This window comes from Camelus bactrianus, chromosome 20 (genome assembly GCF_048773025.1).
Source record: "Camelus bactrianus isolate YW-2024 breed Bactrian camel chromosome 20, ASM4877302v1, whole genome shotgun sequence".
Classification (NCBI taxonomy): Eukaryota; Metazoa; Chordata; class Mammalia; order Artiodactyla; family Camelidae; genus Camelus; species Camelus bactrianus.
Window position 1 is genome coordinate 21,777,702 of NC_133558.1, and position 142,793 is coordinate 21,920,494.

The 142,793-nt window shown below is 53.8% G+C and overlaps 1 protein-coding gene across 1 annotated transcript; it reads right to left on the reverse strand.

Moving 5' to 3' along the window:
- Positions 1 to 22,161: 22,161 nt before the first annotated feature.
- On the reverse strand, positions 22,162 to 115,474 carry GRM4 (glutamate metabotropic receptor 4). The gene is made up of 10 exons (XM_010949063.3): positions 114,588 to 115,474; positions 75,849 to 76,065; positions 54,192 to 54,327; positions 51,044 to 51,198; positions 48,894 to 49,034; positions 38,922 to 39,122; positions 38,581 to 38,717; positions 34,697 to 35,632; positions 29,250 to 29,496; positions 22,162 to 23,125 (listed from the first exon to the last, which is right to left on the reverse strand). The coding sequence occupies exons 1-10, from the start codon at positions 115,104 to 115,106 to the stop codon at positions 23,076 to 23,078; spliced, it is 2,739 nt and encodes a 912-aa protein (XP_010947365.2). The 5' UTR covers positions 115,107 to 115,474; the 3' UTR covers positions 22,162 to 23,075.
- Between the last annotated feature and the right edge of the window lie 27,319 nt (positions 115,475 to 142,793).

Below are 142,793 nucleotides of genomic sequence, written 5' to 3' on the forward strand. Positions count from 1 at the left end.
AATCGCCTCTGGGAGGCGCCGAGCCCCTGACAGAATCAGTTAACACACAGACACCTCTCCTCTGTTTGCTGAGCCCCTGGAGGCCCTGGCTCATTTTCTCCCCCTCCCAGAAATCACAGAAAAGTAAACAACCACCCGGAGACGCTCCACTGGGTAAACAACCTAGAGTTTGCTCTCCAAATTGCCACTCGCCCCCACCCCGGAAGGTTGCACCGAGAGCTGACAAGTTTATCTGTAATTCACAGCCCTGGATTCCCTGTCACCCACTGCTCCCCTCCTTCCACCACATGTGCTGCCAGAGCTGGAGGGGCTGGGGGGCCTTGGGCAGTCACAGGGGGGCTGCCCTGAGCGGGTGGGTGGACAGCCAGGACAAGGGGACCCCCTGCTAAAAAGAGGCTCACATTGGAGCCAAACCCAATATCGTGGACCCTTGCATCTTGGCCTGTTCTGCAGTGTGCCACCCAGGGTCACCTTCCCAAGGCTGCTCTGGGTCCCTCTGCCCTGCTCCAAAATTCTCCCCCTCTCTCTGCCCCAATTTCTTGTCATCTCAGCTTCTATACCTCTCTCTGTCCCGTTCTACCCTCCTTGTTCTCACCTGCCAGTCCTCCTCCCCATCTAACCCTGAGGAGCCCCTGTGACCCACCTCTCCCCACCCTTGGGTCCCTCCCCACAACATGTAACACCAATGGAGGTCCTGGGGGTCCAGGACCTGACAGGGCCCTGCCCTGAAGAGCCAGCAGACAGACAAGAAGCTCACACCATGACAGACGAAGGGCTCGGTCATGTTGCTGTCACCCAGACTGCCTCCCTCCTTCTTGACAGGTGAGGAAACCAAGGCTGGCAAGGCGAGGAAGGGCCTGCCCAGGGTGACACAGCTGGCAAGTGGCTGAGCTGGCCTGGACTCCAGGTTTCTTTCCTGACTTTGGGAACAGCTGTTAGAGCTGCAGAATACTTTGGACCTGGATTCCAACCCTTGGGGGTGTCTGTTAACACCTCTGTGCCTCAGTTTCTTCATCTGTAAAGTGGAAGCAAACAATCCCTGCCCCAGAAAGGTATCTGTCATCTAGCAGGTATTTAGAAACCAGTAGCTGTAATTATTATTATTATTACTAAAATCATTATTGTTGCCAGTACATGACAGTCCCAGATCCAAGAGTGATTTTTAAGGGACAGTTTTGCCAAGCAGCCCCTCTGACAGCTGAGGCTTGGACTCCTATGACCTGGTTGGGGAAGTGGAACCTTGACAGCTGAGATCAGAAGCATAAGACTGAGAAGGTAGCAGGCGCAGAATCCAAAAGCGGCAAAATGAGGATGGCTTAAGAGGATTAAGATCTGGCATGTGAACATCACCAACTGTCAGCAAAAGGCAGGAAAGCCAGTTGATAACCTGCGGTGGGACTGGATAAGGAAAACCCACCTCCAAATCCCCATTGCCCCAGGAGGAGGGCCCTGGAGGCCTGAGAGGGTTGTCTAGGGACAAAGATGGCAGCTTGGAACCAGCCCACAGCACAGGCTGGAATGCTGGTCCAGCCCTGAGTTGTCCAGTGCTGGGAGCCGCCCACATTTGGAAAGTTCTGCCTTGGACAAGAGAGGCCCAGAGTCTGGGCAGGTGTCAGAGGTGTGAACCAGAGGGGGACCTACATCTCCTGGAAGTTGCCAATGCCCTGTGCCACCTCAGATGTGAGGCGCAAAGTCCAGGCTTTGTGTTCAGAAACTGACCACTGCATGACATAGAATGTTGGGCGAATGGGAGCTGTGTCACAGATCTGCGTTGGCTTGCTCAGGTTTTCACAGGCAGAGAAATCCATTTCTATCTTGTTTAAGCCACTATTAATTTGGGCCTCTGCTGCATGACACCAATTCTCAGTAATAACTAACAGAACCAGCCGCGGCTTCATTGCTCCTCTGCTGGGGTGGGAGGTACGGGTAGCAGTCTCTGCGGGAGTCTCTTTTTATTGTTTTCTGTTTAATCTTGTATTATAATTTACTTTTTTAAATAGGTAATAAATGCACATAGTGCAACATTTAAAAGGCACAAAACTGCCATCAAGACTAGGTTTGACTGTAATAGAGACTGCCATTTGACATTGGCTGAAACAGGGTAAAGGATTATTTCTCTCTCATCTGATAGTGTAGAGTAAGCAAACAACCCAGGATGGTTCTACTCCATGCAGAGTTCAGGGACCCAGGCTGCTTCCAGATCCCTGCCCCGCCACCCCTGGGTGTGTCCCCTTCTCCCTGGTCCAGTATGGTGGCCATGTAACTGTGTCCCAAGCAATAGGAAGGAGGCAGAGAAGATAAAGGGGCCAGAGACACACCAGCTGTCTTTTCAGGAAGGTTTTTACAAACTGCCTCATGATGCTTCTATTTGCATTCCACAGACCAGAACTTAATCACGTAACCAGCCCAAGCTACAAGAAAGATTGGGAAATGTAGCCTTCCTCCCGGCAGCCATGTGCTCAAGGGGAGAACGGAGATTGGTGAACATCAGTGATACAAAAAATGTAGAGTGAAGAATCTCTGGTGGAGGGGTAGATAGAGGCTGGATTGCACAGGTGTATACATTTTTCAGAGCTCAGGGAATGATCTACTTAAGATTTGTGCATTTCACTTTATGTAAATATTATCTCTAAACATGTCTAACAAACACAAAAAGGAACTATAAACAAATATTGAGCTCTAGTTACCGATGCGCAAGCAGAAGTGTATGGGGTAAAATATACTGATGTCTGCAACTTACTTTGAAATGCATCAAAAGTAAGATGGCTGGGTGAATGGAGAAAGTTGAAATAAAGTAAATCTAGTGAGATGTTAATCACAGAATTTAGGTGGTGGATAGATGGGTTTTCTCTGTCCAACTCTTTTGACCTTTCTGTATGCTTGAAAATTTTTATAATAAATTGTTTGTAAAAAAAAAAAAAGAAAGAAAGAAAGAAAAGTCTCCTTTGCTTCCATCCCATCCTCTCATCACCCAGATCCTCCCAGCAGCTTCTGTGTATCCCACTGACTGCAGTCTAGGCAAGTACAAACATGCCACATACACAACAGTCTGTCTTCTCCCAGCGCCAGCCTGCTCCTTGTGCTTTTTGCTCCTTGATTGAGAGAAACCCCTTGATCAGACTCCCCCTCCCGGGAGCCACTGCCCCCTGAGCTGCCCAGGCAATCAAAGAAGGTCCCCTCTAGGGACCACCTCTCATCACCTCAACATCCTCACAGCTTCCCAGTGCCCAGCAGCCCCAGACCCACATCCTACCTGCTCAGTGAGTCCCATCAGATCTCATCCCTTCCCTCCCCAGACCCCCACCATCTATTAACTTCCACCATCTTCTTAGAAACTTCCTGCCACCTCATGGTCTTACGGAATCCAGCTGATTCCTTCCCAGTAACTCCTGGACCCTCCCCACCCCCATATTTCAGGATAGATGGGGCCAGGGGGCATCCTCCTGGGCTCTCCTTGGTCTCTTGGTCCTCTTGGTTCGGATCTTTCTTTTAGGCTCTTGGCCCATGGGTTTCCTTGCCACTCTTTCTAGTTGGCCCCCTCATGACTCCAACATCCACCTGGTGACCCATTTCAGAGAAGAGGCTCTGCTGGGCTCCAGGGACATAGCATCTTGGTGAGATCTTGAAAGGGGAACGGGGTTCAGGCAGGCAGAGAATGGGAACACACTCTCAGGGCACAGGTAAAGGCTGGAGGTGGGAGGCAGCAGTCTCAGTCAGAACACAGTGATGTGGCTGGGGTGGCTGCAGTCTGGGGAGGAAGAAGCAGAGGGACAGGAAGCCACAGAGGGAAGGAGGCCCGGGGCCGGGACACCACACAAAGGAACAGCTCCTTGCTCAGGCAGGTAGGGGAGGGCAGTTTAAGGGGGAGGGCATCCACCCCATCAGAGGTTAAAGAGGGCAGAGCCACCCCAGGCCTCCAGGGAGGTGTGGGGTGTGAGGCTGAGAGGGAAAGACATTTTTAATTTTGAAAGGCGTTGCTTGACTCCCCTCCATGGGGGTTTTGGCAGCCTCCCGCTCTCTCCAATGAGGTCTGAGAAGCCTGCTTTGTTTATGCAGTTTCTGAACATGGTACTCGGCCTCGGTGCCTGGGGACCCGGCCAGGTATTGATTTTCCCCCAGCGGGTTTGCAGAGAAGATTTGCTCAATCTTCAGGTCGCCAGGGGAACACTGCTCCAAAGCCCCATTCCCTCTGCCTCTCCCTCCCTTCCCTACTCCTCCTGCAGCTTCCTGCCCCTCACCAGGCTCACAGCTCCATCCTCTGGGCTTCAGCCCAGGCACCGCCTCCTCCTGGAAGCCCTACCTGAACTCCCACCCAGGGGTGAGGAGCCCCTTCTCTGTGTGCCCATACTGCATGGGCTTTGCTTCACCCCAACCTATCTCTATGTGTTACAATTCTTGGTTTAAGTGCTTATGAAGAGAAAGCAAAGCCAGAGGAGAGAGGCCTGGAGAGTGTCTGCTATTTTAAATGGGGTGGTCAGAGGGCCCCTCTCTGAGAGACATTTAAGTAGAGACTAGACAGAAGTGAAAGGGTGAACCAGGTAGGTATCTGGGGAAAGAGTGGTCCAGGCAGAAGTAACAGCAAGTGCAAAGGCCCTGAGGTAGGGGTGTACTTAGCACCTGGTGTGCATCCTGAATCCTGAGTGTATCCTTGGTCTCTGTCGCTCTCACTCTTGCTCTCTCTCCCTCTCCAGCAGCAAGAAGGAAAATGTTGGACCAGATTCAAAGGGAGAGAATCAGGCCAGCTGCCCTAGTACTGCCTCCCTTTGGGTCCCCCCAACCTGCAGCCCTGGACCCCTCTGCCAGCCCTGCCTGCCCTCCCTACTTAACAGGTAGCCACATAAGCTGCTTCCTGCCAGGAATCCAGAGGATTGCCTTATTTGCCTGCAAAGTCCCCTAATTTTTTACTCAAAGCCAAATACCATAATGCCTAACTGCCTGTAATGGGTCTCCCCAACCTGGGTTCTGTGGGCCAGGAACCAGACTGGGGCAAGTCCTCTTCCTGCAAAGGGCCTGGAGCTTATGGCTAAAAGCCCAGTAGAGGGTTACTGGAAGAGAAGCCCCAGGTGCTCCACTCTGAGGCCAGCTGTCCAAGGACGGTGTTTCCCAAGGAGGTCACCGGGGATAGGGGGGAACCACGAGTCTGTGGAGACAGGCTGCCCGGGCTTGCATCCGGCTCTGTCTCCCACCAACTGCCCACCGTGGGCAGGCTGATTTCCCCGTGGCACCTCTCACCTATAAAGTGGGGGTGATGATAGGGTTAGTGCGAGGTCTAAAGGAGACGTATCTTAGCCCGTGGTTCTTAGTCCTTGTCAAGTGTTATCAAAGTGTTTTTTAAGTAAAAAGGAGAGTGCTTAGTAAAATGTATTTGAAAACCACTCTCTTACATGTAATTGTATTTAAAACGTTCAGTAGGAAAAAGTTTTGCCCCCTTTAAGAGTAATCTGGGAAGAAACTGCTCTGTCAGCACAAAGTCAGTGATTAGGAAACAAAGCAGGAGTTGCCAATGGTTTAATTAGCTCCTTTTATTACTTTAAGGCCAAGTGCAGAGGCCTGCACAGGTGGGAGTGGTGATCTGCCTGGGAAAGGCCAGCACACCTTGGTTTAGCGGCACCAGGTGGCGGGGACCCCCACCTCAGCCTTGGCAAACAGGCTGAGCTGAATTGGCAGAGCCTGGGTTCTGTGGATCAGGGGCTCAGTCTGTAGGCATCTGACCCTCAACAGCTAAGGAGGCCCAAGGCAAGGGGGACTGTGTGGGTGCCAGGGCCTGGCTGGCTGGCTGGCTGGCTGACTGGCTGAATGGATGGTTGGATGCATGGAACATGATATAAGTGTACTGAGAGAATGAAAAGTCCAATGGTAACAAGAGGAGTAGAAAGTCAGCAAGCTACGTGGGCCAGGCTTCCACTGCCTATTCAAACTTTCTGCCCAGACATCATCTTTCTTTTTCCATCTCTTTGATTACTAAGGCACACTCTCAGTTTGTCCTTAAAAGGAAAAAAAGCATGACCAGAGGGAGGTGGGCATGAGTCTTCGCCTTTGCAGTTCTTTGTCCACGTTCTTTGTCAGTCTTCCCTTGAGGGCAGAAACAAACGTCAATATGATTTATTGAGCACCTAACAAGTGCCCTGCAGTGTATATCCTTCACTTCTCCCAACTGCTGTCCCACACTGAGACCACACTCCCATTTCACAGATAGGAAAACTGAGGTTAAGTGACTGCTCTGTGAAATTGCTAAGCATGGAGATGTCCCACAGAGCAAGAGGGATGTTCAGCAGTCAGGACTGAGGCTGGGGTCCTGGGTGCCCCCTCCCCTTCTCAGATCTCTCCACCTGCCCTTCTCCCTCTCCCAGAGCCTGGTCCCTGGGTGTGCCCCTGAAGAGCTGCAATCAGGTAACAGACTCCAGTCACAGGGATGGAAGTTAATTTCCACCAAGTGCCAAAATGCAGTGGGGTTTAAAAGAGAAGGCAGGATATCGGGAAAAATTAAAGAAGACATTCATAAAGGGAGAGGTATACCACATTCCTGCACTAGATGACTCAGTATTGGTAGCGTATCAGTTCTCCCTGAAATGATCTGTAGATTCAGCACAATCCCAATCAAAGTCCCAGGAAGCCTTTGTGGAAATTGACAAGCCAATTCTAAAATATATATGAAAATGCAAAAGACCTAAAATAGCCAAGGCAATCATGAAGAAGAATAAAGATGAATGACTTAAACTACTTGATTTTAAAACTTTCTATAAAGCTACAGCAATTAAGACACGGTGATAATTTAAGGTTTAAGGGTAAACAAAAATATTAGCATAAGAGAATAGAGAGAATCCAAAAATAGATCCACACATATAGGGTCAGTTGATTGATGACAAAGACACCATTGCAATTCAGTGGAAAAAGGATTTTCTTTTCAATAAGAGATGCTGGATCAATTGGATCATATATGAAAAAAATGAAGTTTGATTCCTACCTCAAATAATAAAATTAATTCTAAATGGATCATAGATCTAAATCTGAACAACAAAACAATAAAGCTTCTAGACAAAATATGAGGATATTTTCATGACTGAGATACGCAAAGATTTCTTAAACATAACACAAAAATCACTAAATATAAAGAAAATAATGGATTTTTATTGAAATTTAAACATCCATTCATCAAAAAACAACCATAGTGAAAAGGCAAGCTACAGACTGGGAAAAACTATCTACCTATACATATATTGGATGAAGAACTCCTATCCAGAATATATAAAGAGTTCCTACACATCAAAAAAAAAAAAAATTAAAAATGGCCAAAAGACTTTACCAGGCACTTCACAAAGAAATCCAAATATTCCTTAAGCTATGAAAAAGTTCTCAACATCATTAATCACTAGGAAAATGCAAATTAAAACCAAAATGAGGTACTACAATATACCCACTAGAATGGCAAAAAAAGAAAAAAAAACCTGACAACACCAAGCATTGGTTACCACAAAACAACTGGAACTCTCATACATACACTGCTGGTAGGAATGTAAACTGTACAACCACTTTGGAAAACTATTTGACCCCATCTTATAAACCTAAGAACATATCAAACAGAAGACCCAACAGTTTCACTCCTAGGCATTGACTCAAGAAAAATCCAAACATATTTTTATAAAAAGACATATGTAAGTATGTTCGTAGCAGTTTTATTTAGAACAGCCCCAAACTGGAAAGAACTTAAATATGCATCAAAGAGAGGAAGAATAAATAAGGTATAATATAATCATTCAATGGAATATTACTCGGCAATGAAAAGGAACCAACTATTGATACATACAATATGCATGAATGTCACAAATATTATGCTGACTGAAATAATCCAGACACAAAAACTACATACAGTTAATTCTATTTATTTGGAGTTCAAAAACAGGCAAATAAATTTATGGTGATAGGATAGTGGAGGTTAGTTATTGACTAGGAGGGGCCATGAGGGAACGCTCAAATCTGGAAATTTTCTGTATCTTTAAAAACATTTTTTTTATTAACTTTTTTGTTGTTTGTGGGATTTTGGTTGGGGGAACTAGGTTTATTTGTTTAGTGGAGGTACTGGGGATTGAACCTAGGACCTTAAGCATGGTAAGCACACACTCTACTGCTGAGCTGTAACTTCCCCCCTTATATCTTGGTTTGAATAATGGTTACATGGCTGTGTGTATGTGTAAAAATTCACTAGACTCTAGACTTGATATTTTTGCGCTTTACTGTGTTTGTATTCTCGCAATTTTTTAAATCATAAAAAGAAACAGAAGCTATGGAGGCTAAGGTGACCAGGGGCTCAGGCTCTCTCCCCTTCAAGGGCCCCAAAGCCCAGGAGATATGAAAGGGAATGAAGTGTGTGCCTTTGATGTGTCCTTCGCCCTGCCCTTAGCCCTTCCTCGGTCCACGTCTTATTCCCCACCTGTAAAAATGGTGTCAGAATTTGACACAGGAGGAAGACTCCTAAGTGTTGTGTCTGTCACACGGCCCTGGGTGCTCTGATTCCAGAGGGGCCTCTGCCTTTCATTGCCTTTGACAGTTTTGACAACTTTGGAATTTGAACGGAACTGTTGGTAAAGCAAATGATTCTTTTCCATCGAAATGCAAATGAATTTTGTCTGGTAGGAGTGCAAACGATTATTGACCTGTAGCTACTGATCAGCTCTCATTTATTAGTAAATTCACTTCCTGGTGGCCTGTCTATGGATCTGCCCTTTGGATTCTTCTTTGAACCTGTTGTAACATCTTACTGATTCTGGCTTTAAATAACAAGTTAAAGCCTTAGACACGTATTTATCTTCTATTTATATGGGAGTCAGGATTTGCTGTCACGTCCTCTCGTCCCAGCTCCCTCTCTAGCACCCCGTCTTCCGGGTGAGATGTCAGGCTTCTGTCCATCTCCCACCCGAGTTCAGGAAGGCCTGGGCTCCCTGGAGCCGTTGGTTTTTCAAGTCCACCCACATTATTGAGGATCTGGTGTTTGCTGGGCTCTGGGAGGGAGATCCAGGTCTGACCCCCAGGCTGGGAGGAAAGACCGAGCCAGTTTACAAGGTTTTTCAGGACCTCACTTAATCTTTGCAATGACCCTTCAAGGCAGCAGTCTTTGCTATCAACATTGCTATTCATACCTCTACTTAGTATAGGAAAACCCAAGCACAGAGAAGTGAATCAAGTTGCCCAGGGGTAGACCCAGGACTCAAACCCAGGTCTCCAAATCCATTAGAACCACTCACTGGGTGCTCAAATGTCTGCTTCACATGGATCAGCACCTCTCAGCCCCACTACCCCTACCCCTGGGGGACACTGAGAGCCTGAGTTCCCACTGCCCAGCTCAATACTTTTGTCCCACCAAGCATCCTGGTCCCATGGTGGGTACCAGAAGGAGGGAGGGGGCTGAGAGAGGAGGCCACAGGGGCAGGGGACCCACCCAAATTTTGGTGAGAGGGGCTGGTCCTGTGTGCATGCGTGTGTGTGTGTCTGTGTAAGGGGCTGACCTTCCCACTGAGGCAGAGCCTGGAGGGGCCACTCGCTGAGTGGAAAGCCTGGGGGAGCTCTGGCCAGCATGCGGAGACCCTAAGAACTAAACAGCTTCCTGAGCCTTCAAAGGCAGTTTTTTTCCAAGAGGGACACTGGGCTGTTGCCACACGAGGCTGAGCCACACAAAATCAATGGTGCTTGCTAATGAGAAGCCGCTGGGAGCAGGGGTGCTGACCCAGGCACCCCAGTTCCCTCCAGCTCCAGAATCTGCTTCATCTCAAACCCAGACCAGGCCAGTCGTTCCCACTCCCAGTCCCACCTGTACACCAAGGGTCTCTCTGGAGATCAGAGCAAAGGCCAGAGGCCTCGGAGGCAGCCAGGGGGCTTGAGGGCAAAACTGAGGGACTGCAGGGGCGAGAGGATGACAGTCAGGCCAGAGAGTGGCCGTGGAATAGTAACAAGAGGTGACCTCCTGGCCCACACATACATCCTATTTTACAAAGACTAGAACACAGAAGGAAACCACTAGAGATTTTCACCCTCCTGTGCTTCTGGCCAAGGATCCAGACAGAGAAACTGCAGGAGGCCAGGAGCTCCTGGGCTGGGGCAGAGGGAAAAGGAGAAACAAGCCTGCAGGGAGGGCCTCCCCCTCCATAAAACCCCACACAGGTTTGAGGAATAAGAGTTGACACTTCTTGAAGACTCCCATGCCAGCCTTGTTCTAAGGTCTATACACCTTGAATCATTTCATCCTCACCACAGCGCTGAGGTCAGTACAAGTACTAATTCCATTTTACAGGTGAGATCATTGAGGCGCAGAGATGTTAACAAGCCCAAGACCACGCAGAAGTGGTGGAGACAGGAATCAGACCCAAGGAGCCAAACTGGCCTATTCTCCCATTTCTGCCATGCTGGAATGTGGGGTCCCTCCTTCATCATTGAATATTCATCAAGTATTTACAGGGGACCCACCACGTGCCAGTGTCAGTGTGTTGGCCAGGCACTGGGACACTGCACAGCAGACAAGGCTCCTGTTCTTACTTGGATCACAGTCTAGGGGGCTCCCCAGTGCTGGGGTTGGGGCGCAGCGGCTTCTATGGTCTCCAAGGCGACGCAAGGAGGTGGGAGTGGGAAGGAAAGAGGCCTCCGAGCATTGATCTCGCTCTAGTCAGATTCAATCCTGAGTGAAAATGGATTTTTTAATGCGTCTATTAGCTGCTTTGAAAACGCAAATTGAGTTCAGAGAATACGGAGGCTGCCATCAGAAAACAATTGGCATCTGAGGCCCTGGGAGTCAGGGGATACCCCAGAATCAGAATCCCCCAAGCCTGAGCTTAGCCTTGGTGAGGGGGAAGGGAGGAGGCACCCTGGGGACTTTACTCCTCAGCCCAAGGGTACGGGGATCTTGTGGAAGACGTGAGCTAGCTCTTGTATGGAAAAGAGCAAATTGCAGCCCCAGAGGGATGCCAGTTCTCATCAAGGGCACAATCCCAGAAGACTTCCTGGATGAGGCAGGAGCATTTGAAGACTCACATTGGGCAAGTTCCAGGCTCAGGCGAAAAATAATGCCCAATAAGCTTTGGCCAAGTGCTTTACAATTTATAAGAGGCTCCCTCCCTAGCTCTTAGTTTACTCCTCTTCAGGGCTACAGAGAACAGGTGCGTGAGCCCATTTTACAGTTCAGGAAGTCGATGCTGGGGAGGCATGTTGCCAAGATCACTCAGGCAGGGCCAAGGCTAGAATTCTCAATCCCTGTTTTGTGAGACCCACTCCCTGGTGGGGAAAGGAGCTGCAGGAGCTGGCCTGGGCCAGAGGATCTGGGGAGCTGGGGGTTGGATTGGCGTGGTTGCAGGTGGGGAGCAGGGCTAACGTCTCAGTTAGCTTTCAAGGAGGCTAAGGAGGAGGCTGGGGGAGGCAGTAAGTGGAAGGGCGAGATGGAGGGATGCGGGTCAGATACACAATTTCTTCTCTCCATTGTCATTTGCTGTTCTGTGGGGCCTTCTTTGCATATGCAAATGAATGCATCCTCCTGCAATTACACAGTAATCAGGAGCAAATTACCTTCTTGCTGTTTACTTTCAGCGTCTTTAATTAATCTGGTTATTAGACGATTAATGAAGCTTGTTTGGTGAGAAATTCATAGCAAGAATGGAGAAGGGGATGTATGTGTGTGTGTGTGTGTGTGTGTGTGTATGTGTGTATGAAGAGGGTGGGAGATGCTGTACTTATCCAGAAAGAAAGGCAATTCTTGGGCTTCCTCTCAGCTTTTTCAGCCTCTTTCCCACGCTCCACAGTTTCCCCACACACTCCCAGACCCACCTCTCCTTTCCCCTTTCCCACCAGTCCCAGTTTCCTCTTGCAGCCCATCACCTCCTCCAGGAAGCCTTTGTGGATTGGGAAGGTGGCCTTTAAGAGTCCCTTGAAGGCAGTGGCCCCTAACAAGACTGGAGATCAGGAGTCAGTTCGCAGGCCTTCTCTATAGCCCCCAGGGCCCACTCCAGGCACCTGAATTCCCATACTGCCTCCTGTTCAGTGCCATCCCTAACCCCAGACTGTGTCTAGGCAGTGTTCCAAAGGTAGCCCTCTCCCCACTCCAGGCAGAAGTAACCTCCACAGCCCGTGGACCAGGCCTCTGCCCAGAGGTTACTGAGTACGGCCATCACCCACACCCACTCCCACACCCACACGTACTGGGCTGTGAAACCACCAGGCCCAGTTTGAGAGAACATTAAGATCATATTTCTTTTAATAATTTAACAGTAACAGTCTGAGTCCCCACATGCGCATGCTGGCAGCAGTTAGGATTTCTCTGAGGTACCCTTCCCTAAGTAGTTTCAGGGCATCCCAGGGATATGTGTTCATGTGCTACTGTTTTATCCTGGGGTGATCTGTAATCTGATTTATTTTCTATCCAGCTGCTTTTAAGATCTCTTTGGATTTCTGCAGTGTTTCTACAGGCTACAGTGTTTCTAGGTCTGGGTTTCTCTTTATTCACTCTGCTCGAATTCTTCATGCTTTCTTCCCAGGATTTGAGTTTTTAAATCATTTCTGGAAAATTTCTAATCAACATCATTAAGTTGCCTCCCCCAGTTCTCTCAGTTATCTCCTCTGGAATTCCTAGATAACATTTGTTAAACTCCTTATTCTATATCCTATATCTTTTTTCCTCTTGTTCATGTTTTTCTGTCTGTGCTGCATGATGGTTAATGATTTCTTCTAATCTATTTTCCAGTTCACTAACTACCTCTTCAGCTGTATCTAATCTGCTGTTTAACTTATCTATTGGGTTTTACATTTCAACATTATTGGTTTCATTTCTGAGACTATTTGTTCATTTTCATATTTGCCTGATTTTCCTGGTAGCATCTTTATTTCTCTAAACATTTTAAACCAGCTTTTTTTTTTTTTTTAATTTTCTGGATCTGGTCATTCCAATATCTTCAGTCTTGAAGGTCTAATTTGGCCATTTGTTGTTTTCACTGACTTATTCATAATCGATTGTTTCCTCATGTGCTTTGTAATTTTATATTGCAAACTCAAGCTTAGCTGGGTCCTCCCCTTGGGAATCCTGCACAGCAGGGGTGGGAGTGCGTCCCTTCCAAGAGAATTTACTTCTGCTTCAGCCACATGCCCCAGGGGCTACCAACACACTTGGAGTTAATTTCACTACTTGGAGTTTCCTGGAACACATAGGTAATGCAGATGTTTACCCTAAACCCCTGTGTAGGCAGACCTGTGGTTACAAATTTAAAGGCTTTTCTTTCTACCTAGAGCATAAGCTGAAACAGACAACTATTCTTATCATTTCTCTTTACCACTGGAGGATTTTTTTCTCTATCTTTTCACAAAAGGTATAGCCTTTGAGAGCCTTGGTTTTTAGAGGTCTCAGTTACAACTCCCCATGAGTGCCCACAGCCTGTCTCTTTCTTCCTTAAACCTCAAGCCTTTAGACCTTTGTTTCTGGAGCTGGACAACTTTGTTCCCCAGGAGACATTTCTGGTTGTCACAACTGAAGGAGGGTGTGGTTTTGGCATCTAGTGGGCAGAGGCCAAGGTTGCTGCCAAACATCCTACAAGGCACAGGACAGCCACCCTCAACCAAAAATAATCCAGCCCCAAATGTCAATAGTGCTGCTATTGAGAAACTCTGATCTAGATCATGGAGATGTGTGTGCAAAGGATCTGAGGTCTCCCAAGGCTTCAGCACTCCTTAACACTCAGGCTTTTAGCACGCTCTTTATGTTTGACATCCTTTTCCTTGCATGCATTCGTTCATTCTACAAACAAAGACATACATTAAAAAAATAGTTGTCTATTGTATGGAGCACTTCCCAGTGTTCTGTGGTGGGAGATATCTCAGGATATTCACTTGCCACTCCTGCCTGCAGCCACCTCCCTAATATTGGCTGTTCTGGCTCACCTCTTACTGTCTGGTGACCACCTTCTCTGTTTCACCCTTTCTCCCTGCACCAGCGCACATCTGGAAGCCCCAAGAATGTTACTGAAGGTTTGAGAGACAATCGGAAGAGTCGCGAGAGGGTGTGACATGTCCACCAGCAGCAGTAACTTTTCCACAATCTCCCTTCTCTTCAAATCTCCAGATCTGTTCACCTGCCTCAGTCACAATTTCAGAGAGTGTCCTTTCCTCTTCACCTCCCAAAGTCCAAGACCCAAGCAATTCCTGAAGCAGAAATATGCATCCTGTCCCTTGGAGTCTGCGTCAGGCTTGTCTACTCTGGAATCCAGGGCCCACAGGAGATGCTCAGTATTGACTTGTTGAATGAACGAGTGAATGAATGAATGAGGCCCAGCTTCTGAGCCAGGCAAGGCAATCACAATAAGTGAACATACATTTCCCGCAAAGTGATACCATGTTGGGACAGCCCCAGTTTCGGTCTAAACGCACATTTAGGGAACACATCTCTAATGCTTCAAGGGCACAGCTGGGCTAGAGAAGCTCTCAATTTCCATAACTAAACAGCACACTTAACCTCGCAAACCGCAGTATCTGCGCTCCAATTTGTTGTGACTTTACAGTTTCCTGCGAGAACAAACAGGGTGGACTCTTGCTTGTTTGTAACTACAGGGCTCAGTCTGGGCTAAGGGAAAAGCAAAGAGAGCCTGTTCCAAAGGCTTAGTTCTCTACCTCCGGAAACTCAAATAGCTGCAACCCCCAACTGGCCTCTCCCTGGCAAGGGCGGGACAAGGTCTCTGTGGTCTTAGTGGTCCCTGGAATTCCAGGGTCATTCACGCCACTCATTCATCCACTCCACTCATTCATCCACTCATTCATTCATTTAATAAATGTTTGTAGAACATCTTCCATGTGTTGGGCACTATTTCAGGCATTTGAAGTTGAGTAGAAAATAAAGTCCCTGTCCACTCAGCACTTTTGTTCTCCTGGGAGAGACATGATCAATATATTACAGGATGTAGGGGGGTGATAAGATCGATGAAGAAAAATGAAGTGTATCAGTGGCCAGAGTGATGGGGGGATGAGGGGCGGTTGGGAAATGTCTGCAAAGACAACTTGGTTCAGTGAAAGTAAGTACCAGAGTTGGCGGGGGGTGGGGGGGCGCAGCAGGTAGGGGAGAAGGGTCCATGGTGAAGAGGAAGAAAGGGAAGAGACCGGGGAAGAAAGGGAGGAAAGGAGGCTGAAGAAACACCAAGAGCCCACCCCACCGCGTCTCACTGGCCTCGACCAGAGATCTGAAGTTGATTTTCACTGTGATGGGAAACCCGGAGGGTTTAAAGCAGGGGCGTGAAAGAATCCTATTTACTTTTTCCCAAGGTCCCACTGGCTGACGCATCAGGACCTGAGTGAAGGGGCAGGAGCTGAAGGCAAAGGGCCACTGAGGAGGGCATCAAATAACCCAGGCTAAGGACAATGGTGGTTTTCACCAGCTGGGGAAAAGCAGCTGGATTTGGAGAATTCTAGAGGCGAGCCATGGGGACTCTCTGACACCTTGGACAAGGGGTGGGGGTAGGGGTCAAGGTTGATCCCATGGATTCTGACCACAAGGATAGTGGGGCCTTTTATTGAGAGGGGAAAGGAGGGAGGAGCAGGCCTAAGAGGTGGTGGAAAGTCTGGATCTGCACACCAAGGTGGAGGTGCCTGGTGATGGGGTCCAGGACACGCCACACCAAAACACGGCACCTTCGCATATTGAATATTTTACACCAAGTGTGTTTAAAAAGTGTGTTACCTTGACCTTTCACCTGTCCTTTTCTCTTGAAACGGTCATAAAACCTTCATGTGAGAGGTGCCCTCCCTAGCCCCGGAGGAAAGGAGCCTCCTCATTTCCAAAGAAAAAGTGATGACAAGAATCCTAACAAACAGGACTTGCTGAGCTCCCCCAGTGCTGCACGCCCCTCTTACTCTCTGTCCTATTTCCAGGCCACTGGCCACTCTTCATCAAACCTTGCATAGAAACACTCAGGTCTGTTCATTTGGTTCTTCTTTCCTTACAAAGGCTCCCATGTCATGTAAAACTTGCATTAAATACATTCGTATGCTTGTCTCCTGTGAATCTGTCTCTGTCAGTTGAAATTTCAGACCCATCTAAGGACCCTCAGAGGGTCAAGGAAAACTTTGCCTTCTCCAATGCTGGTAGAACTGGGGAGTGGAGGAAGGGCCACACAAGTCAAGTTCAGGTGCAAGAACAGAGAGCTGGAGATGCACGTTTGGGAGTCAAAGCCACAGGACAAGCCCCTAGGGAGCAGGCACAGCGGGAGAAGTCAGTGGCCTGAGCCCTGGACACACAAACATCCTAAGGTCATTAAAGGTGCATGTCATACCTCACCCCACTTAAAGCTTCCAGTGGCCCTCTGGCTACATGCTGCCAGGTCCTGGGTGATCTCCCCTTGGGGCCTGTGACTCAGTGCTGCTCTGGTCCCATCTAACAAATCTTAAAAGCAAGACCTGAAAGGATTTGACCATTTCCAAGTAGCTTAATCACATTCTGGACAGACCTCAAGAATATTTATATGTATACAAAAATAATGAGAACCCTATGAGGTAAAAATTCCCAATATCTGGAATCCAATAAGAAATTACCAGGTATACAAAGGAGGAGGAAAATGCAGCCCATAATGAGAAAAGAAATCAATCAATTGAAACCAACCCATAAATGACATGATGACAGAATTAGTAGACAAAGATATTCAAAATAGTTATCCTAACTATATTCCCTTTGTTCTAGAAGTAGAGGAAAATTTGAACATTTAACTAGAGACATGAAAGATATTAAAAAAAAGAAAAAAGACCCAATCAAGCTTCTGGAGATGAAAGATGCAATGCTGGGATTAAAAATGCACTGGACACAATTAACAGCAGACTGGATGCCGCAGAAGAAAAAGTTAGTGAACTTGAAAACATAGCAGTAGAAACTATAAAATGAGAGAGTGTGGTCAAGACGGCAGAGTAGGATGAGCCCGAGCTCACCTCCTCACACAGGCACACCAAAATTACAGCTATTTACAGAGCAGCTATCCATGAGAACAACCTGAAGTCTAGCAGGAAGAATTTCCCACAACGAACAACACAAAGAGAGCCACAGCAAGACGGGTGGGAGGGTCAAAAATGTGATATAGCCAAGACCTCCACACTCAGGTAAACAGGAGGGTAATTAAAATCTTAGGGGTTCTCCCCAAGGAGTGAAGGGTCTGAGCCCACACTGGGGTCCCCAGCCTGGGGGGTCCTGCATCAGGAAGATGAGTCCCTAGAATGTCTGGCTTTGAAGGCCAACAGAGCTTGCATATGGGAAAGTTTGAAGGCTGCAGAAAATAGAGACTTGACTCTTAAAAGGCACACACAAAATCCCATGTGCTCTGAGTCCCAGCACAGAGGCAGTACTTTGAAAGTAGTGATCTTGGAGAGCCTCCTGGAGGCAGGAGGCATGGCATGTAGGACTTTCCCCAGGACTTAGAGACTGATGAGAGCCATTTTGGGGGGCCCACCCTACCACAAGAACACTGATGCCAGCCAGTACAATTTTAGAGTCCTCCCTCTAGACTATTGGTGCCAGGAGCTTACCCACCGACCAGCAGGCCGGCACCAGCCCCAAGACTCTCTGGACATGTAGCGGGGGACAGGAAATATCGGGAAAGTACTGAGTTGGAAAAAGAAAAGGGAGAATGGACACAGGCCTGGAGCCCCAGAGGCAGCCCTTGCGTTTGAGGAGTGGGTGGAAGAAAAGAAGCCCAAAACCCCAGAGGAGGGGAGGCGGGGAGGGCAGAGGAGAAGAGGGAATATTGTCCTGAAAGGTAAGGCAGCCCCCGCCATTTCTCCATCCTCTTCCGTTGCCCCACAACATTAACAAAGCCCCTTCCTCTCATCACAGAGAACTGGCGCTGAGGAAGCAGAAGGAAGGGCCTGATTTGCATACTCCAGCCCCTCCCCCACCCCTTAGTGTGTGCAGTTGCCATAGCAACTGGCCCCCAAAGACTCTTCTTTGCAGTCACCTCCCCTTTCTGTACTGCTGCTGCTGGCTGCTCATCCAGGCTCTGAGGGCTCAGAGTTCATAGCTCATCTCATGGATGAAGAAACTGAGGCCCAGAGAGGGCAGGCAACTTGCCCGATGACACACATCAAGTTAGCAGCAGACACTTACCTAGAATCCAGATCTCCCGATACCAACTTCAGCCTGCCTGTCATCCTGGCGTGGGGGTGAGGGGGCAGGTGGGGGTCAGTTCTCTATCCAGTGACCAGAATGCAACACCTGTGCTCCCCTTGGGCCTCTAGAAAAACTTTGGGAAGCTACAATGAAGAAATGACCCATCGGACTTTGGGCAGAGGCTCAGCAATGGAGCTGAGCTCTGGGGGGTGGGAGTGGTGTTGTGGAGGTAGGGATACAGCTAACTAGGTCCCCCAAGGTCTCCAGTCAACCCCTTTCCCCTAATTCATTCATTCAACAAATAATTATTGTATGCCTCCAGTGTGCCAGATACTGTCCTACATTCAGCTGTGATCAAACTGACAAAAACCCCTGCCCTGGTGGGGCTGACATACTGGTGGGTGGTTGAAGGTAAACCATATGAACAGAATATGGGGTGAGGTGGTCTCCTGAAAGTTGAGGGGAGACTGTGTGCTACTTGTGTTAAGGTAATCTGGAAGTTCTTTCAAAACCAGTTCTTTTAAAACTTACCTCTTCCCCGTTCCAAAACCTTCAGGGCAGCTGGTGTCTTGAAACTTGACTCCAGTACAGTTCAGTTGCCAACCATTGACATGTTTTGGGAGAATATGCCTTGACGCAGAAGCCTGGGGCTTCAGCGATAGAATTTTCGGAGGCATAGGTGGCAGGTAGGAAGATGTTTGGGGGCAGTGGCCTCCCTGAAACGGTGTGGGCAGCTGTCCTGCCTGTTCCCAGCATGCCCTGCAGGCTTAAAGAGTCTGATTTCAGATGCCCAGAAAGGCTCTCCCACCACCACTCACCAGCACCAAAATAATGACTGAAATGCAATTCCGGGTGCATAAAGAACTCAGTCAGAAAGAACAGCAAGTCACAAGCACTCCTGAGAGCAGATACCAGGTGCCAGGCTCAGTTAGCAGGCCCTTCCTGCTAGAGGGAGTTTTACTGATTGATTATGGAAAATGTCAAACACCTGTAGCAAGAACTCCCAGGTGCCTGTGCGCAGCTCGAGGATCACCTTATGGCCTCTCAGGTTTCAGCCCCACCCTCTTCCTGCCCACTGGAATCCTCTGGTTTTCTGGAATACTGGGGCTGGTTTTATAAGGAAAGGGGGAAAGAACTGGAAGCCACCCCCCCCCCAAACCAAACCTGGAAGAGGAGGACTCCAGAAGGGCGGGCAAGGAAAGCCAGCAAGGATGGAGTCTTGGGCAGGAAGCGCACTGGGCAGACCTGAGCTGAGGGGGCCCCCGGGGCCATGCGCCCAGAGCGGGGCTCCTGGTTGTGCCAATGGGGCGGAGGATCCTGGCCGGGGGAGCCAAGCCCCATTTTCTGCCCCAGCTCCATCTCTCTTTGTTTTCTTTCCCTCCTCTTTTCCCCCACTCACTCACAATAAAAATATAATTACGGGCTTTATAAGAGAAAAAAAAAGGCAAATTATGGTGACATGCTTTAATTATCTGCCGAGCAATGGCGGGCTGAATTACACAGGCAGGGCCTTGGAGGTTACCTAAAAATAAAGCAAGAAGCCTCATTACACGCTAATTGCTGCTTTTGCCAACTGAAGTGAGATTTTGGCACCCTGTACCATTTGGTGCCGGGATGTCTGCAGGGAAGTCCAAGCCCTGGGAAGCTCAGAGTGCCAGGGCCAAGGCCTGCAGGGCAGAGCAGGGCAGGCCCAGGGGCAGAGGGGAGCTCTTGTGCCAGGGAGAGCCCCTCAGCCTCCCTGGATTTTCAGTGGGTGCATGGAAACCCCAGGCTCAGGGGAGGGAGCAGCAGTCCTCAGCGGGAACATTCAAAAAAAAAAAAAGGGTCCATACTCTGACCTCTGGCTGGGGAGGGGTCCCACAGCCTCCTGGAGGCTCAGCGTCCTCACATGGGCCCCCGAGGAACCCTCGTTGGGCCTGGAGGCTGAAGTAATGCGGGGCACCTGGCGTGAGCTAACAGGCCACTCTCTGGCCCCCTTGCCTCTGCCTCCAGGGTCTGAGAAGACAGGATGTGAGAAACCGACTGTGGGACATGGGAACGCAGAACCAGCCCATCTGAGCTGGAAGAGCTCCATGTTTGTGTACTGCTTCTGATGCTGAGTCCCCAGGGTCCTGGGGGTTCCACAAAGGTGTCCTGTGTGCCCAGCCAGCCTGGCAGCTGAGTGGGCTTCTGCTCAGGGCTGGTAGCAACCCAGTCTGGGTTTTGATCCCCAAAAAGCTCCTGAGTGGCACTGTTCCCTCCTGGCTACAAAAACCCCAAGGTCTTTTACCACACCTGGCTGGTTCATCACTGCACACCCAGGACCTGGCCTGTAGTTAGGTACTTAATATCTTTTGAATAAGGAAAGGGGCCTTATCAGATTTGTTTAGTTTTTCCGGGACTTTCCTGGTTTTACCACTGAAAGTCCTGCGTCCCAGGAACTCCCCCAGTCCCTGGTAACCCTAGGCCTGAACTCTACCCTTCCCCTGTTCCCCCAAACATATTTCAACCCCACGTATTGGCCTTTCAACACACAGTTAGTTTTAAGCACTGGTTCTCAAACTTGGCCTTACACTGAAGTGCCCTGCAGGACCTGTAAAAGGGACTTTGGGACCCCACCCCCAGAGCTTCCAGTCCAGCAGGCCTGACGGGCCCATAACTTGATTTTCTAACAAGTCCCCAGGGATGCTGATGCTGATCTGAAGGTTCTGCCACTGGAACACTGACTCATCTGGCCCACTGGGCTGCACAGCAGATGCCTGTGGAAAATGCTCTTGGTCTGACACCCTAGATTTGCCTGATTACACTGGGGCACTGGGGAGGATCTATTCCAGGTGGCAGTCTAAGGGACCATCCTGCAAGAGCAAGATGATCCCCTCTCCTTCCCTTACACAAATATTTACTGAGCCTGTAGTAGGTGCTGCACACGCAGGCACACACGAGCCTTGGGGAGAGCAGACTCCTGAGCACGGGTGTGTGCGAGGCCAGCCCTCCCCCCAGGAGTAGATGGGCTTAACTCCACTTAGCAGAGGAGCACTAACACGTGGCGTGATTTACTGCCCCAGCCTCACCTCTACACACACTTCCACACCTACTCCCTGCCTGCCCCCCACCCAGGTCCTCCCAGGCCCTTGGCCTCCGCACCCCACACCCTAGTCAGGCAGCAGAGGAGGTGGAAGGGGGTGCGGGTCCTGGGGGTGGGCAGGAAGGGGCAGGAGGGGCAGCACGGGCAGCCTGGGCTCCAGCTGCTGCCTGTGGCCTCATTGTGTCGCCGGCTCTATAATTTACCCCTGGCAGGGCCCAGCCCCTAAGCTGTCACGCTCCCTGCCTCTCAACCTGCCACAGAAGCACACAGCTGCCGTGAACACACTCACACACTTGCCACCAGCCCAGGACGGGCATCATGACATGCGTGCCATGTGGACTCACACCCACTTGTGCATAAATGGACAAACTCTCACATAAGACAAACAAGTATGTATACAGAGGTGCAGGAGCACACACACACACACAGCCCAGTCCACGCACAGGGCTGGGGACACACACACCCATGCTGTGCACCTGGCCCACCTGGGCACACACCACACACTGATCTCCAGGAGTCACTCGTCATCTCAGCACCTGTGACCTGGAGACAGGAAAGGCAGGGGTGAGGCCTGTGGGTGCTGGGAGCCCTGGAAGGCAATTTCTCAAGAGGCAAGTGTCCTGGCTGGAAGGAGAGGAGGGGCCCAGGTTATGGGATGGCAGGGTGGGGTCCCAGATGTGACAGATGTGAGCCAGAGGAGAGGCAGGGCAGAAGTGGTATCTTCCTTAGGGGCTGCAGGACAGAGGACAGGGACAGAGCATCCCCCTTACTTAGGGGACCCCCAGGGGTTGATTTCTGGAATCTCCCACAGTGCCCTGGCCCCTCCCTGCCCAAGGCCTGTCTAAGACCCCACTCGATGCTGGCCCAGGGAGCAGCCCTCACCGCCCCCCAGCCCTAGATCTCTATCACCCAGTTCCTCATTCCCTCTAACACCAGGCCCTCTAGCTGTAGGTTGAGCCCATGGTCCACTGCAGGACCCTCAGTGGATATGGAGCCAGGGTGCAAAACCATGTGTTTATTTTAATTAGAAATGTTCTTGGTATAAAAACAATCATGCGCTACACATTGTCATCAATAATCATCACCAAACACCCAGGCACTGAACTCCGTGTCATCGGCAGGAGGGGCAGGCGGGCAGGCGGGCAGGACACACGGCAGACGGGAGGGGGCAGGCGGGCAAGCTGCGGGCCGCGGGGACACACAGAGGCCACCAGGAGGACGCAGCACTTGGCAACACACTCGAGATCTGTTTTTGTTTTGGCTTTTAGGGGGTTTGATTTTTTTTTTCCTTTTTTCTCTTTTGTGGCATGGAAGATTTGGTGAATCAGGAAAAGACAGCAGGGAGAGAGAGCAACGGTGGACCTAAATGAAAGCGAGCAGAGGGCTGAGGATGGGAAATAAAAGTGCACAAGAGGAGAGACCGGGTGGAGGACCAGTGGAAAGACAACGGAGCGCTGGAGATGGAGACCGCGTGAGGAAGAAAAGGCAGAGGCAGAAAGAAGATAGAGACACAGAGAGAGAAAAGGTGCTTCGAGGAGAGAAGAGAAAATTAAGACAGGGATCGAGACAGACAGAGGTCACCAATAGGACAGGCAGGGACACGGGACAGCACTGGGGCCCCCACAACCTGAGCCCCTGTGGTTTGGGGCTGAGAGGGGCCTTGGTCCAAGACACAGGCTCTTGGGGTGGCCTGAAGTGGCCTCGGCCCCTCATCCACCTCCTGTCACCCACCCGGCTTGCCCAGGCTGCCCAGCAGTGACCGCCGGGGGCTCTGCTGTCCTCAGCACCAAGCCACATCCATGGGCGCCCACGGGCAGGGAGGACATCAGTGGGGCCCCTGGGCATGGCCCTAGCCCGATGCACCATCCACGAGGGTCTCCGTCCTCCTCCTCCTGTGCGGCTCCAGTGGCCTAGCTAGATTGCATGGTTGGTGTAGGTGACGTAGGTCTGTTTAGTGGCAAGAGCTGGAACGAGAGAGACCAGGGGTACCAAGGAGTCAGGCCCTGGCTTCTTCCAACCCTCTTCCGCACAGGGATGGCCCTGCCCACAGCATCAAGTCCAGACTCCTGAACTGAGCATCCCCTAGACCGTGCGCCAGCCCAACCCAGTCTCCCAGCATACCCCGCCCGCTCCCACCCGTGCGTGCCTGGAGGGCCCTTCCCTCTTCACTTTGTCCTCCAGGTAGACCCCTCTGTGAGCACCTCCCCCCACCAGAGTCCCTGCTGCCTCCTGACTCCACCCCACTTTAAGAGAATCATTTTTATTTGGGATATAATTACATAGCCTGAAAGTATCAAGGGAGAGTTTTTCAGAAGTTCAACACACACACACTCTGGAAGAGAAGACTCGAAGAACAGACAAGACGAGCAGCCTAGGGGAGGTGCATGGGGAATGGAGACAGAGGAGATGAATAGTGGAACCAGAGAGGGGACCGGAGAGGCTAGGAACTGCTGTGTCTGACTGCCTCCACCTTCTCCCCAGGCCCAAGGGAAACAGAAGTCATCCAGGCCCCCCCAGCCCTCTGTGCAGCCACCCTTCCCATTTCTGGGTGTCCTGTCTTGCCTCAGCCTTGAGCCTCCCTTACCTGCGCCTGTCCCTCTGGCCCATGCTCACCAGTGGCTGCATGTCTGGGTGTCTCCTGTTTCCTGACCCCAGCCTCCTTCCCCCACCCGCAGCCAGGTAACAACATGAGCTTTCCTGAGCAGCAGGGGTGCCCCCCACCTCCAACCCACTGGGGTCTGCACCGCACAGCAGCCTAGGGAGGGGCCAAAGAAGCATCACCCCTGTTTGAAAAATGAGGAACTGAGGCCAGAGGGGTGAGGCACCAGCCAGGTCCTGGTTTTGTCCTGTCCTGACGAGGCAGAGGGTCTCCCTTGGTGGCCTGGAGCACCGCCCCATGAGAGTAATCAAGGGTGGAACTACTCCCTGGGGTGGGGCTGCTCTGCTGGTGTCAAGAGAGAAGACCAGATGGGAGAAAATCACAGCATCTTTTGTCCTAAAACTGTCTTGACTCCGTCGGGATCCTGACAGCTCAGAAAAGGAGGTGCACCTGCCAGGCACCGCCAGGGGCATGTGACTGGAGAAGGACATTGAGGGGAGCAGCGCAGTGGGCTGCATGCTGACCACCCCTAACCCTCCTTCCCCGGTTTCCCCTGGGCTCGTGATCACCAAGGTTAAGGACCACATTTCCCTGACTCCCTTGCAGCCCCGCGTGGCCCTGCATGACAACGTTCCTGCTGATGACGTGTGTCAAGGGCTGTGTGCGGCTCCCATGTTATTTGTTTACAAGATATTGTTTCCCCTGTACTTTCTCTTCTCCCCTCTGTGGGCAGAAAAGACACTAAAGTCAACCAGCCTCAGCCACGAGGACAGGACAACCCTCCAGGAGATGATGGAATGATAAAATGGAAGGAACTAGGGTCCCCGCTCCCACCCACCCACCGTGTACTACAATATCAGAGAGGAACAAACATTTGTCTGATGCGAGCCGCTCTGTCCTGGGGCTTCTTTGTCACAGCAGCAGAACCAGAAGCCCACGAATACAGGCAGGACTACTGTGTCCCACTCTCGGGAAGTGGGGGGGACGTGGGGTCCCTTGAGTGTGGGAAGAAGCAAAGTTGCTGGGATGTAGGGTGAGCAAAGGGGACACCATGGGACCATGGGGGAGGCAGGAGGATCAGAGTGCAGCTGAGCTCAAGGAAGAACCTTCTCCAGGCCTGAGCTGAGGGCGGAGTGGGTGGCCTTATGCAGTAGGTGAGCTGAAATAGTCCCCATCAGCAGAAATGTTCAAGCAGAGGATGAACAATCACTGGGCTGGGCAGTGGCAGGGAAGTTTCAAGGTTCAGGTGCCACTCAGATGGATGCTACTGGAAGGAAATTGTGCCCATGACATCCAGGACAATATTAAGAAGAGCACACACCTTATGTAAAGAACTCCCACTTCATTTCTAAAATGGCCCATGTCCCTCCAGGATGCTGGTTGACCAAGAGGGGAGAAGGCCCATCCATGGGGTGGTTTTGATGGGACAGCATCCAGTAGGGGCCTGGGCTCGGGCGCACTTGGGAAGGAAGCTGAGCAACTGGAGGCTGGGCCCGGGGATGGCAGAAGGTGCTGAAAGGGAGGTGGATGGTGTGAGGGAGGACAGCTCTGCTGACAGGGGCCTCTACCTGCACCCCACCCCACCCCACCCCCGCCCATGACCTCAGGCAGCTCCTTCCCTGCCCTGCCTGTGACACGACAGGAGTGGTCCTTTTTGCTTAGACTTCTTTCCCTGAGGGGCTTCCGCCACCCCTACATCTCTACCCCACACTCTCCCCCACCATCAGCAAAAGAGCCAGCAGCTGGCTCTGTGAATCACACACCTGCAGGCCAGGCTGGTGAGAATCAGTTCCCCAGGGCTCCATCACCCCTTGGTGATAAAATTGAGTTTCCAAAGCTGTAAACCCGTCAGCAGCTCCTGGCTCAGAGGTGAAGGAAAACCTCTACAGGGGCAGCAGCAGCAAAATCTCCACTGACTGCAGGAAATGGGCGCCTGAGGGCAGCAGTGGGGGCACTGAGAGCGGGTGGGGGATGAGAGAGTGGCAGGGAGGTGAGGGACAGCTGGGTCCCTATTCTCCCTCTAAGACCAGAGCTGCCTCCTCTAGAAAATCCAGTCTGTGGGTTTCAGAACCTGGAATCACATTCGGCCCTCAGCTGTAAGCCAGGGGCCCCAGAGTCCTTTAGTGGCGCCTCAGTCTGACCATCTGGAAAATGGGAGCAGTGAGGCTGACCCCAGGAGTTAACTGTGAGTTCTGGCCAAGACTCTGGACACTTGCAGTCCGGTCCTGCCCTCACCAGTTTAGGGGATCTCAGCACCTGCCAGGTGGCCTTTCTAACAAATTGAACCTCTCAGAGCTTCAACTCTCTCATCTGTAAAATGGGGTGATAATAAACCCTTGGCTGCTCTCGGCCATGGGGTAGATAGAAATACTCTTTAAACCCTGCAAAATGGTGGGCAAGGGAGCAAGTCTGAGGACAAAACGATGAGGACAGGATGGGGATAGCGACACTCCAGGGGTATCCACAGCATGGCGGGAAAGGGTGTGGGCAGAGGGCCCCCATCCATCCACTGCTGATGACAGGCCCTTGCTGCTGGCTTTCAGTCTCCGCTGCCTCAGATAACAATTAGCTGGGCAGCAGCAGGCACGAGCTGTCAGCCCCCATTTGTCGGCCCCGTGTTTCTGCCTAATCTGCCTGCAATCGGGCCCTTGAATTATTTATTCTGTTGTTTGTTTAAAGATACGTGGCCTGCCAGTGACAGAGAAAAATGTCCCTGCTCCACAGGAGTGACACCTCCCCACTCCCCCTGCTCACACCCCCTCGATCTGGCTGTTCCCAGAATTAATCACCCCACTCCCTCCCGGCGCCTCCATGGCCCCTGTTGTCACTGCGCTGACAGTCAGGGTGAGAGGCACTGGCCTCCGGTCCTTCCTGAGGGTGTGGAGGAAGCTCTCACCATTCCCTTGCAGGATGCAGGGGCCACAACCCTCCTCATCTGGCAGGGGTGAGTAATTGTCCCCTGCCCCCAGGTGATGAGCCTGAGCAGAGGTGGAGGCAACAATGTCAATGAGGTGCCATCAGCACTCTCTGTGACAGCCCCACCTTGTGGTCCCCTCTGGCCAGTCACAGCACCATGATCGCCCCCCCTCTGGGGTCAGGGTGCTATCTCCAATAAGACCCTCGTGGTCTCCAGAGCTGACTCTCATGAGCCCTGGAGCAGGGCTCTGCACCAGCAGAGTAGGGCCTTATGGGATGGGACCCAGGAAGGGTGGGTCTCCGTGAGAAGGAGGAAAATGGAAGTCAGGAGTGTGGGGCAGGGAGCAGCAAGGGGTCCCTGCTCAGGATGGAAGGGCCTGCTGAGGAGCTGCATTTGGGGTTTCTGCACATCTGGGTGGACATGAAAGGTCAGAGGTAGGGAGGCCCATGAGGACACTGGCCCTTCTCATCACAGAGAGGAGGGCTCACGGGGCAACTGAAGGCTGTAGGAAAAGGAAAGCCAGCACTGTGGGAGGAGGAGCAGGACTGGAGAGAACCAGACGTCAATCGGTGGAGGATTTAGCCAACAGAGACTCATCAGTGGTATCAATCAAAGGAAGGGCATGTCAGAAGCCAGGTCAGCTGCTCAGCACAGAGAATGGGGCCCCCAGAGATAGGGAGGCCATATGAAGTCAGGGTCAGGGGAAAGACTTTGGGAGGGACCAGCCAGTCACCACCTTGCTATGTGACCTCAGGAGAGTCACTCACCCTCTCTGGGTTTCAGCTGGGGAGACAGCCCAATCCAGGCCTCACAGGACTGCTGTGAAGATCACTCAAAGGGGAGAGAGCTCTGGGAAGTGGAAAATCCTGTTTGGATCTGGGAAGGGACTTTCCTCCTTTCCATGGTTGATATTCTCTACAGGTGGGAATGATGCTGAGAAGGGAAGATCCCCCAGAGTCCCTGGGTGGGGAGCCCATAAGAGATGCCACCCCAGCCCAAACACCTGTGAGGCGAGGTCTCCTGTTTCTCCTGACCTCTTGGTAGGTGACAAAGGGGCTCTCTCTGGAGCCTGTGCTAGCCTATGTCCCTCTGGTGCCATCAACAAAGCCCACTTCCAGCCCTTCCCCCAGTGCTAGAGGGAGGAAGCAGAGTGCTACCCGCAGGTACCACTAGGATCTGAACCTCTCCTGGAGAGAGGGGCTCTTCTCCTCCTCCCCCACCGATGGGAGCCCCCTAAGACTCTCAGAGAGTGGGGAGGCAGGAGGAACTGCCATTTATACCACTGGGGCACTTACAGGGTGTCCAGGGAAGAAGCCAAGGTCTGCTGTGGGGCAGGGGTGACCACAGCAACCCCTCGATGCCTGCCTACCCAGGAGCGATGGGGTGTGAGGCCCACGGAGGCCCACCCCACAGGCTGGAGGCTGTGGCTTGTCCCAGACCAGAGGCCTCAGTCTGTCCAAGGAGACAGGGGATGGTGGTCAGGTCCAGCCTTGCTGCTGTGTGGCCTGGTTAAATCCCTCACTTTTCTGAGCCTCCCTTTTTCTCATCTGTATCCTACAAATGATTAAAAATACCTGCCTTTCCAGGTTGCTGTGAAGATGAAAACTGGTATGTGGTAGGTGTGGCCAATAGTCAGGGTTCAAGAAACAGTCACCGCTATTACTGGTCCCCTGACACCTAACATGCCCCTCACATGCCCTGCCCCTCTCTCCTCTCCGTCCCTTCTTATCACGCCTAGGGCTGGCTCCAGGGAGGATAGGGAGGTTGGCAAAGGTGCTGGCCTTGCTCCGTCCTGTGTACATCTCTTAACCTCTGAAGGACCAGTCCGGTCCAGGCCTAGACCCTGGGCCTGCCCCTCGGATGTTGAGGGTCCTGCATCTTCCCCTCCCTCATCCCTCTCAAAGCACAACCCTCTACAGCTGAGGTCTCCTTGGACACACCCCAGAGAACCACCACTCTGCAGGCTGCCCTCCCCACCATACCCCTCACGTACGCATACCAGGGCCCGTTTTCTGAGTCCCCACCTCTCAGGGCCCTGCCAGAGGGGGCCGGACAAAGCCAAGCCGAGGGGCTTCAGCTGTTCTAGTACCAGGGCCACCACCCCGGGCTACCGAAGGATCAGAGAGCAGGGGCCCTCTGGACAACCTCTTCCCCAGGGGACTGAAAGGGCACAGGCCCAGGTGTGGACGCCAAGGCAGAGAAATCCCAGGGTCTCACGTCACCCTGCCTGAAGGAGGCTCCCCATGGCCTCCCCCTAGGTGGGCAGAGATCCTAGGAAGAAGCAGGCTACGGTGGGGGAGGGGGTGTGTGGGGCGGGACCCTGAGAGCCGGGCTACCAGGATGGGATGGGGCAAAGGGGGCTAAACTGGTGCCTCAAGTTTCTCTGGAGCTCCTCTGGGTGGGAAGTCGCTCACCTGCAGCCTCAGGGCTCTCCCAATGCCCCCATAGGACCAGGCTTAGGGTGGGGTCGGGTAGGGGGTTGGCCTTCTCCAGGAAGGGGTGGGGCCCACCCAGGGAGGGAGAGGGGCTGGGGCCCACCCAGGGAGGGAGAGGGGTGGGGCCAAGCACTCACCTGGGGTTTCCAGGTTCTCGCAGAGCTCGGACTTGGCCTCCCCGTTGGGCCGGAAGCTGCCCTTCTGCGTGAACTTGTTGGACATGGTGGCGGCGGTGACGACAGCTTTGAGGCTGCGCTTGCGCTTGGGCACGTTCTGCTCCGGGTGGAAGAGGATGATGTAGACCTTGGGCATGTAGAGCATCCCCAGGGACACCGAGGCGCTCAGACTCACCGAGACCGTCAGCGTCGTCGTCTGGATGTACAGCTGGGGGCGGGCCGGGGACTGCGTCAGGGCGGGCACTGCCCTGGCCTCATGGGGGCCCTGTCTGAGGCCCACCCCAGAAACAGACAGAGCCGGGGACCCCGCCCTGTGTTCCGCTGGCTTGGGCAGAAGGGAGTGGTGCGTGATATAGAGCTGGGACTTTGGACCAGAATCTCTGGATTCAGTCTGGCTCCATCGCTCTGTGTGATCCTGGACAGGTCACATCCTTGTGCCTCAGTTTCCTAAGGTGCAGTATGGGCATATACTTACTGCATAGGGCTGTAATGAGTTTGAAATGATTTAATAAATGGTAAACGCTTGTAAAATAATATCTGGCACATGGTGAGTGCACAGAAGTGTTTGCCACTAGTATGTGCTGTTTGGTGGAGGCCCCCAGAAGAGGGACCCTCAGGGGACAGCTGACCCTCCTCGGGTGCAGCCCCTGCCCAGGGCTGGGAGGGAAAGGAATATCTGTGTGTGCCTTGTAGTAGCTCCTACTGGCCATGGCATGGCCCCTCGCCCAGGCCCTCCGCGCCACCCTGTGAGAGCAGGCAGTTGGCACAGGAGCCACAGCGCCTGTCATGAGCCAGTGATGGCAGTGCAGTCAAAGCTCATTTCACGCTCACTCACCAGCACTAACGGTGACAGATGTTTAGCAAAATGAAAGTCCATTAATCTGGGTGTCGGGTAATCCATTCTTCAATCATGGGTCCTTCCAGGCAGGGCCCGACAATTCCTACTGCCCCAGCCTGGGATCCCCTCCCTGCCTCCTCCCTCCCTCCTGGTCCTCCAGGACTCAGCTGCCCCCTCTGCCCACCTCAGCCGGGGTGGGGGCCCCCAGGTTTGGGCATGGGGAAAACAGGAAATGCTCTGCTCCCTCAATCTGCCATTTCCAGGCCTGGGCGGCCTCCCCCAGGGCCTAGCTGATGTACCACCTCCTCCAGGAAGCTCTCCCTAACCCCCAGTTCTAGCCAGTCCCCCACAACACCATTCATTCCTTGCACTCAGCCCAGCAGTGGGGGACCTGGGTCTGGACTTGCCTCTGGGGGTCACAGGGGCCCTAGCCTCATCTGGTAGCCTTCTGAAGGTAGGAGCCACGTCTTCCCGTCCTCATATTCCCCTCCATCCCCTGCTCCTCTCCATAAATACCTCACGACCTGGATCTGAGGGCCTCCATCCCAGCCACCCTTCCCCGGCTTTCCTACCTTTGGGAGAGGGGCTGGAGAAGCCCTAGGGTCCGAGGGGAAAGAGGTATGTGACCCTGAGAAAGTCTCATCCCATCTCTGGCCCTCAGTTTTCTCATCAGTGTGGTGAGATGATAGCACCTACCTCACCCAAACCACAAGGCTACCCAAGCGCAGGCTGCGAAGCCACGTGAAACTTACACAGCACCGGGGAGAAGGAGGCTGGGAGCGTGCAGAGGCCGCTTCATTTGCCACCATTCAGAAAACGTCCCAGGCCCAGGAAAATGAGAACCAGTTCCCTAGTGAGTAGCACACACCCCTCTGAAAACACAGACAGTCATTCCCAGTCCTCACACGCAACCCACACTCTCTCCCACGGGCACAGCGCTGCCTCCCAGTGTGCGGACTGGGAAAGGTCATGACAAACCCGTGGGAGGGTGCTGGCCACCACTCCTACCTTCTGAGATGGCGCCAGTGGCCAGGGCAGAAGGGGTGGAAGGGGACAGCCTCCAGAGTATCACCACAGACCCTTGGGGAAAACAAGGGAGATCTGGGAGATCTGGGCTAAGCAATAGGCTTGTTATCTGGGTCTTCACCATTGGACTGGGAGTCCCGTGGGGACAGTGTCTCCTCCATTAGATTGGGGTTACCCTGAGGGCAGGAGTGTCTCTCCTTTCACATTGGGGATTCTTGGGTATAAGGGTATATTTCCAGGACAGATATCCATCTTAGGCCCTTTACCCCCAACTTGTTGCTAGGGGTAGGTACAGCTGGGCCAATACGGTGTTGGTGGGATCGGGTAGAGGCCCCCTCTCTGAGCAGAGTGAGCCCTGCTGGGGACACAACCCTGTGTGAGGGCCAGCGGCATGGGTTCCAGATTCCACTCTGCCCCGACCCACTGAGGGATGCTGGGCCCCTTCCACTAACACAGAGTTCCTTCCATGGGCATGCACGCTGGGTTTAATGCCTTGCCACCGCCATCTTGAATCCTAAATAATTTTTGAACAAAGGGCCTTCATTTTCATTTTGCACCGGCCCTGAAAGCCAGCCCTGAGCACAGTATTCTGTTCTGTTCTGTTTTTCAGTCTAGGGGCCTTTCACTGTGGCCACTTACAGCTGAGATCACACAACACAGACACAACCCCAGGGTTGCCCGAGCTTCTAAGAAGCCTGGTGGGCTGAACCAGAGGGACTTCAGAACTCACCTCCTCCAACCTTGCTTCATTCAGAAGCTCCGAGAAGGTGGGGGGCATACCCCATGTCGACGCCATCAAGGGCAGAGCTGGGTCTCATGAACACACGCTGGCGTAGGCCAGCCTGCTGTGTAACTCTGGGCAATTCCCTGCCCCTCTCTGGGCCTCAGAGGAGATCATCTCAGAGGCTCCTTTTCATAATCAGCACTGAGGGGAGCCCTTAAAGGGGGAGAAATCAGAGGCAGGCAGAGTTGCCTGGAGAGATGGGGGAAGGGTGCTCTGAGGAGGGCTGTGCCCCCCAGCACGTGGAGGTGGGAGGATCTGACACCCAGGATGACAGGGACCATGCTGGGAAGCGATGTGCTGGCAGGCAGCCAGGGAAATTGTGGGGAGGCGGAGCAACGGGCTGAACTACCACTCTGTCGGCCTCCCAGCTGCGTACCTTTACTCCCTGAGGCGGCGAGGGAAGGGGCCTCCTGGGATTGTTGAGGGTAATTTCTCAAGCTGCCAGCTCCCTGGGGTGTTGGGTGGCCTCCCCTACTGGATCCATGGGCCCCAGGGCACTGCGAGGCGTGGGGGCCTCTGCCTGTACCTGCCCTCAGCAGGGAGGGCCTCCTGCAGGCCTGCGCGGGTGGAGACCTGGCGCACAGTGCGAGCTGCACAGGCCGGTGGCTTTGGCTCAGGTGTGCGGGGCGGCCTGGAACCTCACTGCCAGCCTCAAGGTCTGCTTATAGAAAACCCCCAGCTTTCAGGGCCACCATTGGAAGACAGGCCACACGCCTCTGTGCGCCAGGCCCGAGGGATTCAGGGCAGAAGGCACAGCTCCTGCCCTGGAGGAGCTTTTGGAGAAGAGGTGGGCACCTCCCAAGGAGGCCCCAGAGTTGGGGAGATGCCCCAGAGCTGTAGGGGGTGGGGTGGGCTCGGGTGTGGCTCTCAAGTTAGAAAGAGCAGGGTCAAGTCCAGCTGCACCTCCTACTGGCTGTGTGACCTTAGACAAGTCATTTCACCTCTCTGTGCCTCCATGTCTCCATCTGTAAACCGAAATGGTGATATCTACCCTAGCCCATTGTTGTGGTACCTGATGACCACCAGGCGAAGTGCACCCATCCAGGATAGCTTTGACCGCAGCCTCACTGATGCCAGCCATCCATAGGAGCTCACCCCCAGGCTCAGGTTTTAAATGCTGCCCATAGGATGGCGACTCCCCCAACTACATCTATAGCCCGGACCTCACCCCTGAACCTCAGACTCGTATAATCAACCATTGACTCAACAGCTGCACTTGGACGTCTCATAGGCATCCCAAACTCAGCACGTCCAAAGGAATTCCTGATCTCCGCCTCCCGTAGGCTCCTCTGTCATCTCCCCCGCTGAATGCACAGACCCTCCTTCCTTCCCGTCACTCACACCAACAACCGTGGAGTCATCCTTGACTCTCCTCTGCACCTCTTACCCTACAAGCACTCCATCAGAAATCCAGCCAGCCCCACCTCCAGACACAGCCGAATCCCCTGCTGCTCACCACTGCTGCTGCTGGTGACCTCCTGTCAGGATCACTTAGAGTAACCTCCGCCCTGGCCATCCCACTCCAAGATCTCCCCCTCCTCAGGGCTCTACTCGGCAGCCAGAGGGATCCTTTAAACCCACATCACAACACATCCCTCACTGCTCAGAACCCCACCAGGGCTCCCTTCTCACTCGCAGTAAAAGCCAACATCCTTCCCACAGCCTCTGGATCCTGTGCCATCTGCTCTGCTCTGGGTCTCTTCTGGCCTCGTCCCTACCACTTACCCCGAGACTCCTCAGCTCCCACCTCCTTACAGTGGGTAAACTGCTTTTATACCCCTCACACTGTGTGATTGTTGCAACACGTGTAAGAACCGTAGGGGAAGGATCATGGCCCCAAACTACTGATGAAGAAACTGAGGCAGAGAGGCCAGCTAGCCTGTCCAGGATCCTACAGTTAGACACAGAGATGGGGTCCTTGGAGCCCCGATTCTCCCTGTCTCTGGCCTCTGACTTCAGTGACTCGCAATCCTTCAAGATAACCTCTGCCCTACTGCCCAGAACCCAGGCAGTGCTGGGGCTGTAATGTGGGTAGAGGCCCTTGGGGTGAGCCTAGACCCTTAGGTCAGGCCGACAGGATGGCCCAAGAGAGCCAGCAGGAGGCGGCCCCTTGGCAGCTCCAGCCAGTGGAGGGAGGGCCCTCAGTTGACATCACCAGGCCCCTGGCTCATGGGCTTCAGGGCAGCTTGGGGCTGGGGAGAGAGGAAGTGAGTACCCGATATACCACCCACCTCAGGGACCCATGGGGATCCTGTGTGAGGGCAGAGAGGAGGGCAGACAGAGGAGGAAGAAGAGAGGAGTAGACAGAAAGGAAGAGGGACTGAGTAGGGAGAGAGGTCAGGGAGAGTCTAGAAGAGAATGAAGGACGAAAGAAGGGGCAGCGCCCCAGGCTGACAGGGAGGAGCGAGGAAGTTGGGAAGGAGAAAGCAAGGAGAAAAAGATGGGGTGAGGAAGGCAGGGATGGAGAGACAGGAAAGAGAGAGGAGAGGGAGAGAGAGAGAGAGGCAGGAAGGGAGCCGAAAGGAGAGAGACGGGGGCAGAGAGAGAAAAGGTTGACAGGGCAGCAGAAGAGAAAGGGAGGGAGAGAGGAGAGAAACCCAGAACCTGGAAAAACACAGAGACAGGGAGGGAAGGCAGAATGAGGCATGAAAGAAGGCATTTCTGGAGCCACGTGAGAGCCAGCCAGCCCCAGGAGGCTGTCTCTTGCCCACTGCCCTCACCCCACCCCGCCCCGCCCCGCCCCCGGCCCCGGCCACTCACCTTGTCAGCTGACTGCGAGGTGCCAAAGAAGATGGGGATGAAAGCGAGCCAGACAATACAGGTGGTGTACATGGTGAAGCCAATGGGCTTGGCCTCGTTGAAGGTCTCGGGCACGCCGCGCGTCTTGATGGCATACACGGTGCACGTGACCATAAGCAGCATGCTGTAGCCCAGCAGGCAGATGAGCGACAGGTCCGAGATGTCGCACTTGAGCACGCCCCTGGCGAAGCGGGGGTCGAGAGTCCGCTGGTCCTGGAAGTCCACCACTGAGTGGGAGGGGTCCACCACAAACCACACACAGATTCCCAGCAGCTGCAGGGAGATGAGGCTGAAGGTGATGGCTAGCTGCGAGGCGGGGCTGATGAAGCGAGGGGCGCTGACCGACCGCTTGCCCTGCTCGAAGATGCGGTAGATGCGGTTGGTCTTGGTGAGCAGGGCTGCATAGCTGATGCTCATGCCAAGCCCCAGGAAGATCCGGCGCAGGGAGCAGGTACCCAGGTCAGGCTCAGCGATCATGAGGAAAGTGGTGGCGTAGCACAGGAAGATGCCTGCCAGCAGCACATAGCTCAGCTCGCGGCCCGAGGCCTTGACAATGGGCGTGTCGTTGTAGCGCACAAAGGTGATCACCACGAAGAGCGTGGCGGCGATGCCCACCACGGCCAGGAAGAGGGGCAGCACGGCCCAAGGCGAGTCCCACTCAAGCTTGATGATGGGGATGGGCTGGCAGCCTGTGCGGTTCTCTGTGGGCCGCATGTCGTAGGGACACGTCTTGCAGGTGTAGCGGTCCACCTGGTACTGGTACCCCGTGCAGGGCTCGCAGTGCCAGCAGCAGGGCATGCCCTTCACTGTCTTCTTCCGCTCGCCTGGCTGGCAGGGCAGGCTGCAGATGGAGCGGGGCAGCTGCTGCCCGCTCCCCGGCCAGCGCATCCGCTCTATCTGGCAACGACAGTGCAGAGGAGCAGGCCTCAGGTCAGGCTGCTTAGTGCCCTGGACCGCCCTACTGGCTGGCACCCTGGAGTCTCACACCTGGATCACCCAGTTGGACGGCTAAGACCCAGTTCCCCGGGCCCCACCTGGATCAGCTGAATCCAACAGCTGCATTTCAATAAGGCTCCCTGGCATGATTCAGACCCAGCTGACCAATCGGGAATCCTGCTCAAGGGTCAGATGGAGAAACTGAGCCCAGAGACCAGCAGTGACAACCTAGAGTCACATGGCAGAGCAGGGAGAACCCGGGAGTCCTGACTCCCAGCCCGTAAGGCCTTGCTACTCACAGTGGTCCCCAGACCGGCAGCATCAGCATCACACAGGAGTTTCTTGGAAATGTACATTTTTGGCCCACCCCAGACCCACTGACTCAGAATCTGGGTTTGCACAAGACCCTGTGGGTGATTCACGTGCATGCTCGAGTGGGAGACGTGCCACCCACCGGGCCTCCTCTGGGTGGCAAAGGGAGTTGGATTCAGCAGGGAACAATGAACAATGGTTTAGAGGACACTTAACATGTGACCAGGGGTTAGCGTTTCTTTACATATTGCTCTAAATGAGTGCTAGTCACTGCTGTATGTCTCTGAAGACACAATCACTGCGAGCAAAGGAGCCCCGGAAGCTGGCACACCCTACTGAACGTGGGTCACAAAGTTCTGGAAAGTGAGTGAGAGCCCCAAAGAGTTCCAGGCATTGGGAAAAGGGAATCTGACTACACTCTAGAGCCGCGCTGTTCTAAATAAAGTGGCTCTTGTAATAAGAGATTATGCTTAGACTGGTAAGCCCTTTGTGCCAGGAGCTCACTCCTGGAGAAGGAATAACCAGTTGGTTCGGGGCCGAGGGGAGGGTTTTGGAGCTGAGGAAAAGGCTGAGTGAGGTGGGATGAGGTGGACAGGGTGGGGAACCCAAAGACGGCCTCACAGTAGGTGGAGAGAAAACCTTAAGGAGCAGGTGTGTCCTGTGGCTCTGGGCACGTCAGGGTTGTGTGGTCCCCTAGAGGCCAAGGAGCACTGCAGTGACCAGGGCCACCCACCGTCCTGCAGGAACAACAGGGCGGGACAATCCCTGGCACCAGAGCTGTGACACTGCAAGAGGAGAAAGGGAGACAGAGGGTGACAGTCGGTGTTCTGGAAAAATCTGTGGCTCCAGTAGAAAAAGCAGTAAATGAAGTCCAATCCTGGGATCACAGCTCTGTTGCTAGCTGGCTGTGTGCCCTTGAGCAGACACCACAACCTCTCTGGGCCTTTGTTTTCCCACCTGATCCAAAGACAGCAGATAAGAGGCCACTGTGCCCTCTGTGACTTATTGTGGCTTCCACTTGGAAGCCCTCTATATTTCACTGAAACAGCCCCAGGAGGGCAGGGGCTTTGAATCACTTCCCTGCTGCATCTTCAGCCTCCAGCTCAGGGCTGGCCCACAGTGAGGCTGGTGAACCTCTGTAGAATGTAGTAAGAAGCTATGAGGTCCAGGCACCAGCATGAGGCCGCCTCAATTTCACACCCTGGAGGAAGACAGTGCAGGCAGGGGAGGGCCCCCAGCACAGCATAAACTGAGAGCTCAGGATAGAGTGGGGAAGGTGTGGTGGTCCAGGACCAGCCCCACCTCACCTCCTCCTGCCCCTCAGCTCCATGGTAGGGGAGGGATCTTGTATTACTGGGGAGGGGACTACTGCCACCCCCACACCCCCTGAGTCTTGCCTTCACTTATCACACCTGTAGAATGGGTTAATAACAGTGTCTGCCCCAGAGGGCTGTCATCCTCACAGTAAGGTCACACGCTTAGAACAGTAGCTCTCCACAGCAGGTGCTCAGTAAGGATTAGCTGCTGCTGCTGGTAAATCGAGTCACTGCCCGCCCTGTCCCACCTTCCACCCGCTGCACCAGAATGAGATGTGCCTCTTTTTGGGTTCTGTCCCACACAGCTCCCGCCTGCCCTGTTCTGTCTGTCTGTCTCCGCTCAGCAACCCGACGAGCATCACTATGGGAACGGGCTCTGTCCCTGCCGTGTTGTGTGGCCTTTGGAACGTCCCTCGGGCTGGGTTTTCTGAGATATTTTCTCTGACTTAGAATATTGTCAGGGATAAATGAGATCATAGGCAGAAAGTGCTTTGAAGAGCTCCAGGGGCTTGCTGCTGGAAGAGATCATTACAAGAGGGGACAGCAGGGACGTGACACAACTCCCCCAGAATCTGGGCCTCCTGAGCCTGTTTGGTCCACCTAGATCACACTGTGCCCACCCCAAGCATGGCTCACCCTTCTCCTGGTGAGGTAGAGACCAGTCCACAGGCCCCTCCTCAGGGGATGAACTACAGGTCCTTTCTCTCCAAAAACATGGCTTTATTCACAGCTGGTGGCAATGAGGACCTGGAGTGGGGGGAGCCACCAAGTCCCTGAGACAGCCGTGAGCTGGGAAAGTGTGGCCAGGTGGACCCAGGGGAAGTCCCCTCATGACACCCAAAAAATGATGGCCTTCCAGTGTGGTTTGATGGCACTGGGGATGTAACTCTCAAACAGCCCCCTACCTACCACCAGAAATCTCACGATTTGACTGTGCTCTTTGCCTTAAGAGATCATCCTTCTTTGTCCAGACGCACCCCTGCGCCTCCTCACTTTTCTTCCCTACACCCTCCAAGACCTCGAGCCCCTACACTCCGGTGTGAACTCATCTGTCCACAGTTCTTGTCCCACAAAAGGGCAGCAGGCAGGGAGGCCACAGGCCAAGGGTAAGGGCAGGGGCAGGAAGGGCAGCAGAAACCCAGCTGCCCTGTTCCTCCATTTTAGGGTTGGGGGGGCTTGAGGGCCCTCTGAGGTCTGGGGTAGGGCATGGAAGGAAGGGGAGGACCTCTCTCCACCCCCATCCCTCCAGGGCCCCTCCCTGCCCTGCTGCCAGGCGCTTACTCTGAGGTGCAGGTGGTCAGTCCAGGAGCCAATGACCTTGTACTCGGCAGAGCCATTGCGCAGCTGGTACTGGTAGATGTCATAGCGCCCTGGTGCGTCTCCATTCTCATTGAAGGTCACTGGGTTCCCCGCGATGCCTGTGGGGCCAGTGGGGGTGACACACTCAGTTTCTTTGTTGAGCCTTCGCACAGAGGCAGGGAGGACCAGGAGCCCGGGGCAGAGACACCTCCGCATGGAATATCTTAGGAAGTTTCACCCCTCGGAAGCATCTGAAGAGACACCCCCAACTCCCACCCTATGGAGTCCCCAGGGTTGGGTGGTGCCCTGCACTGTGCCCCCACCTGAGAAGTTGACGCTGCGGATGTACTTGAGCAGCTGGGTGCCGTCCACGGGGTCCATGCGTGGGCAGAGCCCCACACGGCCTGGACACAGGTCCCGGTGCATGGCGTGCAGGGCATGGCCCATGGCGTACACCGCGTCAATCACAAACTGCACCTTCCCCTCCTGCTCGTATGCAGAGTCCTGCCCAATGCGCTCTCGGTCTGCAACCAAAGACTCAGAGTGGGGGCACTCGTGAGGTCTGCCATCCTCACAGACAAGTGATAGGAACCCCAGCATCCCCCTGAGGCCCAGCAAGCCCATCTGTGCACACCACAGATCTCTGGACTCCATCACCCCAGGGTATGGTCTTGGGGAGGCACCAGAGGGGGATGGTTCTGAAAGGTCCACTGCCCTTACCACTGCACCACTAGACCCTGCACCCAAGGCTCCAGAACAACCAGGGCAGGCCCCCTTGTCACTGTCACCCTTGGAAGGCAGTGAGTCAGGGGTCTCCTTTTGGCTGTGGTGCCCCCCCCCACCCCCAAGCCTGGCCTGGACTAATACGGGAGCAGCTGGCCCTCACACAGGCTGGGATATCGCCAGGGCAGGAACTGTGTTTGTCGATAAGGCAGCGGGGCCCTACAGCAGCTCATGCATGGGGAGCCACTCCAACCAGGGGACGCTGCCCCACCACAGGGTACAGGTGGAGAAACCGAGGCCCAGAGAGGGTGAGAGATTGGCTGCAGTTCTCTTGGGATTCAGGTCCTAGGCCACCTGATGACCTCAGTGGCTTCCAGATGCCCCAGACACCAGAACTCACCGTCATCCTCAACCACTCTTCCCCATGTCAGTGATCCCCCACTAGCCAGGGATGGTGAGCTTTGCAAAATGGGGAACCCACCCCACACACTCCACCGCCTTCTCACTGTAAACAGCAGTGGCTCCCCAGGGCACCATGGCCTTGGAGCTCTGGCCTCCCATCCTCACCCCTTGGGCTCTGGGCCCTGTGCAAACTCATTGGCTGCCTGAAGCCTCGATGTCCTCTGGGGAAAAAGGAGGTCATAACCCTGCCTCAAAAGAAGTGCCATGAGGCTTAAGTGAAATGAGGTGCAGGAAACACTTGGCACAGAGTGGGTGACTAAGCCACATTACTACTGTGCTTAAGTGGTCAGACCAGACAGATGGTTTCAAAGGTGGGCTAAAGAGGTCCCTGGGCCGGAGCAGGTCAGGAAGTCTTTCTGGAGGAGGAGCTCCTGGCCTGGGCCCTGGGTAATCATGATAATGAAGAAGGATTGCTAACGTATGTAGAACATCTACTCTGTGCCAAGCACTGTTCTAAGCTCTTTAAGGGTATTAACTCATTGAATTCTCACAACAATGCTGTGAGGTGAGTAATTATCCCCATTACAGAGATGAAAAAGGATGAGGCACAGAAAAGCTCACTGGCATTCTAGGACCATGCAGAGCTGGATTGGACCAGATGCTTCAGCTCCCAGTCTGTGCACTACACCACGCCTGAGAGATTGTAAGAGCCGGATTGCAGGGGGAGGGCAGAAAAGTGGGAGGAGAGGTCAGGAAGGGGCAGGGGCTCTGAGGTGAGGACATGGGGGCAGGAGGATGGCAGAGGTGAGGAAGGGAGAGGATGGGCAGAGTGCTAGGGAAGTCCAGCTTCCCCTCCCAAGGGCACACAGCATGCAGCCTCCTCCCTCAAGGCCAGGGCAATGAAATACACACACACACACACACACACACACACACACACACTGGTGCCTCCCTGCTAGAAGGCCAGTTCTACACCTTACAGAGGTAATTCCCCAGCAGCCAGCAGGGTGAGTGGCTGCACCCACGTCCAGCCCCATAGGCCACTGGCCTGGGCCTCCGGTGTCTCATGTGGGGCCAGGTTGAGGCTCCAGGGATCCACAGATCACTCCTAGGTTCCTGCATTTTTAGCAGTGAATGGTCACTGTCCCCGCTGCCCAGGGCTCTCACAAAGCTGGTGGCACATCTCATATCCCTTGGCCACCAAGACTCCATGACTAAGGTCAGAACCTGGCTCCAGTATCCCAACCTCAGGGTCAGAGATCAAAGGTCCCAGTACTCAGACTGGATGGTTTAGGGGCAGATGTCCAGGTGGCTCTGGGGGCACTGTTGAGTCCAGAAAGAACCCACAGCTTCTATGGTGCAGTCTCAGGGCTGGAGACAGGGTGGTCTTCAAGGCTGCCCACCCAGCTCTCTCGGCAGTCAGCTCAGCCCCTGGCTACCCACTACTATCATTGCGTTGCATTCGCACAAGACAGTCTGAGCTGGAACCCCAGCTCCACCACGTACTCTAGCTGTGACCTTGGACCTGCCACCTCAGCTCTCAGGCTTCAGCTTCCTCATCTACAAAATGAGGGTGATAATGGTACTTACCTCACAGGGTCAGGATACTGTCCCTAGAAGGATTAATGGGTTAATATTCACAATGGGTCATAAAGAAAGGGCTGGTGCTGGCCAGGTGCTACAGAAGTTTGTTAAACACAAGGGCACAAAGGTGGGAGCTCTGGGAGGGCAGAGCTCTGTTCATGGGCAAAGCTATCTCTAGACTACGGCACAGAGATAGGCCAACAGGAGATGCAAGTTCTCCAGCTGTAGCAGCCCGCCCTCTTGTCCAAGGCTTCTGATCACAGGTTGTGAGAGCTAGGAGAGAAGCACAAGGGATAATCTTGCAAGGTGACAGTGTTGGCTGGGGCAGCATCGTCTGGAAAGCCCCAGCCCTGGACCCCACCCCCACCCCCAGCCCCTGGGTCCTGCCCTCTGCATCCCGAAGACCATAAAACACTGCTCCACTCCCCTGCAGCTCCCATCACACCCTCATTTCATATGGATGAGAGGCTGAATTATTAACCAGGATGAAGGGGGAGGCTGCAGTCACTGCAGAGAGGAGGCAGTTCTCTCTCAAGGCCAAGGACACACTGGGCCAAGGGACCTTGGCCACACCACCCCAGCTGAGCTGCCCTTGGCCCCTCCTTTCCCTGTCTTCTCAGGGGTCCCTCCTCAGTGGGTCAGGCTGAAGCATCCATTCCTGGACTACTCAGGTCCAGGACCAAGTCCACCTCCACCTCTGCCTGGGGAGGCTCCCATGGGAAGGGCTCTGGGGTCCTGTGGATTGTCAGTGGCCCTTCAGTGCTGCCCCTCCAGGACCTCCCACCTAGAGTTGTTAAGGTGCCAGCCATGGACTTCCAGAGGCTTCCCAACGCATTTTCACGGCCTTGACTTTTGTCTCAAATCTGGCCCCAATTACAAATGAGAAAATGGGAGCAGTGAGGTGATGGGCAAAGGGCCTTTGTTTGCGAGTGAGTGGCAGGCCTGAGCATGCCCCCTACACACACACACACCCCTCAAACTCCAAGGGCCCTTCCCCTGAGCCCCACAGGAAGCAACAAAGGACAGAGCCTAAGTGTACTCACTTTAGGGGAGAGGGGCAGGAATCACAAACACAAACTGAAGAAGGTCCTGAAGGTCAGAAGATGTGCCCATAACCATTTGCTGAATGATATGCACCATTTGCTGCATATCCTTCAGCAAATAACCCTGCGGCATGGCTGGCATTTCCTCCTCTCCAAGCATCGGAGAGGTAGGCTGGACTGGCCCCCTCACAGAGGAGGTAACTGAGAGCTGCCCGTGGTCGAGTGATGTATGCAGTCTTGCAGGAGTCCTGGCGCCTGGCAGGCACTCACACACACCTGGGGAATGGCCTGCCTGGTAAGCACCAAAGCTAGGATTTGAACCTGGATCTCTCTGGTTCCAAAAGAGTTTCTACCACCCTGAACTGTCCCTCCCCTTCTTCTCCCTCCATCCAGCCCCTGACCTGCCTCCTTCCCCCTTCTCTGGGGCTCAGGTCCTGCCCCAGTTGTCTGGCCAGGCCTAACCAGGAGCTAAGGATGCCTGTCTGCAGGGCTACAGGAGAGAGGTGGCCATGGAGGAAAGCGGGGGTCAGAAAAATCCCCTCTATGAGTGGGCGGGACCCCCAGGCCCAGGCAGGGGAACTGCAGTTCTGGGAGGATAGGAGACACACTTCTGAGAGCTCCTGGAGGAGATAAATTCCAGACTTATGGCAGCGATGACAGCAGCAACAGTTTGAGGATGTCCTAATTGTGTCCCGGGGCACACCGAGCCCGAGATGCGCTTGGCTCTGCCACGGGTGACAGCCAGCCGAGCGAGGAACCACCCGGGAGAGGATTTTCTCCATCAAAACCCCGTAGCTGTGGTTACTACGGTGACTGCAGCCTTTGTCTGCAGGTTGTAAATTGTAATTGAAATGAGTTTTCAAGGTTGAAATAATCAGAGTTCCTCCTCCTCTCCCCCCTCACCTCTCCACAGCCCACCCGGCCCCACCACCATCCTCTGGAGTTCTGTGCTCACGTACACAGGCACACATACACTCCCCGACATCAAGGTGCACAAAGTCAACCACTTAGACACATGTATTTTCACATCTACCATAAAGAGTAGCAACCCACAAGCCTGCGTGCATGTATAAACAGCTCTCTACCTGTATGCATGTTCCAACATATCTGAACACAGGTGCATACATAAACACACACTATGTACACAGCTACACAGTCATCATGACACTCATACAAGCATGTGGTCACTCAGATTTACTGTCAGGCCGAGAAGCCCCACGAGCACGTCCTGACAAGGATTTGGGTGCAAGTGTTTGACCTGGGAAGTGATGGCTGGAAACACTAGGAGGGGGTAAGGAGGTGAGATGGGGAAGGGAGAGCAGTAACGCCAGGTGTGGGGCCCAAGCTCGTGGGGGACTCCAGAAAACTGTATAGCGTACGACTCAGGGTCATCCCATCCGAGGGGACAAATACCCCAGCTCCTGCCAGTCTTAGGCTGAAGGCTGCCCCCCGGCGGGAATTAACTCCACTGGCTGAGACAGGGCTGGTGAGGCCCTCGCGGGGTCTGCACTCGCAGGTTCAGGTCCACACAAGGAATCTGGCACAGGTGTCTGTGCACAACACACATCTACACACATCTAAACTTGCATTTACATACAAATATGCAAACATACACACTGATTTTCATCCCTTGGGCAAACTCCCAGGGAGTAGTATAAGAGGGTCCCTGGATCCCCGCAGGGAGAGCCATCTGGTACACAGCTCTGCCACAGACCAGCTATAGGACCCAGGTGAAGTAAAATCTATATCCCTCAGATGGAAACCCAGGGAAATAGTATCCACTGAGAGGCCACTGAGACGATTCGAGGAGGCACAGACGTAGAACACACGGCATCATACCTTGTACATAGCGCTCTATAAGCCTCAGCTTTCCTCTCCTCCCTAACACTCCTCCGTGGCATAATGCCCCACCCCCAGAGACCTCCAATCCAGCCTTAGGCCACTGCTCCATCCTGTCTGCAGCCTGGCACGTGCTGGTTAGCCTTGCCCCCCACAAGATGAGTGGGGTGCCCACCCCACAGAAAGGGGCCTGATATACAGATGGGGGGAGGAGCTGCCACCTGCGCCTGCTGGCCATGCCCCCTCTTTCCTGACTCTGCCTGTGGTTGAGAACTTCTCCCCGTCACCTCCCTGGAACACACAGGTCCTGCTCCTGAGGTCAGGCTCTGCTGCCCCAGGACCTGCTGGCATCCCTCAGAGTCACATGGCAGGCTCCCCTTCCTCATCTAGAATCGCACCCTCCTTCTTCAGCCCCCCACCATCGTTTCTGCCGGCCCTTCCCCTTGAATTTTCAACCCATCAAGTCATCTGCTTTTCAATTGGGGAACCTCTAAACAACTCAGCCTGGTCTCTGCCATCTCTAAGTCTGTTTCCCCAAACTTGGTCTCAGCTCTCTGCCAACTCCCGTCTCTGGGAACGCTGCCAGCCCTGGGGTCTTGGTGGGTTACTGGCTGGGGCTGATAAGGGATCACTACCTCAGGGGCAGGAAGGTGAATTGACTCACCCAGCAGGGTGGGCTCCTGTCTTTCTGGCTCCAGGAGCTCTGCAGTGGTACAGCCCAGGGTTCCCCAACCCTGAGCCAGCCTCAGGCCCCTTTTGAAGGAAAACAACTCTGTCCCAGGATGACCCCAGGATGAATATGACCCCAGGATGAAAATACAATCATCAGAAGCTGAAGTCCTGATGGTGACAGTGACTTCCAACTGCAAATGATCACAGTAGCAGAGAAGTTGTCTTTGCAATTAGTAAAGACCACTTGCTGATGAAAATGCAAAGTTCAAGAATTGTCATGGAACTCCTGGATCTCTAAGAGACTGACCACAAGAATGTGTCTCCAGATGTCCACAGACCCCAGTTTGAGAAACACGACATGGGTGTCAGGGTCAGATGGGAGCAGCTTGAAAGCCCCCGCTCAGCCTCTCACTGGCCTGCTGAGTTACTTAGCATCTCTGAGCTCCCATCCCCTCGTCTGTGAAATGAGGTGGGCTCCTGGGACCACTAGAGAAGGTTGATCGCTGTAGCAGAGGCCATGCTTGGCACCTGCACAGGACAGCTTGCCCCGCACTGGTTCTGAGGCCTACACCCCTCAGCCCTGGAGCCTGGGCATAGCCCTCCCAGACCGGGTCAGACTGCGGCCAGGGGTGAAGGGGAGGCAGCTCTGGGGGCTGAAGTCACAGCTGGCCCGCCACGTGGATGTCTCCTCTCCCCCATCACCCAACCAGGCTCCCTCCCCTTCCAGCAGCATCTGGTTTTCCCTCTGCTGAATCTTTGCTGTCAACAGAGAAATATGCTCCAATTTCTCCCATTTAAACAAATAAAAACCTTCTATTGACCCCACTTCTCCTCTAGCTAGCATCCCTCTTTCTCCGTTTCTGAGCAAACCTCAGAAGAGTTGTCCCTACTCACCATCATCAATTTCTCTCCAACATCTTCCTCCTGCCCAACTCCAGCCTGGGTTTTGCACCCACCTCTCCCAGGATTCTCCATATGGCTAGGCCTGACCCTCCCACCCTCCTATCTCAGTGCACAGCCAAGAACCTTGGATTCATTCTTGATTTTCTGCCATCTTTGTTTCACCTCAAATCCATCAGCAAATTCTGCAGAAGGTATACATTTCTCACCATCTCCATGGCCACCACCTGCTCCGGGGTCTCATCACTTCCCACCTGGACTACAGCACTGCCTCCTAACTGGTCTTCTGCTCTGTCCTTGCCCCCATCTCCGCTTCAGGAAGCAGCCAGAGTGAGTCCATTACAACATAAATCTGATCACATTAATCTTTTCTAAACCCTGCAATAGCTTTGTCTCATTCTGCATTAAAAGACTAAATCCTTACAAACTGCCTGCAAGGCCCACACGATCTGTGCCACTCCACCCCAACTCACTGACCTTAGCTTCTACCTGTTGCTCTATCTGCTTCAACTGCATGGGCCTCCTCACTGCTCTCCAAACCTGCCAGGCCTGAGCCGACCTCAGGGCCTTTGCACATGCTGTGCCCTCTGCCTGGCACACTCTTTCCCAGTCACCTTCCCAGTAAGGACTTCTGACCTCCTGAATTAAAAGTGCACCATCCATAGTCTCCCAGCACTCTCAGTTTCTCTCCAAGAGGCCTCCTGGATCTGTCTCACAATCAGGTGCTCTCTGGAGGCCCACGGCTCTGACTGCTGAGACCACGCCATCATATACCGCCTCGTCTGTGAGGCCATATTGTCTCCCACCTGCAGGAGAAGCTTCCCAGGGCAGGTCTATCCCCCTCACAGAGCATAGCACAGGGCTGGGCACACAGACAGCTTCTTAGTAAATGCAGTTGAATAAGTAAGAACCAGCATTGAGGGGAAAGGCTCAGGATCCCTCTGGCCACCATATGGCTTGTGGTTTAAGCAAATGTGAGATCCTCTAATGAGTGGCATGGCCTGGCACATAGGTAATCTCAAATGTTGGTCTTCCTTCCTTTCCCTAGGGGAACTCCTTATATTCCTTTAGGAATGTGGAGGTGGGAAGAGCCTTCTAAGCCAAGCAGGAATAGCAGGAGGGCCCCAGGATTAAGACATCCCTGGAGCCAGATGGCCAGAGTTCAAATCCCAACTCTGCTATGTACTACCTGTATGACCTTAGGCAAGTCTTTAACCTCTCTGTGCCTCAGTTTCCTCATCTATAAAATGAGTTGCTATGAAGATTAAATGCAAAGCACTAGAACAGAGCTTGACAAGTAATAAATGCTATATAAATATCAGCTGTTATTATTATTGTTGTTATTACTGTTAGCACAGGCTGGGTGATCGGCATCTCCCCACACATCCCCAGCTGCCATGCTGCTATCCTCACTCTCAGAGCTCCCAGCCCCGGGAGCAGCAGGCAGTAAATTTCTCCTACCTCCTCGTAAACCAGGCCTTCCTCCGCTCAGCCGTCACCTGGCTGGCAGTGCTGTCAGAAAGACGGATGCCACATCTGCCTTGTTTACAGCTTTAATTCCCAAGCCCTGCTCCGTGGGCTCCCAGGGAGGGGGCCAGGAGAGGAGGAGGGAGGAGGGCATTCCCTCCCACAGGCCTTGACAGCTGCAGAGACATCCAGCTCAGTGACTCCTGTCTCGCTCAGGTGTGGGGCAATGCATGGGCCATCTACGAGTGCTTCCTGCAGAACACCTCCACGCCTCCTCTGGGAAACCGTGAGAGAGGCAGCTCTGCTGGGGATGGGGCCCTGGGGGAATGGGAGTGGGCAGTATGATTCCTATTTTACAGATGAGGAAACTGAGGCCTCCAGAGGTGAAATGATCTGCCCGAGGTCACACAGTTAGGAAGTAACCATTTGGGTACCCACCCACTTCTTGCCACCTCAAGACACACCAGCCCAATCTCCCACTGCCAGTATCTGCCGCTCTCCTGAGACATGCAGTTGGGTAATTTAGCAGCCCAAGTCTGGAAGAATGGGAGGCCAGCATCTTCCCTGCAACACGTCCCTGCAGCCAGTTCAGTGACCCCTTGCTCATCAAGGCCTCTGCCCGAGCTGCACCAACCAGTCCAGGAGGATATAAGAGGGAATGCACCATCCTTGCATGGGCACCGCTCAGGCTGAGGGGTACCCAGGGCCCTCTCAATGTCCCTGAGGCCAGGTCCTGCTGCAGAGCCACCACACCACAAGCACACAAGGACTCACACCCACATGTATCAAAGGTGAACACACCAAGATGGCTACTATGGGGGGCTGAGGGCCTAGAGCTCAGAGCTGGGTCCAAATCCTGCTCTACCACCTTCCATCTGTGGGAACTCAGGTCCTTTTTCTTACCTTCCCTGAGCCTCCGTTTTCCAGCCTGTAAAACAGACCCATTGTCCCATCTTCCCGTGGCTCATTCCCTGTTCTTTTCAGGACTCTGCTCAAATGTCACCTTTCCTAGAGGCCATCCTCTCTTATAGATTTTGTTTGTTTTGACTGCACATTTTCCTTCTGATATAATCCATAGTTTACTTATTTATCTTGTTTATTGTCTGTCCCCCCTATTAGGATAAAAACTCCAAGAGATTTTTGATTCTTTCATTCATTGCTATATCCACGGTGCTTAGAACAAGGGCCAGGCACTGAGAATCAAACTGGTGTCTGTTGAGTGACTGAGGGAATCCCAAGTGGTTAGAAATGGTGTCTGTAAAGTGCTCAGACTGGTGAACATCATAAACCACAGAGCGGCTGGGGTCACTTCCCTGAGGGACATCCAGATGAAGCCCAAGGCGGCCACAGGCAGAAGGAAGCCTCTGCCAGACCCAGGAGCCCCTTCCCCCACTCAGCAGCATCACCCTAAGCCCACCCACAGGCAAGGCCCTGGTGTCAGACCACGATTCAGCCCTGGCCCTGCCCCTTTGGGCCCCCAATTCCACACCCAGGTGCCACCGCCTAGGCCCCTGGACAGTCCGGCTCCTGCAATAATGTCCCATAGACCCCCTCTACCCAGGGTTCTCAGACTCCCCCCACACACACAGTCCCACCCCTTCAGGGCCCATCCTGGCCCCGCCCCCTGAGGCTCAGCCCCAGGCCCCGCCCCGTGCTCATGCTCACTGGTGCACTTTTTGACGTGGCTGCCCTTCTTGAGTGCGTGGCGGCTCAGCTTGCAATGAAAGTTGTCTTCCCAGAACTCAGCAAACCAGATGTTGCGCCGGTTGTTATCCAGCGTGCGGCTGGAGAAGTAGCGGTCGAAGCCTGATAGGGAACCAGGATGTCAGGACCTCGGCCTCCCTTCCCCGCCCACTCCCAGCCCTTCCCTCTGCTTCCCGCAGCCTTACAGGGCCCAGGCAGAGGCAGGGCTGAGGGAAGAAGGCATTCTCTGATCCCGGGACCAGCTGGACAAAATTAAACGTGGAGCATTTCATTTCCTTCATAGAGAAAAGACCTGTATTAAGTTCCAGGGGGAGCATGTGTAATCTCACAACTGCTGCCTTTATGGAAGTGAAGCACAGGAAAAGGATATTTCTCCTGCTTTTTAACCACCAAAATGATAATATGGGGCGTCTTTGAGGAGCCACCTGGGCGTCCTGAGAGTAGAGCAGAGAGGCTAGTCAGGGGCAGGGGCGCCCAAGCCTGGGAGCACCTGAGCTCTCTGGTTCTGAAGAGATCGGACCAGAGAGTGCAGGGAGTGATCCAGGTCACACAACAAGATGGGGACCCGGATCTTCTCCGTTCAAGTCCAGAACCTCCCCATCACTGACAGAGGCAGCCTCCTCCTTCAAATGCTCCAAGGAACTAAGCAACTCTGCTCTAAGCCCAGAAACACCTGCCCTAGGTGGGCAGGCTGGTGGTGAATCACGCCTTCTGTCTCCTCTCAGGGCCCCTCTGCATCATGACTGTTCTGTGAAAGGTGCACAGTTGACTGAGCTGCTGGGGATGGGCCTGACGGCCTGAAAGTTCAATGGGGCCACACCAATCAGTGAGCTTCCTGTCTACGGCAGGGTCCAGTGGAGGCTCAGTGACCACCTGTCGGAGCTGTAAGGGAGGTGCTGGCACTGGTGGGGGACTGGCCTAAAGTCGAGTGTCAACCTTGACACTGCTGACACTGGGCCTGATCATTCTTTGCTGGGGCAAGGGGCATCCTGTGCATCACAGGATGTTCAGCAGCACCCCTGGCCTCTACCCACGAGATACCAGAAGCATCATTCCCCAACTGTGACAACCAAAATGTCTCCAGACATTGCCACTTGATCCTTGAGGGTCAAAAGCACCCACAGATGAGAACTATGGCTCTAAAGGCTGCTCTAATGTCCCAGAGAGAAAAGAGACTTGCCAGGCAAGTCTCGGCGCCCGGCCACGTAATAGCCACTTTGTGTCACTTTCTGCCACTACATGCCACATCATCTCTCTGAGCCTTAGTGTGTTCATCTGCTGCATGTGGATGGAAGCTTCTTGTGGGGTTGCGGGGAAGACTAAATGAGATGTCTGCAAGGGGCCTGGCATTTCTGGGTACCAATAGCCATAGTTATTGTTACTTTATGTTTATTATGGCTTAAGGCTGAGTGGGTAGTGTGGAAACTTCTGCTGCCTGTGTTCCCTCTGCCTCGGGTAAACAGAGGACACTGCTGTGTGACCTTACGCATGTCCCTCTCCTGCCCAGAACTCGGTATCCTGGAAAGTTTGGTGGAGGCAGACGCCTGCAGGCCTTTCCAGCTCCACCAATGCTGGACTGTACTGAAGCAAGAGTGGAGGAGAAGGCCCTGGGAACCTGCCTCCCCCATGGTGAGGACAGTGAGGTCCCTGCCAAATCGGGCCGTTAATGGGAACTTCATGCCTCACTCACAGAGAGGTTCCAGCCAGAGCAATCTGTTCCTGCCCAGGGTGACTGTGGGTTCAGCCCCAGGAGGAAAGGATGCCAGGCAGGGCAGGGCCGACTCCTCAACATCTAGGACTCGCCAGACCCAGGCAGGCTCTGCAGGGAGGCCCCTGTCCCCCAGCACAGGGCAGAAATATCTGGAAAGGGAGGAAGAAAGGTCCTAAATCTCGATTGGAATCCTGCTGGGTAGAATGTGGCCAGAAAGGCCTCCCAGCCCAGAACCTGAGCACAAAGAAGCTATGAGCCAAGGAAGAGGAAAGACAGGATGCAGGAAGATGAGGAGCAGGAGAGGCAGGGAGTCGGGGGACAGTCGGGGGTGACACTGACAGCAGTGGTGGATGGTGTCAGGTAAGAGCAGCGGGCGCACCACCAAAGCTGCTGGGCCTACCTCGCACGGACATCCTCTTGGGGAGGATGGTCACAGCCCCCTCAGCCACCTCCTCCAGGTGCAGCACAGGTGCGATCTTGGAGCCCCAGCTGTCCGAGCCCATCCAGAAGAAGTGGCCTGTCTGGTTGGCCTTCCGTGCAGCCTCCAGCACACGCCTGTGGGAACACACACCAGCCCAGCCCAGCCGTGTCCGCCCACAAAACTGCCCCCACCACCGGTCACACCTGTCTCCCTTACAGCCCACACCTGGACCCCTCACTCCTCATCCATGTGAGTCCCGGGCTCAGAGTTGCCCCAGCACCCATGCCAGTACCCCAGGCCCATGGTCCCCTGGTGCCCTGGCCCATAGGCCCACAGCTACCCCTCTCACCCCTCCCTGCACCCCTCTCACCCCTCCCTGCACCCCTATCCCCTGCCTGTCCCCTGGGCCCACCCCTGCCTACAGGCGCAGTGTGCTCCCCAGACCCACTCCTGTCCCCTAGGACCAAATCTGTCCCTGCAAACACCACACCTGTTTCCCTAGGTTTGGATCTGCCCTGTGTCTGACTCAGACCCCTGGAACTACATCTGCCCAGGTCCTGTCCTCTAAGGTTCATGCCACCTTGGTCCCTAGTTTTTATTTTTATATCCATATTTATATCCACTGTCTCACATACACAACACACACACACACACACACACACACACACACCTCTACACCCTCCACCTCTTCATCCCACCTCCTTCTGTGCCAAAAGTCCAGGTCCTTCAAAGACCTGCTCCCCACATCATCCTGGATGGATGAAAAGGAGCGGGCAGCCAGGTGCTCCCCCTTTCCCAGGCCTATAGTGACAGTGGTCCTAATCAAGTCAGGGGTCCTGGAGCCCAGCACAGGGCTGAGCCCACATGCAGCGCTCAGTCAGTGCTTACAGGATGCATGAGCTAAGTGGCCCCTCAAACACATCTTCTAGGAGGAGAAAGACAGGAAGGACTGGGCAGACTTCTCCCAGCGCAGCTCCCTCCACGGGGAGAGACTGGAGCCGAGAGGAAGCAAACAACTTGCTCAAGATCCCACAGCACCTAAGAGGCCAGGAGACTAGAAACTGGCCAGGCCCCTCCCGTGGACAAGGCCAGGACACAGACTCCAGGGGTTGGGTGGAGGATGCTGGGCCTGTGCAGGAGGTGGCCAGCTAGGGCAGGACAGCCTGCGGCTGCCAGGGAAAAACAGGTTTCCAGGCCCAAGAGCCCACACCTCCCCTCCTCCATCATCTCCTGATTCACGACATTGCCAGGCCCCCAAACCTGCTGCAGCCCCCGCAGGGCACATTAATTGGAGGTGAGGATGCTCTCAGAACCCACACCACAGCCCTATTAATACCCGCCTGCATCCGGCCAGCCAGAGATGACCAGAGATCCCAAGCCTCCATCTCTGCAAAGTCACCTGGGTTTATTTTTACTTCTGTTTGCTTCTGAAAATGCATGTGGATTTCCAGAAATGCGCCCCACCCCCTCCACCAACACACATACCCGAAAGCTGCTCAGAGAGCCAGTCTAAGGCCTTTCCCCCTTCCCCCCCAAGATGCCTCTTCTCTGGGATTTGTGGCCCAGAGCCTTCCGCCTTCCCTCCCAGTATGTGGGTCCACCTGAGCTGCGCAGGGGGCTGGAGTGGGTGGGGTGGGACCTGAGGAGGGCTGGCCTTTGGGGTGGGAGTGGGGGCAGGAGTACAGGGACTGGTGATTGGAGGGAAAAAAAAAACTCAGAGGAGTCCCTCCACCCCCAAGTGGCTGGCTGACCTGTGGCCACAGGACCATCCAGAGCCAGAATTTAGAGGACCTGAAAGCTTTGAGGGGGTTGGGAGCAGCCTCTGTTTTCAGCTTGGAGGTATCAGATGGACCCTGAGGACTCCCACTGCCTGGTCTTTTGCTGCCTGAGAAATACTTATTAGAGCTGGTCCTTTTAGCTTTTGAGGCCTTAGTGATCTTCCGGAACCTTGCCCTCCATCCCTGTAGGGACCTGACAATGTCTCCTGGGGGGACATCTGTTTTGCTGCAACTCAGGAGTCTAGGATGGGGTCTTTACAAGTGGGAAATAGTGTTGGAAAGAAAGGGACCCAGAGTGGATGCTGGTTAGCAGTGGGGTGGGAGCCGAGTAGGGGCAGGGCAGACTGGCCAGGCTGGGATGGGCAGGTAGGCAGGGGAGGCCGGAGGGCACAGCGGGCTCTGACAGCCCAGGCCAGCTATGGGAGGGAGGAGGCTGGGGAGGACCATATCTACTATCTCACCCTCCTCTGCAAATGCAGGGTGTGCCTCCCCTACCAGACTCTAAGCAGGGCCTGTGTCTCCTCTCAGATTGGGGAATGAGAGGCAGGTCCATTTTCAGTCCCAGAGAGGTGGTAGCAGAGAAAAGGCAGAAAGAAGGCAAGTGGGTTAGGAGGGGTGTTCAGAGGCCACCTTTTAAGGGTATGTGAGTGTCTGACCTGCAACTCATGACCCAGGGGCAGATGTGCTGAGAGGTGGGCTGGTCCAGGGTTTCTGCTCTGCATGGTTCTGGCACCCAGAGGCCACCTGCCCCAATTCTGCAGATGCGAAGACTGAGGCCCAGGGAGGAGCGATACTGCCAACAGTGAGTGTGGCCCCAAGCCAGACTAGAACTATAACCACAGCCCAGGCCTCTTCCCACTACTCTGAGCTCACCAAAGAAAGGAAGGAGTGGCTGAGGGATAGCCAGACCACCCCATGTCAGCCTCTGCTCTAAGCCCTTTATGCACACTCCTGCATTCAGGACTCAAACAACACTATGTAGCAGGCATCCTTAACTCGTTTTTTTTAAAAACAGACAAAAGGCCCAGAGAGGTTGAGAAACTTGCCTGAGGTCACACAGCTAACAGGAGGAGTAGAACCTAGATGCCCCAAGCCCACAGCCTTAGTCCCCCCATTAAAGTACCTGTTTACCACCCCCAGTTGGTAGAATGGATGCAGGAAACAGGGAGGGGGAAAGAAAGGGGGCCCCATTAACAGTAGCCTGTGTCCCAGCCTGAGGGGTCTCCAGCCCACACACTCACTGGCCCACCCCATCTCTCTGGACTCCAAGGTGGGTCAGGCTTGTCTAGGAAGGTCTCCCGCAGGGATCCCTAGCTCCCAGCCCCCACCCCACTGCCTTCTGCCCTCACCTGATGTCGTCCTCATTGGCAAAGATGATGATCGCCCTGGCATTCGAGGTCTCCAGGAGGCGCCGGATGATCTTGTCAAACTCCCCAGGCTTCGGTTCCCGTGGTATCTTGACTGACTGGGCGATGCACACACCCCCTGCAGAAGGGTACCAGTCAGCCTGGGGCAGACAGGGTCTCTCCCCCAACCACACTCCGGGGGGGTCCCACGTTCCCCTAGCCTGATGCTTAGCTCCCAGGTGCTGATCTCTGAACATGAACTGTGAAGTCAGAACAGCCACAGTGCAAATTTTAGCTTTGCTAGTCATGAGCTATATGACCCTGGACATGCCACTTAAGTTCTCTGTGCCTCAGTCTCCCCATATGTACAAACAGGTTGCTAGCAAGAGGCAACAGAGCATCATAGCTAGGAGCTAGACTGTCTGGGTTCAAATTTCAGCCATGCTACTTAATGCTATGTGATCTCAGGCTGATTACTGAACCTCTCTCTGCCTCAGGTACAACATCTATAAAGTGAAGATAACAATACTACCTATTTCATAGGGTTGTTATAAAGCTAAGTGACTTCATGCATATAAATACAATAATATCTGGCACATAGCAAGTGCTTAGTAAACACTGTTTATTTTCAATGTAACCACTTCATATGGTTTTTGGAGGAGTAAATCTGAGAATGACAGCAAATTGTCCACCCTGGGTCATTAGTGCCTCCAACCCCCACATCCACACACACCTCTGAGGGCTCTAGTCCCCAGGCCCTGTGCTCATTAACAGGTTCTTGGTAACAGCAGCACGCACGGCAAGTTTCTCGCACTAGAAAGAGGGCTGCTCCATGCCAGGCGCCTGCCAGGCGTGGGGCCACATGACACACACAATCTCACACCACCAGGAAGTAGAACCCCTGGTTCTCTGTAACATCCACAGGCCTCTGACCCACCCTGACCAGCACCTCCCTTACTTTCTGCTACTTTCAGGTAAGCCAAGCCCCTCAAGTCCTCCTAAGACACCCAAAGACGTCCCAAGCCCCAGAGGAGAGCATGGCTACCAGGAGCTCCTGGAGAAGGGAGAGAAGGAGAAAATAAGAGAGAGTATGGGGGCAGGACTGGGCACCTCCAGTCCCGGATCACATAGAGAGCCAGAGGGAGCCAGTCTGCTGCCCACAGCGCTGGCCCGGCCCTAACAGTGGCCGGGCAGACGCTCAGCTCCCAGCTAAACCCTCCATATGGTTTCTTTCCAGTTAGAAAGTGGGCCAATTGTGACGTTTCTCTCGCAATCTGGGGAAACAGATGGACAAAAGGAGAAGGCTGGACAGGATAAGGATGAGCCACCTGGCTCCAGAAGGGAGGAGGGGACCAGGGGGCCAGAGAAGAGGGAGGCAGGGGATGGGAGTTAATTGCTCTGAATAGGGAGAAACGCTTAGGTTAAGTCATATTTCTGGCTGATGCTCCCTGAAGAAGTTGCACGGTATGGTCCTACCTGACACCCCAGGGTACATCTTAAATGCTTCGTTTTGCTGGTGAAAGGAGAGTTAGGTGACCACAGCTCTGTCAGCTAGAATGTGAGTGAGTCACAAGATCCTCAGAAATGAGCGCTGGTCTAAGCAGGGTGGGATATTCTTACAACCACAAGGGTCAGGGGACTGGAGGGGAGTTTGGGGGCTTTTGCCAAGCTCAATTACTAGTGAACGTTCATAGAGTGTCTAATGCAGATTGCATATTATTCTGAACATTTTACATGGATTCACTCATCTGAGGTTAGTATTATCAGCACAGTGTCACCCCAGGAGAGCCAGCCCCTTAGTCCCTGGGCTGAGGCCCCCTGAGCAGCCAAGCTGACAATTCCATTGATGGAGATGCTGTGGTGGAAGTAGCGGCAGGGTATAGCTCAGTGGCAAAGCACATACTTAACATGCATGAGGTCCTGGGTTCAGTCCCTAGTACCTCCATATAAATACATACATACATACATACATACATACATACATACATACATACCTAATTATCTCCCCTACAAAAAATAAAATTAAATTTAAAAAAAGGATGCTGAGGCACAAAGAAGTTAAGTGGCTTCCCCAAGGTCACACAGATAGTCGGGGACAGAGCAGGGGTTCGAATGCAGGCCATCCGGCTCCTTGTGGCTACCTACCAGCCAGCCCAATGTGTCATGACAGGCCACGTGGGGAATGGGAACAGGTTGGGAAGTGGAGTCAGGGAACACATGGGGCCCATGAGCTTGTCTGGGCACAGGATCTGCCCCGGAGTAAGTACCCACCGGTGTCACGGGCCCCACAGAGAGAAACCAAGTGCCCATGGGGCCCCCTGGCATCACTGCCCAATTGTCAGCTTGGCTGCTCAGGGGGCTTCAGCCCAGGGACTAAGGGGCTGGCTCTCCTGGGGTGACACCAGCTTCCAGTAGTAAGTGGCACAGTATCTGCCTCAACAGCCCTCCTCGCCCCTTGGCGCAGCTAGAGAGGACTGGGGAGGACTGGAGAGGGACCAGCATTCACTGAGCACCCATTGCATGCCGGGCACTCAATAAATCCTCACATGCCCTGGGGCAGGCATTTCACAGATGAGGAAACAGGCTCAGAGGTGCTAAGTAGCCTGACAGAGGTCACACAGGCAGTAAGTGGGGCTGTAACCAAGTCTGTGTCCACAGCCTCTCTCAGGCAGAGAAAGGGGAGACCCCAGTCACTGGGTCTCCGTTAACCCCCATCTCCTGCAGCTCCCCGCCACCTCTGGGAAGACCCCAAGTCTAACCCCTGCAGTGAGTGCTGGAACATCCCTGTACCCCCCTGGGCCCCACCAGCCCACCCACCTCTCCCAGCTCCCTAATTCCCACCCCCACCCTCACTGGGACCCTGCAGTGAGTGCCCAGCCCCACATGGGGCTGCCCACCCCCTCCCCAATCTGGCTCCTGAAATCTTACCTTCGCCTGAGGACAGGCTCTTTCCTGGCCAGGCCTCCCCTGACCGCTGGAACTCTGCACCGCCCCCAGGCTCCAGGCAGCTGCCCTGACTTGAACGTGATAAGGAGACTCCACTAGCGAAACTTGATATGGGTTTCCTGTTGTATTTTGTGGTCTTTGCGCCCTTTCCCTGTGTGGTCTTGTGACCTTTCCCATTGTTCTCCAGGTCCAGCCGATGTGTTAGTGCCCGTGTCTGCCTCCAGCTGCACTCCCCAAGGGCAGGGCCAGCTCTGAGTGTTCATTCATTCATTCACTCATTCGAGAAGTGCCCTGCTCAGTTTCTGGCATATTCAGTCCTTAAGAAACAATAGCAAATAAAACCCCTTCCTTGGGAGCTCAGTCTAGTTGGGAAGCAAGATCGGAAGAGAGAGCGACCAGCCCAGGAGGGGCACAAGGAGACAGCACTGCTGGCCACACGGGTGGCAGGGAAGGCCTGCTGGGTGCCAGGCCCACTGCATGCTTCCCCAGACACCACGCGTCCCATGACACTCCCTGCCCAACATGCTACCAACTGCCTTTCCTTCACTGAGTCAACAAATGTTTGCTGAGCACCTACTATGTGCCTGGCACCGTTTAGATGCTGGGATGCAGCTGTGAGGAGGGCAGAGCCTCTGACCATACAGCTTACACTGCAGGGTGGAGGTCTGAAAACACCTGGGAGGCAGGGCAGAGGAGGAAGCGAGCAGAGCGATGCGATGGAGGGAGGCTGGGGACTGCAGCCCCGCACTCCACCCAGCTTCATCCTAGGGGACAGGGAGGCTGCAGCCTGGCCATACAGCTGAAGCACAGAGGCAGATTTGAACTCTGTTCTGACTTTGCTCTGGGGGCTGCTGCCTTGCCTGAAAGCCAGGAATTGAAAATACTTTGGACTTATAAATCCCACCCTCAAATGACAGATCACTGCCAAAATGACCTCGTTTTTCTGTCCTCCACTGCCTGGGATTGTCCACTTCCACCTCCCTCCATCAGCACAGACAATCCAGGGAGCTTGTTTGAGGCTGGGCCACGGAGACCTACAGGCACTAAGGGACAGGCCAGGGAGTCGGTCAGCCCAGTTTTCCGCCTGAGGTGTCTCCCTGATGCCCCGGGGGACTTGGGTTTACACACAGTGCAATCACTACACCTGTGCTCAGCTTCTTCTTCCCCCTGGCACCTCCTTAAACCCCACGGGATGGCTCTCTCCATTCCATCGATCTAAATAAATCCTCTCCCCTCGCTCCAAGCAGCCCCCGGATCCCCTGTCTTCATGACACCCCAACTCATGGGCTGTGCCTACCCTGGTGGTTCAGGGAAGGCTGAAAGAAAAGCCCCACCCCCACCCCAGGGCAGCCTGCTTTCACCCAGGCAGACCCCAGGTGGGGACAGTCGGGGGACCCAGGCTCTCCTGTTCCTCCCCAAAGCCCTCAGCCATATCCTCCAGGCTCAGGAATCCTCTTACCCCCTGTTCCTTCATTCTCTCCCTCACCAGGACATCCACTCTCGCCAGCCCCTGGGGCAAGGCTTAGGCCCCTCCCAGGAAGCAGCTAAGCAGCCAGCCCCCAGGCAGTGGGGCAGAGAGGTGACCAGATAGGGCACCACATCCACAGCTCCTGGGGACTCAGCGCCAACCCCCTCTTGCTCCAGTACCCAGGGCCCTGGGATCGCATTCTGCAACCCAGGCTGCTACCTCTGCCCAAGAAGCACCCCGGGCTCTGGGCTCCAGACTTGGAAGGAGAAAACTCCTCCTCCAGAGCGTGGAGCAATTTCCCTGCAGCTGCACAGTGCAGGGGGCGCAGCGAGGCCTGCCCTCCCCCAGCCCAGCAGCAGCTGCAGGGGGTCCAGCAAGACCTGGCTCCTCTTCCCCTCTTCTTTCTTTCTTTTTCTTTTTTTTTTTTTTTTTTTTTTTTGGTCCTTTTAACTCTAAAAAGAGAGAAAGACAATGAAAGACAAATCCAGGAAATCAAGTGGAAAAATCTACATTATCGCAAAATATGAAGGCAGCAAACTGCAAAACAGAAGAGAAAGTGGGGGTTGTTACACAACCTGAGAGCATCCCCCAGGCTCCCGGCAGAGAGAGGGGTGGGGGAAGGCATGAGTTGGCCCCCTGTGGTCACACGAAGACAAACACACACACACAGACACACACATACACACACACACACAGTTCTTTCTCTCCCTGTCCCTCCTTCTTTCCTTCCCACTCTGAAAACCAGGCTCTCAGGAAAGGGAGCTACTCAGAGGGGTAAGGGATGAACACGGTGCTACCTTTGTTTTCAGCCAGGAACGAGGTCCTTGTCTAAATAAACGGAGCTGTGTGGTGGATTCCAGGCAGCCAAGCTGTGGCTGGAAGGGTGTCTGAGGTCGGGAAGACGTCCAGGCCCTGAGTGAACATCCCCTAACCTGCGGCTGTTCAGGGTGAGCGGGGATGAGGGGACAGTGAGGGGGGCCCCACTCCAGCCAGCTCTGGATTCAGCTGGGTCTGGGACTCCACGGAGGGCTCAGGGCTCTCCAGGGGTCGGCTCAGGCCTGGTTCACGGCCACCATCCCCCTTCCTGCTCCCACTACTGGTTCTTCTCCCCACCATCCAGTGTCCACTGCAGCCTATTTCTAAAGCACAGATCATCTGACATATGACTCCCTGCCTGCCACCCTTGGTGGCTCCCCACCTCTGTGTGTGTGTGTATGTGTGTGTGAAACACCCAAGGCCCACATCTCTCCCTCAGGTCTGCAACGTCCAGCCTCACTCTGGTCCCTACAAAAACCCACCATCTGACCACATCTGCTGCCCCAGCAGGCCTTCTCAGAGGCTGCTCCCTCCGCCAAGAGTGACCCTCTGGCCCCCCATCGCAGTCCTTCCCTCACGGAGGCCCGCTTATCTCCTCGGTGTCTGTCTCTCCACTCTGGGCCTCAAGGGGCCCAGCACACAGGCTCACCAGCTCAGAACAGGCCATGACCCACACTTGCTGGATGAATGAGCCACTGAGTGCCCGACTGACAGGGTTGGGAGGACCAGCAAGGCAGGAGCTGCTGGCATGAGCACGGGGTCAGAGGCTCTGTAGGAATCCAAGGTGACCAAATACTCAAAGCTTCCCATCTCCTCTGGGGACCTACCAGACCCCCTCAGCCCACTGTGACTTCCCTTCTGAGCCACCACCTGGTCACACTGAGTGTCCAGAAGTCTGTATACACAGACAGTGGGCAACCACTTTGTGCCAGGCTGTGGGCTGCAAAATCTATGCACAGTGCCTGCCCTGTAGGACTGGCTTGCAGGGTCTGAGCACACATTGGGCTGGACACCTGCACTTCAGGACCTCTCTGTCAGCCCTGCCTTCTGTTGGGAGCTTACTTCTCCACCTAGATGCAAATTCCCTGCTGTAAGTGCTCAGGAAACATGCATGCAGAAGAACCAGTGGAAAAGTATAAGATAGCTGTGCAAATCGGCGGGGCCCCAAGGGCCTGGCCAAAGACAGCTGGGCCAGCAGAGAAGGGCATGAGAGCAGGGTGACTCCAGCCCTCAGGAGGCAGTGGGCCCACTACAAGAGATTTGACTGGAGCCAGAAAGACCCAGGTACTAAGGGACAATGAGGGGAAGACAGTCACCCCGTTTCCCACCTATAAATATCTCCCATCAAAGGTTTGTGCAAAGCATGCACCTGCTTTCAGCTTCCTCCTCCCCTCCAGTTTGAGACAAGAGGGGAGGATGCTCACTCCACTGCTTCCTGGCTGAGTGACTTTGGACAAGTTACTTAGCCTCTCTGAGCATCAGGTTTCCCATTTGAAAAATGGGGATGGACTTAAAGAAACTACCTGGTGAGGTTGGAATGAGGGTCACATGCGATGGTGTCTGTGAAGGCCTGAGTCTGCCTCCCAGAGCAAGGTCTCTGGGCAGTAAGCAAGTCCTAGTTGGGGTGGGGGCTGCTGAAGTAGAGGGGGTGGGGCAGGAGCTTGGAGGACAGAGACCTTATCACCCAGCTCAGGTCAGGACCCAGGGCTGGTGAGACATGCTCAAGGGACCAGGGACAACAGGAGAAACCAGGAACTGTCCCCAGGGACAGGGTCCTGGGCAGAACCTGGGGCCTTAGCCTAGAGGCCCAGGGACTGTCCAAGGCAGGACACACATACTTTCTTTCCTGAACATTCTCAGCACACCCCGCCCTAGCATCACTCCCAGTGCCCCCAACACACACACCCTCACAAAATCACATACCACACATCACTACAACCTCACATAATCTCATAGTCCCAAGCCCTCAGAGACACACAGCCCTACCCCATCGTGGGGACGGAATCTGGCGACAACCTCATACTCAGACTCACAGCCACAAGGACATGCACATGGCCACACAGTCACACCTCCCACAATCCCACAGCCGCACAAGCTCATGCAGTAACAACACAGCTTCACACAGTCACACTCACCACATACCACCTCCCACAGTCACCCTACACATAGCCACAGAGCCAGGCACCCAAGTTAGGTGTCCCTACCTCCTTGGAGCCGCCAGCCAGCCCGGGCCACACCTTAGCACCATCAACACCTCACCTTTGGCCTTTGCTACCTGTGTGGGGTGGGGGGCCCTGGCTAGGGAGTGCTAACAGGGGTGGGGTAGTGACTGGACAGAGGGGGACCACACCTCTGTCATCCAACAACTATTTACCAAACTGCCTCAGTGGTCCCACTGGGCAAAGCCCTCATCTTCCCTCAGAAAACAGGCCATCCACTCACCCACCCTGCACCTGTGGAGAACCAGACTGGACCTGCAGGTACTAGGGACACAGGCATCAGAGGCTGGCCTGCTGTGACACAGGAGGCTGAGTCTGGGCACAGATGGGGCCCACATCCCATCTAATCACCTACATGATAAAAGCCAAGTCACCCAACCTCTCTGAACCCCCATCTCACATCTGTAAAGTGAGACAGCATTGTCCCCCCATCCCAGACAGGGCAGGGGTGTCGTGAGGAGGAAAGTGGTCACCTATGGACAGGCCCGGCCCCAGCGGGGATATTTTGGGGAGGGAGAGGCGGCAGGTTGTGGGGGACCAGCCAGGGCAGCCATGGGGCTCAGAGCACCTGAGCTGAGGGCTGCTGTCCCCTCCCCGGGAGGCTGCTGGGCAGCGCAGGATGTTCTGAGCTGCATTATTCATGGCGCTCAGCTCTGAGCAGAGGGAAATTTGCTGAGTGATCGACCTAATATCTTAACACAAACCCATTTAGGCAAAACACCTTTGAAGCGAGAAAGGCGGAAAAAAAAGAGAGCGAGAGAAGGAAGCAAAGGTGTTTGGAGGCAGGTGGCGGGGAGGGCACAAGGAGACCGGTGGTTCCTGGCCAGCCCCCGCCCCAGGCCCCCCGGAGTCCCCTCCCCCAGCCCAGCCCCCCCAGGCCCCCTCACCCCACTCTCAGTGGCCATGCTGGACATGTCTCAACTAAGGGAATGCCACACAGATTTGGTTCAGAGAGGGAAGAGAGTCTGCCCAAGGCTCACACAGCAAGTCAAGCCAGCTGGCAGCCAGACCCAGGACTGCTAAGTGTTCAGAGTTCTCTGCTGAAAAGCCCCTTTCAAAACAAGACCCTAGCTCCAGTGACACGCCTTGGGGGCAAGGTCACACAGCAGATTTTCAGCCCCCTCCTCAGCCTCATCATTCCTCGCCCTATCACAAGACCACTTTCTCTAACACAACCCAAACTTTCCCACCCTGGAGGCTTTGCTGGTCGCTGTGCCAGAAATATACCCCCTGCTTCTCCACCTGCCTAACCCCAACCTCGATTTCCCCACCTCTTCCCCGACGAAACACCCCAGATCCTTCCCCACTGGGAACTCATCACTGCTCACCCAGGCTCTCATCACACCGCTCTCTGCTGGTACCACCACCCTCTGTCTCTGCTGTGGCTGGTTTTATAACTCTCGTGCTTCAAGGCACGAGGGCTGGAGCCAGGTCGCCTGGGTTCAGATCCCAGCTCTGTCACTTCTTAGTTGTGTGACTTTGAACAAGTTACTCACCTCTCTGGGCCTTGTCTCCTCATAATAAAGCATGAAAAATAAGTGAGTTAGTACATGCAACATAAATATTCAGTAAGTGTTTGCTGCATTATAATAATGTCAGTTTCCTCCATCAGCCCATAAGCCCCTTCAAAGGGAGACTGCATCTTTCTCTTTTCTAACTTCCCTGTTTCCAGAAGAGTACCAGGCACACAGTAGGCGCTCAGTCAGTGTTGCTTGACCTGAGCCTAATTTCCAGTAATGTCATCTGCCGGCCTCTTCACCCCCGATCCCTTGGGAAGAGGAGCCAATGCAGGCAGGTGGTGGAGACCACTGTGCGGAGTAGGCGTGCAGAGATGATGACCTCTGGTCTGCTCCACCCCACAGCAGTAACTGAGGCTCAATTGGGCAGGGAGGGGCCATGGTTAGGGACCGGCAGCCAGGCCTGAGATTTGGCCGGAGAGGAATAGGCGGCTGCAGGCTGGGATAAAATATTTAGGAGCCCACATCCCCAGGAAGTGGAAACTGACAAGCAAAATGAAATGTTGAGATGTAATTACCCAGGCAGGCCAAGCATGTCTCTCCACCAACAGCGGCGGGCTCAGACCCCTACAACATGCCACAAGCAGGCCCTGGGTAATGAAGTCCTCCTGCACACTCTCCTGTGCTGACCCTCACCCCCCTCCTCTTCAGGCCAGGCCAGGGGAGGGGTAGCAAGGGGCTTGGTTCTGGTTCCTCCAAACCAATCCTTTTGATGGCAGGACAACAGGATGTGCAGGAAATAGGGGGCCTGGGCCCAGCCCTGGCACCAGGTATACCTGGGGTGAGGCCTCAGCTTCCTCAGCTAAAAAACAGGGCTGCTGACCCTGCCTGGGAAGCAGGACCAAGGTGGTGGATGTGAGCCTGCTCTGCCATGGTGGAGGACGGTGGTGGCGGCAGCAGCCTCTTGCAACGAGGACAGCGCAGATACCAGCCTGACCCTGCAGAACATCGGAGGCTTTCTTGATCGCCGGGCTGCCTGGGATTCAGGTTAGTAAGAGCTGATGGAGAAAGGTCAGGGACTGAAGCCCAGAAGTGGCCCTGAAGAGAAGTGTTCACCCTACCCCCAAAAAAATCTGTCCTAGGCTCTCCCGATGCTGTTGGGGAAAAGCTTGGGGCCCCACAACCTGAGGGCCTGCTTGGCCAGATCTAGGAGTGGGGAGACAGGCACCAGGGAGGGATGGAAAGGGGACTCCAGGTCTGGATCCTGGGAGCAGATTTGAGTGGGCCTCAGAAGGGCATCCAGGAGAGGGGAGGGGGTGGAGGGGTGTTCAGCTGACCTTGCCCTCCCTGCATGCCAGGGCTGGGCAGGGGATGCTACCATTTGATAGCTATTCTCTTATTAGGTGTTCGGGGTCAGATGTTTTTCATAGTGATGGACTGTTCCGAGTTGCAATACAAGGGACAACCTGGGATGGGCACTAAATATCAGTAGGGACCTGAGTCATTGTGATATTTATACTGACATTTAAATGCACCCCAGGCAGTCTGGCCTGGGTGGGAATGCCCAGAGTTGAAAGATCCTTTCTAACTTAAACCAGAGCCCAGAGACGTTCATGATCTGCCCAAGGCAGTATGCATGTGCCACTTCCACAAATGCCACCTGGCCCCTCTCCAGGCTGTGTCTGTGCCAGCTGATCCCTCAGGCCCTAGCCCCTTGTGCAGCCCCCCTCCCATCAACACCATCTGACCAGACCAGAGCCCCAGGCCTGCCTGTAAACCTCTGCTTGCCCAGCCTGGCTGCCCCACCTTTCCACCAAGACTGATCCCACCCCAGCACCAGCATCCATCGTACCTTCACTGGCTCTCACCTCCCTCAAGGCAAAGTCCAAATTCCTCAGCTCAGTCCTGAGGCCCTGCAGCCTCATCCCTCATTGTTCCCCACCTCCAACAGCACTGCAGTCCCCAACACACCAAACTGTCCCCTCAGCTTTTATGCCCAATTCCCCTTTCCAGACTCCTTCTTCAAGTCAGCTCCCATCAGTTCTTGAGGATTCAGCTGGGGCCTCCTCCTCCAGGAAGCCTTCAGAGGTATCCCCAGGCTCCTTCTCCTCTGGGTGCCCACAATGATCCCAATGTCTCATCACTGCACTTAGCACAGGGAAGGGAAATTATTGGACTAGATGCTTCTGAGCTCCAGGGAGATGGCCACCGCCAGGCCCACTGCTGGACACAGAGCATTCACTGATTCAGCAATGATTTACTAAGCTCCCCTCAGTGCCAGATGTTGTCCTAGATGCATCAGGGGACAGCCATGAATAAGACAGACAAGAATCCAACCCTCATGAAGCTGACATCCATCTATGAAGTAGACTACAGATGCTGAGAAATGAAAGAATGAATCAATGAACAAACTAGCTAATTAAGGGCTGGCCTATCGTCCAGAAGGTTTCTTGGCCCCACCTTCAGCTCCTGTCCCTCCACCCTCCTCTTCCTGTCTGCCCCCTCACTCCCCTGCCCCATCCTCTTCCTCTCTGTCTCCCTCTCTCCCTCACACACACATTAAACCAGCCCAGATCTTAGATGCTATGACCATTACACAGAAAAGGAAACCCAGCCCCACAGGCCAGAGCCTAGTCTGGGCTGCCTCCACCTTCTCTTTCTCCAGCCCATCTTCTCTTCTGCCTTTCTATCTCTCTCTCCCAGCCTCTGGGGTGACTGGTAAGTTGCCGCCTCTGTCTAAGCTGGTTTCCCTGTCTTAAATGGGGCAGGCAGGTTCTAGGAGATGGTAAAGTGGGCCCGCGCTTCCCCCTCCCCTGCACCCCTCTGCAGCCCCTACTGTGTCCGCCCCTCCATTCCCTTTCTCCTCCCTCCCTCTCTCCTCTCTCCTCCAGCTTGTCACTTTGTCCTGCTTCCTCCTCCCATCCCAAGGCCTCCCTCGGGCCCCAAAACGTCTGCAAAATGGTCGTTAGCTTTCCTTCTGGCTCATTAAAAATGAGAATTTGCATAGAATATCCATATGATCATTCTGTCTACAGCAAAATGGGGCATGGATATAATGTACCACACAAGTCAGGGAGAACAAGGAGGACAGTCACAAAGGGAGGGGGGAGATCCCCGACCAGGAAGAGGCCAAGTGCTTACCCTTAGGGCCTGAGGTCTCAGAGGCAGCCCCTCACCTGCTCCAGCCCTTTCCTGGCCTTTCAGGTGGCTAATTCATCAATTTTTGTCATTCTTACAATGACCAGCACAGTAGCAACTACAGTTATTCCCATTTTACAGATGGAGAAACTGAGAGCCAAAGAAAAGTGGCTTCTCCAAAGACACACAGCAAGTCCAAGGCAGGCCTGAGGGTCAGCTCTGTCTGCCAGGGGCCGCCTGCCCCCGACCCCCCGCCATGTCAGCCTGCTGCTCTCAGGAATGCCACCCCCTTCTCACTCTCAGAAGGAAAGCATCATCAAGAACCAAATTCAGTCACTCACTCCCCTACCCAGAGCACCGTTCGGCATCTCTGGGACAGCCCCACCCATTCTTCAAGGCTCTCCTCTCATCACCCCCTCCTCAAGGAAGCTCCCCTTCCCTCAATTCCTGCCCTGGCCTCCCCTTCCATACAACAACAATTTAGCCAGATGCAGAGAATTTGGAGACAACACTTCCAAACCTCTCATCTCAGCTATATAATTGCATTCAGACCTTCCTCATCCCAGAAAGGATTCATGGCAGTGCCCAGAAATAAATACATTTGACTAAAGGAGAAAATGATAACAAAACTGAGGGGAAGGGGCCAGCACTTTATAGATAAGACTCTGATCAGCATACAGGCATACAGGGACTACCCAAGAACTGGCCATTTGTTTGTTGGGGACCTACACCAACCAGAGCTTCCCCAGAGTCTGGCCCTGGGGTGGGCACCGCTATCCGTGGTGCTGAAGCCAGGAGTGCCTAGGCAATGCCGCTGCCCTCTGCCAAAACACAACTTGGGAGCAAGTCCTGTGGGCTTCAAAATACATCCCAAATCTGTCCCTTCTCATCACCCCCACTCCCTGGTCCCAGTCATCATCCCTTCTTGCCTAAATGACAGCAATAGCCTCCTCACTGGCCTTTCTGCCTTAGGCCCACAGTCTCTTCCCCACACAACAGCCAGAGAGATCCTCATAAATCCGAGTCCATTCATGCCCCTCCTCTGTTCACAACCTTCCCATGGCTCCCATCTCTTTCAAAGCAAAAGCCAAAATCTTCACAGTGGCCCAGAAGGCTTCCTGGGATCTGCCCCTCCTCTTCTACTTCTCTCCCCCTCACTCACTCTGCTCCTGCCTCTTGGCTATTCCCCAAATGCCAGGCAGGCTCCCACCTCAGGGCCTTTGTACCTGCCTTTCTTCTGCCTGGGGCACTCTTCCCACAGATCTCTACATGGCTCACTCCCTCTGCCTGAATGCCACCTCTCCAGAAAAGCCTTCCTTGACCACATGTATGAAGTAGTCTCCACTCTCTGCCCCTCTCTGCCCATTTATGCTGCTTTATTCTTCATAGCAATACCTATCAGCTCCTACCTGAAATTATATTATATGAAAATGTATTTACTTGCTTACTATAAGCTGCTTCTATCCCTCTCCCCAAAGATGAGTCCACAAGGCCAGGGATCTTCATCTGTTTAGTCCACAGCTCTGGTTCGATGCCTGGCACACAGCAGATGCAGGGCCCAGACTGTGCTAGTGCTTTACATATATTAACTCATTTAATGCTCATGGGAACCTAAAAGAGAAGTGTTATTAATATTCCCATTTCATGAGGTAGAAACTGAGCCACAGAGACCCTAAGTGACTGCTCAAGGTAGCACAGCTCATGGTGGCCGAGCCAGTATCTGGGCTTTTAACCCTCCACTCTACTGCATCACCCAGGGGAGCACAGGATTCAGAAGGCCAAAGCCACAAAGGGGCTGCAATCAGCAAAGGGAAACTTTTCTAAACTCTGAAGAAATCTACAAACATGTTCCACAAAGGAGGCCGGTGAAAGAAAATGTTGCTTCCTGTCCAAAAGGGAAAGGATGCAAACTCAGAGCAAAAAGAGCTCAGCATCTAACATTGTCTTTCTCCTGTCAGCCCCATCAAGCTTAGAGGCAAACGCAGAGAGGAACGTGATAGGTTGGGGCAAACACCTCAGAGATGAGTCAGAGAGAGAGAACAGTGGCCCAATGACACCCAACCCACGGGACTCACAAAATCACAAGGTGCCAGCACCACAGCAAAGAGCAGAGGGGCAGAGAAATCAGAGTGAACAGGCGAAGTCCCTGGGGTGGGCCAGGCAGCTCAGGGCTCATCTTCACAGCAGGACAGAGACTGACCTGGCAATCATCAAGCAGTCACACTGATGCCAGCACCTTGCCAATTTCCAAGCGCCGTCCATCCAGGAGACCTAGCTGGCACGTGGTGGGCCTCATGGCTCAGCAGGGGACATCTATGCTGGATCTACTTAATTTCTACCCACAGTACAGGGGCAAGCTGCAGACCAGGGGAGCAGAAGATGCAACTGGTCTCAAGTTCAGGACAGCCTGGTTGATAAGCTAGAATGGTGGGGACTGGCTTCAGGGCAGGGCCCACTTCCCTCCCGCATCCTTGGAAAATGTATGGTCAGTGGGCAGGGCATGCTGGGACCTGGCTGCAGGTTCCTGGACTGTGAGGTCCAGAGATCCCCCCTCCCTGAGAAGATGCTACAAGCCATCCCACTCTCACATACACCAAGCAAAGCCAGTGACAGGACCCTTCCCTGCTTCTGCATGCTGCCCACCCAACAGCTACTCTCAACCACCTTTCATCTGCCGGGGGTGAGAAGGTCGCATGCTTCAGGCTCTGTCCTCATGCAGTTGGCCCCAATCATCCCTGAACCAAAAGGCCCAGCCTGAAATGCTCCTATCAGATGCCCACTTCTTTAGGCCTTGAGGAATGTTTTGTTCTCCAGCACTCCTCTGAGAAGCATCCTAAATAAGTTGTCAGTGAATGTCTGAGGGTGTTTTCAGAATGGGCCAGAGCTATGGTGAATGAACCATGATTAGCCTTTGCTTACAAGGATGCCCAGAGTCAGAGGCCTCGGACTGGGAGGACACAGCCTGCCAGATGTCAGAGCTGGATCTTAAGAGATGAGCTGATGCACCCATACCAGCCACAGGTGGAAGATGGAGGGCCCAGAAGGTCAGTGATGTGCCCAAGGGTGCAGGGCTGGTCATCTGTTCATTCTATGGGCATCTATTGAGGCCCCACTGTGTGCAAGGGAGGGTTGGGGGGCACAGAGACAAGGAGGGAAGAGGAAGAGAGAAAGTTTAACAGGCACCAGGGCAGGTATGATTGGGGCTTCCCAGGAGGCCAGCCCTGGGGAAGATCACATGCCCCCCTGGTAAGCAACACTGCAGAGAGGAGGGCTCTTGGCCCTGAACCATAAGAGGCAGAGAAGATCTGCCAGGACCCTAAGTAACTTGGGCATGGCAATTGGGCAAGATCCTAAGTGCCAAAAGATGTTTTAATGCAGGACTGGACTGAAAGAAACTGCTCAGCTCCATCTCACATTTGTCCCCACTCCATGGCCGCTAGGACCAGGCCAGGCCCCTCACTGGGGTCCCATCTGCCTGCTTGCTCCTTCCTCCAGGCTCCTGCTCATGCTGTTCCCCACCTGGCAGGCCCTTTCCTACCTCTCCATTTGTCCAAGTACTCCTCCTCCAAGCCCTGCTGGACTGCCCGCCTTGCTGGGATGGGGCCCCCTGCAGCCTGGACTGTATCTCTTCACTTCAACGGATGTGTCATCACAAGCCTTCGTTCACTTATTCAGGCAAACTCTGAGCACCTCCGGCACAAGGGCAGGGTGCTAGGTCTGGCGGTGCACTGCTCTTCCCATGCCCGCTGGGAACTGGCAGGGCCCACGGCCTGTCTCCTCTCCTCACTCGGCAGCTGGGTACCCAGTGGATGTGAAACAAATCCATGAAGCCCAGGCCAGCTGGGAGACTCAAGCGGGGTCCGGAAGGCTAAGCCTCCTCCCGTTCCTGCCCTCTGGAGCAGGCAGCACCTCAGATCCCAAACCCAGTGCTGTGGTGAGAAAGGATTTCTGTCCTCAGTGAGTCAAGAGAGAGTTGGGGACAGCCAGGAGCTCAGGAGGGGTGGGCAGCATCCCAGGGCAACCTGATGCCTGTGCTCTGTCAGCCTCAGCTTGCCCTTCTGTAGACTGGGAGTGCAACCCCTCATGCCCATGAGGGAAGAAGGGCTAAAGAAGTGAGTAGTTGGCTGGATTTCATGATCAACCACCCATTCCACAAACATTTACGGAGCAACTACTATGTGCTAAGGACTGAGCTGCAAGCTGGGGAGGCACCAAAGGAGAAAATGGGCAAAAAATCTCTGTCCTCATGGGCCATAAACAAAAGTGTACTTGTCAAGCGCGACAAAGAAAAACACAGCAGGGAAGAAGGAATGCAGAGTAGTGAGCTGGGGAAGGGGTTGTTATAGACACGGTGGTCAGAGAGGCCTCTCTGAAGAGGGGCACCTGGGAAGGCACCTGAACGCCCTGAGGATATAGCTGCATGGATATCCAGGGACAGAGCTTTCTAGGAAGCAGGCAAGGCCAGTGCAAATGCCCTGAGGTGGGCTTGTGCCTGGAGTGTTAGTAAAGTGAGGAAGCTGACATGACTACAGCAGAGAGACTGAGGGGAATAGAAGGAAATGAGGTCGTGGAGGTGAAAAGAAGCAGCAGACAAGGGAGTGGGCACTCTGTGTCCCCTCTTAGGGGTTTCTGGATCCTGGCCTGGGGAAAACCTCTCCTCTCTAGTCTCCCCAAAAGATGAGCAGTGCCAGCCCCTCCAGGTGGCACAGCTCTTTCCAACTGGCCCAGCTCTTCTCCCTCCCCTTAGAGCCTCTGGTTATAGCCAGAGAAGCTGAGTCAAGAAATGTCGCACAGCCAGAGGGATGAGGTGCCCCAGCCTCTGGCCTCCAGCTGCCAGCTCTGCCAGTCTGCTGCATGGACGGGGGCCATCTAAATGCAAGTCTGACGCTCAGCCCTGGGAGCTGGAGCTGGAGGTCAGACCAGCAACAGCCTGACTCATCAGCGTCTCTGGAATATCAATGGGGGACGCAGGGACACAGCAGGGAGATGAGGCTTTAGAACTTTCCACTGTGCGAGGGACAGGATGTCCTCCAAGGAGCAGGCCTGAGCCCCCTACACCCCTTCCTGCTACACCCAGAGAGGCCATCTTATTCCCACCCTAGAAGCACAGGACTGGATGTGACTGAGGTGCTGGAATCACTCACTGGAGGGGACCAGAACCAGACCCCCAAGGTGACCCCATGGAGAGGCCCCTGCCAAGAGCTGACCTGTGTCCTTCCTGCCACATGTGCCAGAGATGGGGAAGCTGTGCTGGATTCAAATTCCACTACTGCTACTTTCCAGCTGTGTGGCCTCAGGGGAGTTACTTAACCTCTCTGAGTCTCAGTATTGCCATTAGTATAACGGAGCTATCTTGAAAGATAAGTAAATTAACATATATGAAGCACATAAAACTGGGTCTGATCTACAGGAAGGCTCCATAAATGGTACCTACCAATATCATCCATTCTCCCATCACCCACATAGGAGCCCTGGGCTCTGACACCTGACACTTCCCTGTGACCTTAGGCAGGCCCCTTGACTTCCCTGAGCCTTGGCTGTCCTCATCTGTGAAATGGAGAACCAGTACAAGTAAACTGAGGCTCACACAGGGTCCCATGGATATGGAAAGACTGTGAGGGTATAAAAGTTTATACTCCAGACCCCAACCCCTGAGAGCACCCAGGACAGTGGCAAGAGGCACTGAAGGCAGGGCCCCATCTGTGCCACCCCCTCTAGCCTGTCCCTCCCTCCAGGGTGATTCACTCACATCATCTCTGGAGCCCAGGCAGGGCCTGCTCCACATACCTAATCCCAGCCCTGGTGGTGCCCCTCGCCTTTCCCTCCAGCAGCCTATACCTAGCAGGAAGGAGGGAGTCCTGCAGCCAGAAGGCTGTGCACACCCCATAGATCGGGAGATGCACCCGATACCTCACATAAGCACACACGTGCACATGACCTGCCACACTCCTACTGGGGCAGGCCCACCAGGCACACGTCTGGAAAATTACATAGTGCCCCTCTCCCCACCACACACACACACACATACGTCCTGTCTTGGCTGCCTCTGGGGCTCACCTCACTGCTCTCTCACCATCAGATCAGCTGTCCTGTAAGAACCAGGCTGGCCTGGGCTCCTGTGGTTTTGTTCCTAGTCCTGCCCCTGGATGCGTTCCCCTCAGGCCTTCCAGCACTCTCCAAGTGTCCCCAGCAGTGGCTGACACCGGCCAGTCCAGGCAGCCAGACCCCTAATAATAACCCTCCCACGTGTATCCCAAGAACCCACCTCCACGGGCCAGGAGCACGTTTTGTTCTGATAACACCCAGTTTTATCCCCGTTTCACAGAGGACAAAACCAAAACCAAGAGAGGCTGAGTGACTTTCCCAGGATCATGCAGCCAACAAGCGGCTGAGGTGGAGCCCAGGTCTGTCTGCCAGGCCTGTCCCTTATCCTTGCGCTGCTGTCCCGGTGATGTGAGCTGGGGGAGACAGAGAGTGTGGGGTAGAAGGGCCTGGGTCTGACTGCCTCGCTCCAAGTCCTGCCTTCACACCTTGCTGTGTGAGACTGAGCAAGCCACTCTACCCCTCTGAGCCTCAGTTTCCCCATCTATAAAAGGCGGACAAAACACCAGGCCACAAGGTTGTCACCAGGATTCATGATATGCAGTGAGGGTCTTGGCATGGGGCAGAGTTCACAGGATGGCTCAAGACATAATCCACATGACTGAGTGACCAGGGTGGGAGGGCATGGTGCTGATGGGGACTGGGAAATGTGACGCCAGGACTTTCCTTAAGCTCCCCACCCAGAGGATAGAGCTGGGTTCCAATCCCAGCTCCTCCATGTTCTGGCTGTGTGGCCTTGGGGAAGTGACCTATCCTCTCTGGCCTCGGTTTCCTTATCTAGAAAAATGGGCATAATTATGCTCCCTGCAGGACCCAGAGTCCAGCACACAAGAGGCACCCAGGCCTTGCTGGCCGAGCTCTCACCAGGGCTCTGACGTGCATCCTTAGCCTGGTGAGTGTGCCCTCCCCTCCGCCCTGCTCCCTGGCACTCCTCTGAGCAACTCACAGATGATTTATACTTCAGAGGACAAATCAATACAATATACAGCCAAAGACATCTTTAATCTTTCGCGGGGATTAGGCTACAAGGTACAGCGGCCCCTTTCTACTGGCCGCTCGATTCTGATTTCAATTTGGGCAGCTAGAGCGCAGCTTTCTCCTTTTCTTTTCACTCCCCTAAAGATGGTTATCCAAGTCATATTTCATTCAGTGGGCAAGGTGGGGAGACCCAGCTGCCCAGTCAGGGCCCTGGGGCTGCACACCCTGTGAGGAGGGCTGTGGATGTGGGAGGTCCGGCCGGGTGGGAGGCCAGGCCCTCAGCGATGGGATGGAGCGCAGGGGGCAGGGACACCATGAGGGGATACCTGTGCCAGGGCAGGCATGCCCTGAGCTGGAGGCCCAGGAAGAAAAGCTAGTTCTCTTATTTTTCTAGGAGTCCTTTTAAAAAGCTTGAGTGGACTTTATATTTTCCGACTACTCAATGCCCAATTAGATGCTTGCACAAAATTTAAACAATAGTCTTAGCTTCAGCTGAAATGCAATGCCCAGACCTCACCCCAATTCCATGCCTCTCTCTCAGTCCTTCCAGGCTGTGTGCGTGTGTGCGCGCGCGCATGTGTGTGTGTGCGTGTGTGTGTGTGTGTGTGTGTGTGTGGGTGTGTGGCTGTCGTACCCCCATCCCTTGCACAGGGCTGGTCCCTGTGTGTCTCAGTTAATGCAGTGGGAAATGGGCAGAAGACAGAGTGACAAAATACAAAGCAGTTAAGACCTCTAGTCCTGGAGCCAGACTGCCTGGGTTCAAGTCCCTTCTCTACCTCTAACTTTCTGTGTGACCTGGTGCCAGTTATTATGTGGTCTCTCAGTATCTCGCTTCCTTCCCTGTAAAACAGGGGCACCTACTTCCTAGCATAGGGTAGATTACCCCAGACTACAGGTGTAAACAGGGGATCAGCATGTGCTGGGCACATAGGGAGGCTATGTGAGTACTGGGAGTGCTTCTCAAGTCCCTACAGAGGGACTGAACACTAAGATTCTGGACCACTGTCCCTGCCCCTATAGCACCTTTGTTGCCAAATCCTACAGAGGTTGCACCTGAAACAGGAGGGCAGTGGGCTTGCTTGCAGAAGGACCCAAGCCATCAAGGAGGAGAGGAAACTGCAAAGCAGGATGGGTGGAGCCCAAAGAGGTGCCCAAGTCCAAGCAAAGGAAGAAAGGACATGCTAGAAGCCAGAGGGAGGGGTTGGGGTACCAGGGGTCTGACACTACCCAGCTGTCTGTCCATCCCCTGCTTCCTTCTTCAGGGGCTCAGCTGCTGGAGTGGGGAATAGCCTGGAGTCACAGCCATCAGTCAGCGCTGCCCCACTTCCACCACCCTGCTGCCCTCTCCACCAGGTTACAAGCACCAGGGCTGCTTCGGCTGTACAATTAAAGGGGCTTATCTGAGATTTATAGCAGGATTATGCCTGCAGGGTGTTACCAACGCCGGCCTCTGGACACTCTGTGGTCCTTAGGAAAAGCAATTAGAGTCCCAGGGTTATACAGGTATAAATATACAGACGCCATCCCCCAAGGTCAAGGGTATCACAGTGAGCTATTTAAAGACAGGGCCTTGGGAGAGGCCAGGAGGGGAGGCAGAGGGGCCCTCTCTGCAGGGAGGTAGGTCTGCCAGAAAAGGGAAGGGCTTCCACACCCCACACACGACAGGAGCCATCCCTCTGCCTTGTAGCTCTGAATCGGCCATTCCTCCTGGCTGGGCTCACCCAACCCAGGTGAAGCCCCCATCCCAGGCCTGTCTGCAGCCCTCGACGTCCACCACAATGGTCCCATGCGGCCTGTCTTCTCTCGGCACGGCCATCTGAACTGTCCCACTCAGAGGCCCAGGTTTGGCCTGCAATGGTGTTAATCCTTGTGTTAGCTTCTTACTACTTAAAAGATACTTAAAAGATTTATCACTAGAGTGCCTAAGGATGGTGGAGGAATGCAGGGAGCTTCGTAGGGGAAAGGTGGCATGCGCTAAGTGTGGCAGACCCGAGGAGAGCAAGTCATCTTCCCACACTTCCCCAAACCCCACCCATGGAGCACCCACTCCACTGAAGCCAGCACAGCCCCACCCACCGCCTGCCCCTCACCCCCGCCAGAGTGCTCAATTTTAAAGACTTTGAATTCCCAGTCCCTCAGACAAATCCTGGCTCCAAGAACCTGCTGGTTGGTCCCCTGGCTCCTGGGTCCCTGAGACCCCCTTGAACAAGGCCACTTCCATCCCCACCTCCTTCCCCTCCTCTCTGCCTGGGAACAGTGGCTGTTCCACCAGCTCCCATGACAGGAATACTGACAGTCCCTCCATCTGCCTGGCCACATCTGCAAAAGTCATTCACATCTACCCCTACCCCCAGGAGTCACCCAGCCGCCTGGAGGCCACAGGCTCAGAGGAGAGACTAAGGCCTATGAGGGGATGGCCCGGGCAGGACAGCCCACAGAAGGACCCAGAGAGTGGCTCTCGGGTGGTGCTCAGCCAGTGTGCCATGACATCCCCCATCCCCAAGCGCATGACCCTGCAGGCGGGCACCTGACTCACCGTCCTCTCGGGACTTCTGGATGAAGGCTTCCACACCGCTCTCACCGTAGCTGCCCTCCGAGGCCAGCGTGGACACGTAGTTCCACTTGAGGGCACGGACGATGTCCACCATGGCCTGGGCCTGGTATGTGTCCGAGGGCACCACGCGGGAGAAGAAGTCGTACCGGCTGTTGTCACTCAGGTCGGGGGCTGTGGAGGCGTAGCTGATCTGGGGGATCTGGGGGCGAGAGGGGCTGCTGATGGGGGCAGCTGGCACCCCACCCTGCCCAACCAGCACCAGCCCCTACACACCAACCTTCCTCCTGTCCCAGAACCTGGGTACCATCCCAGCCCTTCCCACAGGCACCACCTCCTCCCATCCTGGGGGAGACTCCTTGACCTGGGCTGAATAGGTCCCAGCCCCACTTGACAGAGAAGGAAACTGAGGCCCAGAGAGAGTGGCCAAATGGTAGTTAGCCCTGATCCTGGATTCAGCCCAGGGTCCCAACACCCTCCACTCAGCTCTCTGCTGATCCTGACCCTTCCCACGCCTCTCCTCACTTCCAACAGGAATGCGGCTGGAATCAGGGTGAGAAGTAAGTGGCAAGTAGGCATCAAGTCCTCCTCCTCCAGAAAGTCTCCCAGCCTGCCTCATCTGGGTTTTGTGGCTGGTGGTCCCTCAATAACACACACATATACACCACAGAATCATAAGGGATAACACACTTTTGCACACACATATATACACACACCCCGGGAGCCTCTGGATGCCTCAATATATATAAAGAGCTGGAAGACCCTAGCCGGGGGAAAATCCCCAGGTGAGTGAGACGGTTGGCCCAGGGATGAGGCTTATCTGATCCACCCCCTGCCAGAACTTTAGTCCCCATGGCAACTGAGGGTGGGAAAATATTCCAGGAGCAAGCGGATTGGGGGAGCTCCTGTATGTGTGTTTGCCCACCTGGGCTATGCCTAGGGTATGCCTATCCCCAGGGACACTGGGGGCCTACCTTCCAGTGGGGACACCCATTAGGAAAAGGGCCTGGTCCAGCTTAGCCCCATGATTTCCCCTAAGGTGGGCCCTCAAGGCCCAAGTCCCTGGTACCCACAGAAATGAGGATGGGAATGGGGGAAACAGGTGACTGGCTTCCTAGATTTTCTGACTAAGGGTTAACTCCCAAGCCCTCTCATTGTCATTCTTGTGGTCTTTATAAAATGGTACATACTATGCTATTCACTATGTCACTATTGGGAAACAAGCTACGTGTCCGTCAGAAGGGGACTGGAGAAAGAAGCTACAGCCACACAAGGAATACCAGGCAGCTGCAAAAAAGAACAAGGCAGCCTTCCACGCCCTGCTCCGGATGGCTCTCTGAATACAGGGTAAAAATAATAGCAACAAAGAAGGAAGCTGAAGGGTAGAAACAGCATCAACAAAGAAGCAAGGTGCAGCTCCCTGTGCCAACAGCGCCCGGCTTACTGTACAAGGGGTGGCTGGCTCTGAAACAAATCAGGGGCAAAGTCCCTCCAGGGAGCGAACCACGTGGCAGGAGGCAGGGTTGAGTGGGACCTTCCACCTTATACCCTCTGTACGTTTTCCATGTAGAACCACGCAAATACAGCACCTGTTTAGAAAGCAAACCCCACTGTAATGTTCACGTCCCTTTGTCTGCCTGAGTCAGCAGTGTCTGAACACCAGCACAGCCCTCTCTCCCTGGAGAGCACTTAGCATGAAAGCAGCAACCCTTAAAATGTGGACTCTGGTTGGATATTTGATGAGCAATTTTAAAAGTATCGTTATTTTTAAGGTCTGATGATGGTATTACAGTTGCAGTTGGTTGGCTGGTTGGTTTTTAAGAGTCCCTGTCTCAGAGCAGGGCTTCCCAGACTCGGCACTCTGAGCACGTGGCATGGGAGTGAGGTGTGATTCTTTGTCGGGGGGCTGTTCTGTGCGCTGTAAGACCTCTAGCAGCATCCCTGCCCCACACCTACGAGATGCCAGTAGCGCACCCCTCCCCCAGTCATGACAATCAAAAATGTCTCTAGACGTTGCCAAGTGTCCCTTGGGGGGCAAAGCTACGAATTGAACTAGTTAGGGACAAAGTGATATGATGAGGCCTGGGATTTCCTGGGAACATGCAGAAGTAATAACACACTGGCCAAGAGCTGACACCTGTTGAGTGGTGTGGCCGTGAGGGCTCACTGCCCTATTCGGTGTACTTTTGTACATGTCTGAAATGGCCACATTTTTTAAATTTTGATGATAAAACAGAACAAAATAAACAGCGCCCCTGGGTCATCCCTCCGAACAGAAGCACCCTGAATCTGGAGCTGGAGCAGGCGGTGGAGACTGCGGGACCAGGACACACCCAACTCAACCTTCCTTCACAGCAGGTCCCCAGGAGAAGCTAGCGTGTTTGTTTGCTAGCTCACCTCTGCTGGTAGTAATCACACACCTGGAAACCTACTCTCCTCCTAATTAGAAGCAGTTCGTCTCCCACTTCTGATATTTTCTCCCAGCACAGGCCCAAGGGCCCAGAGTCAAATGTGTCAGCTCAGAGGAGAGGTGGGAAGTCCAGACAGGTTCAGGGCGGGCAGCAGAAAGGGCCAGAGCCACTCACACAAGGTGACTTCTCACCCCTCAGTCCTCCTCCCAAGCCACCTCCCCCGTCTCCTCCCGTTCGGGCACTCAGCCTGGGCAGGGACAGCAGGCGGACAGGTGGATGTCCGGATGCCAGGACTCAGAGCCTCCCCCAGTGAGCCCAGTCCCTGTCAGCAGTCTTCAGACCCAGGCCCCACCCCTGCCCCCTGAAGACCCCCATTTCTGTAAAGGGTAGGAGAGCAAGCATGGGGTTCCTGCAGGGTGTGTGTCAGGCTGCAGAAGTACCCTGGGCCCTGATTTCAGGAGCCCAAGATGAGCCCTTGTTCTGCCCCCAACAATTCCTGAGACCCTGGAACAGAGACTCTGTCCTGAAATGATGGGGTGGAGGAGTGATAGAGTCCAGGGGCTAAGCCAGCATCCTCTTATATGTCCCCTCTGCCAACTCCTCCCACCTCGCCCCCTGCAGTCTCCCTCCTCAGCTCCAGGCCCTCCCAAGGTTCCTAGGAAGATGCGTTCTAGCGGAGATTTGGGAACTAAACTGCTCAGGTTCAAATCCCAGGTCTGCCGCCCATTGGCTGGGAAACCTGGGGCAGGTTACTTCACCTCTCTGGGCCTCAGTTTCCTCAGCTGCAAAATGGGAATAATTGCAATCCCTTTCTCATAAGGTTGTGAGAGTCACATGTGGGAATTCACAAGACATGCTCAGGGCAGTGCCTGGCAGGCAGTAAACCCTCACCGGTCAGCTCCGATGTGAGTTATTATCCCTCCCTCTGCACTTCCTCCTGGCAGCTCCCTCCTCTTGGCCATCTGACTTTTTTTACCTCCTAGGACTGTCCCCTCCCACCCTCACCTCTCTGTAGTCACACAGTTTCTACTGTGCTTAGTGGGGACACCTCTTGGTGCTGGCAGGCCCTCCAAGCTCTAATCCCTCCTGTCCCCACCCCAGGCTGGAGTGGAAGGGGCAGAGGTGGGGACCGCCCTGGGGACCCCACAGGCAAGGGGGACTGTGACAGCCTGGCCCAAGCAGGGCTGTTCCTGTAGCTCTCATGGTCTCCGCAGCCCAGCTGAGCAGGAGGAGAGGCGCTGGATTAACATTCCCCTTACAGAACATACCTCTCCTTTCACATCAGCACGAGAGTGGGAGGCCGCCATGCCACCCCGCTGCCAGCTCCTCCATCTCCCTGCCTGCCTCCCTCCTACCGCCACCTAAAACTTTGAGAACCTACTGTGTGCCAGGCACTGTTCTAGGTGCTGGGGATGCCATATCTTCCTGTCGCCTGCTTCATGGGGCAAGAGTCAGCAAGAAGCCAGATTCCAGCAGCACCTGACCAACCACAGCTGTCCTAGTCTAGGTCCATCTGTCCGCGGGCTTCTCCTTCCTCTCTGCCTGCCTTCCTCTGCCCACAAAGCCCACGACCTCATCTCCCCACATCAAAATCTTCCTCGTGCATCAAGGACCAGCTCAAAAGTCACCTCCTCCAGGTAGACCCCCAGGAGCCCTCATTTTCCAGAGAGCCTGCTCAGACCTCCCACAGCACCAAGTCAGTCTGCTCCAGTACCAGGCATGTCCTCCTGGATGTTTGGACGCTTGGGCTACTTATCAATTCAAAACGTATCTGAGGCACTCCATTGTGCTGGGCAAGGTCACTGGGAAGACACCAAGAGGAACTGGACACATCTCACCCTCAAACCCAAGTCAACACTCACTGCATCCTCGGGGATGCCCTGGGGAGGAGGCAGGTGAGATGCCCATGAGTGGCACACAGTATGTCTGCAGCTGGCACCCAGTAGAGCCTCACACGTCCCAAAGTACAAAAGGGGTGAGTGACTGAAGGGGGAGGGAGTTCATGAATAAACTCTCTCTCTCCTTCTCGCTGGCTTCTGGAGTGACAAGGAGGTCCACGACACGTGGGAAAGACAAAAGCTGCTTCCGGGCTTGAGCAACAATGAAGATAAATGTCAAGTGTGTGATGCACATGTGCGGGTGTGTGACGTGCGCGTCTGTGAGCACATTCCGGAACACACACCCTGAGCCCAAGAGTGCACAGCACACCCATTGATTTCTTCCTCTTACCAACAGTCACTGAGCGCCAACAGCCTGCCAGGCACAGTTCTGAGAGCAGGGACACTTCCCCGGGGGGCTCCCAATCTAGCCAGGGATAGGTGATGCAGAGCTGACAAATGGGGACAGAGGACTAGGAGGAAAAAGAAAGGGAGGTTTAGGGGACTACTGGGGAGAGGGGCCGGGGGTAACCCTCTGACAGGATGACATTTGAGTCAAGATCCCAAGGAGGTGAAGGAGGGAGCCATGTAGGTATTTGAAGGAGATCTTTTCAGGCAGATGAAACAGCCCGTGCCAAGGCCTGCACACATATGTACATGTGTGCATGTGTGTAAGCCTGTACGTGCATGTGTGTGCAAGCCTGTATGTGCATGTGTGTGCATGCACACACATGTGTTAGAACCTACATCTGTCCTGGAGCTGTCTCAAGCCTGGCCAGCAGCCCCACACACCCACCCAGGCCTGGCTGGGGTGCAGTTGGTGCCCCAGGGTGCCAACAGCTCAGGCTCTGGGACACTGGCTCCCAAACCAGCAGAATCTGAGGACGCCCCTGAGAGTGGCCAGTCCCTGTTCCACACCATCCAGAGGAGGGTTGTAGGGTGAGCGACCTGCCTGGCATCTCAGGGCCCACCAAGGGCACAGTCCCAGCGCCTCTGAAGGCTCAGGCTTTGTTCAAAGCCGTCGGAGGTAAAACCTCCACCTGCCCTCCACAAGGCCGGGTTACCCGATTCAAGCAGCTGGATGCCCAGGGCCATCACCACGGACACCTGGGGTCACCTGACAGAAGCCCCAACCCTCTTCCTGTCAGCATTAGTGTTCAAGGCACCTCTCCCTCACTCCTCTTTCTTAATGCTTGGCCAGGCACTCTCTGGAGCCAATCTGCCCAGGGCTTTACAACCCAGCTTTGCCATCCAGCTGTGTGACCTTAGGCAAGCAAGCAGCCTCTCTGGGCCTCAGTTTCCAGCCCTATAAAGCAGTCACAGTAACAACACAGGACTGCCAAAGTGCTTAAAACAGTGTCTGGCACATGGGGGCCCACAGCAAATGCTAGATATTATTATTAGAGAGGGAGGCAAGACTGGGACCATTGTGCCCATTGTTCAGATGAGGAAACTGAGGCTCAGAGAGTTGAAAGTGCCCTCTGAGCATCAGAGCCAGAAGATAGCAGAAATAAGGCGTAGACCCAGCTGCTCTGCCTCCCTGCTCCCATCCCCCAGTCCTGGCCTCGGGCCCTGCCCACCCTCCCAGCTGACTCTGCATTTTCTATTCCATCCACAAGCCAGGCCAGGCAGCTACAGAATGAGGCTGGGATCCTATAGCCCCCTCTGGCCAGCAGCCCAGCCTAGGCCAGGGCCCAGACCGACCTCAGGACCCCCACCCTCTTGGCTGCAGCCCCTCTCACTTGGGGAGCAGGGGACCCTGTATGCGGCCAGTCAGACCATGGGGTTGGCTGCCTGCTTCCCTGCCCCTCTGATCTTGGCTGCATGAAGCCTTGACTGCCTGGCTCTTGGAATCAGCTGTTTTCTTCACAGATAAAAGGCAGCCTGGCTTTCAGGTACATGAAAGCTACTCAGGCAGAAATATGCGGTTCAGAGAGGAGAGAAGGCCAGCCTCCACAGGCTCAGAGGCACCATCCCTGACCCCACAGTGCTCACGGCCTGAGCCATGCACCTCTCCCAAGGCCTTTGCTGCAGAAGGGGCAGAGGTGCTACCCGGGGGGTCTGCTCCCCGCAGCCTCAGAGGGGTGGGCAGGACAGTGCCTCACTGAGAGCCGGGCACACACCTTCATGAAACACCAACCACCTCCTCTCAGCCAGGCACTGAGGCCACAGATTTAAATAACCCACCTTCAGAGAACCAGCCTGGTGAGGGGGGAGGTGCCACAAAGGAGGTCCTCACAGGGAAATGCCTCCAGGCTGAAGTGCCGGGTTTGGGGCAACAGGGATTCACTGGGGGCCTCGCAGGGGAGCTGCTGGGGGTCTGACTATGGGCCCTGAGGAGAGTAGAGGCTGGCGGCAGGCGGGGGTCAAAGGGGTAGACAAATTGAAGACGAGAAATGGGATGGTGCAAAGAGGGGAGTCAGGGAGTTCAAGGTGGCTGGGAAGGACAGTCACATGAGATATTGGGGTACAGCAGAGGGGGTGCGGCAAGTGGGACCCAGCACTGATGGGTTTCTGCCCTCAGCCCTGACAGGCCTGCCTCAGAGACAGCCTTCAGGGCTCAAGAGCAGAGAAGCAGACTTCCAAAGCCTGGAAATAGAGGGATGCCCTAGGAAAGTGCTGGGCTGGCATCTGGATGGTCTTTGGGAGAACAGGGATAGGCTCCAGATTGGAGTACAACCTGCCACCTTCCCTGGGCCTCATCCCAGGCCACACGCTGGGGCCTTCCCCCTCAACAACCGCCTTCCCTCACACCTGCTGGGCCATTTGGGGGCCCCCGGCCATTTCCCTACAGACCCTGCGGGAATTCAGGCCAGGATGGCCTGGGCAGCTCACTTCAAGATGCCCTCATTAATCAGATCCCACTACCCTGCAGACGCAGACCAGCTACCAACCCTGTACCCCAAGCATCAGGTCACTCTGGGGCCTGGCCATGTGCCCCTGCCTGGCTCTTGGCCAACCAACCTGTGCCCAGTGCAATCGATCAGTCTGCTTGGCCCACCCTGGGTGACCCCTGACTTAGCCTTCTCCCGCACTTGCCGCCTGGGGCACTCAACCTCCCAGCTCTGCTCCATCCCCAGGCCGGGAGACTGGCCACCCTGGCCTTCTTCTGCCCAGTCACACGGGCCCCTCATGCCAGCAGTGTTTCCTCTCCTTGACTGACATTCCAGTGGGAGGGAAAATTGATAAATGAACCCCCACATGATTAACATGGGTTGCTGGACCTTAGAGACATTTCCATCTCTGTCTTCCTGGCACCTGGCAAAATTCAACAACTTGCCCCTCAAGCTCAGCTGGGGCCACGTGACATGCTCTGGCCAATGAGCTGGGAGCAGAAAATGCTACCATTTCAGGGCCAGAGTATTTCATTGTGGTTGTGAGACCCTACAGGGTACACATTCCCTCTGCTACCATGACCAGCAATGTTCCAGGCCTGCCTCGGTCCCTGAGGAGGTGGAGCAAAGCACTAGGCCAACATATATGGACACGTAACAGAGCAAGTATTCAGTTTATGTATTTTAAGCCACAGAGATGCAGGGGCTATTTGTTCTTGCAGCGTCTCCTCATCAATGCTGACAAATACAGGTGGCACAGCCTCTAGCTGCAGGACAGCCAGCAATGAGTCTTGTTTATCTCCACCTCAAGAGTCTAGATGTGTCAAGTTCACACCCATCACAGTCTGGGCGTGGACTGAATTGAATTAAATTCACTCACTCACACACAATCATCATCATCATCATGAGAACTAGCATTTATTCAGTGCTTACTATGTGCCAAGAACTGTCCAAAATGGTTTTATATGACTAGCATCTTGAACCTTACAATAACCATACGAAGTAGGCTGTCTTATTCTCCCCATTTTCCAGAAACTGAGGTGCAGAGAGGTTAAGTTACTTGCCCAAGATGACACAGCTAGTGGCTGAGCTATAATTTGAAGCTAGAGGGACCAGCTCCAGAGCCCATGCTAACTACCATGTAAAAAACTCAGCCTCCCCCTTTCACAAGTGGTTCTACACACACACACACACACACACACGCAGAATCTGAGGGAGGTGGTAGCCTCCAGAGACAAGGAGGGCCGCTGCCCACATCGCCCGTGGCAACAGCAGGGAGTCAGTCCTACTTCCTCTCCATGCTCAGCCACTACCTCCACTCCTGGCTGTCACTATGGGCTGAAGTGGCCCATCTGCCTCCAACACAAAGGATCAGGGAGGGGTGGGGGCCTGGGGCCCCAGAGGGTTGTGTAAATGGCTCTGCTTTGAGCAACAGCTAATTTCTAAACATAATTATTAATTTCATGCTTATCATATGCAAACCTCTGTCTCCCAGACAAGATGAAATTGATTTAATTAGAAATTCCATCATCAAGTCTTTTGGATCCAAGCTTTTAATTAGGATCACCAACCCCACCCAAGGCTGCCAGAGAGTGGGCTCGTAGCCCCTGACTTCTCTCCCTGAGGCCCCAGGCACAGCCAGGAGGGGTAGGCACCTCCACCGCCACCAGTGCCCCAGTTGGTGGCCAGGTCAGGGTTGCTCACCAGGATTCTTACCCATCTCCCACCCCCACAGCATGGCCCCACAGTCACAATGGGCCTCTTTTTCCTCCTGGCATCATCATGGGGAAATAGCTCGGGAGGAATTCATGTCATCTTGCAGCCAGAAGGACTGAAATCTTTAAGGTGGGCAGAAGGCAGGAGATAACAGGCCTCTCCTCTTCCTGCAAAACTCACACACAAGCCTTCTTTGGGGAGCCCTTGCTGGGTACAAATAAAAGGCCCTTTACAGCTCAGATTAGGGCCATCTGTCACATTTATCAACTTGGCATTTTCACAAAGCATTTTCAACACATTACCTCTGACCTCATCTCCAGCTAACATCTTAGCCTCCCATCTTGGCCTCGCTCACGTGGCTCCAGCCACACCAGCCTCCTTGCTATCCCTTGGACATGCCAGGCATGCTCAGCCTCAGGGCCTTTGCACCAACTGTTCCACTGCCTGAATGTTCTTCCCCTAGGTATGCATGTGGCTGGTTCCCTGGCATCCTTCCCTTCAAGACCATTCAAACATCACCTTCTCAGACTACCCTATTTAATACCAATCCTACCTCTCTCCCCAACACCCCTTCTATATTTACTTACTTATTTCATTTATTATTCCCCTCCAAAACATCAGCTCCATGAATCCAGGAACCTTTTTAATTTCCCACTGTGTCCTCAGACATCTGTCACAGCACTTGGCACAGGGTAGGTACTCAATGAACAAAGGGGACGCTTCATCCCCTCCACACAGCCAGCCTGAGGGCAAGCTCCGCAGTACCGTAAGCACTTCAGTGGTTGAGGAAACCAAGGTTCAGAGCCTCGGGGCCTTGCCCAGGTCACGGAGCAGCTCAGGGGCCAAGATCTGATCCTCATGTGGTCTGATGCTTCACCGGGCAAGCGTATGACGTTGCTCAGAGCCAAGTGGGCCACTCCACCACAGCGCCCTGCTCCCGGAAGATGCTCTCAGGTCTCTCTCCTCCCACCTAGGGGCCCAGTAGGACCCTCCCTCTGGCTCCCGCTCCTCCTGGGGCCTGCTGCGCTCTGTCCCCTGATTTCACAGTGACATCCCAGAAGGCAATCATTGGGGGGTGATCCCACACCGGCCTCTGTCTCCTTCCCTGGGGCCCGCCCAGCCTCTTATCAGGAAAGCAAGCGGACACTTAGATTAATTTCCAGGTCTGCTCTGAATTATGTTTTCCAGGAGAAAACCAGACAGATGCAGGCAACAGGGTTTTGAACAAATATTTCCCCGGAAAACGCTTTATTCAGTCCCTTGTCTCACCCTTTTAAACATTATATGTTTTCTTAGGAGCCCAGGAAAAAGGGGGTGGGCGATAAGGCACGGAGGTTGGAGAAGAATAGAGGGCGCGGAGCGGAGAGTCTCACAGGGCTGACAAAGGAGCGGGTTCTGATGCAGGCTTGGAGGAATTACCGCAGATAAGAGCACCCAGGAGAGCAGGCAGGGGAGCGGGCAGCGCGAGGGCGAGAGCAAACAAGATCCTCAAATCAGCACTTGTCCTATTTCATAAGCGAAATGTAGATCAATAAATTACACTCACTTTTGCAGGTTTTACATGCTGACTCCGTAACCTTGTCAAGAGTGATACGTGGGGGGAGGCCGGGGGACAGAGGAGCCCAGAGGCTGGGGAGGAAGGGCCAGAGCCCAGGGGAGCCCCGTGGGGCCACAGCGCCTGTGCCTCCTACACCAAGAAGGGCCCAAAGCCCAGGTTTCCAGAGGTAAGAAGCCAGCCGCCACACCCTCTGCCCACTACCTCACTGTGTGACTGTAGGCAAGTCACTGTCCCTGTGAGCCTCGATCTCCTCGTCTGTCATGTGGGCACAGGGCTGAGAATCTGGCCTTTGTCAACCTCACTGTGAGGCTCACATGGAGAAGGGACATTAAAGCCTGGAAAGAGAAGCAAACATCCAAGATGCCAGGAGTCATTATTATGCCTCTTACATGTACCAGGTGCGGCAGCTACTAACACAGACTCTCCTGTTCATTCTCACCAGGCCCTGAGAGGGGAAGCCTTAGCCCTGATTTACATGAGAGGCTGTGGCTTGGAGCTGAGGCACAGGTCTGGGGTCACCCAGCGCCGGGGCCAGAAGTCACACCCAGGCCCACCCGATGGCAAAGCTGGGCTTTCTCTGTGAGCCAGCGAGCTGGGCAGCCCTGGGCACCAGGCCACGCCCAGGTGTCCAAGGGGCAGGGGCTCAGGACCAGCCCAGGGTGCTGCAGTACCCCAGGGGGGCAAGCTGAGGGTGCAGCTGAGTAGGGACTGAGCACACGAAGCGGGCGAGGCAGGAGCCAGGCGGCAGCAGGCTGCGCAGGTGTCAGCAGTAATCGGAACAGGCCCAGGAGCTCTCGTTTAAGGAGCGCCTACTCCATGCCAAGCACTCCGCAGGGATTCTCTCACTTCATCTTCACACAATAACCCCATGAAGTGAATGCTATTATTACCTTCATTTTTCAGATGAGAAAACTGAGGCCTCAGAAAACATGGAAACAAAATCACACAGCAAGTGGCAAAGCAGGATTGAAACCCAGGTCTGTCTGGTTCCAGACAGACTGGGCACTATCACCCCTGTGCCCTGCCTGGCACACTCCATTCTCATTGCCAGCCTCCTGCCCTCTGCCCACACCACCCTTGCCCCTGGGGAGCAGTCAGGACGGGGAGCCAAGAGTCCTTGCTCCAGGCCCTTCCTCATCACATCTCTTAAACACAGCACTTTCCATCTCTGAGCCTCAGTTTCCACATCCATTCAATGGGAGTTGAATGACCTCTGGACTTGTAAGGTGAGGACAGAGGGTGGGGCCTCCATAATGTGGGAGAGACATCCAAAAGCCTCTTCTACAGAAACTGTTGATCCACCTCCGAGCTGCGGCAGTCAGGGGCAGGGCCAGGAAAACCTCAGTGACTAGGGTGCCCAAGGCATCTGTCATTACGCTGTCCAGCAGGCCAGTGATGGGGGCATGGCCAGGCTGAACAAGATTAACCACAGCGTCCGCCCAGCGTTCTCCCAAGCCAAGTTAATGTGCTGCACTGCATGGAATATACGGCTCTGTATTAATATAACATAATATAATGTGATGTATTAACACTATTGAACACATGAGCCGATAAAAGTCACATCACTATCACTCTGGAGAATTTATATCACAGCCCAGCCACAGCCTGGCTGGCAGGGAGGAGGCCCCACTGGAGCTCAGAGGCTTCTGCTGAGGAGATGAGGCCTGAGTTCTGAGCTGGGCAGGGGAGCCCAAACCAAATGAGAAGGAAGGTACAGCCAAGCAGGCAAGGGTGACCCCCTCCAAGGGCCAGAGTGCCAGGCTGTGCTGGGGGGCTCTTGGTCCCAAGCCCTTGAGCCAGTCCTCACCACACTTGACCCCACAGCGGCATCTGACCACATTGTCCCTCCACAGAGCTGCCTGGCTCCCTGCTCCCCTAGTGCCCTCCTTCCTCTCAGGCAGCCCCTGCTCAGCCTCCTTGGCTGGTCCTGAGTTGGGGCAACCCCAGGGCTCAGTCCTCCAACCCCTCACTCCCAGGCCACCTACACAGCCTGATAATGCACCCTAAACTCCAGGCTCCCACCCACTGCCTGTGCCCCTTAGCCATCTAATGGGACCCTCAGATCCTCTTGAAGTCCTTCCCAGCCAGGTAACTACTGCTCAGCCCAAAGCATCAGATGTGTTTTTGACTCCTTTTCTCTCATGCCCCAAACCTGATTTATCAGCAAATATTGTTGACTCTACCTTGAAAACAGATCCAGAATCCAACCACGGCTCACCTCCTCTACCACTACCACCTGGGCCACAGCTCCAGTATCCCTGGTCTGGACAATTATAGCAGCCTCCTCGCTTCCCCCACACCCCACACTCACTACCATCCCCACACACAGACACTGCTCATTCCCCACCTGGCAGCCAGAGGGGTGCATTTAAAACCTGAGTTAGATCTTGTCCCTCCTCTCTTCAAGAGGCTCCCACCTCAGCCAGAGTGAAAGCCAACATCTTTCAATGGCTCACTAGGCCCTTCACAATCGGCCCCCTTAGCCTCCTGGCCTCACCACCCTCTACTCCGTCCCCTACTCCTTGCTCGTTCTGCTCCAGCCACCCCCGCCTTGTGCTGTTTCTCCCCACACACCAGACAGGAGCCCACCTCAGGATCTCTGCACTGGCTGTTTCCATTTATCACCGCTGATGGTACTATACATTTCATTCATGTGTCCTCTTCCTGTCTGCCTCCCCAGTGTCAGTCCCTCAGGGACAGAGGGGTTTTGTCTGCCTTATTCACTGCCATTAGCCCCTAGACTTAGGACAGTGTCTGGCACAAAAGCCCTCATTTTGCAGGCTCTGCAAATAAATATGAGTGATCAATGAATGGATGGACAAACCAGAGCAACTGTTTCCTTTTAGCTGATTTTCATAATGGGTTCCTCTACAAGATTCTGTTGGGGAAATATATCTGCTTAAGAAACAGTATGAAATGCTGGCCTGGTCCAGATGAGGAAACTGAGGAACGGACAGGCCAAGTGACAGCAATTTAGCCAAGACCACAAGGCAGACTAGCAGCTAGCCACTTACAGAACTCATCTATCCCCTGACCACCCTATTGACCCAGCACTGCCTCCATGGGGCCCTGGGGCAGAGCCAGCTCCAGAGAACCCAGCCTGCAGGGGGCACCGCCACCCTACAAGAGCTTTACTGATTCCTGGCTGCCCCCACTGCTGTCCTCAGGCACTGCCTGCCCCTTGCACTGACCCATCTGTCATCAGCACCCTCAGAAAGGGACCCACATGTGGGTGTACTCAAGGGTTCCCTCTTAAGGGACATTTGCTGTAGAAGCCCCATCTTCACCTGCAAAATGAGGCTTTCTGGCCCCTGGCAAGAGGGGAGGTGATATGGGCTTCCCACTCCGTCATTTATTCATTGAAAGTATATTTACTGAGCACTCAGTATGTGCCCAGCACCATGGGAGGCACCGAGGATGCCACAGTGAATAAAAGCAGACAAATCCCTGTCCTCATGGAACCAAGTCCGATGGGAGAGTGGATTTCTAACCGGCTATGCGCACCAGTAGGTACATAACCACAACCTCTGAGGCGTACTGGGAAGAAGAGGCCGGGGGCCTGTAAAAGCTTGGAATAAGGACTTCGATCTGGTCAGGGCACCCAAGGAGGGCTCCCTGAGGAGGGGCAATGAGCTGACACTGAAGGGATGAGTGGGCAATATCCAGGCAAAGAGGGAAAGGAAGAACATCTGAACAGAAGGGAAGCAGGTGCAAAGGCCCTGTGGCCAAGGGCCCATGGCGGGTTCAAGGAAAGACAAAAACCCAGTGAGGATGGGAGAACACAGCATGAGACGTGGCTATACAGAAAACAGAACCGGGGGCAAGACAGGAATCGCCATGTGCAGTGGGAAGACTGCAGCGCTAGTCCAATTGAGAGGTGAGGGCAGCCCGGGCCGGGGGTGTCTGTGGAAATACAACAAAGTATGACTTCCCCCACCAGCCCTCCAGCTCCGAGCATCTCCCTCCTTTGATCAACTTTTGGTGAGCCCAAACTTGTGGTTGCCAGGGGGGCGGGGGTGGGAAGGGACTGGGATTTCAAAATGTAGAATAGATAAACAAGATTGTACTGTGTAGCACAGGGAAATATATACAGGATCTTGTGATGGCTCACAGCGAAAGAGAATGTGACAGTGAATGTATGTATGTTCATGTATAACTGAAAAATTGTGCTCTACACTGGAATTTGACACAACATTGTAAAATGACTAGAATTCAATAAAAAAAAACAACTTTTGGTGAGCCCCTCCCTAAACTCTGAGCCCACCAAAAACCAAATGAAGGTTCTGGAGCCAGGAGACAGTCAAACAAGTTCTCCAGGGCCAGCTGCCTGCTTCTCCTCTGGGCCAAGCCCATTCCTTCAAGACAACCAGGCTCATGGGGGTTCTCTAGCTACCCCAGCGACACAGTAGGGTGAGGACGGGGCCGGCACTAAGCCCAGAGTGGAGCAGAAGGCCAGTCCTGCCCATTTCTACTGCCAGCACCCTCTGCTGCTCTGTGAGCTTTTCACAATGGAAAGGACCTGAATTCTATCTGTCACTAACTCACTGTGTGACCTCAAACTAGACCCTCTTCCATCCTGTGCCCCAGGTTTCTCATTTAATCATAAAAGTAACAGTTGCAATAATAGCTGATATTTATTGAGTGCTTACTGTGTGCCAGGCTCTTTTCTCAGCACTAACTTATTTAATCCTCACCAGAGACCTGTCACAGAGGTACTAGCATTCATCTCATTTTACAGATGAGAGAACTGAAGCCCAGAAAAGTTAAATTACTTGTCCAAAGAGATGCATCTGAACCCTTGCCTCTGGGCTCTGCCTGCCATCATGCTACGCCACCTCCCGTGGAAATGAGGATTGAACTGAATCACTTCTGAGACCCTCCAGCTCTGCTGTGCTGCCTCCTGTGATTCTCAGCCCAGAAATTCGGCCTCCAGCCTGGAAGGGCCCAGCTTCTCCCAAAGGATAGCAGGTATGATTTGGAGTGGATCTCTCCCCAGACCCTCCTACATCCCTCCAAATTGTGCAGAAACTAAATGTCTGATTTAGTTTAGCAACTACATTCCACCTGCCCACAGCGTGCCAGGTATTGGGATGTGGTGGGGAACAGCCGGTCCCTGCCCGGTATTAAGGACCTGCTCTATGCTGTCTCCCAGCAGTCCCAGTGGGACGGGCCCCGGTCACCCTCCAAGCTAACCTGCTCATTAAGTCACCTGCACCAGAACTCCTCCAACCTGAAGTGACCTCCCAGGAAAACTGCCTGCCACCCTCATCTCAGTCCAGTCGGGGGACTGGCCTGTGACTGTGCCTTCTAACCTCACTTAATCCCCTAGCAACAACCCTTCAAGGTAGACATGATTATCTGCATTTTGTAGGCAAGGATTTGGAAACTGGGGAAAGAAGTCATTGGCCCTCAATTGCTCAGCCACTGTAAAACACAGGCCCTCCAATGCCAGAGGCAGGAATCCTTCCATCCTGCTGCCTGGCTTCCCTCCGAGCCCAAGGCAAGAGCCACCAGCACGTCTGGAGCCTGTCCAGACAATGAGGAGACAGGCAGGACATGCCCACAGGCTTTTCCTGTCCAGGCCCAATGTGTTCAGTTTCCAGCAACTGGTGATCTGAGCTGACACTTCTCTCTGAGAGGGAAGCTCCTCCCACTCTGACCCACCCACTCAGACCCTGCCCTAGAATCACCATAAAAGCCAGAGGGTTGACCAAGCTCTACCCCTAACCCAGGCCTCAGCAGGTCCCTCTGGGAGCAGCCGCTGGCGGCAGAGCCTGGAGAGGGGTCCTGCCTCCCAGCACAGTGAGGCCGTCCCTAGGAGCCAGCAGACAGTGGACACCTGCAGGGTCAATTCAGAAGGGCCCAAAGTCCCCCAAGCATCTCCTCAACACCTGCTGCCCTGCTGGCCTCAGCTCTTACCAACCTCCTCCCCCCACTCACTTCCCCCCACACTGGCCTCCCAGGTGTGGTCTAGACTCAGCCTTGGCACGTGCTGTGCCTCCTGCCTAGCTGGCCTTTCACCACAGAGCCACAGAGCATCCTCTTTCACTCATTCACATCTCTGGTCAAACGTCACCTTCTCAGAGAGACTGTCACTGAACAGCTCATCCAAAGCAGCCCCCCTACCCCGTCCCCTGACTCATGGCCCTTCTCGCCTGACTTTATCGAAAATGTCTCTCTTGGAGTAAGTGTCTGGAGTCAGCTGTGCCTCACGGGACTGGCAGCCCCAATAGCCTGTGAGCCACAGGGACTGAGGCACCTCGCACCCACTCCCCATCCGCGGGCTTAAGAGGTCAAGATAGTAGCCCTCCCCTGACCCAGGCTGCATCTGTCCAACTTGGCAGCTCTCCTTCACCAAGCCCCTTCCTCCAGCTCAGGCCTGGAGATGAAGGCAGCAGGAAGATCCTCCAGGGTGGGCTGGTTGGGGAGGGTCAGGAGCCCACAGGTAGTGGTATCTCTCCAGGGGACCCCTGTGTCCCACAGGCTACAAGAAGCCAAGCAGAGACAAGTCTCCCCAGGTCAGGACTGCCCAGCTCCACATAATCCAACCTCATGCTCCAGAGTATCAGCTGATGGTGGCAGGGCCACGGAGAAGGAAACACACACACAGGGACACACATGGCAGCCCTGCCAGGAGCCAGCAGACTCAGTCCACCCACGTGCGTGTGCCACAGGGGTGTCCCAGATATGCTCACACACACACACCCCCAAGTGCTCACCCCTGCCCACTCCACATACACCCAGGTACACAGACACTCGCACACACACAGAAGTACATCTCAGTCTCTCACACTTAGAGACACAGTGTGCTCTGAAACAGTCATGCACACTCAGGTACACCTGAGTATACCTGAGACACATTCAGACTCACACTGGGTCCACACACATTTCTGGACACACAAGCACACATATGCTCATGGTGGCTCACAGTGATAAATACACCCAACTGTGTGTGTGTACACACACGCTTACACACACATACACACACGTGCCGGTATAAACAGAACTGGCAGAGGCAGCATTTACTGTGCATTTAGGGGAGCACAAAAGAATGTTCATAGTCCCCCCGAAATGTCACCACCCTGCCTAGTTGCCCATCAAGCAGCTGGAACTCCTAACTGCCAACAGTGAGCAGGAAAGTGCTGACCACTATCCCCCATTAACACCCGGCAGGGGGCAGTTTTTCTGCAGGGCTGATCCAGCCAATGGGCGATACAGCCTGGCAGGGGCAGAGCTCAAGGTGGACGAAGGCCAATGGGCCTAGACAGGGTCAATGGGAGTGGAGGACGACAGAGGAACTGGGCACCAGCATAGGGCAGCCCAGAGGCTGTCTGCCCACCTGCCATGCTCACCCGCCTGTCCTGCTCCCTTGGATACCATGGGTGGGGGCTGGAATTGGCAGGCCTGTCCTTTGCCCCAGGCACCAGTTCACTCAGGTAACTGGCTCTGCTGGAGGGAGGGTGCCTTGGCTGGCCAGCACTCCCTACCTCCATTTCCTGGTTATCCAGCTTTTCCCTGAGGCTGCAGGGACATGAAAACCCCACAAGAAATAGGGGTGCTGCCCAGAGACCCTAAGGAAGGAAAGGCTTCATCCCTCACCCCAAGCTACACATAAGTAACTGTAGCAGAAAGGGGAGAGGGACGGGATCACTCCTGTGAGCCAAGCCCCGCTCCAGCCCAGGGAGGAGAGAACAGTGTCTGTAATTTGTTTTAATAATCCTGCTGAACTGGGAGAAAATTAACAAATGAGAAACCAGCTCAAAATTAATCAAACTTCCCTGTCCATCCCCCCACCTTCCATCTTAATGAAGGTTATTTATCCAACAAGCAATAAAACACAGAATTACATTAAACAGGCCCTTTCCTTCAGTCTTCTCCCCCAATCCCACCCCAGGGAGGCTGTGTCTCCCTGCTTACAGCTCTATAAGCTGCTCCCAAAGGACATGGGGCCCCTCAGCAGAGCCACAATTCCCTGATGGCACTCAGAGGGGTTTCCCCACAAGGAGCCCCACAATTAACGCTCTCACAGTCTGGGTCTCACTGCCAGCTCTCTGCCAAAAATATGAGCAGCAGTTAACTCAACCACCCTCCTGAGGAGGGAGAGAGGGAGGTTCCTGTGGTTGGGCCCTATCTGATTAGGGGCTGAGGACTCACCAGTTTCTTTGCGGGTAAGAGAAGGGCTGGGGTGTGGAAGGTGGGGAGCATGAGCATCCCCCCAGGTGAAGACACTTCTGTGCCCACAGTGGGTTCCAGCTGGAAACCCTCTTGGTGGGAGGGGCCTGGAGGGGGCACAAGGTGCAAGGGAAGCTGAGGACAGACCTCCAGTGAGGACAGGATTCAGTCTCCCCAGCCCAGGGCACAAGCACCATGGGTCACTGCATCGCCCTCAGAGCAAGGAGACACCCCACACCCTCGACTTCCTCTGGCAGTCTGTTGGGCACCTGCCTCCCCAAAGTTCTTTCCCTGCAGCTTTTGAATCCATTTATGTTTCAGCCAGGGCCACCATTTGGAGTCATAGGTTCCTAAATGACTACTCTCAGGGGCCCCCTCAACCATTCCTTTTGGTCTTCCCTCTGGTGCTGAAAATTGTAATAATAATGGCCTTCCATCTACACCTTTCACATATGTTCTCCCATTTAAACCTCACATTAACTCAGTGAGGGAGACATTTGCCACGATGCTCATTCACCTTATGGGTTAGGAAAACCAAGGCTCAGAGAGGCCCTGGACAAGGCCCATCTAGCAGTGGCTGAGGGTCCCAGCCATGGTGGGTCGTGGTTTGAGGATGGGGTGTGGGGCAGGGGACAAGGAAGAACAGGGCTCTGCAGAATTGCCAGGCCTCCTAGAGGCCTCCTCAGGGGCTTTCTGTGGGGGAGGTTGGGGGTTGACTGTCTCCTGGGAGGAGGGCGGAATGGAGGGGAAGGAGAAAGGGAGGGAGGGAGGGTTATTACAAATAAACTCCTCCGTGTCTGCTTCTGACAAGGCCACAAGTTCAGTCTACACAGGGCAGCCAGAGAATGCCTTTTAAACCACAAATCTGATCCCATCATTTTTTGCTTAAATTCTCCAAAGGCTGCTCCTTGCATCTGGAGTGAACAGTCAAACTCTGTCTTGGGAACCGGGAGTTCCTGCTGATTTAGCTGTGCCACCTCTCCTCCTCTCTGAACAGCCTCCTTGTTCCTCAGAGGGATCAAGAGTGTTCCTGCCTCAGGGCCTTTGCACTGGCTGTGCTCTTCACCCATCTCTTCCTTACCTGCCTGGGTCTATATTCAAATGCCCATTCCCTGACCACCTTGTTTAAAAGAGCCCTTTGCCTCCTCCATCACTCTCAAAACCCCTGACCCTCTGTCATTTTCCTCCACAGCACCTGTCACCACTTGAATTATTGCTTGTTTACTGTCTTGCTCCCCCTCTAGAAGGTCAGCTCCATGTGGGCAAGGACTGCATGTGTTTTTGTTCACTGCTATATTCCTAAGTTTGCCCGAAATGTCACTATTTGATTAGTGAATGAATAAATGACCCCATGTTTAAGGCCATTATTCAGGCCACCATAACCTCTAGCCTGAACTGTTCCATCAGACTCCTAACCACTCTTGGTCTCAGGCCTTGGCCTGCAACCAACCCTCCACTCAACATCCAAAGGAATATTTTAACCCTCAAATAGGACCAAGGCACCAAACTGCAGGCTCAAGTCCACAGTCTTGGTCTAGGCCCCTAATCCATCCCAACTCCCCATCTGCTGACCCTCTCTCATGCCACATACCAGACATACCTATAGTTCCAACCATATGTGTCATTTCCATTAATGCATTATCATGGCTCCCTCTCTGCCTGCAGGACACCTCCTCCAGGCAGCCACCCCATGTATGCCCTGTCAGAACCAACCTCTCCCTCCTCTGAGCCCCCATAGACCCTCACCTGCACCTCCACCACAGCCCCCCTACATTCCCACATTGAGCTGTGACAAATCATATGTATGTCATACCTCCTCATCCAGGAAGGACTCAGATTTATTCACTGGCAACCTCTCCCATCCCCACCACCTGCTCCAGTATCCTGCAGAAACTTGGAGCTCTATAAATATTTGCTGAATTCAATGGAACCAGTTCAAACACAGCCCAGGGAGAGCGACCATTAAGAGGGGCCTTTTCTCCAGGTTGCTGGCATTTCAGGCTGGGCTGAGGACAAACGGACCTTTAAGTGCCAGTTAATTGCAGCACACTGAGCAGCTGGCCCCGCATTCCACTAACCTCTCCTCGGGGGTAGCCTGGGAGGAAACCGACTCACCAGGATTGAGAGGTGACCAAGGGCCCTGTTAAAATGGCAATGCGCTGCCTCTGGTCCAGCCACCAACCCATAATAGCAGTTCCTGGCCCACTGGCAGCTTGCATGTTGAGCACACATGTGGCCACCCCCGTGGGTGAGAACAGCAGGCACAACACAGCAGCTGCTGAATTATTTATTCCGTACATTGTTAGCACAGCAGAGAGAGCAACCATATATCTCCAGGCTTCAATTAAAATATCAAGGCGCCCACACTGTCTGCCCAGCCACATGCCCAGCTCCCACCAAAACCGGCAGGATAGCACCTCCTGGGAAGCCATAGAGCCCCCAAGGCCAGCTCTGCTGCCCCTCTTCCACTTCCCAACAGCAAAGCCCTGTTTCAGCACCATGGACAGTGGCCTCCTGGCAACCAGGCTCCTCAGGTCTGCCCCTGAGACACCCAGCAAAACTTTCGGGGCTCTAAAAGACCACTTAGTAAATCGATGACCTGAAAGAGCCTTTCCAGCTTCCCAAAGGGGCCGTGGAGCAAGCCTTGCTGGGTTTTTAGCCTAACTCCAATTCTCCATCAGGTCAGCACATGGCTGGAAAGAAGCATCCAAAGCCCCCACCCCAGCTCTTCTCCAGGCTCCGTGACAACTCTGGGCATGTCACACCACCTCTCTGAGCTCCGATTTTTTCACTTAGAAAATTCAAATGACAGTGGCTAGGCTGTGACCTCTAGGGATTGTCACAACCAATGGAAAGGGATTTTGAAAAGGTATAAATGCTGGCCATGCCAAAAGAGGGTTTTAATTTCATACAAATGGGTTTCTTTGGCCTTCCCACCCCTACCCCAACCTGGAAATCCCTGATTCTAGGGCACAGACTCAGGATGAAGAAAAAGCTGACGGATCCTTCAGGAGCTGGCTGGGTCACAAGCTAACTGGGTCACCCACGAGATTTAATTCAACAACCCCCGGACTAGAATATGAGGCCGAGTTAAATCAAAGTGGGCGAACTGAAAAAGAGCAAGAAATTCCAAACACATGCCGCTGAGAGCTGTGGAATAAGCACAGGCTTCAGGGATAGGCAGTGCTGCAGGCCTCCACTGCTCTCTGGACAAGCCTGTTTCCTCACCTGTAGATTAAGGCCAGGGATACTGACTTCCTAGCTCGTGATTTACATTAGATAACCTATGTGAATGCCCTGACATGGTGCCAGGCACATATATTCAACTATTCATTTTATGAAGAACCTAGCTGTTCCAGGCCCTGGAGATAGAGCAGAGAAGAGGGACACAACCCTGCCTTGCAGAGCTGACACCCAAGTGACCAGTGTCATTATCCATCAGGATGTCAGGAGAGGTGGTGCTCGAGATGGGTCTTTGAAGCACAGGTAGAATTTCCAAAGCAAACAAAAAAAAAAAAGGTGGCAAGAAGCTATAATCCCTTTGGGGAAATATTTGGCAGTTCCTCCTAAATCTAATCATTCATTGCAGCCAAAGAGCCAGCAAGTGTGTGTGTGTGTGTGTCTGTGTCTGTGTGTACGTGTGTGTGTCTGTGTGTACAATACAAATAAGCACTCATGTCCCTAAAAGACATGTACACAAATGTTCAGAAGATCTTTATTCATAATAGCCAAATACTGGATTCAACCCAGATGTCCAGCAGCAACAGAATGAGTAAATAAATGCTGAACTATACAAACAATGACAGTGGAACAGTATAGAGCAATGAAAAAGAGTAAATTGCCAAAATACTCAACCACATGGATGAATCTCACAGACAATGTGACTGAAAGAAGCCACACACAAAAAATCTTACTATATGATTCCACTTATATGAAGCTCAAAATCAGGCAAAATTAATTATGTTGTTAGATGTCAGGTTACTGATTAGCCTTGGGGAGGGAGGGATTATGGAACATTCTAGGGTGCTGAAAAATGTACTGTATCTTGGTGCTTATGCAGGTACGTGCATTTATAAATCTCATCAAGTAGTGTCCCTGAAATTTGTGTACTTTACTATTTAAGTTATACTTCAATTTTTTTTTAACATAAAGCAGAGAAAAGGTGGACAGAGCATTCTTCAGGGGCTGAGGGAACATCAGAAGCAGAGGCTAGCAGATCGGACATTAGCAGGGCTTAGGGAGTGACCCAGGGAGTGAGGGAGGTCTGGAGTCAAGGTGGGCAAGATGGGCTCCAAGGCAATGCCACCTTGGGAGCCCTGGGGCACCTGCTTCCTTCTCCCAGGCCCCTCTGGCTACACACCCTACCTGTCCACAGCAAATGGTACGAGTGAGGTCATTTCTCCTCCCTGCCCGCCTGGCCCCCTGCCCACCCCCTCCCTCAGCTGCCACACTGGATTGCAATTCCCGGGCTGAATTTGGCTCTGGGGGCTTTCATCCTGAGCAGGAATCAAGTGAAGCCACAATCCCCCAGACTCAGGCCTGCAGTCCAGCTGGGCACCTCTCCCCACCCCAGCCTATGTGCACGGCATCACAGAGGACATCTGGTTCTGCTTCCTACAATCCATCTGTCACGTCCACCTTCCCACCCACCCTCACAGGGAGCACCTGAGCACCTATCACTCCTAGGATAACCACTCCAATTAGGTAGGGCCTATCCCACCTCCTGCTTCCTACTATCCAGCACCCGAGCCTTCCCTGTCACGTCTCCTCATGGACATACACAGACACGGCCGAGGAAGCAGCTCAGAAACCTCACACCCCACCAGCCACCAGTGAGACATGACACATAAAAGATGATAGCGCCCCCGGTGGGTGATTACATAGCCATTAAACACCATATTCCAAAGACTATTGAAGGATATCGGGAAATGCTCCGAACTGTAGTTTGGTGGACAAGAGCTGGCTACAGAACTACAGAGATGTTATGCTCTCGACTTCGCAAATTACACAGAAGAAGGGCTAGAAGGAAATACACAAGCACATCAAGGTTGTCACTCTGGATAGTGGGATGAATGGGTAATTTTCACTGCTCCCTATGTTCTTCTGTTCACATGCAAATCTGCAATGGACACGTTGGCTTATAACAGCACCACCAGGAAGGAGTCAGGGGACATCAGGCCCCACTCACGCAGGACACAAGGCTGACTATCCCCTGCTCCATGGGGCAGAGGGAAAACCAACATGAAGCCAGCCTGCAAACCACATTTGACACCACCTCCAGGCTCCTGCACTGAGAGCTGCTGGACTAAAAGGACCTGCCTGTGACATTCAGGTGTGAGTAGGAGGCCCCACACTGTGCTGGGCATCTGGGACCCTGATTCTAAGCCCAGCTCTGATTCTGACTAGCTAGGTGGCCTCCCACACATTCACTTCTCTGGACCTCAGTTTCTTCCTCTATAAAATAGGACATCTGCCCTGACAACTCTGAAGGATTGTTGGTGGAATGATCAAGTAGCGACTATGAAAGATGGTATACGGTGAGCTGTTGTGACTCATCCCTGAGTTCCCTTCTCCCATTCTCCACCAGGCCCTCTGGTCCTGTCTCAGTTGCTAGAAATGCTCCGAAGCTGCCTAGAGCAGGCACGTGGAAGTTCTGAAAACCGTGTGCCATATTCATATGCTGAACCTCAAGCTGTACATAAAATATACATATTTTTGATTGAACTGGAAACCAAACAAAAGCTAACAGGAAAAAAAGGTCTCATTCAACAGCAAAATATGGGGCCTGTAGTAGATCCTTGACCAGCATCGGCAAACAAATACAACTGTATGAACTGAAACAAAACCCACTCATTTGATCTCTCATGTTGAATCAGGTACCTGCTGCCTATTTTCCAGTAAGTTCTGTGCCTGATTTCTTTTAGGCACAGAGAGACTTTTTTTCACATTGATATCTTTCTGTTAAAAAAAATTTTAACTCATCTGTCTCAATTCTGTGGGGACCCACAAAAGAAACAGACGACATAGACCCTAACCTCAGGGTCCAGCTCACTCTCTCAACAGGGAGACTAGAGGAGGTGAAAGCACTAACCATGGGGAGTTGGAGACAGAGGCAGGTGAGGGCTGGTGTGGGCAGGGATGGTCCCAGACAAGGTGGAGGCTGGAAGCTCAAGATGAAGAATTAGGAAGAATGAGTAGGATTTCAATATGGGGAGTCATGTCTCTTTCAAAGGGAGTTCAGTAAATTACGCAAAAGTAATACAGTAAATAAGTATAAAGTGCTCTAGGTGACAAGGCTTTTCTCTCATTTCACTGTGTACCTTGAGGCATAGGAGAAATGAGACAGTGCATACTCTGATACTTAAGACTATGTTTGCATAGGAAAAAAATAGTTTCAAGCCCCTCAAAAGAAGAGTTTTAAGGCCCTCCAGGAAGAAGTGGGGAAGCTCCTTCTATGAAATGGACACACAAGGCAGCCGTGGGGTCCAGAGGGCAGCAGAGTATAGGCACGAAAGTGGTTTTGATAGGATTAGTCACTAGCTGGCAGGAGAGAAAGAAGTTACAAACACACTTGCCCTCTGACCCAGCACTTGTTTGTAGGAATTCGCCCTATGGAGAAGTGAGAAGTGGCCAATCACAAAGTCACCCATCCATTTGTAAAAGCACAAGATGAGAAACTACTAAGCGTCTGTCCTGAGGAGACCAGAAGTGGGCAGACTGGGGGCTACACAAAGGCCTTCGGCCCTGGTAGAGGCAAGCCCAGAGAGTGCCGTGAGGTCACCAAGCAGCAGCTGTGGTTGTGTGAAAACGGTGGGGGATAACACACGTGTGCACACATCCCCACCGCTGGTGCCCCAGAGTGTGTGACACGGCGGCCAGGCCCAGGCCTGAGAATTCTCTGGAAGGGCACACAGTGGCTGCCTCCAGGGAGGCAGGGGCTGGGGTATGTCCTCCAGTTCCTCTGAACACCCAGCAGAATGTCTGATGCATTCACACAGTAATGCTGTAATTGAAAAGGATGCTTTTCATCCCAAGGTGCTCCAGGTCCCCCATCTGTCAGACAAAAGGCTCCTTCAGCAGAGCGAAGCATCTTTAAAGGAGACCTTCTCAGGTACCCCCACATACATACCCTCTCTCCTCCCATCCAACTCCCACCTCTACCGGAAATGCTTGAGAGAGAGGCCAGGGCTCAAGGCAGGGAGAGCCCAGCGCAGGGGTTGGGGGATCCCAGGTCTGGTGTCCAGGCTGACCGGCCAGGCCCGTGTGGGTGTCGGGGGCGGGAAGGCAGGTGAGGGAGATACTTTCCTCTTATTGAGTTTGTTGTACTTTCCTAATTGATTTTGTGTCTGTGTCACCGGGACACTTAGGACCGTCTTAGAAACCACTTAAGCAATTTAAAATAATCAAAGTACTTATAAGGCACTTAACATTTCCTCACACTTCAGGCTTCCCATAAACCCCTTCCAACTGCAACCCGAGGCTGCCTTACAGTCAAGAGCGGCCACCGCGGGGAAAGTAGCCGCCTGTGTCAGGCTCCAGCTCCTGCAGGTCACGCCAGCAGCCCCTGGTTGGGGGGGAGAGCCAACCCCCCAGCACGAGCACACCAGGCTCGCGCACTCTCTCACCACGGCCTGTGGACGCTGGATTGCTTGGCCTGAAACGCCCTCCCCTGCCAGCCGGTGCGCCCCTCAGCCTAGCTAACTGTGTCCTGGCCGTTGAGTCTCAGCTAACTGTCCTCCTACATGAAGCCTTCCCTGATACCCCGCCCCAGGCTGGTTAAGGGCCCCTCTCACACATCCCCAGGGTACCCTGTCCACTCCCACTGGAGCACCTGTTTCACTTTCAAGAAATTACTACCCGTTTAGCTCCACAGCTCAGGATCCTTGACCCATACTCTGCGTTTCTAAAGCGTAACACAGTCTCCACAAACAAGGGTCCATGATGTTTGTTTAGCAAAACAATGCATCCAAGCATGACTTCACAGATGGCGTCAAGGACATCCCTTCTCTAGATGACACCAGAGCCCAGCCAAGCTGCAGCCACCCTGGGCACACCACAGGCTACACCCTGGGAAGGTAAGGGCCAGCCCTGACTGAGCCTGTACTCATCATTATCCCTAGTTTATAGATGAGGACACCCCAGCTCAGAGAGGCCCAGCAACTGGCCGAAAATCACACAGTGAGCAGATGGCACAGCCAAGAGGGGCACCTCCAAATGCAGGTCCAAGAAACCCCCGGGGCTTGATGAAACAAGACTCGATACCCTGAGAGTCTCCTTAGCAGGGTGGCTTAGGCCCAGGCACCCCAGGAACACTTCTGTTAACAAGCCCCCAGGGATCCCAGCAGGGAGGCAGGTTTGGAAACCCGCGCCCTGGCACAGAGTTTGGGAAGGCTCTGCGAAAGTTCAGGAGGCTTATTCCCCCACGAGTCTGCAAGTCTGCTCCTGGGTGTGACCCACGAGAAACTCTCTAAGAGCACAAGGAGACATTGGCAAGGATGGTCAGGCAGAAAGATCATCAGGGAACTGCCCAGGTGACCACGCAGAATGGACAGTAATCGCACAGGGCGCTGTCGCAGTGGCGACCTACCCGGCAAGGGAGAGGAACAAAGCAAACCACATAGACGTGACATTAGACACGTAGGCAAGTGACAACGAGCCAGCCACAGAATATACAGTATTATCTCGTTTCTATCAAGCTTAAAACATGCAACACAGAACTAAAGTTTTATTTACGAATCTATATATGTATATATATTTTTCCTAGTACACAGGAATTAAAAACAACCCACATAGGACAGGACTGTGACTGCCTCTGGTGGGGAAGAAAAGGAGTGGGACAAGGTAGACGCATGACAGGGCCTCTGATTATATTTGCAATGTTTTCTTTCTTAAAAGGAAAACAAATTTTGACACTGTTAGAGCAAAATATCAATATTTGACCAAGCCAGGAGGTGGTACAGGGCAGTTGATTAGATTATCCTTTATAATTTTCCATATGCTTGAAGGAGTTCATTATTAAAATATATGATGCCTGGTGAAAGAGAGAAACCCTTCCCGTCAGACCCACATGGAATATATCATTCATCTTTAATAAAAATAGAAGGCTCTTCTTGAGAGCTGTGTGCACCCCAGTTCCTGCAGGCAGGTCCTCTCAGAGCAGAGCCCACCCTGGAAGACAAGCCCCCCATGTCCCCACCCCAATTCATTCCTAAAAGTTAAGTTTTGCCCTCTTCCCACCCCTCTGGGGTACGGGCCACACTGGATGCCCTGGCAGCTTCCAGAACCTGAGCTTGGAAGGAGGGAGGCTGCTCAGCATGGGGGAAGCTGCACTGAACACAAACACCCCTCTGCCCCTGGCAGCAGCCCTGACAGAGGTTAATGTCGCCCCGAACTGTCCCCTAAGCCACAGCCCCAGGGGGGCAGAGAATGAGGTAAGTGCTGCCTCTCTTCGCTCTGCAGCCCTGACATGAGACACCACCGAGGACCATTAGGGCCCCTCTCCACTCTGCCCAGGGCCAGGGATGGGGCTCAGTGGGCTCCCTCCCGCCCTCCAGATATTTCAGCTGCAATGCATTTTCAATCCCCCCTGGCCACTGACATCTTTCCACCCTCACTGTCCCTGCGCTGGGCCAGGGGCAGGGCTGAGCAGAGCTTCAGGCCACCTGGTCACCTTGGGGCACCTCTCAGCAGAGCCCAGAAAGGCTGGGGGAGGACTGAAGTCCCAGAATGAGGGAAGGAAGGAAGGACAAGGAGACACAGCCAGCCTCCTCCTCACACCTGAGCACACATCACAGCAGCTACTGTTCTTGAGCACCTCTGGGCACCAGGCACTGGGCCGGCGGCTTTACACCATCTCATTTAATACTGACAACCGCCCTATCCATTTGACACACCAGAAACTGGGCTCAGAGAGGTTATGCAACCTGCCCAAGGTCACAGAGCCTATAGATGGCAGAGCTGAGATTTTCCCTTTTCAAAGTGGGTCCATGCCCCTGTGCCTGGCCTGGTCTCCCCACAGCCCTGGGCAAGATGCAGAGCCAGCCCTTGTCATCCCACAGGTGAGCAAAGCAGAGCCCAGAGCAGCCTCGAGATGTGACTGTGCCAGTCCACATTTTCAAGGGGAAATTTCTGGAGCTGTGGTGGGCACCCTGAGTCAGAGGAAAGGGACCTGGGTAGGTGGGTGCCCACTAGGAGGTACTCAGCACTGAGATGCCAAAGGCAAGAATCAAGGTGTGAGGCCCATGGGCACCAGGGTGGGTGCCAGGGTGAAGAGCGCCTGGCCAGGGTTGGGTGGGTTTGTCAGCCGCTTCGACCTCCTGGCCTTACCCACAGGGCCCTAGGATGAGGCTCTCCCAGGTCACCCAAACAGAGCCAGAGAAAGTCTGAAAGGGACCAGGAGGGAGCGAGAGCTGGCAGAGGACATGAGAGGGCAACAGAGAAAGCCACAGAGTCAGACAGAATGAGTCAGAGGGCTGGGGGCCGACATACAGAGGAAGAGGGCCTCAGATTAAGGGTGTCCCTGCTCCCCTCCCCCAACACAGCTTCCGGCCAGCTCTCCACAGCAGCCCCGGAACCAGGGAGCGGAACCAGGGAGCGAGGCCAGGGTCTGCATCTCATTGCCTTGCCCCGGCCCAGGCCAGCCAATCAAGTGGCAAGTGGAAAGGTCAATTGGAATATAAAATAGAATTTGCCTTCTTTTCATTTCCAACATGCCTGGGTCATAAAAATGCTACTTTAATAAATTGGGGGGAAACTGAAAAGCACACCATTCATTCAGGGCTAGGCAGGGGGAGGTATGATGGGCTTAACTCTTCAGCTGTGTGAGCCCCAACCTGCAGCTGGCACAGCTCCCTTGTGCAGTCCCACATGTGGTCCCAAGGCTGGCAGGCTCCCTGGTTTGTCTGCCTGCCTGTCTGCTCCAGTCCAGGCACTGGGCATGAGGGGATGGCCAAGAGAGGACCAGCCCAGTTCTGCCCTCAGCATGCTTGTGGACTTTGGGGAGACACAAACGCCACACAGGAGACCCTATTACACCAGGGTTTCAGCCGTTGGAAGGTCAGGAAACTCTTAGATTTTGAGTCAGAGCTTGGAGGAGGAGTCTGATTCCGCCCACTAGACATCAAGAAGGGCGTTCCAGGAGGAGGGCAAAGGCGCAGAGGCAAGTTTTGGAAAGCACGGCACGTGATCAAGGCCACAGAGGCTGCGGCAAGACCTTAGCCAGCCTGAACACTGCGGGGTAAGCTCAGCGCTCCTTCTGCAGGAAAGGCCACAGGTAGGGGAGTGGGGTCAGAGCCTACCTAATCTAATGCCCTCATCTCACAGAGAGGGCAGCAACCCACCCAAGGTCACACAGTGAGCCAGCAGCAGAGCCAGGCCCAGAACGCAGGTCTCTGAGCTATGGGAGGCTTCTGGTAAGGGGAACCTTAGCCCTGCCCTGGTTGTTGGTAGGACTCGGAGACCACTCAACAGACCCCCACACCTAATAGTGTGGGGGTGGGGAGGACACCAGGACCATCACACAGTGGGACTCAGGTACGTGCACCAGTCATCCCTCTGCCAAAGCCAGCAACCTGTCCCTCCACCTCACAGAGCTCCCCACCCTCCATGGCTCAGACAACACCCCTCCGAAGCCCTGTTGGATGCTCAGCAGGAAATGAGGACTAACATTATTGAGCCCTACTCTGCACCCACCACATGCCAGCTCCCCACTCATCATTTTACAATCCGTACCCAGAAAGGTCCATGGGATTCTGTTCATTTTGCAGGTGAAATGAGTGAGGTCCAGAGAGGCTGAGTGATCTGGGGCTGGAATCTGAGCCACCTACAGCATGGCTGCCTCCAAGGCCATTGTTCCGGGCTGCCCGCTACCACCAGGCACTCAGTCGATAACCACAGTCTACGTGCCAGGCACCGCCCTGTGCACTTTCCGTGTATTCCTCATTTAATCCTCACATCGCCCTGTGAGGTGGGTGCTACAAGGGTCCCCATTTTACAGACAAGGAAACTGAGGCACAGAGCGGTGCCTCCAGGTAATAAATGGCAGAGCAGGGGCATGAACCCAGGCCATCTGGCCCAGGATCCATACTTTAACCACCAAATGCTAATGCTCCTCAGGCTCCAGTCTGCCCTTTAGTGTCCTCCCCATCGCCTCTGTAGCTTCACAGGGACTGGTCAGGGACCACCTACCTATTTTACAGGTGAGGAAACTGAATTCCTGAGAGACCCAGTGACTTGTCCAAGGTCATAAGAATCCTGGTGACCCTCCTCCCACAACATCCTTTGCAGCTAGGACAGGATGTGGGGTTTGGAGCCCCTTTTGTCCTCCTCTCCCTGCCCCCAGGGCTGTCTGGGTCTTCCTTCTTGAGCTCCTGGGTCAAGTCAACAACCAAGCACAGTCCTGCCCCAGGACTTTTGCACTTGCTGTTCCCTCTACCTGGAATACTCTCCCTCCAGATATCCATAGAGTGACCCACTTCACTCAACTCAAGTTTATGCACAAATGTCCCCTCTTCAAAAAGTCCACTTCCAACCATCCCATCTAAATTGGCACCCTAACTTCCCATGGCTCTCAAGCCATTTTCCTACAGGGAACTGCTCCCCCTTGACATTATACGTTTATGTGTTTTACCTGTTCACTGCCTGCCTTCCCTTCAAACAGAGAAGCCCACAAGGCCTCCATCTGCTTTGTTTCCTGCCTCATAAAGTTGCTTAGAGTGGTGGTTCTCCACCTGGATTGCGTGTGAGTATCATCTGAATTTCTGGGGTGGGGCTCGGACACCAGGATTTTTTTTAACTCCCCGACTGATTCCAATGTGCAGCCAGATGGAGGCACAGAGGAGATGTGCAATAGAGCTTCAGTGAATGAATCAATGAACACATGAGTGAGAGAATGAATGAATGGATTCTTACAGCTGGGCAAACCAAGGTCCAGATGGGGAACAGTGAGCCAGAAACCAGCAGTCATAAACATGAGCCCCTCCTCAGCCTCTCCATGCCTCACCCAGGGGCCCTGTCAGCTCCTACCCGCGGTTCCAGGAGCCCACCAGGCTTCCTCCAGGGCATCTCCTGGAAGCCTACCCAGAGGCCCTCATAGGCCTCCACTCCCTCCTTTTAATTCCACAATAATGAGCCTGTTTACCAGTCCAGTGACCAGAGCTGAAACTCTCTTGTTTCCACACCCAAACTTCCCCTGCAATCCTAGATGCACCTCAGAGGAAGTGGGCTTAAGAGGGCTGCAGGGTGGACAGGGGTGCTCCCTGGAGAAGCCAGACTGGGACGGGAATACCGGGATACTGACTGGGACTCAGAGCATCTGTCCAGCAGCCAACTGAGCGTCCCAGCAGGTGTCCAAATACATACCGGGCCCCAGGTCTCCTCAGCCCACCGCAGGTTCAGGAATCTAATGCTCCCCAGGTGACTGTGATAAGCCGCCAGTCCCCCTTCCCAGGCTCCCACCACAAAGGGACGCCTGGGGCTTGGGGGAAAGAGAGATGCTGTGAAAGCAGAGGGAGAGCTGTGTGGTCCTCACCTCAGGAGAACAGCCCCAACGGTCACCCTCAGCAAGATCACTTCTAAGACCTCTCCCGCTCCTCCCCTGCTCCATCGGTTGCCCAGCACTGCACACTGTAAGGGTCTATCCAACCTGTTCTGCTAACACCAGCATCCCCTAAGCACCTGCTACAGGCTTTACACACATCATTTCTGCCAGATGAGTATCAACACACTCCTTTTACAGATGCACAAACAGGCTCAGAAAGACCACACAGTGAGTATTAGGTCAAGTCTCAAACCCAAGCCCATCTGATGGCCAAGAGGCAGGAGAGCAGAGCAGTAAAAAGAGCAGATTCAGGGCCCAATAGCCTGTATTTATATACTGACTGTGTGACCCTGGGCAAGTTGCTTAGCTTCTCTTGGCCTCGTTCTTCATCTGTAAAATGGGAATAACCACTGTACACTTATCCCTGGGTTTGCTGTGACAATTAGGGCAGACTCTGGCACAGGATACACGCCATGTAAATGTTGGGATTATTTCACCTCAACCACCTCTTCAAGAGGGTCCCTCATTCACCTCCAAGCATTTACTGCTTCTTGGGAGAAAGCTCTAATAACAGCCTACAGTGGGACATGGGGATACCCTCTAACAGGGAACAAAGCTTTAAGTGGAAAGGATTCCATAAGCCAGTGAGGAGCTGGAGGTGTTTGGGTGGAGGAAACACATCCAGGTGGCCCAGGGGTCACCAAACTGGTGGGCACCAGTGGGCACTGGTGGGCAGTGGCTGGACCCCATGGTAAGGTAAGCTCAGCTACTCTCATCCCCATAGCCAGGAGTTTATGCAGGCTCTGCAGACTGGGGATACCCACTGTTACCACAGAGTTTAGAGGGACCTGGGGGCAGCCCCACTCTCCATGAGTCCATTCAACCAAGATTTCCTGAGGGCCTCTCATGGACCTGGCATCCACTGAGGTCTTATAGGTGCAGCTGAGAGCGCAGCTGATGGACCTCTTCCAAGGGCATAGCTCGAGAGCAGCCCCAGAAAATACATAAATGATCAGACATGGCTGTGTTCCCATAAAACTTTATGGAGGCTGAAATTTGAATTTCACATAATTTTCCTGTGTCATGACATATTGCTATTCTTTTAATTTTTTTTCAACCATTTAAAACACAAAGACCATTCTTAGTTCACGGACCATACAAAAATGGGCAGCAGGTCGGAGTGGAAGCCAACAGAAACAGGAAAACAAACAAACAAATACCAACATGACTACAAACTGTGATGACAACCAAGAAGGGAAATATGGGAAATAAGACAGAATAACTGGGGGAGGGAGGGTGTTTCTCTGAAGAGAGCCCATTTAAGCTGTAGGTTGAATAAGAAAGATCCAGCCTCAGAGAGTAGGAGATAACATTCCAGATAGAGGGGACAGCAGGTGCAAAGGCCCTGTGGTGGGGAAATGGCATGATGTCTTCAAAGAATATAAAGAAAACAGTATGACTGGTGTGGAGTGAACCAAGGGAGACAAAAGGATGATAGCACAGGGCCTCTCAGACTGGCAGGAGTTTGAAAGTTTGCATTTTAATCTAAGAGCAACCAACAGTCAATAAAAAGTTTAAGCAGAGGGGTGAGCAGATTTGATTTGGCTTTTAGAAAGATTGCCCTGGCTGCTGAGCAAAGGTTTGACTGTGAAGAGACCCCTTTGGAAGCAGGGAGAGGGGAAGAGAGGTTTCTGCACCATCTGGGTAAGAGAGCATGGGTTGGGGCGGAAGCAGGTAGGAGTCTCTGGGATGCATTCTTAAGGCAAGCCTGCAGGGTTTGCTGACAGTAGTAACAGGGAGGTCAAAAATGCCACCAAGTTTTTTGGCCTGGGCCCTGGACAGAACTGTCTCCAAGGAAGACAAGCAGGTGTAGGAGAGTGGGTGGATCCTCTTAAAAGTTCTTCTCAGTTGTACAGTGAAAACACTCTGAAGATACAAAAGCCACATCCTCAACAGAAGATCTGGTATCAGCTGAGCCACAAAGCTTCCCCAGGGGCCCTGGGCTAGGTGCTGAGGGGCGAAGCATCAGGTAGGCAGCTTTCTCTAGAAGCAGACCCAAACCCTAACAGCATTTACAGCCCCACATGGGACAAGAACTCACAAGGGCAGGCTGGGGGGAGGAGGGGGGGGCCACAGAGGGCCAACGTCACTCACCAGCATCCCTGGCCCAGCATCTCCTAGGAAACTGGGGCACCTGCCCACCCACCTGCTGGCTGGCATCCCTTCCACCCTCTCTCCTGCCTGCCCCTTCCTGCCATCCTTCCACTCCACCCCGCTCCTTCTGAAGCCCCACTGTTGTGACAGCGAGAAAACTCTATCCACAAGTTACGTTGGCTCCTCAGTCTCAACACTGCAGAAAGACACACGGAGCCCAGCAGATGGTGGGGCCCCTCCAGGACCAGCCTCAAAGGTCACCGTCTGTCACTGCCCACCCGTTCCAGCCTCTTCCGCATCGACGGAGTCCTGCATGCTGACTTAAGGCCCAGTTACAAGCTGTGCAATGACATTTCCTGTGGGCTGACTGTGCGCCAGGCACCGTGCTAGGCCTTTGCTGGACATCAGCCCTGAACTCCCACACCTGGCCTCTGAGACCACTATCATTCCCATTTTACAAATGAGACTGAGGTACAAACAGGCTAAACAATTTGCCGACGTGGCAAAAGCTATCTGGCTCCAGAGTCCAAATTTTTAACCACCATGCTATGCAGTCTCCCCCTCTTCAAGCCTCACTTTTGTTTTGTTTTTTTCCCTCCACTGCAAAATGAATGAGAGATTCAGCAGAATGATGTCTGGATCCTTCTTAACTCTTACAGGTCGAGGATTTGAAAACTGCTTCTTTCCAGGACATTTAGTATGTTTTTTTCCCTCCAATAATGGCTGCTTTCTAGAAAAGATCTCTTTGGTTCATTCATCCCATGGTGTAAATGACTGGGATGGTGAACAGACACTGTGGATATGGTGCAGTAACTCTGGTGGAGCAGAGGTTCAAACCCAGACCTGACTAGCTTCAGAACCTAGGCTGTCCCCACAACATAGTACTATTCAGGCCACATCCTCTGGGTTTAGGATCTCCTCCAAAAGGTATTCTTTACCTTCATCAATATTGCCTGTCCTAGGAGAACGGAGCCAAAATGAAGATGAAGGAAGGGGGTGGGATCAGGAAAGTGATGGATAAAACCTGAGAGATCCATGACTTCCCAAAGTCAGGGCTGATTCCTAATGTAGGCCCAGGTTTGAGTTCCACTTCCAGCCCAGTTTATTTGGGCAGGTAGTCTGGAAGGAGTCAGGTCTAGGAGCTGAGACCTGGGACCTGACTTCGAGCCCTGTCCCATCACTTAATCAGGGCTCAGTTTCCACATCTGTAGGACAGGGAGTTGGCCCCTCCCAGCTCTGGCAGTTCTGAGTTTTGCTCATACCCTGGCCTTGACGGAACCCAATTAGCATTCTCCAGGCAGGAAATCACCTCTAGTGCCCCAAACCTAGAGCTTCTTCCTGAGCTGTGCACAGGAAATCCACCTCTCGGAGGACGGAGAGCTGTAATCACAGCATCTGGGGGAAGTTCCCAGCAGGCCCCACTAATAGCCTTGGCGGGGAGCGGAGCTGGGGCACAGGGGTGCCCTTTGAAATACTTGACATCCCTGCTCCCCTGGCCTCCCCAAGGTGCCCCTCCCTCATCCTCTCCTGCCTGAGGCTCCTGCTCCTGACCTCCCTCCCCAAAGTTCAACCTTTTTGCCTCTGTCAATGGCTTTTAAGTTTCTCACCCAGCCTCTCATTTCTATCAGTTTAATTATTGAGGAGCCCTCTTGTCGCCAGTCTGGAACATTAACGCTGTTAAAAGGGACCTAGGGACTGCAGGCCATGGCCAGCTGTCTCTTTCTGGCTCTCTCCTCATCTCCCCACCTCCTGCCCATCTTTCCTTTCCCAACATGCCCCCCTCAGTCCCCTCTTCCTTATCCCTTCCCTAGGCCTCTACCTCCCAGTCCCATCTCTCTCTGTGCGACCTGGGGGACTCCTAACCCCCTGCCCCACCCACTCATCTCACTGTAATCTGAGGCAGCACACACAAAACCGAGGCCACAGCCACATTCATGTGTGACCAGATGGGTGGAGGAAAAGGAACACCTGTGAGCCCCTAGGCTGGTGAAGCACTTTGGCCCCAGGCCCCCTCACCCAACACGAGACCCTCCCCACTCTGGAAGAGGTTAGCACAGAAGTCACAGCCCACTCCCACAGAGTGGGAGTACTGGGCACCTCAACGGTGTTTCCAAGAACACACTTCAAGGCCTAACGCTGACAGTGACCTTTCTTAGAGCCTTTGTCAGGCGTCCAGTGACAGCTCTCAGCCCCTTTGATCTTTTTCACCTCCCTATAAAGTGGGTACTGGCTCAATTCTAGATGGGGGGAAGGACCCTCACCAACATCATAGCCCCAAGGACCCAATCAGGTTGTTTTATCATCTTTATAAAACACCCAGTGTCACAAAGGTACTTAATAGAAAGCTCATATAAGGACACTGCAGTAGCCCCACCTGTGGTCTGGCCTTCTCAGAGGCTGGGGGTCTGTGCCCTACCCAGATACACTGGCAAGGAGTCTGGTGCTTGTCCCCTCTACTGGATGGCCCAGGTCACCTCATCTCCTAAGCCTGGGGCAGGCAGGCTGAAGTGATGACTCAGCCCAAGCCAACACTAGGCCCTAGCCCAGGACAGCCTGGGACATCACTAGGCCCTGCTCTCCCTCCCCTCTGTGTCCCTACTCCTCACTGCAAAATTGGTCAGGTGGAGGGGCTAGACCAGGCTACCCACTCCCCAACCATCCCATCAAGGAAGGACCGAGAGCAACACAGCTCCTCAGGGATTGTTGAGATTGTCCACTGCTAAGGCAGTTTCCCTCAAGTCTCCTGCTTCATTGTGATTTTGCATCCTTCATAATGCATCCACTTGTTTTAAAATTAAAATAGTGCTTTCATCCAGATCATCAAGCAAAAACAACACTCCAGGAAGAAGTCCCAAAGGGAAGGACCACACAGCACACATGACCCAAACCAGCTCACAGGAAAGTTCCAACCTGGCCCCTACTATGACAGGACAACTCTAAATGCCTTTCTTTCCCATCCAACACAGGGGTATTCATCCCCAAGACCATTCATCCCCACTTCCACCCTGGCTCCCCAATATGCCCCCAAGTACTGACGACTCATGGGACTGGGCAAATGGGTTCCAGAAAGGGTCCAGGAGTGAGGGCTCCAGCCTCAGAGCTTCCCACCCTGTAACAGGACAAACAGCATTTCTCTGTCCACTCCTTAACCTTGAAAACTTTGAGGAGACAAGGGCTAACTCCAGAGGCCAAGAAATCTGACACCAGGGCTCCCTCTGTGTGTCCCTTCTGCCTCCCTCACCCTATTCTCTCTCCCTCTCCCCTCCCACCCCCCACCCCCATCTCTCTCTCTCTCTCTCTCTCTCTCTCTCTCTCGCTCTCGCTCTCGCTCTCGCTCTCGCTCTCTCTCGCTCTCTCTCGCTCTCGCTCTCTCTCGCTCTCTCTCGCTCTCGCTCTCTCTCTCTCACACACACACACACACACACACACAGAGAGAGAGAGAGAGAGAGAAAGAGAGAGAGAGAGCGCAAACAAGAAGGCTCCGGAGAGAGAAGCAGGCACATAATTATTGGTAAAATGCTTGTAATGTTTTTCTCTCTACCCGGTAGCTTTCAGTTGTTTTAGCAGCTTAGCGAAGCACTTGGCTCCAATTGAATTGCAAATCAGCAGCTCTTGCCCCAGGAAGAGAAGAAGGGAGGAAGCAAAGAGGGGGCAGGGAGGGATTCTAGAAGGAAAGGGAGAAAGGTGTGCAAGGAAAAAGAGCAGAAAAGTGAGCGAGGGAAGCCAGGTTAGGGCCGAGGGCACCAGAAACAGGGACCACGTGCTCCCTGCAGGCCTTTTCCCGTCCTCATCTCCATTCCCTGAGGGCTCAGTAGCCAACGCCTCGTCTAAAAAATCAGGACACATTTTCTAACTATAATCTTGAGGTGGAGCAGGAGGGCCACGCAGGGCTTTCTCAACTACACAGAGAAAAAAAAAAAAAAAAAAACCATAGCTTTCTTGGGAATTGCAACTATTTGAAAACAATGTCAAAACAAAAGTCTTGCTTTATTTTCCTTGCAACCTCCAACATTCACATGTTTTATGAATTCTATGTTTATCTTTTAACCTGTCTACCTTTCTAGCTACTTATATTTCTATCTACCCATCTGTCTGGTTTTTTAATACATCTATCTGCCCATCTCCTCCCTTCTGTTGTTCACCAACACTTCTTTTTCCCCTCTTGGTTCAGAATTCCCTGCAGAGGAGCTGAGTTGATCAAGGAGCTGCCCGCTGCAGGTGCTGTTTCAGCACCACGGTCAGCACCACAGAGCTGGGTCCCTCCAAACCCCTTCACTCTGACTATAGGTGGCCCCCAAATTCTCAGATATGGCTGGAAGGGGCTGGAGGGGTGGGTGGAAAACACTCTCCCTCGGACTCGGGGAGAGAAGAGGAGAAACGAGCTGGGCAGGCCCAGACCCCTGGGTGTGGAGGGCTGGGGTTGTTGGTGAAAGAACACCTCCAGGTCAACCAATCAGGTACTAACCTTGAAGAGACGAAGGATGTTGGCCACCATGATGGAGACCGAACTCCCTGAAGCACCAATGACACCCACCACGCGCTCAGGTTTGGTGATGATGGGTGGGCCGCCACTGCCACAGCGGACCTCCGTGCCGTCCTTCTCGATGAGCGCCTGCACAAAGGTCAGTGACTGCTCAAGGGCATGGGTGTCCCTGGAGCAGGTGTCCAGAATGCGGGCGCCCAGCGTGATGTTGGGCAGCAGGTCCGGGTCATTGTTGATGCGATCCAGGGCAAAGAGCATGGCCTCCAACCGGTGGATGCCCTTTTCCTTCTTGAGTTCTCCACAGGCCTTGCCCTCAGAGCCCCGGCCATGCACGGGGAACAGGCCTCCCAGAGTGATGTCACCATCTATGCGGATAGAATTCATGTGGGGGTGGCCTTTGGGCTTCCCCAAGGAGGAAGGCACCCAGGACCCATAAAGGCTGAGGAGCAGGCAGAGGGGCAGCCGGGCCCACCACCAGCCCCGGCCCCTCTTCCCAGGCATCTCGGAAATCCCTAGAGACCCATGAATGACAGGCCCCACTCCTAGCCTTGGCGGGCCCCTGGCCCCACAGCCTGGGGAAGCATGTGCAGAGCAGCCCCCACAAGTCTCTCCAGGGAAGCTTCAGCAGCAGGGTGGCTGAGGGCGGCCAATGGGCTGAACCATATTGGTGCTCCCGCCCCTCAGGCAATGCTCAGTTGCCAGCACAGGCCACGCTCACAGATGGCAGGGAGTGGCCGGGGTGCAGCAAAGCTCTGGTCTTGGTCCCCAAGTCCTGCAGGCCTGTTCTTGGTGGATGAGAAAGGAGGAGAGTGCTCCTAGCTTGGCGTATCTTGGCATCAAAGAGAATATAGCTCCAGTGTTCTCCTCCTACCAACCTTAGGAGAGAGAGAGAGAGAGAGAGAATCAAACAGAAGGCCAAAGAAGACATTAGCTATTCTCATCTCTCATCAGGAGCCTGAGAGAAGGAGATGCCAGAGGTTATCTCCAAAGACTCCACAAATCTCCTGAACTTGGTTTCCTCTGGCTGCTGCTTGACCTCAGTTCAAAAGGGAGAACTTAAGGTAGAAATTAGGTCACGTTTGAAGACTTCTTAAGGCCTGTGCCCACTGCCATCAGAATCCCAGGCATCAGAGAGCACACTCCCCAGGGAAAAGCCTGGGAGGCTTGGGAAGAAAGGGGCCCCTCTCAACACATACCCACAGGAAGGAGCAGGCAGAAACCAGTCCCATGGGCCTGACTCATCTCAGAGATGAGGAAACTGAGGCCCAGAGCAAGAGATTGCTTGTCCCAGATCACACAGCTAGTGAGCAGCAGGATGCCGCCTGGAACTCAACTTCCCAGCTCCCAGCTCTGGAACCGGGCACACTTAGGCTCCTTGAGGACTCAGAGTCAGGGAAAGCCAAAAAGGTCTCAGGAGAAGAAATCCGGACTGGGAGCTGCTCAGTTTGGAGGCTAGGGATAAGCTGGGGCTCTCGGAGTTTGGGGTGCTCCTCCTGAATTGGGGTGTGCTAGGTGGACCCTCCCGTTCACATTCCCACCCCAGCTGCCCAGCTTACCCCAAGCAGAGGGTAAACTCAGTTGAGGCTCCTTTTCACTAGCTTGGCCTCCCTCTCACTCCCTTTTTCCAAGGGTCTTTAACTCTCAATTTTCTCATTGCTCCTTCTCTCTCCCCCACTTCCTCCCTCTGAGAGGGGCTCAGGTTTACAGCCTGAGCTACTGTAAATTATTTCGATGATCGTCATTATTATTGTTGTTGTGATTAAATATTTATTTCCAAGGGTAGAGGAGAGAACACCAGCTCTTCCTCATTCTCACTGCTAATTTGGGCAAATTTCCCCAGGGGATTCCTTCCCGCAAAGCCAGCAACCTCCCTCCCCTCAATTTAAGAGGCCATGGGGAGAAGGGCTAAAAGCTGAGTCAGGGCTCGGCTTGGGGGCTGACCCCAGGCTCCCTTCCCCTTGGGTTTGTCAAATGGAGACCAGCAAGCCACTTGCCCGTTCTGTGCCTCAGTTTCCCCAGCCATTTGGAACAGCCTGTGTTTGGATTGGGAGGTTTCCCTGGAAAAGTTCTCCATCAGCACCAAGTGGTGGTCTCAGAGCCACCCATTCCCCCATCTGTAATTCCCCCTACAGAGGCCCTGACTGCTCCAGTTCTGTGGGAAGAGGAGGGGAGGAGAGGGTGCAGCATCTCAGGGCCCAGCCTCAGTTCCTGGGCTTCTCTGGCAAGCTCATTCTGAACCCTCACCTCACGTCTCACCTCTCGTCAAAATGCTCCCTCCCCCATTAGCTCCTTAGGGGCCAAGAGTATGGCTCTTAATTCTCCTTAGCCCTCCTCTGCTGGTGAACCAGTAGACCAGAGGCATCATGTAACTCTCCCGAAGTCACACAGCAAGTCAAGATGGGTGAGGACTCAAAGCCAGAACCAGTCTGAGGGAGCCTGGGGAAGCCAGGACCTAGTGACCTGGGGCTGGGGGTCAGTGCTTTGGGGAAGGCTAAGGAGCTGTTAAAATGCAGGAGAGAGGCTGCACCTGCATGGAACAATCATCAGCGCTTACACCTTTGTGTGAGTGAGTTTATCAGCTCCCTTCCCCAGGTGGCTGTGGGGAGTGAGAAGATGTGGGGTACTAGCTGCTAATGCCAGCACCAGGCAATTCAGAAGAGAAACAGGAGAAGCCTTAGACAACCCCAGTCCTGCCCGGCTGAAGGCAAGGCTTGTCCCCAAGGGAGTCCTCAGTTTCAAAATCTGTAAAGTGGATGAGCTGGAGTAAGATCCAGTCTGGAGGCCATACTGTCCCTGTGGGGCATTTCAGTTGTCACAGTGATAAGAGGGAGTCACCTACTGGCCTGCATCCAGGCAGGGGTCAGAGATGGCGTGGGTGGGACACCCTGCACAATGAAACACTGTCTTGTCCCAATACCAGTAAGTGCCCCATGGAGAAATCACAGCAAATGACAGCATACTGTTGTGTGCCAGGCATGGTCCGAAGTGCTTTGCTTACATTTCTCAGGTAACACATGCCGACAAGCTAGGTGGTATTTTTATCCCCGTCACACAGATGAGGAAGCTGAGGCACCAAACCTCATACAGTGACAAGGCCCAGGGACACAGAGCTTGTGCAGGCTGCCCAGGCCCTGAATGCTCCACCGCGCTGGCCCAGAGGGTCTCTCAGGCCCCACCCTGTTCCAACATCCTGGGAGCTCAGGCTTGGCTTTCCTAAATTTCAAATGGAGGAATTTTTGGCATCATGACAGGCAGCGTGCCGAGGCTGCAGCAGGGCAGATTCAGGCTGGGAGACCAATGCACAGCAGCTTCTGAGACAGTCAGGCCCTGCTCAGGCTTCCAGATCCTTCGTGAGGGCACAACCTGGTTTCTCCTTGAAGCTTGAGCATCTCTGGGCTGAGCAGTACATGCGTAGACACACACACACATACACACACACACACACCATACACATGAAAGGACAGGGGCCACATGGGGAAGGAGGCCTCAGTGAGGAGAGCAGATACCTACAAAATTAGAATCTAGACCCCCAAGGACCCAGACCCTGCCCCAAGCTGGTGAGAGCCCTACTAGGCCCCCCTCCACCAGATTGGGTCCCAGCCTGCCTACAGCAGGCCCCACTCCAACCCTCATTCCTACCAGGCCTGCCTTGTCTGAGCTTCTCAAAGAGCTGGGCAAACCACTGCCTCTTTTAGCCTCCCCTCCTCCCTTTGATCCTGCACAACAGGCACAAGGGAAAAGTAAAAATACCCAGGACTGAAAGGAGCCACAGAGAGCACAGGCTGGGGTGGGGCAGGTGGGGAGCCAGGTGAATCCTCCCTCCCCAACGACGGACGACAGGCCCCTCCGTGGGGAGCGGCAAGCTGGGGTAGAGCTTGGAGCCCTCAGACCACCCACCCACCCACAACCACCCCCTCCGCTCCCTGCACAGGTCCAAAACAGCCAGGAAGGCTCAATCCTGGGACAGTTGGGGAAAGGTTAAATCACCAGGATGGCTGTAGGTCCGAGCCAGTGTGCCTGCCTACCCGCAGGTGGGCCTCCTCTCCCATCCTTCCCTCTGCCTTCCCCACCTCCCTCCTCCCTCCTTTGCCCTCTAACCACTTCCCTCTGTGTCCCTTGCTAGATTCCTTAGCTCCAGGGGAGGACAGAAGTAGGTAGGGAGGGATAAGGAGCAAAAAGAAGAGCAGTAGTTCCCTGGCCAATGGCATTTTCCAGAATATTATCTTCAGTGAAATAGGATGTGAGGGCGGGTAGGGGGAAGGTTGCAGTCTACTCCCACCCCACCTTCACCATCTGAGGGCCTCTCAAACATCTGAGGGAGTCGCCAAAACTGCCCCAACGACCCCTTCCAAGTCTTAACAAGCAGGACACCAGGCTTTTCTCCTGCTAACCTCAACTCTTCCCTCTGCAACCAGGGCCAGGGCCAGAAAGAACCACAAACCACAAAATAACAACCAGGATAGAGCTACTCTGATTTACTAAACTCCAATTTAGTTTTCACTGAGCTGTCTTTTATTCTCCCAAAGCTAAAGAAATAGAATTCTCCAAAATACAAAATAAAGGGCAATAGTGGGTCAGGGGTGGGGGCTGTAACCAGAGGCTCAGTTGTGCCTCCAGCCCTCTGAGGGGACACCCAGGCTCCCCACTCCTCTGCAGACTGAGCAAGGAAAGGGCTCCAGGCCCAGGCAGGGTGACCCAGCACCCCTGTCCTCTGCCTTCCTTGACTCAGGCCCCCACACACGCCTGTGGTGGCCCGTCCCCTCGCTTTTCCACGTCCCTCCAACATGTATTTCATCTCTAGTCACCTTTGCCTCTGTTGTGCCCAGCCCAGACCAGGTGCTCCGAGAAGCTCAGGAATTATGAATGGACGAGTAGAGTCAGGTTTGAATCCCCTTAGCTGTTTAGATGCCTCATCACCCACATCTCACGTTTCCATCGAAGGAGGGCTGGCAGCTCAGCTCCCCAAGGGGGAAAGTGAGGGAGAAACTGAAGCCTCTCCCTTCCTTTCTATACCACCCCTACCCGCTCGAGGCCCAAGATGCTGGGCTGCAGGCCACCTCTGAGGCCCCCTTTCTACTGTCCCCCCGGGGATGTGCACTGTCTGGGCAGCAGTGGGGTTTGCTGGACATCCTCCTCCCAAATGGACAAAGCCTAGACCCAGCGAACAGGTAATCAGAAGCCTACTCTACTCCAGCCGCACCAGCCACAAAGCCCATAGTTTGATCTCCAACTGTATGGTGAGTCTGCAGGGAAAGGGAGATGACCAATTAGCTACCTCAAGTCCTAGCAGCCCAACCATCTTCCCAGCTGGACCACAACTTGAGGGGATCACATCACATGCATCTTGATATCTCTGTATCCTAGCCTGCATAGTGCCTGGCATCCCCCATCAGGGTTTGCAGAAGTGAATGAATGATACCTGGGCTCTTCCTACCCTTCTCTCCCAGGTAGTCTATTTCTGTGTTAATAGAAAGGACAGTCCTGCTCCCAGACACCCATCCAGCCCAAGCCATGTTCTAAGCAAAGAGGGCATCGTGGGGGTCTGGGCCCCATGCCCCCTTTCCTTCAATTTCCTGAGCTGCTCCAGCCTACCAGCCTGTTCAGGAACCCTCCCAAGTTCGGAAACCCCAGACCTCACTTCAAAAGGCATCCTCTTTCTGTTCCACCGAAACAACATGGACCTGACACAGAAGTGCCTGGGTCTGTGCTGGGCATGTCGTGGGCTCTGAGAAGTATGTGTAGAAGGGATGGTGGAAGTAGATCCTTAGCTTAATGCTGGTGGAAACTATGGAAGAAAAAACTTAAAATCAATTGCCCATGCTTCCTCCACACTTCGATTCCCTCCAGCCTCCTCCCTGTGAGGCTCACCCTTCAAGTAAGCAAATGAGAGCCTTCCTCATCCAGGAAGCCCGGCCTGATTATTCTGGTTCCTCTTACCGCGTTCTCTCTCTCTCTGTGGTGTTATTTGGCACTGATGAGCCTGGGAGCACGTTAAGCGCCGGCATGGACAGCACCACCTTCATCTCTGTATCCCCGTGCCTAGCCCAAGACTCAGAACACAGGAAATTCTCAATAAACAACCAGATAAAGCTGGGTTCCTGGCCAGAGTCAGAACGGCAGCCACTCCCACAAAGGCCCAGGGCAGGTGGGTGGGGGCAAGGGGTAGTCTGCAGCAGCGTTCCAGGTCCACAGAGTGGGACTCAGACCTTGCACTGAGTTTTTGTGTGGTCAGACATGGAATACAATTCATGACTGTTCAGTTAGTCAATGCACCACTCGAATATGGGCTTAGCACCTGCTGTGTGTCAGACTCTGCTCTGGGCACTGGGGAAATGTGGGGAGTCAAACAGGCCCAAACACTTGCCCTGTGAAGCCAACATCTCAGCGGCAGGTGGCACAGGAGGGACAATAAATACATCTACACAGAGATGTGTGGCAATTCAGAGAATCAAGGGGCTATGAAGATAAATAAAGCAGGTAAGAAGATAGGGAATGATCCATAGGGTCTTTTTCGGAAAAAAAGATCGTCAGGGAAGACTTTTCAAAGTAGGGGGCATTTAAGCAGATTAAAAACAGTAAAGGCATGAGCCATGTATCTTGAGGTGGGAGAAAAGCATCGCAGGTAGCGAGAACAGCACGTGCAAAGGCCCTGAGGTGGGCATGCACTTAGCATTCATTGTTCAAGGAACAGCAAGGAGGCCGGTGTGACTGAAGGGCAGTGAGAAGGGGAGAGGCAGGAGAGGACGTCAGAGAGGGCTCCAAGCACAAGATCAAGCAGGACCTTGGAGGTCATGGTGTGGACAGAGAAAAGAGGATCCACTTTGAGCATAGCAGCAGGCAGGGTCTCATAATGAGAAAAACCTGAGGCTTACAGGGCAGCCACCTGCTAAGGCCACAGCAGCTGGCAACAGTTGAAGGGCAAAGCAAGCACATCTCATTGGCACTGGAGCCCACCAATTCAGCCCAGAAAATATCCAGCCTTGACCTTCCTTCTCTCCAAGAGGCAAGGGCCAGCCACCAAGCCCAAGATTGCTTGGGTCTCCTCCAGCCACCAGCCCCCACTTCCAGGCAGAACTTCAGGCCTCTCCTTCCCACCCCAATTCACCTCCCCTACTCACCACCCCCATCCCATTTTCCAACACAACACCCCAGTGGGCAATTTTCTTTGTTTGCAGCTGTTGCTATTGTGGGCTTCGCGCTAATGCTGTTTCTTCCTCTCTCCTTCCTGTCTCCCCCTCAACCCCGGCACTGCCCTGGAAAACTGGGGCCCACTGGCTTAGTGAATCAGTGTCCAAACTCTACTGTCCTGCACAGCCTTGAACATAACCACGATTGTAGGTGAGACTTCCACCCCTAAACCACCCTGAGGCCAGACACAAAGAAGGGGCAGTGACATCTGAGAAGCGATCACCCGCCAGAAACTTAAGAATCCAGGTCAAGTCCCCAGTCTTTATTTCTATATTCAAATCTAAAAATAACCCTGTAGCAATGAAGTGTTTTTACTAGAAGTCATGGCCCCAACCAGAAAACAGGGCAGGAGGCTACTGTCTGTCCCCCTGAGGAGCACAGGGGTGGCTGGGAGGACTGAATGTGGGGGAAGAGGTAGGACCCAAACCTCCTGGTCCTGATGCGGGTGGCCCAGCGGGTGGACGAGCAGCTAGCTGAGCTCTCCTGGGGCCGCCATCACAACCAACAGCAGCAGTGTTTTCTCCAAGAGAAGAGGGAGGCTTAACTGAGACATCACAGCCTGCTCATCAGCATGGCTCGGCCTGAAATGGCACAGATGTCATTATGGGCTGGCATTTCCCAATTACCACAGATAGTATCTGCCTTAATTGAATGGGGTCCAGATAATGTCATTATGTACTGTGTTCCCCAATTTATTTAATATACGCGTGCACACATATATTTATGCCTCACTGCTGCCACAAGATTGCTAAACAGTGAGGTTAACAATAAAACATTTCAACACGAGTTATCAGCTTTAATTTAAGGGGTGATTTTTACTATCCTTGTGGTGCTTATTTTCCCAAGGAGCCAAGAGGAACTTGAACAAGGCAGTGAGAGGCTCTCTCTGGCCTGTGGCCTGGGAGGCTGATGGGCAGGGCTGCAGGAAAGGCTTCATCTTTCCTAAGCAAGTTTCATTTATAAGCTTCCCTGCAGGGCAAGAGGTAGGAGGAGCAGGGGGACCAAGGCAGAAGCCCCCAGAGCTTGACTCCAGGACTGGTGGGGGGGAAGGATGCTTGTTGGGAACACAGAGCTATGAGCTTAGGGTTGGGCTGGGAGGCAGCAGGGAGACAGTGGGAGAAAGGCTGTGGGAGAGGACAGAGGGAGGCCAGAAACTGCACGAGGAAAGAAACAGAGTTTACAGGAGCAAGAGAAATGGCAGCCTGCACTCTGGCAAGGGCCAAAGGCAGTGAAATCTACAAATTAATTTTTGATAGTTCCCCCCTAACTAGAGCAGAGTTGACAGGGAAACAAGCCCTCCCTGCTCTTTCTAAGAGCCAGCACCAGGCTGGGTGGGACAAACAGAAAGCTGGTGCCCTCTGCTTGGGCCGCTGCCCACCAGGGGAAGCCCCTCAGCCTTCTCCCTCAGGTCGGCCTGGACTGCCCGCAGCTTTCCTGCCAGCCCGTGAGCAGGGCCAGAGCCCAGATGCCAGCTCCCCATTGCCTTCTTCGGGTGGAAAAGGCGGCTATCACTCTGCAGAAATGAGATAACCTTCCAGCCAGCAGCCACTGGGCCCAGCTGCCCAGGCTGCCAGCGGGGCCTGCCCACTGGAAAGTTGGGTGCTAGGCTGAGCAGAGGAGGACAGCAGTGGTGGGCAGATGTCTTGGGGTGGGTGGTAATTAGGGGCTGCCGGCTCCACACTTGACTAGGGGAGAGGATGTACCTATTGGCTGTAATTGTAAAGCTCAGAGGCCCATGGATCCTGGTCAGATCTTTTCCTGCCAGCTGTCCCCCTGCAGCAGGGTAGATTCGGGTGTGGCCAAACATCTTGAAGGCTGGGTTGGGGACCCCTCAGGAGGCAGATGGGGACTGCAGAGCCCTTCTGGTCTGGGCCCACCGCCTGGCCCTCTGGCCAGCACACCGCTCACTCACAAGCCTGCTCTCGAACCTACCTCGGCTGCCTGCCTGCCTCCCTGCCGCTGTGGAAGGCGCTCCCTCCTGGAAACGTCATGCCTCCAACAGAATGAAGCCACCCAGACGCAGGTTGGGAGAAGAGGGAGGAGGGAGGAAGGGAGGAGAAGCCTCTGCTAGGCCACTGAGGCCGAAAAAGCAGCTCAACTCCTGACAGGCTCCCGCCTCCCCCTCCTCCCTCTCTGCCAGCTCAGGCCTTGCTGTGTGACATGATGCATGCCCCCCCCCCAACATCCTATACATCTCTCTCCAGAAAACCCACTAAGCCTTGCCTTCCTCCTCTCCAAGTCTCTCTTAAATGCAAACGCCCCTGGGAGGGGTAGCCCTGGAAGTAACTAAGACCTCAGGACAGGATAAGTTTACAGATGGGGGAAAGTTGATGGATATAATGACAAAAGTTGTGGGGAGATGAAGACAGTGGTCACAAGTGGGCAGGCATGCCCATCCAGGGCATACAGAAGCACCATCCCCATAGGCCCCCCACCCCATCCTAAGGACAGGACTCTAGGGGCTGGAGAGGCACTCCAAGAAGTGGTGTTTGGATGGGCCAGGGAGAGGAGCAAGGGCTCTCTCCATTGTAGCCACACCTTCTTCAGGGTACCTTGTCACTAGCCCCCTGGGCCTGCCCAGGAGAGGAGATAAGCCCCTTGCCTGGTAGGTGACCACACCCAGGAGCCTCCAGATGCCTCTGTGGAAATTCTCTCTGTCACATCGGGTAGGTCCTCAGGAAAAGCTCCTGCAGGTCCTCACTTTTTCATGGAAGTTCTCCCATCACCTAGGCTCTGAGACCTCTGAGGAGCTGAGGGTACATACCCAGAGCCTGAGGCCCAGCATCCCATGTGGATCCAGTGAGAAAGTGGGGCAGACCCAGGGCATATCCTGGGAATGGGGAGATGGGAGTTGAAACATTCTTCACTTCCACCATGAGCTGCCCCAGGGATGTGAGCTGAGTAGCAGGCTGTAGAAATGGGGTGCACAGTATGGAGACTCTTACAGCACTGGCCACCCTGCCTGCCCTGAGTCTCTACTGTCACCCCATAATGGAGGAGGGGAGGGACTAGGATGGAACACAAACACACACACTCCTCCCTCCACCACCACCCAGGGCTTTCTGCCAGACTGACGAGGGGCAGACAGACTAACCACGCTTCCACAGACACGTGGCTTTGGGCATCCCATTAAGCAAACCCAGCTCAGTCCTGTAAAGCAGCTTTCTCCCGCACCAGGGGCAGGGATGGTGACTAGATTAGGGAAAGAAGCAAGGAGCCTCCTCCAAAAAGGATCGAAAGTCTGAAGGTGGGGGTGTCACTCATGGCCTGGAGGAAGGGGCGCTCTTACGTTTGGGCCTCAGGACTCCCCGCCGCCGCTGCCACTGCTACCCCATTTCAGCACAAACAGCCTCCTACCACCCCGGTGCGGGGGCGCCTCTCGCAGTAGGGGCCTCCACCTCCCAGCCCCACCCCCGCGTGGGGAGGGGGCGCTTCCAGCTCCCGGGCGCCGAGGAAACCCGACCCCAGAAGGAACCCCCAACACACACACACACACACACACACACACACACACACACACACACACACACACAGCCCAGCCGATCGCCAGTAGAAACACAGGTTCATCAGGGTCCCGGAGAGGGTTGGTCCCGAGTGTCCAAGGAGCACCTGACCCTTAAGTCCCGGATATATGGGGAGACCCCAGACCCTGGAGCCCCATCCCAACCTGCCTTGGCCAAGAGCAAGCAGGAGCCGAGATCCGGCCGGTGGCGAAGGCGCCGCTGGGGCGGCCACGGGAACGGGACGCTGTGTCGGTGCGGGGGAAAGGAGCTGAGGCGCGCTAGGCTGACGCTGCCCTCCCGCCGGGAGACGACAGGGAAGGGGTGCAAATAACGCCCTGCGCCCCCGCCCGCCCTGCTTTCCGCAGAAGGGGCGCACTGATACGGCCGCCCCCACCTGATCTCGGGCACAACCCCTCAATCCAGTGGAACCCGACATAACCCCTAGCACAGAGACAATTTCCCCCAGGCCCGCAAAAGAGCTGCTACCCTACTCCCTCCAGCGGGGCGTTGGGAGACCCGGCCCCAGCCCCGAGGGGAGACCCTCTAGTCCGAGTCCTGCGCCCTCCAGCCCCGAGGGCTCCGGTCCGCCGGCCTTCTTCTGGGCAGCCCTGAGCGAGGGGGCTCGTAAGAGACCACCTCCCCGAGCCCCGGAGTCCCCGCCACAGCCCGAGCCCCAGAGGCCGAAGGGCACGGTCCCCTCTGCCCGTTCCCCCCGGGCCACAACTCACCGCGCGCCGGAGAGGGGTCGGTGGCGCTCCCGCCCGCCCTGGGGGCGCGGGGAGGCGGCGGCCGGCAGCTTGCTTCTCGCGGTGCCTGGAACCCGGGCCGCGGCGGGCGGCGCTGACGCTGCGGACCGAGCAGGGCGCGGAGCCGCCCGGAGTCCGGGACGCAGCGGAGATGAGCTGACTGCCGCCCGGCCGGAGCCACCGCCAAGCGCGCGGCGGTCGGCTGCTGCTCCGGCAAGAGCGAGCCAGCGAGCTATGGAGCGGCGGCCAGTCCTGCTCCGACAGCCGCGGAGTCCGGCGTCCGAGCCGGAAGGAGCGAGGAGGCGGCTCAGGGGCACGGAATCCCGCCGAGGGCTCCGGGCTGGGAAGGGAGTGGAGCGGGAGCCGAGCAGGGAGCGCAGCCGGCCGAGATGCGGGCGCCCGGAGGCGCCGCGGCAGCCGCACGGCAGCAGGAAAAAATGAGAGCGAGCAAGAGAGCGAGCGAGAGAGGGAGCGAGAGACAAGGAGAGCGAGGAAGACGCGGAGAGGGGAGGCTGCGGGAGGGGGCGGGCGCCAGGAGCACGAGGGGGCGAGGGGACCGCAGCCGCTCAGCCCCAGTGCCCACTGCCGCTGCCGCACTCGGGAAGGCGGGAGCCGGGCCGCCAAGTTTGTGCGGCAAGTGCCGCCGAGTGCGCGGCTTCCGCCGGCCGTTTAAAAAGAGAGCACCTGGGAGCCCACCCCCGACCCCGCACCTCCACTGCCGGAAGACTGGCGCTCGCCCAAGCGCCCCGCCACCCCTCCGCACCCGTCCCGACCCACCTTCTGCTCCCCCTCCCGCCACGCCCCACCGGCGCCCTCTCCTGGAAGCCCCCTTCTACCCCTCCCCATGGGCGGATGTCTGCTGCTCGGCTCCAGGACAGGGCCGTGCACCCCTCCTGACCCCAAAGGTCGAGGGTCAAGGAACACAGCCTCCCGACACATACCCTGAGAAGTACAGCGAAACACGTGATGCCAAGGGGTCGCACGCCTCCCCATCACTCCCCCCACCCCCAGTGCGTCACTAGGACCCCTATCCGTAGACCTGCTTCTCACACAGCCGCACAGCACAAGGGGCGTGTGCCCTCATGTGGCATGTTCATTTGCATACCCCACTGTTCCTGGTTTGAGCATACGGGGGGCGAGCGGCGGGGGGGGGGGGGGGCCGCGCGTGAGGAATGGTGGGGAGAGGTCCAATGAGGGGATTGGACTTGCCCCTGGTCACACAGCCTGTCAAGGGGTCCGTTTCCAATGAGACCCCCTCCACCCCAGAACTCCACCAGGCTAGAGGAACCCCCAGCCCATGGCCAACAGCCCACTGGTCTCCCTCCAGCACTGGTTTGCAAAGTGTAACAGGTGGCCTGGCTAGCAGGCTGGAGGGAGCCTGGGGAAGACTCCCTCTGCAAGGAGAAGCTGGAGCCCCAGCGCTTCTCCTTCCCAGAGGGGAGCTGTGAAGAATCCTGGGAGATGGGCTGGCCTTAGAGACAGGCTGGGGAGGAAGAGAGGGAGGGAGACTTGCAGCCCTCTTAGGATTGCAAGAGCATCTCATCCCAGACTGCAGAAGCGTCTTCAATTAGAGCTGTGACGTGTGATTGTCCTTGTCCAGGGGAGGGTGCTCAGCACAGTGCCAGGGAGCTGAGGGGAGTGTGGCTGGCCAATGGCCTCCCTACCCCATATCATACCTCAGTCATCCTGGCTGACCTGCAGAGTGACACCCTGTGCTCCACTGTGCTCAAGCCTAGGGGGTACTCAGCATCCCCCACTCCCAGCCCAACCCCTATTTTCCTTCTTATAGGTCAGGGAAATGTCTGTGGGGGCCTGGGAATAGCAGGGTCTGACCCGCCCCTTACTGGACTGCACTTTCTCCCTCTGTGCCCCTTATCCAATGCCCCTGTACCTTCCCAAAGACACACTCAGGCACCCTCTCCTCCAGAATGTCAGATTATGCCAGGCCGGGACACATCTTGTTCCCCATGGTTCATCCAGGGCCTGGCACCATGCCTGGCCCAGAGTGTGAGCTCAATGAATGCTTGATGAATGAATACATGTTGGCAAAGCACTAATTCTTTGTAACTCTCCTGTGTAATCACCCCAAATACATGTCTCATTTACCCAGTCAGACTGAAGTCTCTGATGGAAGGGCCTAGATCATGCATTCATTCATGCCTTTTTTTAATGCAACCAGCACTGACTGAGTTCCTGCTCCATTCCCAGCCCCAGAAATGCACAAAGAACAGCACATCACCCTGCCCTTGAAGAGTGCACCCGTGGCCATGCACACCTCGGCCCAACACATTTTATAGAGGTATGAATGAGCTAAGGCCACCAAAGCTCCTGCTGTCTGGTGCCTCTGCCCAGTCAAGTGTGCACTGCTCTGGGCTTGCAGGAAACTCAAGTCACTCCGAAGAGGCGATGTCCTTGAGAACAGCCTGCCTGGGTTCAAACTGAACCCCGAGCATGCCTGGGTCCTCCCGCCCAGGGTCTCTCAGTTTCCTACCTATAGAACGAGGACCATGATGCTGAGCTCAGAGCAGGGCTGCCAGGATGGTGTGCAAGAAGCCACCCAGTTGAGGGGTGCTGGAATGTTCAAGTTCAGCCTGCATTAGGCTTGACACATGACACATCCTGTCTTGAGGCTGGGTCTGCCTAAAACATGAGAGGCCTTTGATTCCTTCAAAGGGACCACAAGGGCTAATGCCTGGGTCCTACTGGCCAGGCTGTCATGAAGAGGGAATGAAATAATGAGTGCACAACACCTAGTCCTGTGTTTGGGAACCCACTGCGATTTTTAATACAGAATATAGTCCTCAATATCCTTTTGTTGAATATCCTTTGCTTGAATGAATGAATGAAATTGATAATAAGTGGGCCATGGCTTATTGAGAGCCAAAAGTAACCCAGCCCCTCTCCCAACCCCCTGCCCCTCAGTGTTGCCTTCACTCTGACCATAATTATACCCCGCCCCCACCAGCTGTGTGGCAGAAGGCTGGGCAGGCTATATTTTTCAGGGGTTAAAAAAAGAAACACTGTTGGCTGGCAGATGGCTGCATTTGTGGACTCGTCCAGTTGAAGGTTCCCAGCCTGAGGCCTAGCTCTTCTGGGCAGCCATCCTGGGCTATCCCGGGTCTCTAGGCCTCCAGCCCAGAGTGGTCAGCCATCCAGCCCTCACCTGTGAATCCCACCTTGGTCCAGCTGGGACATTTCTTCTCCTGACTTGTGGCTGACCTGACTTATCATAAAAACAGACAGAGACACATACAGACACACACACAAAGACATAGCAACACATTCAGATACATATTTATAGAGGCACATGTACATATACACACACACACCTCCAGGAACTTCAGTTGGTGTCCCCTACCCTGGGGGAGCTGGGAGCATCATGTGGAAACAAGGGAGCTACAGAGCCACCTCTGTGGGAGAAGAGTGATCAGAGGTGACCTCAAGGAGTCACACAGCAGATGCCCCAGCCTAGGCCAGCTGGTGCAATGGCCTGAATTCCAAATTGCTCCCCAGCAAGCCATCCCACTCCTCAGACTCCTGGGGGTCACAGGGCTGGAAGGAGGAGTCCAGGTCCTTGGTGCTAAGGCTGTGTGACCTGGGAGAGACTCTCTGAGCACTGGTTTCCCCATCAGTGAAATAAGGGGCTGGGCTGAGATCTCTCTAAAGATACTCGGATTTGGGGTTGCGTCTCATTTTGAAAGCTTTAAAGGAGGCTGACCTGACTGACACTGGTGGGGTAAGCGGGGTAGACATTCTAATCCACCAGTCCCATGTCCACGGGCTTACCCAGAGTAAAGGAGATACTATCTCAGCATTGAGGGACAGGGGGCTTGAGGGGAGGAGAAAAAGAGGCAAGTAATCCTAGAGAAAATAGTAATGCAAAGTCCTGCATCCATAATTTATAGCTTTTGGACCTGGAAGTTCTTCCTGAGGTCGGATCTAACTCCCTCCTGCTGCAGCAGATTCTTCCTCCTCCTATTCTGGCCTCCCTGGCAAGGGAAAATAGCTGGCCTGCCTGCCCCTTCCAACCCACTGGGTTGGCAAGTCAAACTCACCAAGCTGAGTTCTATGACTTCTCCATTTCAAAAGAATCCTAATAGGAGAGGGCAATTGTCTTTGAAAATCCTGAAGTTTAGAATTTGCTGAAATATGTCAGAGTGAGCTTGAAGGTGCAAGGGCCTGGGGAGAGCCTGGCACACCTGAAACACCTGATAAATGGTCCCCACATCGAGCTGACCCAGCCACCACCTCAGCCTTGGTGTCTGATGGGTTTCAATTTTGGTTTCCCCTAAACCAGGCCATTAGATGGAAAGGTCTCTGATGGGGAAGTTTGTTTAAACAGTATCTGTCCCTGGCAGGACATTTCTAGGATGAAGAGCTGACTACAAGAGAAGGCATGGCCGAGGCTCTCCAGAGAGTCATAAGTCACCCTGCAGGCTTAGAGGAGTTGAGGACAGCTGGGGTCAGAAGCTGAGGCCGTGGGTTAAGGATCCTGGGGTAAGTCATTCCCAGTCTGCCTCCCAGGGTCACCCCAGCCCCTCTTCTTTGCCCCACAGAGATACTGCATCTCAAGGGCATGGGTACTGTGAAATTCTCCTGGCCAGGCTGTGGGACAGGCTGGGCTCTGCTACAGACTGGATAAGGTGTGAGTGACCCCCTCCCTTGAGGCCGGTATGGGTCCAACCTCAAGGAATCCTCCTACACCCCTTGGAACTTTCTTGGGCTTCTGGCTTGGAATTATGAGTTGGCTAGAGCCGCAATCCCCTTTCCACAATTCCAAAATCCAAAAGGCTCTGAAAACCAGTTTGTCCACAAATTTTCGGCAAACTCATTTGGCTGCAAAACCTGATGTGAAAGCGAGTCATTGTCACTGCCTAGCTCCCTCATGGGAGATGCTGTTTCACTGCAGGGATCTGAGCCATCGTACTTGTTGTGGGGATACTTCCCCAGGCCTCCTAGGAGTGTTGCACAGTACATCATACTTGCACCGTATTATCTTTCTAAATTCATGAACAATCTGGCCAGGGACCTACACACCTCTAATCATCCCATTTGAACCAAAGACTTTCCAGGACACACAGTACAGTTGTGTCTACACCCTCCCACCTGCCCTGGCACGTGAAAAGAGGAGTGAGACTGGATGGAGAAGAAAGAGCAGATTCTGGACACAGCTCTGTTAAACCCAAGTGTGTGGGAACAGATACAGGAGTGGGATGAGATATGTAAGGATTTAGGGGACAGTCAACACCAAATTGCTAGAGGGAGGGGATGTGAGGAAGGAAGCACAGGGGAGGCACCAGAACGACCTCAAGCTCATGGATGGCCAGGAAGGGAGGGGCGGCTGATGTCAGGGCCCCCAGAGGATGTGTCCCTTAGACCCTGAAAGAGGAGTAGGATCTGGAAGAGCTGGGAGCCCAGGTGTGGGAGCGGGGCCCACAGCATCTGACCCTCTATGGGCTGAGAGTGCACCAAGCATGCAGTAGGTGCCCAATAAATGTTCGCTTGTTAAACAAATGAATGAGAGACCTGCCAGAGAGAAGGAGGCTTCCTCCTCCTCCTCCTTGATTTCCACTCTCTCCTCCTCCTCTCCTCTCCCTCCCTCTTTCTTCTTAAGACTCAGGATTTTCCAGCCTGGTCACCGCAGCTGCAATTTAAAACTACTTACCATCCCTCTTACTGCACGTGTCCAGGGGCTGCCAGCCATGAGCCAAGTGTCATTAGGATGGATGTCACAATCAGGATGTCAAAATACAATTAACATTTTAAAGCCCCTCCCACACTGCCCTGGGCCTCCTGGCCAGCCCGCTCCTGCTGGGCTTCAGGGGAGCAGCCAGGTGACAGGCTTAGGAGGGGATACAGTCCAGCTGGCCAAGAGACACAGAGAGAGACCCACACACACAGAGAAACAGAGAGACAGAGAGGAGGAGGAGGCCTGCAGGAGGCCGGGGAGTGTGGGGGTGGCAACCTGGAAGGGGAATGCCTTTGCTTCACTGAGCCCCACCTGCAGTGCCTTCTCCAGGCTCTTCAGATCCTTCTGATCCTTTCTCTTGCACCCCACCACACTCCTCCCTGGTCACACACTCCACAGAGCACCTGGCCTCAGACACTGTCCACAGCACCCACTGTTCTAGCAGGCATGTGTCCCATGACGCCCCCGACTTGGAGCCTTAGTGTCCTCAGCCAGCCAATGTGGACCATGATGCTGCTGCCACTCGGGGCTCTTCAGGGATGAAGGGAAAGTACGGGGCTGAGAAACGCTTTTCATGTATAAGCAAAATCTCTGGGATTGGAGCCTTGGATTGTCCTCCAAATGGGCCCCAGGCTCTTGGGTTGGGGCAAAGGCCATACAGCCTGGCTGGCCCTTCGGTCAATCCCCCACACACTCCAGCCTTTGTCCTCCTTAGGAACCTCCTGGACAGCACTGGAAGGAAGCCCCAGTTACTGTTCCCTCCTAAGGTGGACCCAGACAGATGACAGGCCAGAAAGTGGGAAAGACCCCAGGACCTCTTGCTAGTGGAGCCTCAAGGAGCATCGATCCCTCCCGTGCTGTCTCCAAAGCTTTCATCTTCACCGCTGCTGAGCTATCTGCAGCAGCCCCCACGCAGAGCCAGGGCGGCTGGACTGACCCGGAAGACATCTGATGCGGGAGTCACGGTCAGGTCACGGGGCTGCGGTCACAGTGGCATTGCCTCCCCATCCTGTTATCCAGGAGACCTGAGCCACATTCTCAGGGGTCTGCTCCTCTCTAAGGCAGCAGCAGTTATGTAAACACCACTTGTCCTCCTCCACCTCAGCTTTCTCCTGCCTCCTGTGCCCACAAAGACCAGCCCATCACCCAGACCCCACAAAGAGGACAAACTGGTGCTGGGAAAGAAAAGCCCACACCCGCCAGCTCCTACCCTCGTGGGCTGCATTTTAATGGCATTTGATTGGATCAGATGTGCTTTTAATTCCCTCCTGGGACATCAGAAGGAGGAGGGTAGAAAGAATTTTTAATTCATCAAACTGAAATATTAATAGAACTCCAACCAGCTGGAGTTGGGTATGAGGCCCCCACAACTGAAGACACGGGGGACAGGCAGGAGCAAGGTGAGAGAGGGTCTGGGTAGGGAGACGGGGTCTCTCATCAGGGTGTGCTAACAGGCAGCCACACCCTACCGAGAGGACCCAGGGCTTCCCATCCCACCCCACTCGCCCCACACACCCAGCTCCACCTCCACATCCCTATACCTGAGCCTCCCCTCAGCCCTCCCTACCTCAGGGATCTGCACCACCCCTTCAAGGTACAGATAAGCAACTGAGGCCCAGAAAGGGGGAGCCACCAGGCTGGGGCCACGCAGCACATTCACTGCAGATTTTAGTCTAACCTCTGTTCCTGGCCCCGATTCTGCACAGCCCCAGCTCTGAGCCCCTATCCCCTTGGCCCATGGCTTCTCTGACCCCAACCCCTGTTGGTCACAGGCCCTGTTGGGCCCTGAAACGTTGGCTAGGTCCCAAGTGTTCCCTGCCTGCTGGCAGAGCCTGAATTGCCTTCCTGGGGGCAAAGGCTTTTTCTACACACTGCAGAAGGGGTAGCTGATGGCAGACCCCTCCCAAGAGCAGGAGAAACCTCGGGGGCACAGAAGTAGAAATGAGGGGCATGAAAGACCCCACATGTTCCTGGGAGGCCAGTGTCAGCTCAGGACTGCAAGCTGACATGGGCTGACCTGGCCCCATACTCCTAGTTAATGTGCTCTGTGGTTAAAGGCCAGCTTCCTTCACCTGAGCCTAATATACCTGCATTCAGCCCCAGCTGAACACTCACCACTGGGGAGCCACACCCGGTCACTTGATCTCTCCAACCTCATTGCGAAGGAGGGGACCCCCCTCCCCAGGATCCTCTGGATGGACAGCCGGATAAGACTGTGTATGCAGCTCCTGCCTCCCTCCAGCTGGAGGCCCTGGGCCCTCCATCCTCCCTCTCATTTCTGTGGCTGAATCACCTGCTCTTCTCACCCAGAAAACCCTTCCCGATCCTTCCAGGCCCAGCTTAACCATCACCCTGGGTCCAGAATTCCAGGGCACCCAGTTCACTGGTCTGGCTTCCCTAGACTGGAAGGGATAATCTGTTACCCACTTCCCATTTCTTCAGTCCAGCTGGTTTAGAGCCTGTGGGGAACTAATGTTTTCTGGGTAGGCGAGTGAATGGACACAAATGAAAAGTTAGATGAACGCGTGGTCCTGACCTCCCTCCCCCCGCCCCCGCCCCCCACCAAAGTTCAGAACTCAGGAAGCACGTGGGAAATCCGGGACAAAAACAATCAGAAGAGTGGCGATGAGGGCCCCACTTCTCTCTCCGCCAGCGCCTGCTGAAGTGTGTAGCACCGGGCTGGGCAGGCCCCCTGCCCCGGCCTCCTCAGGATAAAGAGCTCATTCGGCCCCGTTCCAGCCCCAAAATGCGGTGAGACTATCTCTCGGGACGCCCTAGGTCGAGAAGGGGCGTGAGGAGTCTCCCTACTGGGGAGCGCGGACCCTCCCTCCCCAGCCAGCCCGGGCCGGAGTCCCAGCAGCCGCGAGGGCTCCCCATCGCGGACCAGCAGCGCCGCTCGGTGGTCGAGTGCCCTTACTGCACGCGCTGGCCCGTCCCCGGGCGGATCCGCGCGCACATCTGAGCCAGACCCAGGCCAGGGTCTACACGGCCCGCAGGACTCAGCGCCTCCCTCCTCCAACAGCCGGAGAGACACTCGGATCGAGGCAGTTGTTTTTCACCTGAGCAGATTCTGGGAGGAGGCAGCGGGGGTGGCGGGGGGTCTATTTTAGGGCTGTTTCCCAGCTGGGCCACCGCCCCCTCCGATTCGTGCGCAGCAGGGTTCACCTGCGCCGATGAAAGGTAGGGAGTAGAGGACACCCCCCAAGTCCAGGGGGACCTAGGTTGACCCCGGACGAACAGGAGGCGGCAGGTGAGGGGTGTCCTGGACTCCTCGGTGGGAGGAAGGCAAAGTAAGGGGGTTGGGAGTGCAGTGAGGAGACCTGTAGGTGGAACGAGAGGGGCGCGGCAGATGCAAGAAGTTGCGGTCTCCCGCCTGCCAAGCTCGCTCAGGCCTCTGTCTCCCCATGTCTACATTCACTGTGCTTCCACTGTGCCTGGCCCTTGGTTGCCAAATTTACAACACATTAGCGTCATCTGGGGAGCCTTTAAAACTCCCGATGGCTGGACGCACCCTAAACCAATTAAGTCAGAACCCGTGGGAGCGCCCAGGCTTGGTCATCTTGTGACGCAAAGCGCAGCTGCATCTGAGACCACGGTGCTGCCATTATGGACACAAGGTTGGCAGGCTCGTCACTGGGCAACCCCCATCATTCTCGCCACAGCCCTGAGAGGTACAAAGATGGTCTGCTTTTCACAGAGGCTCAGAGAGCTTAACAAGGGCTGGGATTCAACACCCTGCGCGTGCCTGTGTGAATGGAAGCTTATACACCTGAAAAATTATCTCTAACAGGCAGCAGCATTCGCATAATATTGTTACTGATAGCACAGCTACCTCCTCCCACCTGCCAAGGACTGGGGACCGAGGCGACAGAGTGGAGAGCAGGAGTAAGGGGTATCCTAGGAAAAGAGCTGTTTCCAAATTTGGAAGTGCAATGGGGAAGAAGGCGTGTGAGTAGAGAGAGGTGCCTGTGTTTCATACATTGGGGCCGACCAAGCCCAAGGGCTCCAAGTCATGGCTGAACTCTTTCAGACAAGAGGAGGGAAAGAGCTCCCTCTGTCCTAGTCCAGGCCCTTTGAAGGAGTTCAGTGAGGAAATTGCAGCACTACCAGCTAGGTATTAGCATCGTCAGTCCCATTTTATGGATGAGAGGACTGAGTTCAGAGAAGTGAAGTGCTTTGCCCAAGGGCACTGGACAAATGATGAATCTCCAAGTCCTATCTGTTCCATCTCCAAAATATATCCTAAATCTCTACAACGTGGGCAAAACTCACAGACATAATATTGAGCAAAAGAAGACAAACCCAAGTATACATATTGCGTGATTCCATGTGATTCCATTCACACAAAGTATAAAAACAAATCACAATAACCTATAGTGAGAGACGTCAGAACATTGGTTACCCTTGAGGGGAGTAGTGACCCAAAGGGATGTGTGGGGTCCTCTCAGGGTTTATGTTCCTTCCTTCATTTGGATGCTAATAGCATGGGTGTGTCCACTCTGTGAAAGTGTGTTTGACTTCAGCAAAAATTTCAGTAAGTACACAGAATTCTAAATGGGTTGAAACGAGGGCTCCAAAGCTCCTTCACTTCTCTCTCCAGCTCACATCTGCTTCTGTCTGCAACCCTGCTCCAGCCAGGTGGCAGAAAACATGATGTTACAGCTCAGAATCTTTGATTGCAAGCAACAAGATGACTCTGGCCAACTTAAGCAAAACTAAAATAAAGTAACAGGAACTGACTTGACAACTCATGGGTAACTTGCCAGTGGTCACTGCCCATTCACCAAGAGGACCTGAGCTGTGTCCCAAGTTCTTTTAGGATAATGGCAGCTGCCAAAATCTAGATGTCTCCACATACCCTCCCAAAGGCATTCAGAACAAAAGGAAGTGTAAATAACACTACTATGCCCCCTCCCCGTCTTCAGCATGAGCAGGAAACAGAATACTGCAAACCTCAACCTACAACCAAGGAGAGGAATAAACATTTGAAAGTGGCAGAACAAGGTCCGGATCCCACAGAGTAGAGGGTCGGGTGGAGACTCCATGCAAAAGAGTAGAGGACAGCAAGAGTCTGGATGGGGACACAAAATTATCAGGTGATGAGGAGAGGAAGAGGATGAGGTGGAGGAGGGAGAAAAGAAAAAAGAGAAGAGAATGGAAGAGGAGAGAGCCCTACCCTGGTGAGAAAATACTGAGAACAGGTCTGATTCCCAGTGGAGCGGGGCACTGGCTTCTGCAGGAACGGAAAGCAAGATGTTTGAGAGTGTGCACGACCAGAGTGGCTGACTTGAAAAGGTGATTTGGAAGGGGAAGATGTCTTTTGGAGGCTTCCATGTGAATGGAGAGAAGGGAGTACAAAGAATCGCTAAATTTAAAAATCGTATCATTGATTTATTAAAAACCTCACTTCACTCTACCAATAGAATGGGGTGCTCTTGAACTAAGAAACCTAGTAGGTCACTCAAACCTCTCATCCTGTCTGCAAATGCCTGTTATAGCTAGTCAAGGGAAACAGAAGATATTTCAACATGAACAGAAAAAAAGCAGAAAATGTCCACACAAATTAAAAAATAGAAAATGAGAATCAAAACATCAGCTAATGAAAATTCTCCTCCAGAAAAGCACCATCAGGAAGAGGAAAACTCTAACACAAGACTCTAACCTGCACTAAACATCCTTAAACAAGCTTTCGCAGATAGAAAAACACTTTAAATCAGAAATTTTAAAACATGATACAGAAATGGACCCCAAAATGAGAAGTAGGAAATGAGAGTTAATAAAAATCAGGAAAGAAATTGTAGAAAAATTCAAAATCATCTCACAAGTGAAGATTAAGAGAGGGAGAAAACAGGGAGGGCACCTTAACCAGGTGACCCAGCTCAGCATCGCTAATAAAGGTACACACTGACATCACGTGCCCCAGATGTGCTGCACAAAGTCTACAGTGCCATCTGGGTAGTATTCTTACCAAAAATGTTTTAACCTGAATCAAATCATAAGGAAACCATCAGACAAATACAAATTGTAGGATATTCTGCAAGACAACTGGACTCTTCAAGGATGGCAATGTTGTGAAAGACAAAATACATGGAAAGTGTTCCTAGATGATGACATCTAAATGCAGAAATGCAGTGCATAACCTTGAGTTGGTCCTGGATTTTTTTAAATCGTTATAAAGGACAACCTGAGAGGGGCAGCTATAGGCCTGCGTGGAGCCTCCCACCTCACCTCCTGTGTCCTCTTCCTCCAGCCACACTTCAGCAAGTGTTGGCGGCCAGGAGACCCTCACAGTGCAAGTGTCAGGTCTGGGGGCTGGGTGTCCCTGCCCAAGCAGATGTGCATGGGCAGCCACGGGTACCCCTCCCTACAGGGATGGAAGCTGCTCCCTCCTCCCCATGAGGGATCTCAGGATGGTGGATGAAACAGCTCTGTCCTCCACTGGCCCCTACTCTAGGCCCTGGAGGACTGTGATCAGCTTCTCCACAGGTGGGTGCAGGCCCTCTTCAAGCCTTGGAATTGTTTCCAACTTGGCCACTGACTACACTCTTGGCCAGCAGAGGGCACTCCAACACCCCTTTTGGTCATTTCTCCTTTCCACCCATTCCTTCTTTATAAAGGTGCTAGGAACACTGGCAGGTGTGAAGGAAAGTAGAATAATCACCAACCATTTATTGGGCACCTGCTGTGTCCCAGGCACTGTGCTAGACCCTCTACACAAGTTCATTTATCCCTCAAACAACCCTTTCAGGTAAATATTATTACCCCATTTACATGTGAGGAAACTGAGGCTCAGGAAGGTAGTCTTTGGAAACATTTTTCTACTAGGTGTACACAGCTCCTGAGAAGAGCCCACCTTCATTCACTCAGCAAACTGGAGGTTCAAACTAAAAGGCCTGACTTACAAAAGCAAAGATAAGGGAAATGCAGCAAGAGGCCGTAAACCGCAGGCCAGCCAGGCAGCACCTGGATACAGACCAGGCTCGGCCAGAGCCCTCTGGGAGCCCGGCCCCTTCACTCTGGCCTGCTCTCCTCAGCCGGTCTCAGGCACAGGTGTTGTCCATGGTCCTTCCAGCTTTGTTCTCTCTGGAGCCCTGGGGCCTGAGGCGGCCATGCTGCTGCCTCTTGACCAGTGCCCTCAGCCAGGCCTGGGCTCGGGGCCACCAGGGGACCCGCCATCTAGTCTCTCTGCCCTGGCCGGGGCCTCCTGCCTGCGCTCCAAGTCCAGGGGCTTTGCTCCTCTGGGTCTCCAAGGACCCTTTGCTGTCAGCCAAGCCTGACCTGAGCCTGACCCCTACGGAGGGAGGGAGGCCCTGGCCCCAGGCCCAGCGGGTTGTCCTGGGACAGGACTTCCTGGCTGGGGTTGCCGGCCCAGGAGAGCTCCCTCGACATCAGCAGTCACCCCGCTGTGCCCAGTAAGAGCAGGGCCACCCACCCCAGGGACCACCCACCCCTGGCTCCTTGTGCTGCTCCCCAACGAGGGCCCTTGCTGAGCCAGCCACCTAGCAAGGAGTGGCTGCCCTCCGGGAGGCTGTGTGGGTCACCAGGTCCCCCAGTGGCTCAGCTCAGTGGGGCTCTGTCACAAAACACTTTGATTTTCGCCCTCAAATCCAGCTTTTGGCCTCTTTTCCAACCCTTCCCACCATGTCCCAGGGCTCTTGTAATTTTCAGATGCAAAAATGTTTAGTCACATCCACTGCCAACATAAACTCCACCTCACAGTGGACCCTGCCTCCTCCTTCCAGTTACAGCCCCTGACAATGGGCCTGCAGGGAAGGGGAGAGGTGAGGAGCTCAGTTTCACTGTCCCCTGCTGGAATCATGTCCCTGGATGTGTCAATGTCACCCTGCTGTGTGGCTGACATCTCATGGGTGGGACAGTAGGCTGGCAGGGTCCCCTGCCTGTTCAGTGCCCTGTGCTCGCTCCACCCCCTCAGCACCCACCCCAGGGTCCACCACACCTTTGCTGTTGCTAAGGTTCCCTTGCCCAGAGGCTAGCACTCCCCCAGGGAGACAAGCAAAATGGCCCTTAACCGTCCCTCAGGGTCCACTTGGCCATGGGAGACTCATTCATCCTGGCCCTGCCTTTTCCGCCCCCCACCCTGTCTACTCCTCTTTCTCATGCTCAGGTGCTCATGGGTGAAGATCCGCCTGAACCCAAGGAAGCAGATGTCCAGCCAGGGAATGAGATGCCTGGCTCGCCTTTCCAAAGGCATCTCAGAGAGGAGTCCCTAGTGTTCCCCCCATAGCTGGCCCTCTCCCAGGCCCTTGATTTCTGTGGATTTCCTAAGCTCCTGTTCATACAGACCCAGGTGGGAACTAAGGGGTAGGTAGGAGTTGGGGTAACAACAACAAGAATAATAATAGCAGACACATATATTGCTACCTAGGTCCTGCTCACTGTTGTCTCTTACATGCACTGGCTCATTCAATCCTCACAGCAATCCTGGGAGGTGGGCACCATTTTACATGCGGGGGACCTGCGGCACAGGGAAATGAAGTAACTCCCCCCCCCCCCCCGTTACTTAGTTCAGTAATGCACCATCCCTACTGGTGACTGGCAGAAGTTAGCAGTCCAGAGAAGCCAAACTGGTTCAGCGGCTTTTAAACAGACCCTGGAGGGCAGTCTGCCACCCAGTAGTGTCTCCTTTCCCTAGAATGTGAATCCAAACACTTACTTGTCCCAGCTTTGATTCCTAAGTGACAACAGGGGTGTCTGTCAGCATCCTTTCCCGCAATCCGAGATTGTCAGCTCCTGCCATTTCCCCCTCCTTCTCCCCCGTAATAGTAACTCACTGAGTGTCGACTCTGTATGTTGTGGCTAATCCTTACAACCCCTTGGAGGACCAATTATTAAGCCCATTTTACAAAAGAGAAAACTGAGACTCAAAGAAGCTAAATGATTTACTCAAGACCACACAGCTTGTTTGTATCAGAACCAGTCAAAGCAGCATATGGGATGCCTGACTCAGAATCTGAGGTCCAGCAAAGTCACTTAATCAAGATGTTTCTTGCAAGTTCAGGGCTGGGTGCTGAGGACACCAGTTGACTGAGGCAGCCCCTCAAAAACATTACTGCCCAGTGAGGCATAGGAAGAGGTTGGCACTGGTGCAAGGAGCCCTGAAGCCACCACCCCTGCTGTCAGGGCCACCAGACATGTGGCACAACAAAGGCCAGGCTGCTTTTCATGGGCAACGTATGTCTCACTAACCATCAACAGAATGGACACACGATTCCTCACCCACTCCATGGGTCCCTGCTTTAGCCAAATCCAACATATGGAGATCTCATTTTACAAAAACATTAAGGCGAAGTTATTTGCTTTACCAAAGAAATGAATGCAGTATTTTTTCATAATAGATTTTTTCAATTTTTTTTTAAGTATATAGATGAAAAAAAAACTTTTAAAATACAGAAAGGCAGAAAACAAAATAATAACCACCCATCATCTCACCATGTAAGGGGCAAGACTGCAAACAGAAAACCTGAGCAGCACGGGGAGGATGTATTGGCTCACACCAGCAGACCACAGATAATAGAGGAATGACGTAATCTCCACCCTCTCTTGAACCTTCTTTGATCTCTCAGCAGGCTTTCATTCTCTGCAAGCTTTCTCCCCGTGCGGGGGAAGCATGACCTCAGCTTCACTGAGCTCACATCCTCTGGTGTTGCCCTGAAGAGGAAGAAGCTTCTCTTCCCACTCAAATTCAGAAATTCCCAGGGAAGAGAGGCAGAATTCCATGATTACCAGTCATGTGATCAGGCTGGGAAAGAAACAAGTAGTTCTCCAAAAGAAGGGGCTGCTCTTCTTGCAGACAAAAGGATAGATACCACCAGGGGAAAATTGCTCTTCATATTTGATATTTAGTGCAAACAACCACACCCATGCAGGATGGTTTAAGTAGAAAGGAAATTATTAGAGAAGATAAATGGTCTTCTGCTTTGGGAATTAGGACATCATAATTAGATAGATTTCAAAATGGAACTTCAAGAAATGAAAAATATGGATGAAATTATAAACCTTATTAAAGGTATATTAGATACAGCTGCAGAGAGAATTAGTGAGCTGAAGCTATATTCAAAAAAATCACCTGGCAAACAATTCAGGGAGGCAAGGAAATGTAGAGTTTGAAAGAGACTTTAAGAGATGTGGAGAGAATAAGAAGATCAATATACATTTATCAGAATCTCAGAAAGAGAAAATACAGAGAAAGAAAAAAATGATTTTACAAATTCAGGAAAGATATAGAATATTTAGATGATGAAATTAATAACTTGATCCTATAATCACATATAGAAACCTGCAAAATTAGCAAATAGGTATTACCCTAAAGCACACATGGAATATTCACAAAAATGATCACATGCTAATCATGGAACAAATGACTAAAAAAAAAAGGAATCCTAATTCAGTATCATGCAGAACATAGTCTCTGAGCACAATAGAATTACATCATTAGTCATTAACAAAATAAATAAATATATAATGTCCATACCTTTGAGAATTTAAAACATACTCTGAAAATAAATCAGGTTTGGGAGTTGGGAGAGCATGTGGGAATTTAGATGAAAAAAAGATTGGCCATATGTTCCTAATTGCTGCTGGACTCTGCTGATAGTAACCTAGGAGTTCATTATATGTTCTCCTCTTTTAGATATTTTTTCATAACAAAAAGTTTTTTTTAAATACTCCGAAATAGCTCGTGTCGAACAATTGAAGGTAATTTTTGAATATTTAAAAATAAATATTAGTGGAAATACATCAAAACTTGGGGGGATACAGTAAAAGCATTGAGTAGAAATACATGGCATTAAGCTCTTAAAGAAGGGCTGAAAATTAACACACTAACTGTCCAAGTTAGAAAAAGAACAGCCGCAAAAATCCAAGGGAAGAGGCACTCAGGACATGACAGAGAGGAGCAGAAATTAAGAGATAGGAAACAGCATACAAGGGAGAGGACAAGGTCAAAAGTTGGTTCTATGACGATATAGAGAACAAACTAGTGGCTACCAGTGGGGAGGGGCAATGTAGAAAGGAGGAAATTAAGAGGTACAAATTATTAGGT

Excerpts from the sequence above, each read along its gene's own strand:
- GRM4 (XM_010949063.3), bottom strand. The coding sequence starts at position 115,106 with ATGCCTGGGAAGAGGGGCCGGGGCTGGTGGTGGGCCCGGCTGCCCCTC. Across the intron at positions 51,199-54,191 it reads GCCAATGAGGACGACATCAG|GCGTGTGCTGGAGGCTGCAC; the intron begins GTGAGGGCAGAA and ends GTGTTCCCACAG. Across the intron at positions 38,718-38,921 it reads CCGCAGCGTCAACTTCTCAG|GCATCGCGGGGAACCCAGTG; the intron begins GTGGGGGCACAG and ends CTGGCCCCACAG.